This window comes from Styela clava, chromosome 7 (assembly GCF_964204865.1).
Source record: "Styela clava chromosome 7, kaStyClav1.hap1.2, whole genome shotgun sequence".
Taxonomy (NCBI): domain Eukaryota; kingdom Metazoa; phylum Chordata; class Ascidiacea; order Stolidobranchia; family Styelidae; genus Styela; species Styela clava.
The window spans coordinates 23745960-23858292 of NC_135256.1; the positions used below are offsets into that span (position 1 = coordinate 23745960).

The 112333-nt window shown below is 35.9% G+C and overlaps 6 protein-coding genes and 1 non-coding gene across 8 annotated transcripts; 4 read left to right on the forward strand and 3 right to left on the reverse strand.

Annotated features, from left to right (window-relative positions):
- Positions 1–4489: 4489 nt before the first annotated feature.
- LOC120327691 (26S proteasome non-ATPase regulatory subunit 1-like) lies at positions 4490–52475 on the forward strand. The gene is made up of 24 exons (XM_039394034.2): positions 4490–4647; positions 5123–5240; positions 5470–5639; positions 6274–6488; positions 6794–7027; positions 7599–7823; positions 8193–8336; positions 8555–8637; positions 9966–10056; positions 10339–10503; positions 10599–10659; positions 10837–10926; positions 11604–11701; positions 13321–13476; positions 14012–14076; positions 38411–38525; positions 38605–38721; positions 49299–49401; positions 50183–50352; positions 50596–50859; positions 50979–51053; positions 51330–51458; positions 51958–52033; positions 52229–52475. The coding sequence occupies exons 1-24, from the start codon at positions 4629–4631 to the stop codon at positions 52303–52305; spliced, it is 3060 nt and encodes a 1019-aa protein (XP_039249968.2). The 5' UTR covers positions 4490–4628; the 3' UTR covers positions 52306–52475.
- LOC120327692 (uncharacterized) lies at positions 20336–34039 on the reverse strand. The gene is made up of 10 exons (XM_039394035.2): positions 33394–34039; positions 32829–33029; positions 27622–27792; positions 27070–27183; positions 25410–25671; positions 24946–25332; positions 24721–24856; positions 22376–22509; positions 21497–22164; positions 20336–21332 (listed from the first exon to the last, which is right to left on the reverse strand). Exons 1-10 carry the CDS (start codon positions 33518–33520, stop codon positions 20686–20688), a joined length of 2847 nt encoding a protein of 948 aa, XP_039249969.2. The 5' UTR covers positions 33521–34039; the 3' UTR covers positions 20336–20685.
- Trnar-ccg (transfer RNA arginine (anticodon CCG)) lies at positions 38085–38157 on the reverse strand. Its single transcript has one exon. It is a non-coding gene; the product is annotated as a tRNA-Arg (tRNA).
- A 4190-nt stretch (positions 52476–56665) lies between the features above and the next one.
- On the forward strand, positions 56666–62188 carry LOC120327773 (glial fibrillary acidic protein). Its single transcript, XM_039394132.2, has 10 exons — positions 56666–56812; positions 57646–57837; positions 58314–58457; positions 58728–58966; positions 59771–59927; positions 60110–60271; positions 60404–60529; positions 60839–61004; positions 61276–61418; positions 61852–62188. Exons 2-10 carry the CDS (start codon positions 57661–57663, stop codon positions 61894–61896), a joined length of 1359 nt encoding a protein of 452 aa, XP_039250066.2. The 5' UTR covers positions 56666–56812; positions 57646–57660; the 3' UTR covers positions 61897–62188.
- On the reverse strand, positions 61893–65970 carry LOC120327774 (uncharacterized). 2 transcript variants are annotated; one of them, XM_039394134.2, is made up of 4 exons: positions 65833–65970; positions 65298–65483; positions 65006–65126; positions 61893–63547 (listed from the first exon to the last, which is right to left on the reverse strand). In XM_039394134.2, the coding sequence occupies exons 2-4, from the start codon at positions 65479–65481 to the stop codon at positions 63433–63435; spliced, it is 420 nt and encodes a 139-aa protein (XP_039250068.1). In that variant the 5' UTR covers positions 65482–65483; positions 65833–65970; the 3' UTR covers positions 61893–63432. The 2 variants fall into 2 exon arrangements, with proteins under 2 accessions (XP_039250068.1, XP_039250067.1); XM_039394133.2 differs by lacking the exon at positions 65833–65970 and having other exon boundaries at positions 65298–65714.
- A 98-nt stretch (positions 65971–66068) lies between these two features.
- Positions 66069–75551, forward strand: LOC120327772 (acyl-CoA synthetase short-chain family member 3, mitochondrial-like). The gene is made up of 16 exons (XM_039394131.2): positions 66069–66288; positions 66836–66972; positions 67837–67981; positions 68456–68539; positions 68616–68725; positions 68913–69042; positions 69374–69503; positions 69904–69995; positions 70807–70902; positions 71215–71366; positions 72005–72204; positions 72474–72619; positions 72880–73002; positions 73199–73298; positions 73960–74135; positions 74580–75551. Exons 1-16 carry the CDS (start codon positions 66217–66219, stop codon positions 74655–74657), a joined length of 1971 nt encoding a protein of 656 aa, XP_039250065.2. The 5' UTR covers positions 66069–66216; the 3' UTR covers positions 74658–75551.
- Positions 75552–96932: 21381 nt separating this feature from the next.
- On the forward strand, positions 96933–105311 carry LOC120328385 (chondroitin sulfate synthase 1-like). The gene is made up of 8 exons (XM_039394852.2): positions 96933–97200; positions 98032–98182; positions 98491–98723; positions 99302–99507; positions 100345–100554; positions 101139–101358; positions 101714–102451; positions 102594–105311. The coding sequence occupies exons 1-8, from the start codon at positions 96996–96998 to the stop codon at positions 103226–103228; spliced, it is 2598 nt and encodes an 865-aa protein (XP_039250786.2). The 5' UTR covers positions 96933–96995; the 3' UTR covers positions 103229–105311.
- Positions 105312–112333: the final 7022 nt, after the last annotated feature.

Consider the following 112333-nt stretch of genomic DNA (forward strand, 5'->3'; position numbering starts at 1 on the left):
CCGACGAATAGAAACCGCGCGTCCTTCATCCAACTGTGCTGCAATATTAACATTTCCGAATGTTCGGTATTTTACTGCATTGTCCAGATGCTCCATAGAAAATTGATGATTGTTCCAGTGAACAATTTTTTGGTTGATAAGGCCCAAGACGTTGTACCTCTAATTTTTGTTCCAGCGGCAGCTGCGAAAACGGAGTGCGAAGTAGTGCATCAACCTTATTCATTATGAGGTCTAAGGCTAAGAAATGCGAAGCCGGAAAGAAGTGAGGAGCTCAAAAGGAATGTGGAAAATCGAAAGCAAATGGACTAAAGGTCTCTAACTGATTCAAATAGCGAAACAAGCGACAAAAACGAAGGCGAGGAAACTATCAACTCTTCAAGCAACCAACGAACGAGAAGGAATGCGTGAATATGTCAACACGTTGTTGTAAGAAACGTCGGCATTGTGTCGTCATAATTTCGGGGCTGGCCCCGATGATTTAAGAAAAGAAACAGAAAACAAACGAGACAAACGCGGCGAGTGGAAGATAAAAGAGAGAATACGATATACAATGAGCAACCGAGGCAAAATCGGCGTCGCCCCGTCGACGTTCGGCGAAGGCTTTGCGAGCGAAAAATGAACCATGTCGGGAGAATATGGCTAGTGTAGACAGTCTGTGCAACCGATATTGAGGTATTTTTCGAATATTTTTTATTATACCGAAAAAACAACCGGGGCGTTGGCCCTATTGACGCGCCGCCACTGACTTTTTTTATATCACCTCGCGGAACACCAAAAAATGAAAGGATTAAATCGATAAAGAAAAAGGTGCAATGTAGGGGTTCCCAATGGTTTCGCCGTGGGTATTACCAAATGCGCGACAAACTTTCAGCATTTCGAAGTAAAACCAGGTAGAGATGGAGGAAGAACGGTTGACCTTTTGTCTTTATTCTTTAGACTTACTTGTTTGTCTTTAGCAAAACCAAAAGAAGTACTGTAAATTTGATAATGGAATTAACAGTCAAAAAGCTAAACCGACGGTGAACGAAAATGCCACTACCCTAACTTAGTTAAGTATAAGTTTATTTCGTCTCCATAATCAGCATAACAATACATTTGACAGATAAAAACAAATAAATAAAAACTGATTATGAAATCAGGGGAGCAAACAAAACCTTAGATAAGGTTTATAACTTACAAAATATAAGATGGAAGATTTTGCCAAGAGGAAGTGGTACGTGCTTACTCACCTAAAATTATTAAGTTATTTCACACACGCTCACATGCACCCACCAGCCACACACACACAACCATATTGATCTTTTTGTAATGATTGCCATTGCCAAATTGATCGATCTTCTAATCGTTAATTAAGATATATAAGGAAGATTCTATTGAAAACATATTGCCAAGCTGATTATAGTTGGAGTCAAATGCCAAGTTGCCCAACCAAAGTTGCCAGAATTGGGTGCATGAAGAGGTGGGCGAGACCATTTCATTCCCCAAATTAGAGCCTATTATTGCCAAATTATAGTCCAGATTGTAGTAAGTAATTAAAGTTACCGGTAACACTAAAATTACTATAATTAAGTAAAGTAGGATGTGGAAATAAATTGGTTACAAAGGGTGTAAGTGAGGTTTTTCATTCTTGGGTATTGATTTCAGACAAGGATATAGGAATAAGGTTGTTATTTCACAGGATATCGGACTCTTTTTTTGATTTTTCTCTTATGTGTTTTACTTCATTTAATTACTTTGAAGTAACCTGAAAAACAAAAAATAAAACTGCGAGTAGATGTTTCAATGATTGGGTGAAGGGGAACGCTTTGAACTATTTATTACAGGCAAAAAATGATTGTTCAATTAAATGGGATGTATTGTCATTATATAGCGATGGATAGATGATCTATGATGACATTCTGCTTGGGACAGAGAAAAATTTATCACACCATGCAAAAAACACACAAAATTTTACTATCTATACCTTGGCCAACAAGTCAACTCAAACACCATGCCTTAACATAAAACGCATGCATACATAAATGATATAAAAACCACATCCAATTACAATGACCCACAGCAAATTAAAATCTGAAGGGGAGAAACCAACATAGCTCTACTGTTCGCCTAGTTGCAATAATTAGTAACCTTGCAGGAACAATATTGTACTATCTACAACCCTTATACCACCACTCAAACATAAGACCAAGCGTGTATGATAAGGACATCACAGCTAGAAAAAGATAAAAACACGAGCGTGAAGTGATAGAATGTGTGCAGTTATTTAAAGAAAAAATTATCCGGGTACGATAGATACCTATATATTTAAAAATATATATATATATATACTCAAGCATGTCAGAATACCATTTCTTTGGTGCTGGACTAGTTCTGGCCAAGTCGTGGCAAGATATAACAATATTATTATAGCTGTTCAACATTTTCATTAAAACAATAATGTGCAAGTGTGGAGTGTCCCAAGTTTTTGTCATCGAATACCACCAGTAGTAATTTTTAATATTTGGAAACTAAATGAGACTTGACTTGTTTTTGAAAAGATTTTTTGGACTTTAACGTCTTCAAATTTAAGGGAAGAGAATTCCAAAGTTTGGGTCCAGTAAAAGACAAGGAATGCTGACTCACGGATTTACTCATGAAAGGTACGAATAAATCAGAACTGCTTCTTCGGTTGGAGGTATTTTTGACAAGTATGTCATTAAAGCAATTGGGCAGCGCATTATTATGGAAGTCGTGAGCTAGAGATAATATTTCAAATTTCATCATATCTTCAACCTCAAGTATATTTAGTGATTTGAAGTAAGATTCTACACTTTCACGTTTTCTTTTACCAAAAACTATTCTTAAAAAATTATTACAAATACTCTGCAGTTTTGAGACAAGTGTTTTATTACCATGAAGCCAGACTGAACAACAATATCGAATATGGCTAAGTAGTAATGATTGAAACAATGCTAGTAGAGCTGATTGATCAACACACTGGGATACTTTGGCAGAAACTGCTAGGTTTCTTTTTGTTTTACCAATAACATGCATTATTTGTGATTTCCATGACAGATTTTCATCAAAGATAACTCCTAGAAATTTTATTTCTTTCACTCTTTCAATTTCATTGCCATTGAGCAGTAGTTTTTTTGAACAACTCACACTTTTATGCTTGCTTGGATGGAATAATACAAATTTAGTTTTGTTAGCATTCAGAGATAATTTATTAACTAACATCCAGCTATGAATGTTGGTTAGTTCTTGGTTTGCAACTGTGAATAGATCTTCAAGGTTTTCCCCATGAAGAATCAAGTTAGTGTCATCAGCAAACATGATCGACTCAGAGGATTTCAGACACCTGGACATGTCATTAATGTAAGCTAGAAAAAATAATGGGCCAAGTAAAGATCCTTGTGGAACTCCGTGCTTCATGACACAAATATTTGTAGAGAATGAGTTGTCATATTGCACAATTTGCTTCTTTAGGCCAACGGTGACGCGATTTTAAACGGTGTGTTGGGCAACAACTTTACGATTCTCAGATCGCCATGGCGACCAATTTAGATGTATTTGTTCCTTTTCCACGCAACACTCGGAAGATGCTGGCGGAACATTAGTGTTCAGCGGTACACAGTATGGGAAGCGCTGTTATATTGAAAGCATTAATCACGCTAACTGAGCTAAGTGACTTGCGGGCCGCACTAACATTAAACTTTAATACCAAGGCGGGGGCCACAAACTATCATCCTGCGGGCCGCGAGTTTGAGACCCCTAGATCAGAGTGATTATAAGTAGTAGATCGGTCATTAGATGGCGCCCTTCGTGCTCTGTCATGGAATCATGCAGTTTAGAACATGCTGTGTCATAACATTTTCTGAGGTTGAATCATTAGTCTTCTTCCCAGGATAATGATGAGTTATCATTTTCATCTGTTATTTATGTATTTCATCATTTAGAATAGATTCCAGAAGTTAGACTAACTTCATTTAAATTCATTTAAATCCTATCCTATCCTATCCAGATATCGAAGTTCGAAATATTTGCAGATTATTTCCAACAGTCAGACAGTTGTCGACCACACCGTATTGCCTTCGTTTTTTCAGTGTCTGAGTGTTCTACCGGCAGACCGGTACGGTACCGTACGGTACGGTACTTAACGTTACGTTGGGGTGTTAAACCTAGGGACAATAGATCATTATCGAAAATTTCTGACAGTTGCTCGACCATGCAACATTAAGCCTTGCTGGCTCCCTGTTTAGTCTGGGAACATTTAGTCTATTATCAATTCATGCTTCTGGTGGTCTAAAGTTGAAACCGATTTGGATGATCAGTAAACCGGACAAGGGATCTGATCTAATGATACCTAATTAAGCAGGATTATGTTCTAACTAAAAAATTCTCAAAATCTTGCACGGTCAAAATGTTATGGAATCAAATATGCAGGTGTAAACCCTATTGGTTCTGGTCTCTGTATATTCATTTGTATAGCCTGAAATCTATATGCGGATATTGGCATTTCAATTACATTTAGTAACTTAGTTCAGTAGTAATTTAAAATATCAATTAGGGAGGATTTTTTATTCAAAAATCAAAGTTGTATCTCTTCTTCAGCGTCGTTGTATAAAATATTTGTAATTGATATCAAGATGCGGATCACATCTGCAGGTAAGATTATCCATCATTTCCAAATTCTCATAATCTATTTTTATATTTGGCATTTTTGTACCTTTTTTTTGTTAATATTTTATTTTGTATAACTTCTAGATCTAATTTGAGAAGTTTTAACTTCATATTATTGCTTTTCCTCAATAGTCAATACATATACTGAATAGTAAAGTTGTCTTGATAACTTTTTACTTTTATTTACATTAATAATTTCAATTTTCATTAAAATTGATACTTTAGATTTAGTACTATATTCTCAAAAACCGTGTATATTACTATAATTTTATAAAGGAAGGGTATTCTGAGCTGAATAAAAACTCATTAGTCTCATTAGTCATCTTAATTAGTGTTGCAATAGACCCAGATTTGATTTAAGTCGATAGTATTCTGCCAAAAAAATTACTGTATCAAAGAAGATCTAGGAATTGAAGAAAAAATAACTATTTAAATAATATCGCATACTATTTATTTTTAGCTGGAGTGATTGCTCTTCTTGATGAACCTGAAGATGATTTAAAAGTTTATGCATTGAACAGGCTTAACAACATTGTTCCTCAGTTTTGGCCTGAGATTTCAGACCATGTGGAAAAAATGTAAGAGTTCAGACTGCAGTTTTCACTAATTTTTTTCTAAAATACCTACCGGTAATATAATTTTCATTTTCTTTTTGTGACAATGATAAATGGATACTATGCCATAGTATGGTAACCCATACTTGAAGGAAAGACTACATTTTCAAATATTAAAATAAATGTGAACTTTATTAACATATTTCAATGAGTCAAACATGTTGCATAAAAATTTTCCTTTTCTCATTTTCAGAGAAGTTTTGTATGAAGATGAATCGTTCCAACATAGAAAATTATCTGCATTACTTGCTTCAAAACTCTATTACTATCTTGGATCATTTGAAGACTCTTTGCATTATGCTCTGTGTGCAGGAGATTGCTTCAATATCAATGAGAATTCCGAATATGTTGGAACCACCATATGTGAGACATTTTTTAAATTCAGGAATTTGATAGGGTATAGGAATAGATTATGAGATGATTTTTAAACATCTCAAAAGACTGAGTCAGTTGATCACATGGAATATTATTCATCTTGCTATGTTAACTTAAATGAATCGGTATCCTGTGTTAATCCTGTACCTTGTGACACATCTCACAGTTAACAAATTTGAATGCTAACATCTTATACCACACTTTGGATAAAATTTCGGTACTCCCGAAGTATGTGAACCAAGATGGCGGACACTGGAACGTAGTATGTGTGCCAGGTTATTATTAGGCCATAATTTCGGGTACAAAATGACGGGAGTCACTTGGCTAGTCCACGAACTCCTAATAGAACTAAAATAAGGAAAATTGGAATAAACTTATGGCCCAACCCTAACCTGGTACACATACTACGTTCCGGTGTCTGCCATCATGGTTCACGTGCTTCGGGAGTACCAAAATAACATACTCACTATCTCATTTATGAGTGTGCCAGTAAGATTCCATTATAAGCCAGTGACATCTTGTGGGCTGTTAGACTGGATTCCAATTTTGTCGTATACCACTTAAAACCAGCACAAATTTAGGAAGCCGAGAGTCAAAAGATTATATATTTTTATTTTTGTAGCAAAATGCATTGATCACTATACGAAACTTCGTCAACAAGCAGAAGACTGCATAGCAGGAGGAGATGAAATGAAACCAGATATTGATACAAGACTTGAAGCTATTGTGAATAGAATGTTCGAAAAATGTCTTGCTGATGGTCAGTTTAGACAAGCTGTTGGAATTGCTATTGAAGCTCGGCGTATGGATGTTTTTGAACAAGCTGTTAAACTTGCAGTAAGTGCCTGAATTACATGTTGGATATGAAAATCATTGTATACAAAACGATTGCCTGCAATGCCAATTTTTTACAGAACATATTTTCGTACTGTACGGTTCTTCAGGACACACTTGCATCCCTGATTATAGTATAAAATTTGTTAGTTTTATCGCATGTAATGTGATCTATGGTTGGAAAATATATTGAGCACCGAATCAAACCAATTATTAGCCATCTCCATTGAAGCTGGGTTTTTGCTTTCTTGAATGAATCATTCAATATCTTGCCTTGTGCAAATACTTATTTGAAATTTATTTTTCAGCCCAATCTCAATGATATGCTTGCCTATTGCCTTAAACTCTGCACTCAAGTTATCGAGCATAAAGGATTGAGAGAGAAGATATTTCGTCTTCTTGTGAGATTATACTCAAGATTGGATTCTGATTCAGGAAAAATTGAAAAACCAGATTACATCAGTGTTTGCCAGGTTCTCATCTATTTGGATGATGCCTCTGCAGTATCAGAAATTTTGAGAAAGCTCTTGTCGGAGTCTCAAGTAAGCTACAACTGGTAACAGCTTAAGGCTGTTGTATTCGTATTTAGCTCAAAGTTTGGCACCTGGAATGTATTTTTCAACATTATCCTGCATGGGTTTGCAATTCAAAACTCTGTGTGAGAAAAATTATGTACGAGAGCATTGCTGGACTCTTCATTGTCGGTTGTTCTACTGACATGTCGGACACTCGGATGCCACTTGCTCCATTGTCGAAATCCATGCATATGTAACAATTAACTGGCTTACCATTCCTTTATTTGACCTGAACTGGTATCTGGACAAAAGGCCATAATTTACCATATGATTAAGTCGCCATACTGACTATTCTATATGTCATCCCAGATATTCTTTTTCATTTGTTGCATTAACGAAATAATTAATAAGTGCTACAAACAATATATGCATCAGCATCATCTATCACGCAATATTGGTTTAGCATACATAGTGCATAATGAATGAGATGAGAAATTAGTTTATGACGATTTACTTGTTCTCTTAATTACAGTACTACATTTATTCATTTGTTTCTAGTTTAAAGTTTTTTGTCTAGTTTGAAATGTTATTTTTTCAGGATCAAGTGACTCTTGCTTACCAAATTGGATTTGATTTGTATGAGAGTGCTTCACAGCATTTCTTGTCTGATGTTGTGCAAGCACTCAAATCTGGTTTACCTGGTGGAATTCAAGTTAGTGTGAAAGAAGAACAAATAAAATCTGAGCCATCCACACCTGACGATGCTACTGTTCCTAAAACTGAACAAGAAGAAAGTACTGGTGCAACGGCTGCTTCTGATGAGGTAAAATGGAATCGAGTTTTTGTTGCGTTTTTTCATCATTTCTGCAAACGGTCTAATTGAAAACTGTTTTTCAATTCACAGTAATTGGGTCAGTAGCTGTTTTTTTTTAGATCAGGAATTCAGGATTATAGTTTTTAGTACAAACAAAATAATTTTAAATTTTGAAATGTATCTTGATTTTCTTCATGCAAATGATTTAAAATGAATTTTAAATTTGGAAAATTTGTCAGCATTACCTGGTCGTTGAGATATAGTAGATACATAGGTTCTAAGGAGGAGTAGGCTTAATCAATGACTACAATTGAGTCATAAATCCCCATGCATGCCAAGTCAGCAAATAGGTAAACTTTCTGCCTTCTTACTTTACAGACTGAAGAAGATCGAACTCTTCGTGAAAGAATAGAGACTCTCAGTTCAATACTCGATGGAGAGAAAAGCATTGAATTGAATTTACAATTTCTTATTCGAAACAATCATTCTGATCTGCAGATCCTGAAGCTGACTAAAGATCAAGTATGTCTCATATTGTATATACAAATAATCCTTGTTTTGAGCTTTTGATAACATATATAAAGGAATTTTTTATCTATTAATATCATATATCGCCAAAGGGTGTTCGCTGCTGCAAGCTGTTGCTACATTCCTATAAATTGTTGACTTTTTCAGTATTTGGATATTTACTTATTATTTTGATCGCTGGGAACAACTTTTAACAATATAATATATTACAGGTTCGAAATTCTGTTTGTCATAATTCTACTGTGATAGCCAATAGTTTTATGCATTGTGGAACAACAAGCGACAAGTTTCTCAGGTATACTTTATCATCATATAAAAACCGTAGGCTATATAGCAACTCGCAAGCACCTTGCCCTAGTTCTGAGTCCACTCCACAATGATCTTGATCTCTTATTTAGTGTTTATTTTTCTTGATATGTATTCTGTAACTTCCAATGCTAGCAGACATGCTTACAGTCAAGTGCATACATTTTATAACATGTCATTGTTACATGCCTTAACTTGGTTCCAAACCTAACTTAGTCCATTGGCATCTTCCTGCTATCTTCATTATGGGAAGTAATGCCTACTTTTTATTTACTGTTTATAATGTTTCTGAAACAGTAATCCAGGTCAATTTTACATATTTTGACCCATTGACTTACTGTAATATTTGTTCAAATTTGCTCTAGTCTACTCTATAGTCTACTATGTTCTATATAAAGTGGCCAATTCAGAACGATATTTAATACTACCTTTGTTATTTTGTATCAATATTGTTGAATACTTCAAGGTATATCCATGTCCTAACGATTTTTCAATTCCTGTTTGTGAATTCTTTGACTCCAGCATCAAAACACTTGTTAGTACACAAAACACTTCCTGCCATAAAAGTGTCATTATTTTGTTACCTGTACTCCTGACTGGTACAATTTGTATACTCTTGGCATTCAGTTTTAACTTAATCACGACAATCATATGCACACAATCGAACGTTCGATGCCCTTTACTATAGCCTACCCTATTTACCTCGCCATGACAACACTGTGAGACTGTCTGGTCTCGCACTTTAATTTCGATGGTGCATGGAGTCGACTTTCATCTGTTGAAACGACGATTGCTTGGTATGTACCAGGTCACCTTGACATACCTATTGCTTTTTTATTTTATTTATCAAATCAATTATCAAATAGCATATTTAGTTCGATTTTATTCTATTTATCACGTTTCTGTAAGACTTCCCTAAGGGTGCCACCGCTAGATAACCAGTATTGGTTTTTGGCGTCTCCTTTTACCCTGGAATGCGATTTTTTTTATATTTCCCATATTTGTGTATGTATAGTTCGTACTTTCAGCATGGTGAAGAAATAATTAGTAAAATTACTAATTACTGATTGGAGTTAAACTAGACTAAAACAAAAAAAAAAGGAGCAGCCTGAATCCATTATCGGTTCAACTTTGTTGCAGTGTGGCATTCTGTTCTGTAGGCTGCAGCATTCCAAGATGTACAATCTTAAGAATTTCTTTGATAAAAATGTAATTTCGATTGTCTCCAACAATTAGCTTTTGAAAGATATTAGGTGGATTTTGAAATTTTTGATGCTTTTTAGGTATCTAAATTATAAATGTTTACTTCCATTTTAGAGATAATTTGGACTGGCTCTCTCGTGCAACTAACTGGGCAAAATTTACGGTGACTGCGAGTCTGGGTGTCATTCACAAAGGACATGAAAAGGTAACAAGCCATCTAATCAGTTGCTTCATTCACTCCTGATGTTTTTTGACATATAGTAACCTAGGTAAAGTTTTACTATAATATGGTTGAGAGGACTACTCCACCTTCTGTGCCATCATTAATATGTGAATGTAATGTAAAAAGTACAATGAATCGTACATTGTTTATATAAAATTCAATGCCATTTTCAAATTTTAATTCAAAGTTGTATTGTGTTTTCTTTATAGCATAAAATCATATCATAATAGTAGTAAGTAAATTTTAATTTTCCTATTCTGTCAGGATTCTCTTAATCTGATGTCAACATACTTACCCAAAGATTCAAGTTCAAACAGTGCGTATCAGGAGGGTGGTGGATTGTATGCATTGGGATTGATTCATGCTAATCATGGAAAAGGAAAAATCACAGAATATCTGCTGAACCAATTGAAATCTGCCACCAGTGAGGTTTGTGGCGGAAACATAATTATTTTACGAATCTTGGCATCGACCAATATTTGGTGTTGGTGAGATTATTGTACTAACATTGTTATCTTTTCCAGATTGTTCGGCATGGAGGCTGCCTAGGTCTTGGACTGGCTGCAATGGGGACTGCAAAACATGGTATGATTATTTTTGGTTGGTGTTAACTTCTCAGCGCAACTCGGTAGCTCTTTCATTGGCTGCCGGTAACTTTGCTTCTTCTTTTTCTTCTGTGCAAGTGAGCATGACCTTGCTTTGAGCAGATTTTCTTATGAAAAAATATATTACCAATATAAAAGCTCTTGTTTTTATTCACAGATGTCTATGAACTCCTCAAAGACCAATTATATCAAGATGACGCAATAACAGGAGAGGCTGCAGGACTAGCTATGGGATTGGTGATGTTGGGTAAGATATCTTTATTAGGCAATATTTTCTATATGCATGGTTCTTATAGTCATTGTGGAGTTATCATATAGAGTTTATCATAGGATAGGATAAGATTTACATATTTATCCTGGGAATATGGCAAACCACGGCCTCTCGTCCGGTTACCAGTCCATGTTGGGTATGGGATTAGTTAGCCAGTTATTTGTTTTCAGATGCATGGAAGCCATAACCAGCGGTTACGTGAACCACCCTACGTCGGTACATAATTAACCCAGCATGGGATTCGAACCTGCGAGCCCACGCAGAGTAATCAGAGGCCCGGTGGCAAACATATTCCTAACACCTAGCACGATGTGCCACACCCCCGAGTTTCATATAAAGAATAACACAAAACTCTCAAGTAGTACTTTGTCCAATAGCAACTTGTGCTAAATGAGAATTAGTTGAGGTGTTTGGTTCATAGTTATAAATTCATGTACATAATATGCAATGTTTCCATCCCATATTAATTATTATTAAATTTACCCAACATTTAAATTTCTCTCCTTCTCTCCTACAACAATTCTTGCAAATATATGTTCTCACGGATTTCTTCTTCTGTGAAGTTATACTTATATTGATTGACTGCCATATGTCACCATTATATAAATGACATCTATCTCAAATTTCTAATCATTGATGCATTTCTCATTAAGGCTCGAAATCAGATCAAGCTATTGAAGATATGGTATCGTATGCACAAGAAACACAGCATGAGAAAATCATCAGAGGACTGGCTGTTGGAATTGCACTGGTAAGGATATTGATATGCATGTTCTAATATAATAGGATAAATGTTTAGTAAATTCTCAATATACTATAGTGCAGGGGTCTCAAACTCAATTTACCTGGGGGCCGCCGAGACAGAGCCTTAGTGAGTCCGGGCCGCATGAGGTTTTTTACGATAAAAGCATTAAACTTGAAAAGGTAAATCTTTTTCTCTATTTTTCTATACGCAAAACATGCCAAAAACATAAATGTAAGCAATTCTGCAATGGGCCTTCCCCCGAGCATCTACTTCCTTGTTTATTCCGTAACATTGGCTAATCAGCAAAACGCAAAAAGTTACCTAACAATAGACTTTTTCGCAAACGCTCTAACACTTGTCACTCAAAAATATTTTCAGGCATGTTTGTAAACATTACCTCGTTTTTGCATGCTATTTGTTAGTTTCGGGTTGTGTTTCAGAAATTCAAGTATGAATCAAAGAACTCAATGATCATTCTGATTGCTTGGGTGTCGTAGCTTAATTGCAGTAATCAAAAATTAGTCCAGAAATAGCTGTGATAGACTAGGCTAAACTTCTCTACAGGTACTGTTGAAAAACGGGTTGTTGAATGTTTTGAATCAAAATGATGACGTGAAACATATACCCCAGTTTATAGGCTTTTATCTCGCGAAGCCACCTCTGAGATGAGCACCAAGAATTTGCAATGGTGATGTATAAGAAAATTTTTTTGGGGTCAAAGGTCCATCCAATATCATGCTTACTGGTACAGTACTAGTAGGTTACCGTACCGCATATGCCTTTCGGGCAACTTTCATACCAAGGCGGGGGCCACAAACTATCGTCCTGCGGGCCGCAATTGGCCCGCAGGCTGCGAGTTTGAGACCCCTGCTATAGTGTAACTGGTCAGTTAAAAGCTTTAGACTTAACCTCACCCAGGGTCCATTCATTCAATTGGGTATTCCGAATCAGAAAGATTCCGGTTCTTTCCAAATAAAGAAAAGCAGCTCCTTACATGTCATCAGATATTATTATCTGCCTGTATAGGGGGTTGTTCAATGCAAAAGTCGTGAATACACATTGTATAAAAACAAAAATAAGTTTGTGACGTCAGCATTGAAATTTTGAGCTCTGACTAGTCACCATCTTACCCAGTTGTCCACTTTTTACTTATCGATCTTAAGATCGGTAAGTATGTTGATAGGTATTTGTCTGTTTGTTTGTTTGTCTGTTAAATGAACGTGATATCTCAGGAAAGTGAGGTTGAATCTGCTCCAAATGTGCATTCATCATAGCTCGGATCAGAAGCCTATTGATTTTCGATGAATTATGTCGTATAATTAGCAAGTTATTAATTAATTAGTGATGGGACACACGGTGTCACTATGGAGTAAGAGCGCTGTTTTGGGGATCCCCTAACTTTCGATCGATAAGTCTTCGGCCTCTGACCGATATTCTCGTTTAAATCTTGGAAGCTTTTACTTCTAAGTTTTCACTTGCCACAAATAGTATTATTAAGCGCTCCATGAACTGGTTCAACAATGTTCTAATCAAAAGTTTCAGTTTTTCTCTTCATAGTAACACAACAGTTGCTTTTACAGATAAAGTTTTCCTCTACTGGTAATCTCAAAAATATTCATTCCTAGGTGATGTATGGAAGAATGGAGGAGGCTGATTCTCTCATTCAAACCTTGAAACGAGATAAAGATCCAATTTTACGTCGTAGTGCTATGTATACTGTAGCAATGGCATATGCTGGTTCTGGAAGTAACAAGGCTATCCAGACATTACTTCATGTGGCTGTGAGTTGAGATTTGAAATTTTCTCCTCTGATTTACACTGTATAGGGAAAGACAGAGGAAAACACTTAAATCATGGTTGTCACTGGCTCTCGTACGCTTGGGTGTATGGGTCTGTTGCGAAAGTGATATAGTATACTGCATTCAGTCATATATTAAACCGTGGCCACTCGCCGATTCACTAATGTAGGGAAAGTATTCTTCCAGATGCATGAACTTGAATGATGGAAGAAGCTGTATCTAATCTGACTGTAACAAACTTAGCTTAACAAAGCTGAAAGTCTTAAAAGTATTAGGTTGAAACTGAGTCTTTCCCGTTGGTTTCCATCACGTAGTAGAACTCTGTTTTCTCCTTATTTTGTATGTGATTGGTTTTTACTAGCTATATTGACTACATATGACGAAAAGGCTGAGAACCATATTATTTTTCATTTGATTTATACCAAGCAAGCGTTGTATACCGATAAGATACATTGCATTTATTTTTTCACATAATATATTGGAAAAATTAGTGAACACTTGCAACATTTGTTTGAAGGTTTCAGATGTGAATAATGATGTAAGAAGAGCTGCTGTTGAATCTCTTGGATTTCTCATGTTCAGGTTTGAGATTGATAATACTGTATATATAAATAAATTGGATATGGAGGTTTCTTGCATTTATTGCACAGGCTACACTTAAAGCAAGCAGGGATATTACTGTGTTTTTATTACAACAACATCCTTGTAATATTAAATACTGAGGTGATAGCTGTCAAGTCAAGTTCATTTTTTATTTAACCAGTAAAAAATATCACTCGAGCACAAATTACGAGAAAATGATAATTACACAGTTTTACTGGGGAAGGGAAGCCGCGGGAACCAAAGCTCGTTACCGAGAAACGACACCCAAGGTTCTTATATCTAATTCAAAAAGTATCGATGTGTCAAAAGATGTGCTCAGAGGAATAAAATAGTTTCAAACATTACAATGTGAACATACCACTAACATGATTCAAAAACAACTAGTGACTAACGATTTTCAGCAGTGTTGAAATTACCAGGAAAATGGGTGATAGAGAAATACTATAAGTGAGGAAATACCTTTATTGTAATAGTGAAATCAGTTTCGTTATATTTCATAAAAATTAGAAACAGTCTTTAATCATAGACGGTAGGTCCAATTATGTGCCATGGTTTATATTCCCACTTGGGGGCGTTCTTTGGCTTATGGGATTCTTTATTAATGATTCGGAAAGGTCTAATATGTCACATTTGTTACTTATTTTATACTGGCTATTGATCTGAATTTTTTGTATAAGTAGTATAACCTTACTAAAGTGGAAGATAGAAAACGCGCTTTTTTCGTGAATGCACGTATAAGTTATTGCTAGTTGCTACGGATCATCTACATAATTCCGGTTTCGCTTATTATGTTTAGTTACGCGGTCGGAATTGTTTATTTGAAGAAGACACGCGAGTAATATCCGCCTATAATTTTGTCTAAATTTTTGACTTTGATGAAACGGACTGACTGTTTTAAAATATTCATGCGACTTTGACTTCCAAATCCAGATTTTCATTTTAACGGAAAATGCATATTGCCATTGAATACCGAGTTTAACTATATTTGGCTCTGGGAATTCCGAAGTTATAGTTTTACCCAAAAGTCTCTAACATGCAATTTGCTGTACTATTTATTAGAAACAAGTTTTGTTAGCGTAAGAATTTTCGGAGAATTTAATTTTCGCGGTGTAACTAATCTGCCACTTGAGGGAGTGCAAGAACTGGTTAGTGATTTGTCATCGTCTCAAGATTTTGTTTCGGACTGTCCGTCACAAACAAGAATTTTGTTAATGGTATAGTTGTGTTAGCATAAACAGAATAAAAGCTCAGATAATTTTGCCTGTGTTCGTCTCGTGCATTTAAATATGCTTTGACACATAATTGTCGAAGTTCGTACACGATATACTCCAAATGCTTCCGACTATTGTTTTGAGTCAAAACAGAGTTGTCATTGTTACTACTTGCAGCTTTGCTCAATGTTTCTTCGTCATGTGTGGCCCATTGATAAGACAAATATATATAGTCAAATTTGTGAAATTTTGTTAGATAATTCGCAATCGCTTGAAATGTGGCTTGAAACTGGTATCGTTCTTGTATGGCACCTAACATTATGTAAAATCTCAGTGATGCGTGATGGTCCGAAATTCTTGAACTATAATGGGAAGCCTTATCTTGGGACCTGGTGGCGAAAACCAGGTTTTGTTAGATCGTCCTTGTTTGCTTATATATCTCATAATGATTGTTTTTTTTGAAGTATAGTAGTTGGAAGAGTTATCTCTTCATATTAAGGCCATACCAATTTCATGGACTTCAAACATGGCAGTATAAGCTTACATAACTGGTCAATCACAGCTGTGTCAAGGGAGCTCTTACACTAGGCCGCTAATTTCACGCTTCTGTGTACATCGCTACTGTATCGCCGCCCAAATTTTAAGGTGTTGTATTACTCTGCATATTTGGATACCTATTATCAGTGTCATGGTCCATAAAACAGCTGACATGACCCATACAATTCGACGTCAGTTCGCTTGCATGCTAAAATGGACAACATCATGAACTGATTTCATAAGTTGCCCTGATGGATGGTTTTCCATCCGATAATAGTTTCAGACCAGATGGGAATTTTATATTTATTCTGCATGGAAGATGAGTTCCGTAAACATTGCTTCGGACGGATTCCTCCGTTCGTTATCGTGGTACCATGAAACGCCCTAAATAGATTTGAGAAAATTCTAGTAAAAATTTACATTTCGTTTGAAATGCATAGATAGAGGTGTGTGTATTAGATGGAGTGAATGGCCGTCTTCATGGAGGTAAATTTTGCAGTGCACAGTCATTTTTGATGATTGTTATTTTATTTCATATTATACTTATTGGGACAAAACTAAAAAAGTTATTTTCAGTCGTTATTAGCGAGCTCCCATGATGTATGAAAACTACGATTAATTTCTTTGGATTTTGACATTCTTGGGCATTTCGATTCGCCACCACACTTTCATTTAATTCAGAGAGCCATGCAATTGTCAAAAATGACATTCAATTTATTTCCTCGAGATATTGTTGTCATAGTCTGGTAAACTGGTATCCATTCTTCTAGCCACTACTTTGCGAGAGGTTTTGCCTTGCCCTGCGCAAATCTGCCGTTTGGTGAACATGGGCTGAACATGATCTGAAATGCTGATATCTGTTCTATGCTCGTTTCAATCTTGGCAAATCATAGATGTATGGCATCCCGGATTTTGTCAGAAAATGAAATCGAAATACTCTCACCTTGAATTGTTCCTCTATTGTTCAGAATTCTTAATTCAGATTTAATCCCTATTGATCGGGATCGCGATATCCGCATTTTTTGGTATGTTTATTTGACTACTAATTCAATTTCGATGTACTCTGTCAGAAGGGGGATTAGGTCCCAGTGCTACTAATATTGACAAGCGAATAAATTTATTTTGTCTTAATTTTGGTTTAATTGCTTAGGGATTAGGCTATTCCCTCTCTATCCATGTTTGATCCAAACTTGATTTTCTTGATTCAAGAAATATTTTCTTGTCATGAAGTAATCACATTTGAACTGACATGCAATTGCAATGGGTAAATGAAGTCAATGGGGCGTACTAAAAACTTCTGTTTCGCGGATTACTTTCATCCCCATATCGCGTTGTTATTGTTGTTAGATACTGACTGATGATATCAAATCTTCCCGAAAATTGATGAATGCGAATATTGTATTGTTTGCATAATGTACAGACAAAATAGTAAAGTTTCTATCAATCATATGCAATCCACGGTAAAACAAACAGTGTTTCCATTTAAGTCGGTTCCGCTGATTTTCTTTAGGATTTTAATAAGGAAGAAGGAAAATTGAATTGAAAACTATTATACGTGTTCCTATTTTACTTTATGGTATATTATTTTTTAAAAAAAAAACTCGATGATATCGCCCGATCTTACCTTCACCAACGTATTTATCAATGGAACGTGACTACGTGTGCATGTAGTCAAATGTATGAAAACTACTAATTTCTTGAAATAATGGCCTCTAGCTCCAATGAATCTTATCTCTACCAAACACACACTGCTGCTTATCTTCACCTTCTCAAAATTCAAAGATGTGGATGTTGCAACTGCTAACATCAGATTAACGCTGATTCCCTTCTTTGTATTCACTGTACTATATATTGTTTTTCTTGTTGCCTTTGATGATGACTCTGCACTTTGCTAACCTTGACAGTAAATATCACACCTGGAGTTACATCATTTACTCATTCGAAAATTGTTTTACTCGTCCTAATGTCATAATAAAGTTCTTTTCTCCACTATAATGGGGGATATCTTGCTTTACCATTTTTGGTTACAAATTCTCTGTCTCCATCGGTATTTAGGAATAATCAGATTTCCTTTTCCCTTCATTCTCACGACGGTATGTTTTCAGTCCGTTTTTGTTTACAATGACCTTAAAATACTTTCTGACGCAAAAATATCCGAACGCTGTGGTCGGACAGACTTGCTGTTTCAACAATAAAATATTTCAATGAGTTATATTTGTATAAGTATTATAAGATGATAAATTACGATTTTCATGCTTGCTTTTTCTTCGTGCGATCCTTGACCAATATTGTCTTCGAAATTTGTATAGCGTGCTACATTCAGACTTGATACGCACGATGTCATCTTGTTTTTAAACTTTCGCTTTTCGATGACTTAGTGACGTAAGCGGCTTTATATCACTCAGGATAAACTAAAAATTTCATGTTTCATGTTTTATGAAAAATGTCATTGTTATGTATAAAATCGCACACCAGAAATTGACTTTTACAAAGGTCATGAAATGTTTTCTCATAACTAAACTGCCGTTGTTTTGTTACTTATTGTAGATGAACCGATAGTTTTAGATTGGTCACACGCCCACAACTTCGATAAACCCCAGTCATGCTACTGGTTTTTTCTAGCCTATTTATTTGACTTGTTTGGAAAAATCTTAAAACGTTGCATCACGTAGGAACCTATATGGTTAGAAATACTGTATAATGTAGGAAGGGATATAGCATAGGTTAACAATTTCAGTGCAAATGGTAAATAAGTTTGTTCATAGATTGTTGACAATATATATATGCGGGGAATTTCCTTTATACTATGCTCTAAGTCTAAAACAGAATCATGTGCTATTATTAACCGTATTTGAGATATTACTAGTGTTCGGCGTGATGCACATTGGAAACTTGGTTTTCAAAATTTCCTTTAATCTTGCAAAAAAAAATGCAAAACTGTCTGATCTTTTAATGCAATTGCTAACGTCATTTGGTGTGTAGGATAAATCTATGTCTCAAGGGACGATGGGTGTTTTAACAAGATACCTTTTAACTAGCGTTGTGTAACTAGTTTTATATTAAAATTAATCAGGTACAAGTCGATTTTAATGTCCCCCTTGTCACATTATAGTAGTAATGTTGCAATATATCCTCTCCTATAAATGTATGTGTTTTGACTAATTTCTACAAAATTTCCTTCGGAATCCTTGAACACTAGTTTCATCACTCTGCCTAATACCATTAAATGATGCCTAATTTGCAGTTTTGGCTGTTTTGTTAGGATAACGATTCTCATTATTTAAGTGCTACTAATGCAGATCAACATCTCAAATTGACCGTTTAATCGCATTTTCGAAGCGCAGAATTGACGCAGGATTGAAACGAAATATATGACCCATAAATCAACTCGACTTCACTGTTCGAAAAGTCTAACTGCGCTTTGCACTACATAGAAGCTTGTGAAATGAGATTTGATTTCATGTTCAGAATGAGTTTACCGAGTCGCTCCTCGAATCGTTCCACCAATGGAATCTGGAACAATGACTAAATACGCACCTAAAGACTGTTTGGTATCACAGTTACAAGTTCAAATTTATCTCTTACTCTTTTCTATCTTTGTGAGAATGGATCAGAAGCTAGTCTACACGATAGCGTCAATTGGTAATTATTGAAGTATTGGTTTTCATATTCACGCATACCAAATTTCAAATTATTTAAATATGTGGAGGAATGCGTTCTTGGATTTGTAAGCATAGGAGCAATGTCTGCGCATATTCAAACAATACAATAACCATACCGTATGTCACGTTTTTCCAATAGCGTTTGCCCGTATTGATTCGACTGATGAATATGTTGCGAAATATATGGTTTCTTCAGCGAAGGTATTTTAACATTTTAAACAGTCAGTTCTCAATCGAAGATGATCAACCAACGTTTTTCGGATCATTTACTTCTAAATTTTGATACCAACGAGTTCGTTACAGCCTGTAGAAAAGTCCGCCAGCCAGGTAAGTGCTGAACGCGATCGTTTTTAATTTTATTTGGCACCTTCCTGAATCACAACGACGCTTAATTATTCTCTCCACATTCGCTCACAAGTATCGCTTGTTTGTAGTGATGAAGTGTGTTCTGTTGGGCATGAACGTCGAAGCGTCATCGCTAATAAAAATTGTATCATATAGGATGAAACACTGAATTTTGAAAATTGTGTGGTTTGAAAACCTGCGTTTATATTTTCAAAGACTCATGCGAGAGTTTCAGGTTTATATATAAAAGGAAGGAAAACGTTTTAATCCGGTTATTGTCAGATATACCTGTGATGATCCACTGAATAATACTGAAAATTATTACTGATAAAATGCAATTGCACATTGATCCGAAGAGCAATTGCATTTCATGATTTTGTTACCAAATGAATTCATCAATCTTTCAAGTTTTTACTCTCGTTGAATTCGGGACTTGTTTTGTCATGTCTATGACAATAAATTACAACCCCACACCCAACATAACTTGGTAGTATTAAGTTATTAACATGATATATATTTCACAAATAATTTTGTCCATTGTGCGATAACAATAAAATAAAAATTTAAAAAAACAGTTATCAATATGCAGTGAAAAGTCGAAATAAAAATAGAACTGAATATAAATTGAATGGTTGTTATTCACAACTAAAACAAAATACAGTAAAAGGTGCAAATATATAGATCAATTTCTCATTCAATAGTTTCTTTTACAGTAATTTGTGACACGTCCGGCATTCTGAGATGAATGTTATGCGTTTTCATTTTATACACTAAACTGATATATCCAATATAAATAATGTGAGACTCAAGAAGCACACGCTAATTTGCGACTATCATAAGCTTTGTGAATTTCTTACGGAATCGCCCATACCACTGTCGAGTCGAGATAATTGAAACTTTTTATAATGTTCTAGTTCACGATTGCGTTTATCTTTTTCCCAGTTTGTAACGTCATTTGACTTTGATAATTGCGTTTCACAATCACATGTATCGTTATTTGTAGAATCGTCCCTGGTTTTAGTGACATTATTATTAAGATATGCGGAACTCGTACAATTTTGACTGTCGGCCCTTGTAATACTGTTAGTTAAAGTAGTTTCATTTGCACTGCGTGAAATACAATTCCTCGAGTCTATTTCTGATAAAAACCTCACGCGGGCTTCGGTTATACTGGTTCGCTCAAATAAAGGTAAAGATTTTCGACTTGTCGCCGTCGCTGGCCCCTCCAGATCATTATCCTGGAAAACATCGTCATTACCGCTGTTCTCATATTCACTTTCGCAAGTTTCGTTGGAACTGGATTCGCTTCCATTGTAATGACAATTTTTTTCTTCTATTGTTTGGAAAATACTTTTCCCGCCCAAACTCAGATGTCGTCTGATGTTTTTCTTGGCTTTGTCATTCCTCTCGCGATGATGATGTCCAGCCTTCTCCGGTTCTCTCTTACCAGGGGAATTCTTCGATTCGTTAATTTCCTGACCTAAAATAATGAAGCGTTAACGGTATTCTTGTTTTGTAATCTACACCGAGATTTAGACATGTGAATAGTAGTATCTCCAGTAAATAGTTTTTATAACTTTTTCTGCACAGGAGCGGTTTATTTGGTATTTGGATATGTGAATTTAGGGGAGTAGGTACACTTACTTTTCTCCAGATATCTTGAATCGAAATCCCTCCATCCTAATATTGCTTGAGTGGGCGCGGACATCAATCTTCGTCGACGCCTGGTTCGTTGTTCCCATTCATTCGCAAATTTGACAATGAGCGAATTGGTATCCATATCTAATGAGTTTTCACGATTGTCGTCCGTTTTTTGACCTTCCTCGCCGTCAATAGTGAAATGCCAAGTTGTTCTCCATTGTCGGTTAAGCTCTTTTTCGTTTGACGTGTTATCGCCCGAATCTCCATTGAGCATTGATGCTTTACGAGATAAACGGCCAATCAGAGCGTCGCTGTCTGCGCTTCTCGTTACTTGACTTCTTTTGTGTTGTCTGATCATGATGCTTTCACCCAGCGAACGATGAACGCTGGGCGTTGGACGGATGCCTGCCCCACCCTGCATCTCACTCTCTCTTCTGGATGCCGGATCCATTGAGATTGAGTATCCATAGTCTCTTCCTCTGAAAGATGAGGTGCTGATTCCTCCCGTTGTTCCATCTCTGGGATAAGATCGAGAAAAGTGTTTTCCCCCAGTCCCTATTTCATCGTAACGCCGACAGAGAAGTTTTTTGAAGGTGTCCCGAAATTGCCGACTGAACAATGTATAAACGCACGGGTTAACACCTGACGACACGTATCCAACCCATACAAACCTGTAAATGTGATATCTGGTTAATATTTGGAAAATGTTGTCGACACTAATCGAAACTATTGCTATTGTCTTAATCTGTACGGCACAACGCAGCGCAAATGAGTTTTAACCATGCATTCAAAATCAATGCAACCAAATTCAATTTTGTAATGTCATATAGTTTAAATAAAATGCATTAGCTTTGGATACATCCGGGTTTCGTTCGAACTTACCAGTTCATCAAATTTCCCATAAGCTCCATATTGCACGATGAAATCTGACAAGTTGCACAGAAACCACTAAAAACGTTTGTAATGAAAAAAGGACACCAGAACAAACAAAACAGTGTGAAGATCATTCCCAATACCTGAGAAAAATACAAGCAAAATATGAGTTTATTATATAGAGGGGGAACAGCTGAAAAAAATCGAATGTGGATCAAACTTAATGATATATACTTGGTTTTGTGATTATAAACTCGGGGTCTACTGCTCTAAGCGTTAATAATATTCTTTCGTCAAAACAAAGAAGTCTTTGTTTTGCTATCGAACAATTCAAAGAACGATACATGTTCGGAATTGTAAGAGAGAGATCGTTGTCGTCTCGAAAAATTTTAATTGAGAAAGTTCATGATTTCACGCAGACTATGTTTGTTTTGTATAAGGTTTGTACCATAGATAATATTCGCAAAATCTGGTTTCTTCACTTTCCTTATACAATACAATTAAGACGTTTTGATCCGCGCACTGGTTAAACATATAAACACTACCTTCCACCTGGGTGGTATTTATGCACGATTTTAGACTCGTGTTTCATTTAGATTTTGAGATAGGCACACGACTTGAACATGTCGTATTCCCCAGTAGAAGAGTCATTTTCCAATCACAGTTCACAATAATTATGATAAAACACAATTTAAACTTATGTTAATAAACCACGTGACACTCTCCGTACACCGTATTTGAATCACAACAATTCAACCAAATTTAACATTGATTTAATTTACACCTGATTGATTGAATGAATTGGTTTTATTAACCAACTTGGTCTAATGTCTGGGCGCGCTCCATCTGCTCCAATTGTACATCCAAGCTTATAGGATTACAATTACTTGTGTGGAACAGCGGCATTGCTGATTTTTCAACACTTCTATAAAGGTGTCAGAAGTTTCTGATGGTTTCCACAAATACGGAATGTAAAGTACGCTTTGCTTTCCACCGTGCTGATTCATAATAATAACCACCAGGCTTTTGTTTTTATAAGCTCAATTTATCTACGTCTGTTCTTCTTGCAATAGCTTGCCCTAACGCTAATCCCTTGCGTCAACAATGTGCTGGCGTTGAATGAAGAACAAGTACTACCAAGTTGTGAATTTCTCTTCAAGTGTGCTTGTTTTAACTACGTTATTTCTAGAAAGGGTTTTTGCTTTAACTATGAGCAGATTAAGGATTTTAAATGTGAGAATTCTACTGGATTTTATGAACATAATTTAGAATCTTTTTTATATGATAATGATAATAATATAGTCTTTGTCAAATCGAACGTTTATATCCATCTCGACCTATTTCGCCATGAGGTCGCCTGAAAATTCGACTTGGTAAATTTTAAGATATTTATATTATCACTCAGTCTTTGTAATATCAACTTGCATATACATTAATCCCAAATTTTGATTAGAACGACATTTTTCTCAACATATTTTTAGAATAAATTTGAATTTCCGTAATGTGCTAAGGGGCGGAAAATCAAGACATTATTTTTCTATTTGTTCAAATTGTGTATTAATTATTTATGCATGACATTCTTTCAATATAACCTTCCTGAAATATTTTCATAAAAATTTACGCGGCTGGAACTTGACGTGTCATTAATGTAGGTAGAATGGATAATTAACTTTTCGCTGCGTCTCATCCGAATAGTTTGGAGTTCTAAAACTGAGAAATAGACTTCATTTATGGATATCATCGGTTCTAATGTCTACATACCTCGAACATCCTCCATTCAATAATAGAAATTATTTGCACAAATATTGTCAAATTACTCTATATAGATATATTTTTTTTCATACCGATTTTTTATTTACTTTCAATGACCCAGGATTAAATATAATGGATACGCGTCACCGTTAATTCTATTTCAGATTTCACTTTTTCAATCTTTGAATGGACAAAATCTATTTATGGATCTTCTGCAATTAAGCTGAATTTACATGAACCAACTTTGACCATTGGCCACAGACGCCCTCGTGCATTTGTACTTCAATTCAAATTCGATTTGCAGACGATTTTACTATTAATAACCCGGTACCGTACAAAGCGATCGAACCACAAATGGGATTGGAATATGCGTTTTCAGTAATTCCTTATCTCGAAATTCACCGTTACTGACGTCACCAGAAGCTGATAAAGTAATTCTCGTACGTTCTGGAATCCCAATCACACGGATTGATGTACGATTGCGCAGTTGAAAATTAGGAGCTAAAAACCTACGTGATCAGTGAAAACATTCAAACTCGTTATTATTTTAGATCAAATTTCTCATTTGATTATTTTTAGTTCATGGATTATTTGTAAAATACCTTTGATGCTCGTTGTTCTGTTGCAATAGCCCTTGATTTCATGGAAGCAGATATCCTACGCGTAGATACTCTTTTCAATGGAAGTTTAGAAACTGCTTTAGCGAGCTTAAGGTTTGCTCTTGTGATCATTGGTGATCTGTATACGACAATATACATATATAATATGATCGCCAAACGGTAATGAACAAGATGAAAATTTGCTACTTCAGTAAATCACTTATTTACCTTTTCACTGGTGGATGGTTTGTTATACTGCTCGTGTCACTGCTTTCGCTATCCGTTTTATGTAAAGTGGTTTTACTTCCCACAGTGTATTCCATTTCCATAAGTTCTCGGTGTATATCTTGACGGTTAGTTTTATCTGAGCTAAAACAGCCACAACATAACATTGCGCACCTGGCGCATGTCTTGATTCTACTCTCGGACGGCGTGGCTATGAACTGAATACCACTCGCTGTTGAATCAAGTCTTCGATGGTTTGAAAATGAAGTTTCTTCTAAATCCATGCAATTTTCTGATGATCTCAAAAGGTCTGGCAATGAAGAATTTCCGGCTCTGCTTGCTGATGTCCATTTTCCTGACATGGTGCCTTTTGTGCTTCCTACGCTCCGCCTACAAAATATATATTGTGTTCATAAAATGTTTCCTCATCTGAGCGTATAAAATTAAATTCTAGAACAAATGGTTACCGCGATGTTATGGAAGAGGACGTGGATGATTTCCCTTTGTGCGTTGAACCATCTTTCCCCATGATGCAAGCGACCAGCTTAGACTGTTTTTGCAAAGTCCTTATTGTTAACGAATATGTAATAAACATCACAATTAATGGTGCAAAGAAAGCAACAATCGATCCATATATGGCGAATTCGGGAATATTGATAACGCACATTTGCCCGTAAAAAAGATTGTCTCTATTTTGACTCGCCAGGATCGGTAACGGAAGTGAGATACCTGCAAAGAAATGACTGTGATTGAAATATTGCTTGTGAATACTCCGCAATGCATTGTGTACTGTAGTGCACAATTTTTGCAGGATGACTTACTACCTATGAACATTGCAGAACCCTTACTCATATTGCAAGAAACAAATCCCAAGTCTGTGGCATTTCATTGTAGTTTTGGTATAATTTATTTATCAATTTATAATGTTTGAACACACATATTCATAAAGTTTAATATGTGATGTAAGAGAAAAAAACGTGTTCGGTCAGGATTCAATCGATAAGCCAACATCTTGGATTTATTTTTCATTTTCCCACGTTGGCATAACATTTTTGTGTGGTTTGTTACCTACTGTAGAGTTTTGTATCAAATAGTCATTGACGGATAAAAATAACAAACCCTTTGCATCACGAAAATATCTTGTTAACGATCGCTTAGACTTAAAGCCTGCCAAGCTTGCTATATTTTTGCTAGTACGTATTTGTATAGTAAATCGCCTTAACGATTTAGAGATATAAATACAGTTCATATATAGTTTCCTTCGATTTACGATGATGACAAACATCGCAAACCAAACACGAATCCATTATTAGGAAACGAACATTTTAGTTCAAAGAATTTAGTCAAGAAAGTTGGAATAGTTTGCTCGCTCTACCCGACCGTGTTTAAACAAACTTACGGAGGCTTTTGTATAAGCCTCCGTTCCATCGTGGCTACAGTCACGATTTAACAACGATACCCGATTTTAGAAATACTGTTATTTGATAATGGGGCGATGCGAATGTTACTCTTAAACCATCAATTTTTTTGGTTAAAAGCACGAACAGAAAAAAGTATTGAATAATTCACGTTGCTCTAGAATCTAGATCTACAAGCAAGTGATGTTATTACTGTAAAAGTCTTTTAATTTTACATTTGAAATTATACGAAACATTACAAAGCTGAGCAAACTATCTGTAACAAATTTAGATATTTCGTATTTTCTAACAAAGACTTAAATCCGTTTATCACGTATTTGATCCCAAAAGGTCATTCGGTATTACCACATTGTTTACACTAAGAAGGAACACGCCTGCAAAACGCGCGCATACATTTAACGAAGTACTTGGTGTGTTTGCTCAGAGGATAATTTTTTGTTCGATCTATACTGGATTATATACGTCTGGTAACCAGTCACTGACCATCGCATCGTTATAAGGAACCTGGCGAATATGTTTTTGTCAAAGTTGTATATATTGTATGTCTTTTACACTATATTGGTCCACTGAGCCCAAATTTTGCCAAAATTCTCAGTTGAGAAACATTTGCAAATTTTTAACCGTAGTAAACTATATAATATAATTTATATTTATGCTGTTCAGTTTTTTGACTGGATAAAAATGCAGTCAGTGAAAAAAGTTTGCTCACCTATAGATATCGCCCACACCAATAGGATTCTCTTAGCTACCCTTTTTGTCATCTTGTTGGCACCTCCGCCGAATCCTGCTCCCATTCGTCCACGTTTCTCAGTACCCCAACCACCTTTATTAAACAAATAAATAAATAGATCATAAGGAGAATGTAGGTTTATTACTTAAATGTAGTAAGTCGTGATGTCATAGTCTTACTCTTGGCAATCACGAATTCAATTGTTTTATTCAATAAACGTGGTATGTGGTATTGGACATAAGACGCGACTTACAAATGACCAATCATTCAAACTGGTCGTGCCGCTGTCCCTTTTCATGGACCGTCGTGTTGTCATTTCATAAGTAACTATGTTTGAACTTTGATCATTTAATTTTAAATAAATCAGAAAATTTTGAATTGCTAGCAATTGTAACTTCTTCAAATGCATTGCATTTTCATCACACAGTTTACTTAGCATTGCGAGGGCTTGCTATAGGTTTGTTTTAATTCAGATGAAATCCTATAAATTTTGTAGGAATTTTCAGTCATAAGTGTTAATATCAATCATACCTGAAGATGTTTTCGACATCCAACCACCGTTGTTGTATCGGAAAGGATTAGCAAGCGCTAGGTATCTATCCAATGAAATCATGCATAGATGAAGAATAGAAGACGTACTAAAGCATACGTCCAGCATAACCCATATTCCACAAAGACTTTCGGGAAACGGCCATTCGTAATCTGAAACGAATAAAATTTCAGTTATTATTTAATGGAAAAGAAATATGATTAACTGAGAGAAAGGTCTCCCTAGCCACTAAAAGACGTGTGATGTAGATTTTTGAGTGAATACCACATAAAAGCCAAATCAGAAATGTAAAATGGCTGCTAATTTATAGTAACCAATTCCGGTGTTTTTACAAAATATTATACGTGTGTATTTTCAGCAACTTTGTGCAAAAAATTGAAATTGAGTTAAAAAAGCTTGATATTTCACATTTCACGGGGCCAATTTGGCTAATTTTGATATCTATATCATATCGGGTTTTCGGCAAATGCTATTTATCTTGCAAATTCTCATTCAAATTCAAATGTTCATTTGGGAAATTACGATTGATGACGTTATGTTTTGGAAATACCGCGTTTGCATTTTCTTGGTGAGAGACAGAATTAACGGTAAAGATTGTTTTTTATGCGAAGTATGAATTATTCATTTCGATCAATTGTGGATAGGATTAGTACGTTCAAAATCGCGTTAAATCCTTGTTTGTTTCTTTCTATATTTGTTTTACTACACTTTATTGTTCGTTCATATGTCAGACGCAACACATGGACGTGCGTAAGTCCGTCTGATGTACCGGTAGATCAATTTTTTTTAGTTCTACGACAATAATTGTTTATACGTTTACCTCTGAAGATCTGACATAGATTTTCAAGTCTTTCTGCGCTTTCGATATATGATATTTCAAATATATCGCATTCATATTGTTAACATCTCAACTAAATTGCAGCGCATTTTGATTTTCATTGTCACTTAATTGTTATTGAAGAATATTAGTTTTGTTTAACCGTGTTATTGTAAATCGATGCGTAAATTACCCATGTATATTTGCATGACAGTTCTTTCTCGTTTAACGATTAGCCGTTGTTGTCGTCGAAATGAACAATTTCAAAACTTAACTTCATTAAGACTTAAAAGGAGAAACAGTCGCTTCCGTGTTAAATATTGGAGAAACTCAACGTATTAGGATTGCTTTCTAGGGAATTTATTTTTTTCTAAAACTAGTGGAGTGTTGTGTTTAAATTCCTGGGTTATTTTTCTGTAATTACTGTTACCTACGGAAGGACCGGGCCCACAGAAGGCAGAATAATCAATAAGTTCGGCTAAAAAGCGATATTATGTTATAACATCAGCGTCAACAAACTAATATAAATATGTACATGTCTCAATTTGGCTCTGTTCGACTGTCATTCCACTCCCTAGCTATCATACCACTTTTTTAAATCCAAGAACAATCTGCGACTCTCCATGAATAACATACTAATTTTTCTAATGGCATGCTATGGAGTTATGCTAATTCGTGGGGTTTCTGGTTTTGATAGTGTTAGCCGTTTTGTAAATCTAAATGCCAGTGATTTGTGGGAACCTGCAATGGATGGCGAAAGTGACGACAGTATTGTCAATTCTCCGGAACATCTCATGGTTTAACTTTTCGCAGTCAGTTTTAATAAAGCGAAATCACGTTTGTCGGATTATGGGCTATATCGTGTCTGAACTGTCGTCGCCTAGTCAGTTTCTCCCATAGATTACTGTGGACGAGTTTGCTGCTCTTATCAGGGGGATATCTTGTCTTTAGGATCAATACTCATCATGTCCGTATTTTAATAAACCTGGTGGAACGTAGAAAAAGTTTTCGTTAAAGAGGAATTTTTGGCAGGATTAACAATTTTTATTTCCACACTGGTGATTTCGCATTCTTAAGAATTCTTTGCTGCTTATCTTAAATTGCGAATTGAAAATTTCATTACTATCGCGGTTGCGACCTGTTTTGATATCAGAAATTCGAATATTTGTAAAGTAGACAGGATTCCTAATTGTTTATTAATTGGGTTCTATTACACCATATGAAAGTACAATAAAATGGCGAACCTAGTTGTTGTCGTCATTTTCGAGCCGTACTTGGCAAATTCCGACAAATATCGTAATGTCACAAATATTTTATTTCTATTTTTATCCTTAAAATTACAGTATCAATTTCTTCGTATTTTTGTCGCTCACCATTTTTTTTTTGGAAACAAAGAATATTGGACGATGGTGTGACTAATCCTAACAAATTCGATTCAAAGCTGCAAATTGGCGAAAAGATGGTTCAGAAATGGTTGAATCTCGCGTTTTAGAAATGTTTAGAATCATTTTCTTTGTATTTGGTCTGATTTTTATCATTTCCCTGTTTTGAGTGTCTGAATAGTCGGTTCAATCATTTGATGCGATAGACAATTGTCTTGATCTTACGATACTTTATTTTATCAATTAAATGAGTCAACACTTGTAGATGAAGTTGATTTAGACTGTAGATGTGTCGAACATGATAATGTCGCTATTTTTAACGACAGAGGTATAAATATTTAATCGAAAATAGGAAATGATGTCCAAAATACTAGACCGTTTTCGGCTCTCAATTTTCCAAGAATTTAATATCCGAATCGATAACATCTTAAAAGTAAGTTATTGTATTCACGCGTTAAGGTTTTAAATTTATAGCAAAAACTGACGGGATGGATATTCTGGACGTTATACTGTCATTTTAAGCATTTTTCGTCGAGCGCAAGTTATACCTTTCATTATGTCAACCGTTTTGCTCACCATTTTTGAAAAATAGGCCCACCATTTTTCAGTATGTCATAAGCCTAATTAATATCGCAAATGATATGTAGGAATTTCATAGTCTTACCCTAATATTATGCTATAATGACATTTTACATTCTACTATACTATCAGCTGGTGGAACGCGTAAATACTCGAAGGAATTGTAATGCATATGATAATATTGGCTTCCTTATTACCTTTCGTCAACGATGCAATGTACTATATAGCCTATATGTCATGGCATACTATATGGCATGAACTACCCTTAAAATATCATGAATGGAAGGACGAAGACGTATGTATTGTTGTCAACGTCAAACGACATTGATTCTGGTATTTGATCCCATTTGTCAAATAAATTTAGTTATTCAAATACAACAGATGTAAAAGAATAATCAATCCTATTTCTCTGACTAATTTGTTCGCATAAAATTACTATACCACGGGAACCCATCGCATACCGCCAATGATATTACTAGCAAACAGTTTTCAGTTGATTTTACCCAGGTGGTGAACACAAAGGATTTCTCAATCCGATTAATCATCATACCGCCACTTGTGCGATTTGTCTCGCGAGACATTTTAGTGATTCTTCGGGTGAATAGGCACGTTTCTATGTGTATGCTACGGTGGATATAAGACCGCGGTGTGAATTTGAGAATGTCACAATCGCGGGAATACCACATCCCTTGACGCCTCTGTGTTTATCGCCTTAGATCAGGCTACCTTCAACCCCACTAGATGATATCAGCTGAAATACTTGTGTTTTTGCCAACTCATACTACGTTTTTTGTTTATGTGCCATACTCGAACGCATTTGAATGATGAAATGATCTAATTGACTATTCCATGTAATGTACTGCTGTCGAATTTTACGCCTATCCCAAAAATGTATGTTAACAGACTACTTACAGCTTATCGTCTTATTTGTTTTAAAAAATTGAATACCTTATATATTTATACAATATGTGCAAATGGAACACGATTTAATTTAATTCGTAAAATTATTGCATTTGGCGAATTGCAAAATGGTCAGAGAGTACAGTGTATGTTTCCAGTTAATTTAATTGTAAAAAGGATTGCCAGTAAGGCGACCTGACGAGGACATTCCCGCATTTATGATTCAAAACCTTCTTTGCAGAACATACGAATCTATTCACCAATTTTACGTATTCCGTTTCACAATAATAATGTTGAACTTTCACCCTTTTAAACTTTAGCTCAAACTCTGTTTCCAACTCCACGTAGAGGAACTACGTAATTATTTGTTACATGCGGATGTTTGTAGGTTGTTATCATTGTTTTATCGGGGCACAATTAGATTACCTTGAGTCAGGTGGTCAGCTGGTAACAAAAACATTACTCAGAGGTTTCCCCGAGATGAGAGGGTTGTTTTGTCATTTTTTGACCTTTAATTTTCCTTTTCGCCAATCGTATTCCTGTTCCACGTTAGGTCGTGCCCCGACGTTTTACGACTCATAATTGTTTCCTTTGCATTTTATGATTACCAAGTTTTTTGTAGCTTTTATTCATTTTATCATGTATTAAATTACTGACTTACTATTTTGGTATTCATTATTTTATTCAAATCCAATCAATCATTCATTGGATATTTATTTTTTGTCCCTCTTCCAAGTTGAAAAAAAAACATCCAATCAAATATCTTTAAGTCGTGGGTTATCGGTATATTTTGAATTGTCGGTATTATGTTTCAAATCAACTAATATACTAAGAAATTCAAAATTTCCTATTCTAGTCGACAATCTTCTGGTAATTAGGAATATTTCCATTCGCAAATGTATCCTTTTAAAACCAGACAGACGGTTTCTACTATTAATAATGGGAGAATCTTCTAGTTTCAGTATTTCGATAAGACCAATTATGAAATTTACAAATATCAAATAGTTTATTGTTTTGTCGGAAGTCTAGCGTTATCATCTTCTTAGTAAAAACTACATTATGTATTTTTAAATATTTTACAAAAAAAAAATTCTTTTGCTGTAAAATACTTAAGTCTTGAAAAATCCCGAATTTCAATCGTGCATATTAATATTTGAAAGAAGTATATCAACAAGTACACCATAAATGATGCTGCAATCTGATGCCATATTAGTATCGCGGGGGTAAAGAAATCAATTCATTACGTCAATATTTCTTTTCATATTGGCAGTAATTTTGGGGTGATTGAATTCAAATCAATCGTTAATTTCCTGGAATGCACAAATCAAAATATTCAATTCTTCAATACTATAGTATGATTTGATGTTTTCCTTTAAAATAATCACAACAAAATGGCATTATCATTGTAAATAAGAATATTACACACCAGTGATTAGATATCGCACCTGGTCATGGAAGATATATGAATCAAACCACCAAATGTTCGATTAACCAAATTAAATATACTTACTATTTATAATCATGGCCAAGCTCGGTGGCATCACAGTGATGGCTACAAGTAAATCCGCCATTGCCAGTGACGTCAAAAAATAATTAGTTGAACTCCGCAATTTATGATCCAATTTGACCGCCATGATAACTAGGATGTTTCCCGTGGCAACGAAAGCTATGATTGGCAAAACAGCCATCGCTGCCCAGTGTTTTTTCGGTTCTAAATAAAAGATACGATCTTAATTTTAATTAGTTAGGAGACAGCGTTACCCATCAGATTTGATATGTTCGATTTCAGCCAGGTTGATTTTTTAAGAAATGAATCCCCTATTATTCCCATTGCATTCTGGCATTGTGGCTTTTAGAAATGAGTTGTTTATATTTGAAAATAAAAATGCAGCTACAGTCTCTGTTACATGATTATTAGACAGTTTGCTTTCAATGCAAATACTACAATTCTTTCGAATGGAATTATTGAAATTGACCTAGATTTTTATATACCAGTAAATTTTTATATTGCCATCTCTCGACTTCGTTTTGCGTGACAGTGATAAATATAGCTGTAAATCTAGAAATTCACTTACCTTCGATTGGAAAACTACTGTTCTCTATTGAATTTTGCATTGTAGTTTCTTCCGGTTGATATTCCGGTAATAATATATAATCCACAGGGAAGGTGTATTGCGTTTTCGATGTCGCCATGCCTGGCATATGTTTTGTTTACTTGCTTTTGGAGAATAGTTGTTTGTTTTCTTGGATTATATCCAGAATCTAACTTCGGTAACCTTCCTTCCGTTTTTGCGGCATCCAAGTGAAACACATTCGCGCGGCAGGTGGTCGCTATGTCTGGCGTATGATTACGCACGGACTTGCCCCCAAAGAAATATCATTTAGTATTCAATTCTAATGAGTGCTAACTCACCGTCTAACTGTACAGAAAGTCATCTGTGAAACACGTCTGAATTTTTTGTTTATTGGTTTTAACACTTGCGTGAAATTTTTTAATCCAGGACCACATTCATCGTTCTAATATACCCATGTAATCACAGATAATAGCAGTAGATTTTTTTATTTTCTTTGTCACTTTTTCATCCTGGTTTTGAAATATTATAGATATAATGAATGTTAATGCTATTGACAACTTATAACTTTGCTCAAATAATGCCTGTATCAGCCGTCGAACATTTTTATATTTTTTCACATATGACGTCATACTGCGTGGCATGTCTTCTTCCAATAAAAAACCTACCTGTTGTATCACTTCCTTTCGTCATATTTGCTGGCGGATTTTTGTTAGTAAACTTAAGTAAAATACAGAGATGTTACGTTAACTCAAAACACCGGCACTATTGGACATTCCTATATACATACATTTGATCTGAAATCATCTCGTATCTTACTTTGCTAATAATTTTCTAACGGCGCATATTATGCTTTTTGGTTGACTCAGTTTTCATCACAGTTCTGGTCATCATGGAACGCGCTTAAATTGTAAAATATGCTGAATGTGTACAGCTGTTGTATTTTTTATTTGGAAAGAGACTGCTAATTGATATGCAGATATCATTGTATGTCTTTTTTTTGATTCACTCTCCTTGACTTTTGTTAGAATCTTTAACACTGAACTGACCTAAACACTCTCCTCATTCACTTCGTTCTTATGAAACTTACCTGTTATAACATGAAGATTATTTATTGTCCAGTATGTACTAATACTTTTTTTCATCAAAACAAGTTGAATACACTCAAATTTGTAGAATGTTTTATTTCTAATTTACTTTGCATGACTTGTTTTGCGCAGGACACACGTGTTATGGTCATACAGTATGCATTCTTGGCATACTTTGACGTCAAACTTACATGATAGATTACTTGTTCTTAATTCTTAAACTGTTTGTTTCTAATTCAGTTTCAGACAATAGGGCATTGCCCCTTTCTTTAAATCATTTTTTACAATATCTTTAAGAATGTAACCTTTCGTTTTCAAATCTGCGAACATGAAAACATTTTAATTATCCAAATATATTCCCTGTGAATCATTCCCATACCTCGTGTCTGACCCTAAGTTATCTGGAGTCAATTCTAACGTAACCATACCACATCTTAGAAGCCAACCGCATATGGATTCTCGTCAAATAGTTTTCGCTATTTCCGCGCACGGTCTGATTGGGGTAAATTAAGTAATTATGTATGCTTACGAAATTCATAACACTTGATAATATTGATCTTTAAATCACTCGCCGATTCGATTCATCAATTGTTAAATCCCTGCTTATTTTCTGCATATCCTTGAACGACAAAGCTATGTTCATAATTTTAATTCTGCTGGCAAGGTACATTCCCATCATATTCAAATAACATCTACACTAAACAAAAAAACAATTTAGCTTTGGATTTTTCTAAAGGATCAATCTTTTCTTCGTACTTTTGAACCCGCTGTTGCTATCTATACCTGTATTCCCAGATAAAACGTCAGCCTAATCTTCGTCTGCAGATCAAGAATGGCCCCACATCCGCCTTCAACGAGTTGCCCTATTCTAATGTACACAAATCCAACCGCGAGGCTCTCGTTTTATATTTTCTATGGTATGTGACTTTGACTGTCCAAACAATACTATCCCAGAATATTATCGTCGATACATAGGCGATGTTTGTCTTGAGGGACGGATACGAGCGCTTTCTTATTAGACACGGCCGCGCTGGTTATATAATGTTTCTCTTCGGGTATTAATATTGCCGGGTTAAAATTTGTGATGGAAATATGTGAATAACCCAGTAATAAATCTTAAACTTTTGGATTGGTGTTTATTAGAGGGTACCATAATTTTTGACAGTCAAAATATATGTGAGGGGAATTGAATTACGACCCAAATCCAAAGTTTCTGCGGCTTTTGCGATAACAAGAATTCGTTCAATTATTAACCCAAAAAGGATTTACCATTGATACAATCTTACTTTTTCAACGCAGAGTTGCTAACATGCTGCGTTATTGCTGATAATTTATTTTCTATCGATCATCTTTTTTCAGTTTATATCGAATTCTTGTTATCTATCTGGACACAGCGATAGGTTGTCTGCTTTTAATTATGTTTTCGCATCAAACCGTCAAACTTGAGCATAGGCATATTTTTAATTACTTGCCATAATCATACGATACATACTTGATTTGGAAAGTCTTTCTCCAGCATATTGTTTTCAAATTACATAATCGAATTTTGACGCGCATCGATTGGTTACGCCATATTGTAGCAGGATCTGTAACTGAATATTTTTTTCTTGAATGTATTTCTGCGGAATTCTTATTCTACTTCCAAAAAAACATGGATGTTTGCAACAAATTTCTCAAAATACTTTTGTTTGAACGTTTGGTCGGTTCAGTTTCTCCGTTGAATACGTTTCACCGATGATGGTGTTTCCCTAAGTTTGCATATACCATAGGAAACTGCGGCAAACTGTGTACCAATTTACCGTTTGATTTCATGATCGTTACAGATAGTCTGTTTTTGTTTACTAAATTGTATAAAAATGCGATGTTATCATTCGTATTTTAATTTTTTTTTATCACCGTCATCGAGGTCACGGTGCAATTTACACTGCAACGCGGTGCCCTGATATTTTTACCTTCATTGTCGTTAACTAGTTTGGGTATGTATGCTAATACCAGTACATCTAATAGTCTTTTGCAAAGATGAATGATTTTGCTATTTTTTTTTTGCTCAAAATATTCCAGATAAGGAACATATGATATGATATTGATTGTCTAATGATACCATGTTCGCCACAGCAACAAAAAGCGCTTTTCGCATTTTAATTGTGACCAAGGCATATATATGCCTTTTAGTGCAAACTGGAGGAATCTTATACTGTTTATACAATATTTCAAAACAATGGCAGTTCAAGTCATTACTTTAAATATTCAAGATTATAATACATAATCCCTTTCTCATTTCGTAATTCTATCCCCGGTATTTACATGCTGATTAAAAATACATGTTTATCCCTTCTTCAAAATCCATTCTTATTTATTATTAGTCCTCTGGTGAGTTTTTATATTTCTCAGACACCGTACCCCACAATTGGTTAACACCATCGCGCGTAACAAAATCTTTGACGTATTGGGGTCATTGCTCATGCAAAATTTAAATCTTTCTTCCGGAATTGGCCCAGTATGAATTTCTCTTTTCCACTATTTTAAGAGGTAACTGAACCTGTGTGATTCGAATCCACGTCTTAACTGTCTGTTACATAATCTATTTATATTCCGATCCACGCAAATAAGAGCATGAATCTTTTGACATCCAGAATTCTCTGACTTGCTCTGTTAGAACTTGAAAATAATGTAACTATGCTATATCACTAGTTCTCTCATAAGTTTTGTGTGTGTTTGTCGCAATACGAGGCCCACTCACCATCCGTATACTCCAATACGGCGCCAGGAACGGAATGTTGTTCGCAGTCAAATCAAGACCATCCGTGTGACAATGTCGACATTTTTTCCCGGCGGCTCTACAATAAGCAAGTGAGGACGAATCCGTCGCGCTTTTTCGAAATTCTCAACTTATTTACGTCTTATGCGATGTCATCAAAATACATAAAAAGACGCTTTTGTTTGATGTGTGTTCGATTAGTCAAGTGACTTAGTATTAGGCTGTTAGTAAAAATCAGTCAAATTTTTATTTTTACGACCGAACTTGATATTTACGACCGAAAAACTGCTAATGTAAATACAAATCGTGGTTGTATCCTATTCGATTACCTTCTTTTGTCTTCTGTTATACTTCGATTATTTGTCACCAACCCAACCCGTTTAATAATAAGTTTGTCAATTATTCACTGCGAACATAAATTTAACTGCTGGCATAATATTGCGAGATAAATCCGAGATGTTGTTTGTTTAAGTTGTTACATATTCAGTCACGGTTCTGAAATATCAAAAAACCTACAGCATAGTTTAGAATTATGAAATGATGCCGTGTAGTTTGCATGAGAATGTAAAATGCGGTGTTGTGATGCGCATTCCCGACGGATTACGATATCCGCTGTTTATCAATGCTCTATTGACAGTCCGTCCTGTACCTCTGCAGAAGGTGGCCATTAGTTCCGCTGCGTTGCAAGAATGACCCACGAAATGCGTTATTTTTGATGTCTCTGTGAGACATTTTGCATTGCAACTTATGTCACCAGTGTCATAATTTCTTCAAGGAAGATACCGGTATTACCCTCGAATTCCGGTTCCGGAATTCCGGTGGTAAGACGCCAAAGCAATAGGAAAATGCGACCCCGGTGGGACTCGAACCCACAATCTTCAGCTCCGGAGGCTGACGCCTTATCCATTAGGCCACGGGGCCGAGATCGCCTGTTAGTTAGTTCTCTCGATATAGTTTGTCGTGGCGTTTTTGTCTCTCGCCTGCAGCACGCGGGATCGTATGTCTTCTTCGTTCGTTACGCGATGACGGCCTCTCAAGCATTGCGAATTTTACAAAAGATTTTGGTAATTAGTTTATCCACTGTTCAAATGTTCATGTCAGAAAACACATTTGGACCTGCTACTTTTATTGATTAGATATGATAATTTCCTTGACAAAGTCTTATTTTTTACAGAACACCGGATCAATGTCCAAGTGTGGTTTCTTTGCTGGCTGAAAGTTACAACCCTCACGTAAGATATGGAGCAGCAATGGCTTTAGGAATCGCCTGTGCTGCATCGGGAAGCAAGGTTCGTCTTATGTCTTGTACTCACCAAGCCTGTTGTATTATTGTAAACTTTACACTAATTAATATATGTGAACTTTTAGGACGCTCTGAGCCTTCTTGAGCCTCTTACCATTGACTCAATCAATTACGTGCGCCAGGGAGCTCTCATCGCATCAGCCATGATTTTGATTCAACACACGGAGGCAACTTGTTCAAAGGTACAAAATATTTTTTCTGGATTATTTTTGCGAGTTGCAACCTCAACCTCCTCGTATGTTTCTTAGTAGAACATGCAATGAGTAAGTCTGTTTATGGCTGAAAGTAATTGTATAATTCTTTGGGATGAACAGGATAATTCTGTTTCAGTGCTAATGTTTATTTGTTATTGATGAATCACATCTCACTTGTACTATCGATGGCATTTTGCGGTTTGACTCAGTCACACGCGCCATTGTTCGATGGTGGTTACATCGTCAGGTTAGCTATAGGATAAATGTTTTTTTAACTGTAAATGACAACATGACGTCACGTTGTAAATCCTGGTAGTTGAAGACAGTCCTTCTTCACGCCCTCCAATCAGTGTTTATATTTTGTTGTTGACGTCATAAATATCTTTTTATTGCTTCCGCTTCCGAGTCTTTTATTACGTGAAGGTATTGTAATGATTGTAAAATCAGATTGTGCTGGAAACCTATGAGATCATTGGGACTTTCTGATAACTTTTCTGGCATCTGACACCTTTAGCAATGTGACGAACAAAAATCGTTTTAGTTTTTAGTTTGCTAAAGTCTTGGACATGACGTTTTTGATAGACCATTTGATTTGCAGCACCCACAATCAATATCACCAAGCTAACTTTATGTATTTCATTTTTGGGATCACACACAAAAAGAAAATCTAGAATCCAACAGGACTAAAAATATATGGAGTATGAATACTCTAAATGTGAAAAAGGATCTTTTCAAGAGCGGTTGTCTTGACGATTTTATTGAAATTCAAAACTCCATTAACTCGGTATGTTGTAACACCCACCAGCATTTAAATTTTCTTCTTTCTATTTCTTCCGCTTCGAAATATTTCATGTACCGCATTTGTTTGATCCTTGTCTTATAATGTGAATGCGGTGATTGATGACATTATTATGGTGGGAGATATTTTTATGTCAACATCACATTTCGAACGAGACCGACCAAGCAAACTGCTTCTCTAATTCTAATTTCGGCTATAGTTGGCATAACCCCATTCCAAAAGCAACATCGCAAGAGGTTTAAAATGTAAATATTGATACCGATGGAAAGTTGTGGAAATTGCGTCATACTCCGTCCGAGGACAAATCTTCTAAAACATTGTGATTGTGACGACAAACTTCATACAACAGAATTTGTTATTTTAGCAGTCACGCGATGTCCTGAGTCCTGACCAGATAAATAATTAGTGTTTTTTCGGAACTCCAACGTCAATTGAATCTTCATATCATTTATACCAGTGGTTCCCAAACTTTTTTAACCATCGCCCCCCTACAGTACTTTATACAACTTCATCGCCCCCCGGCACTACAAAAAAATGTAAAGTCAAAAACGAATATATTAGAGACCGAATAAGAAGACAAATCATAGTTTATAGTGTTTTTTAATGATATGGATGAGCTTGGTGTTCTTCAGCGAGTTTTTTTATTATATATATCTGAATTACCCAGTATACTGATGGAAAGGTGATTTCGTTGTTTTAATAACAATAGTAGCACGGCTCAAAACCCATTTTTCACCTAATATAGGTCGGAAATGAAAGAATCCAGGGTTCTACCTCCTCAAAAACCGTCGTGTACTCTTGCCTTATAGCATTTCACTTCCAAAATTTACCTCATTCCACATTAAATTAATGAAATCAAAGTTCATTTTCCCAAAGTTATAATAATGATTTCCGTACATCTCATTCATTCCTACAGCCTGATGACCTGCACCAAAATACTTCGCTAAAATTCATCCCCAATTCCTCATTCTACCACGACCTCAAGTCCAATCACCAGTCCATATAATTTTTCAGCTATTTGTTTTTGGATTCACGGACTCGGATGTGGAAGAAACTGTGACCGACTATCGACTACGGCCCAGGGGTCGGCAAACTTCATGTCGCTCGCGAGACAAAATTTAGGGTTGCTAGTCTTTTGCGGGTCGCATATATTTTTTAAAAGTTAAAAACGGAACAGCGCGCGAAAACTGCGACAATTCGTGAACTCAACTCAGTCGCCTTATTAAAAAACTATTACAATGACATTTAATGTGACACTGTCTTGTTGCTGCATCACGCTTGATAACTTTACGACGCCAAGATTGGAAGATTTTCTAAATGGGCATCACTAATCCCAATTCTTTGCTTGTTCTTTGTAATGTCTCCATTTTCGAAAAACATTGTTTGCACAAATATGTACTTCCCAACATCTAAGTGAATATTCTCGCATGATTTGTGAAATTTTAATAAAGATTTTCTTCAAGAAGATACATTCTTACAAAAATTACGCACTGATGAATCATTCTCTCGAATAGAATATGAATTTTATTTCCTTATAGCATTGCAATATATTCGAATATTTACTGCATGCGCTATCGAACCCCTGTCCTCAGCATCAACTTTTTTTCTTCGTGTTTCCATTTGTCTAATTATAATTAAATTGTAGGCTCGTTAAAAGAGTAGCTAGCTGTTCAATAGAATTTTTTAGGATATAATAAAATTTAGTCTAAACGTGTCTCACGATAAATTCTGTTACGTAAAAAATGTAGTTTAGTCCTCGAGCGTAGATTATAAATAAAAAAAATAAATTCATCGTCAAAACCGCCGTTCGGATTTTTCCCCGGGTATATACTTCCTTGTTTACATCGTGACATTGGCCAATCAGCAAGATGCAAAAATAAACGTAACAATACCCCCTTTCGCATTCGCTCAGACACACTCACTCAGACAGACTTTCAGGCGTGGTCGTGAACATTCCCCCATTTTCGCGTTTTTGAATTATATTCCTTAGTTTTTAGTTGTTTTTCGGAAATTTGGATATAAGTCAATGATTACTTTGTTTTCCTATGAGTTTCAGTTTAAATACAGTAATCAAAAATTGGTGTGGAAATAGCTGTGATAGACTATAGGCTAAAATTCTTCATCGTTACTTTTAGAAAACAGATTGTTGAATGGTATGAATTAGAATGATGGTTTGAAACAAATACCCTATTTTACAGCCAACAACTCGCGAAACCACTCTTAAAATAAGCACCGAAAATTTTAAAATGATAAAGTATAGGAAGAATTTTCGAGGATAGGTCTATTCAGTGAATCGTCCCGGTCCAGATTTTTTTACTCCGGCCGTATTTTGCCGACCACTGGGATACGCAAACTACCGTACCTCACTGCGGAGACGAGTCCAGCAATCCTTTCGCGTGTGATAATAGACCACGTGATTCAAGCCTGCGAATGCACACAGAGTACAGAATTAAAGAGCACAATGCGCCGAGCAAAAACAGGTTTCGCGAAATCGCCCCCCTATCGCCCACTTTGACTTTTTCGCCCCCCTCTGTATCGTTTTCGCCCACCGGGGGGCGATATCGCCCACTTTGGGAATCACTGATTTATACGATTTAGTTCGATTAGAAGATTCACGTTCTTAATTTTCGAAATTCGGCATGACCTGAAGTTGGACATTTGGACATTGTTGTCTCTTCCAAGCTGCTCTGTTTTTTTGCTATTTTCACATCAAACCTATTTCAAGAGTTGTGACATTTCCGCTACAGTTTTCTATTATCGCATCAAACTTCAACGTAAAGGTACTTGGTGACGTCATAGCGCACACAAAGCTCATTCTTTTTTTGCAAATTCTTCAAGTGTATAACGCTGAGAGTACTTGTCCCAATTTCACCAATGTCGTTTATTTCATGAAACAATACAATAAAATGAGGTCATAATTCAATTTGAAAGATATCAATTAGAAAATATAAAATTGTTCTTCATGGGAACAGGATTTTCGGAAAGTTGTAAAGTTCTGAAATCCCCGCGCATTGTTTGTGTATGTACTTGTTGGGTGATTCATTGTATACTTATCACCCCTCAGCTTTATGGTAATAAGGAAAAGGGCCAGCCAACACGGAGTCTTATTGTTTGCGACCATGGAAACGTTTACGACTTTTGTACCCTATAGTAATGTTTGCTTATTTGAGACTTTTTGTCATTCTTCCTATTTCCATCGCCGACGTCTTCCAAATAATCTTACACGATAACGCAATACGTATATAGCTTCTTTCTTTAAATTTAAATTTGAAAAAATCAAACAAATCACGCAAATCCAATTATAATTTCGCATATCTGTGTATATGCCATATAAATAGTTTACATTACCTATATATATATGGTTTACACTTTACAACATTAAATCGAAATGTCAGTGACCTTGCTGAGGAAATAGAGAATTCTGGAATTCCTACCAAATAGTATAAATTCGGTAGTATAAGTCCTTGAATTACCGTTGGTTTGTTTACAATCTTGTTCTTGACAACACTTTTTCCTTTTTTGCATGAACAATTCCAGATCAACAATTCCCTCGCAAATGCTAATTTCGCTTTAAGTTAAAACGATAAACCTTTGTCACTTCGCTGGTTATGTAATTACATTCCTCCATGACAGTTATTTGAATTTTCAATTCAGGAAAACTTTTTTTGTGTTTTCTTCTGTATAACGAGCTAAAATTGATGTGGTGGGCGAGTGAGTCACGAGTGTCAATATAAGAAATTGAAAAGTCCTCCGACTTTTGATTTTTTGATGATAACAGATTTCAAAAGCACAATGCTGACCAAAACTAATCCTTTGTGTAATCATGAATATGAAGGTCCAAACTGGAAGCTTATTCACTGTAAATCAAATATACAAATGTGGTTTGTGATTTCTGGACGTCCGGACTGCATTCTTCGTCACAATACATGATATGCGGAGTTGAATAAAATAATATTTGGCTTTCTTTTGATGGTGCGTTATATTGTTCACCCTCGAAGGAGCCGTTCGCTTGTGGTAGACCCACTTTGAAACTAATTACGCTAAACTAATTACAATTATTGCAAAGACTCCTGTCATATGAATTCAGTTGAATTTTTCCTGAAAATAAGAAAAGTCCTGTCTATACCGCCGTATTAACAATTGATAATTCCTGTCATTGTTCAGAACGTCCGATATCCAGGTTATCGAAAAATAAGCAAGTCAAAAAAGGAAAGAAAGATTTTCGTCAAATGAATTTCAGGTTATGGACTTTTCAGACCTAACAACTATCGAACAATTTGAAAAATATACATCATTTCACATTTCTATTATATATAATTGCTTCGCTATTTCTGGCGGGGTGCCATGATCGGGAATTGACTACTGTCGTATTTCTCACGGGGAAAGCACGGAAATGATATAATTTTTTAGAACGAGGCCACTAATCCAGATATTTGAGTTTGATAAATCATTTGGTGTCGTTTTATCAGTATCAGGTACATGTTTACTATTTCAGTTGACTGTAAGCGCACAAACCTACGCCTCATTTCACGCCTTTCATAATGCTGTGGTTTTCTAGTGATAACCGAAGATAGATGAAGAAATTTTCTTGACATGTTTTGTGAGAATTTATCTTCTGAAATCTGTACGTGCCGTAGTCGTATGTCTGCCAATGTCCATCGACATCGTTATAACCAGAATAATGTATGTTTAACATGTAATTCACATTTTGCAAACTGTCATGCGGTTATAAAACAGTATGTTGATTAGGACTAAACTCTTTTTACACTCATGCTGATTTCAACAAGAGGTTTCTCGGTGAATAAAATGGGATAATTCCATTGTAAATTCAAGTCCGTTTCGATGGTGCTTGAAATCTCACTTGAATTCAACAGTTGGAATTAAAGGTATTGTTAGGAAATATTTTCGGAGCATTTCAATGTAAGAACTCGGCTTTCATTCACCTTATCCCAACTGGGATTTTTTTCTCACACATTCTTAAATGAATTTAGAATACATCGATTCATTAAGCCTATACCGGTAATTAATTTCGAATATTAAGTTTCTTCATTGGCACGAGACCAAATAAATTTATATGAGTTGCGTAATTTGGTATGTATCGATGAGAAAGTGTGTTGTTTTGTGGCGAACGGAATATTGAAGCAATACTGGTGGGTGATGTAAAATATAAAACATATTAGAGAAGTCTTCAAATGAGTCTGTACAAGTCAGTTTGAGGTCTCGGAGGGAAACGCTAAAAACAATAAGAAGCTTGTTACTGTAATTATTTCATCGATTCAAACAAACTCTTATGACTTTTATTGATTGTAAGCTTTAGTTGTTTCAAGAAATATTACATCCTGTCACACAAATTTATCATATTTTTGCGGTGCGGTTATTTAATTAATGTAACTTCTTTTACAAACCAAAGGACATGTAATCTCACATGTAATATTTTAGTGTTAATTTAGTTATGTTGCTGAAACGCTCTACTCTAGCTAAAACTTTTTACGCCACAGTTAATCACCATGTATACAAGCGGAAAGTACAAGTTCTTTCATACGCCATTGTATGGACCATTGAAACGTAATAGATTTTGACTCTTTTTCTGACAGATACATTCGAAAAGAAGGTATATTCTAATTATTTGGCAAGAGATTCCATCTTTATGAATACAAGAATAAGGGCATTGTCGGCGTCGGTATCGCACAATACGACCTTAGTGACGCATTCAGTACGCTATTTTTAGTTCTCCATATTGTATATAATAATATATACATCGCTTATTTGTTTTGGACTCAGCACAGTATACATAATTCATTTGGGACCACTGCGTCTTTTCTTACAATGTCACGCTCAATTTCAATCGTAGTCGGTTTATTTTATGATGTAGATGGGAAATTGGAATGTGCCTTTGCGAACTTTGGTACTATATTCAATATGCTCAACGCTTGGGCTTAACCATTAGTTTTGAGATTTTGGATTCGTGTCGTCTTTTCAATGCTCGCCACCCTAGATGTGAAATACTGTACCAAACTTGGCAGATTTTTTGCGTACCCACCTGCTTTATCCGAGTTACTGCATATGTAAAGACTCATTTTGGTGTGACGATTCTCTCGTGTAAAATGAGTTGACACCTACATGTCGGTACCGACAACCTTCCGCTCCTGAGCGGTCTCGTTCGACAAATCTCTTCAAGTTCAACGTCTTTTCGTAGTGATCCTGACACGTGTTTGGTGGTAATGTATTTGACTCCATAAATAAATTATTCAGCGAACAACGACGTTAGAGAATGTTGTGGTGGTGCTATAGACATGACATGTCGTCGTCAAACGCTTATGTCGCCCAAACTTCTTCCGTGCAGAAAAGTTTCTCTTTCCTTGTATAAAAAAGAAACAGTGAATCCATGGGAATTAAAAGTTTCTCCCAATTCTAGAAATAGTAACATGTCTGAAAATTATCAACGCGTCTGGTTTGGAAAAAGATGCTCTGTTGAAGTGCGCGCCATCGCAAGTCCAACAAACTGACACAGGGTTATTATCATATTATCCAGAGTTGTTTGGTCAGCCACAAAGTATTCATTTGAGAAAATATTTAGAAAATTATTAATACCTAATACGAAGCGAATATAAAATTCTTGTGACGAACTTGGTTTATTCTGCCTTTTTATTGAATGTTTGTTCAAAAAAATACGTCATATTTCTTTGATGGGTTATAGTCGTGTAATGAATATATTATGATTGGTTTGATATCGCAACAAGTTTGTGGCACTTTGTGACGTCATTGCGATTATTTGATGTTGGTTAACTTTGTTGCCATCATGAACAGAGAAAATAATACTGCCAGTGACCTTGTACAACTGGAGATTTTACATTATCCATGTTGAAGCTGTGCCCCTGAAGTGCTACATTTACGCGGTAGATATTGCCAGTCTTTTTAAAGATATTGAAGTGCAGCACGGCCCATTGCCTTCAGAACTTATGAGTAGAGATAAACATCGCGCATCAAAGTACCAACCTGCTCAGAAAATGGAGATACATACGAAGCAGTCAAGCACTGGTTTCAACGTTATTGTTGCCACTTCCAGATATCGCAATGATGCATATAGATATGACGTACGCATTATTGCTCGATATCGGGCATGTTTTTGAACTTCGAACTCCGTGCACATGGCCCCGCCCATAATTAACTTTTAACGCCAATTTTTATATTGTGTGTAAATATAAAACTGAACCTCTTAAATGTTTGACGCGTTTGTGTGTACTTTTTGACTATTAAACTTTTACGTTGCTTGTGACTGTCGCATATTTTCAGTTGAAGAGCTTATTGTTTACCGTAAGCGACAATTAAAAACTTTTTGACTGTTTCCCCAAATATATTGTCGACCTAATTTATTTCACGTACTTTTCTCGTGGTCCTGAAGTTTGTTATTCCATCAAACTTTTTCTAACAGTAGGAATTGCTTTGACTACGCACTAAAATTTCTATGAAGACGCCTCCCATTGTCTTGGATGCATTTGTAATATATCCTACCATAATGGCTAAATTTAAATATTTTGTCGTTGTCATCAAACGTCAAATAAAAGTCTTTATTTTCTATCGGTAAATAATACGATCACTTAGATGAGAGTTGGGTTTGTTAACTTTGGATTATCTATTGCATTGTGGCCGATGATTTAAATGGTGAGAAATCTCGCAAACTTCTTATACAATTACACTTATATCCGATAACTATCGAGGTCATTCATAGGTTATTTTCTCATCGAATTTTCATTTTTTTGAACGCCGTGCCTGTATTCTAGACTTTATTTCAAAACAAAATATGTTTTTCTTGCATTACCAGTTGCCCACAATCTTCTTTTTTAGGATTTAATTTATTTTAAAATATACAACCTCACTCTTGATTTTCCAATAGCTTTGAATTGGATGTTATAGATGTTGTATGCTGTAGCCTGTAGTCCCCATTTATCATACAGTAAAATTTATTCAAATTTGCAATTGGTAATGCTATGATATCGGGCGGAACTTTTTGGACACCCTGTATATTGGGACAATTTTTTGAGATCGTTTCAGTATTTTTACAAGTGTTCTAAATTTATTTCAAATAAATATTTTACGGCTGATTTCATAATGCCTGTTGTCCTCAGTAGACTGCCATTGTTGGCGTTATAACATTCATCATGTCACGCACAAAGGTAATTTTCTTTATCCCATAATCATCCTCTCATTGCAAAATCTTGCGATGGAAATGTTGCGTTCAAACTTATAATCTCTTCAATACTTTGATCGTACAGGGCGGCATTGAGAAATGGGTAGGCAATGCATTCCTTGCACCGAGTAGCGTTTTATCATGAAAGCAAGGCCCGGTCAATTTCTGGAGTTTTGAGGAAATTTATATTTCGCGTATTATGCGCGTTAAATAACATTGAAAGTATGGTTTTTCAAATGATAAGGACAATGCAGACTTACACAAATATGCAAAATTAAAAATCTGACCACAAAATTTGAAGTCTTGAAAGCCATTTCTATTTTGTCAAAGAATCTCGACCCTGATAAGATTTTTTATTGATGAATTTATTCCGTACTATTGCATTGATTTCACATTCCGATCCGGACGTCGGATCAGTCCAGTACGATACCACGCACTATGAAATTCCAGTCAATTTTGTGTGTTTTCAGAAAGGAAGCGTACATATCCCATTCTCCATATAAATATAAACATTTGCGGAACTGCCGACAGTCGCAAATGAGCACGCTAATAGAAACATTTTATTCTTGCTAGATTTAGATACATAAAAAATCATTTCATCTTAATGCATATTTGATGAATTTTACATGCGTCAGCGACATGACCAAATCTCATTATATTTCGTTTTTCGCTGTCGTTCTGGGCACTGTCGTTTATGCAAATTAGGTGTAGAATCAATCCACGGGGTTAGAGGTCAAATTATGTCTGGTGATGCAAGACGTTTGCTAATGTTTTTATCAATTGCTGTAATTCGCAAGACGCTGGTGTGCCACGCTGACGTAGGGCGTTGATAGATAAGTCGGCGTCTTAAAGATAACAGATGTATGAAAACACTCGGAAAATAATAGCACAATATAGTGTGTATCATCTCTGGATCATGCTCGACAGAACTTCTGATTAGATACTTAGGCACTTGAGTGGAATTTATATTGGAAAATTTGTCGCAATAGACGTAGTCTTATATTGGTCCATCTCTATACAAAATTCCGGCTTCGTATCGCCTATATTCGTCCTTGCTATACAAGAGTGGTTGCTGATTGACTACTGATTGAGTTATTTAGCTCATGCAATATTTTTTTTAATCCCGTGATATGTCTTTGGAACGATGACAGATCATTTCATAACGAGACGACGAGTAATAACAATCCCGCCATTTAAAACACGGAACACGTGGATTTGAAAAATGGCAATGCAAATTTAATCTTGTTGTATGAAATTGCATTTCAGGGAAATTTTCCGAAAAGACGCTTATTATGTTCGATATACATCAGTACAGTGTATAATATTTCATGAGTTTTCCATTCTCGAAAATCCCAACTTTTTTCAATACAATGATAACATGTCACAAACATTCGCCGTATTCTGGTTCCATTTTATTTTTACTCGTAGATTTGAAAATAATAATTATGGAAATGTTGTTGTGTTTTTAATGTCGATGAACCTATTTGTTTTGTACTATATACATATCCTAATATTTGCAATCCGGCGATATCTTCATGTATTCTGTGTATTTGACCGTCCATTGTTTGTTTCTCCCAGGTGAAATCCTACAGAGAACTCTACCGGAAAGTGATTTCTGATAAACACGAAGACGTCATTGCAAAATACGGCGCCATCATCGCGCAAGGGATATTGGACGCCGGTGAGTGTTGGTTCTTTTCTGCGGTTAGCGGTTCTTGGGAAAAGTCACGATAATTGCTATCGGCCGTAGTAATGCAAAATGTTACATTGCTATATGTAAATTGTTAGCGATCATTTTCGGTCAATTATGCATTATATCATAGATGCAAAAATCACTTTACTCCGCCTTTAGATAAGGCAGTTAGTTGGCAATTTTATTGTCGAGAAATCACAATACAATCGACCTTTTTCAAGCACTGACTTTTAGGGTCTTTGAAATCACTTATTGTCTCTATGTTTCGCTGGGATTATTTGAGCATGGCGTTTTTAGGTAATGCCTCAATGAATAATTTGGCAAGACTGGAGTTTGATTTTAATGTGAATTATGGTTTTCACACAATCAATACAATCTTGTTACGCCCATGGAAACGAAGTTTAAAGAAAATTTGTTTTTTAATTGGATTTCTTACCAGCTCAATTTAAATTAATTTTCGTTTCCACCAAGAGCATTTTGGATAATTGGAGATTGTATTCTGCGAATACGTATTTTGGAATTGTCAAAAAGAGGAATGAAAATATTTGTAACCCAAGCCAAAATTACCAATGAAAGTAACTAATATGATATCAATTAATCTGTCTAAGGAAGTAGTTACGTTCCTGCTATCCAGCTACCTCTGCATATCTTTGTCTTATAAAAGCATATTACCCCTAGTGAGTGGTATGTGCCTTTAGATGCTTTGAATAAAACAGTAGAACAGTAAAACAGCAAAGTAATATATAATAAATAAATCATTTATTTTTAGGTGGACGCAACTTGACCCTTTCTCTGCAGTCCCGCACAGGCCACGTAAATATGTCATCCGTTGTCGGGATGTTGGTCTTCTGTCAGTTTTGGTTCTGGTTTCCACTCTCGCATTTTCTCTCGCTTACGTTCACACCGTCCTCGATCGTGGCACTGAATGCAGACTTGAAGGTTAGTGGAATTTTGTTTAACGAATTACGTTTGTGCTTGTTTTGACAAACCCACTGAAATTGATCTGATACATGATGCCATGAAATGTTGTGCCCTAGCACTGAGTTTGTTGCTAAGTTGACGATCATGCATTTATGCTTTTTATTCATAAAATGATTTACAAAGCCATATGCTCTTACAATTGTATTCGTTTCATTGTTGTGGAATGTCTGAATTTGTTTTAAGTAATGTTAATTGTTGCAGATGCCTAAGCTTAAGCTGATATCGCACGCAAAGCCGTCTGTGTACGCATACCCCGCACCACTGGAAGAAAAGAAAGGACGAGAGGTGGAAAAAGTTGCTGCCGCGGTACTTTCCATCACCGCTCGAAGTAAGGCGAAAGAAAAGAGAAAACGCGGATCGTCCTCTAGCGCCACCGCTTCTGTATCGACAACACCTGCACCACCTCTCACGCCACTGGTTTCAGCGGCTTCGTCAACGAATTTGAAGGAAGAGAAAATGGATGTGGTATGTTGGATATAACATGTCTTCGTGAAATTTTATGTTACTAGCATTTTCGGCTGTTGCAATTGTTACGTTGTAAATTATTTTTCTCAGTAGCTGAGATACTTTACCTTGTTTTATAGGACGATGAAAAGAAGGACGAAAAGACTGAGAAGGAAAAGGACAAGGGAGAGAAGAAAGAGAAAACTGCCAAGGAGGTAAGGCATCTTTATTTTTTTCATGATTTCGTGAAAGTCTATGGTGTGCAAGATGTTCTCTATTTTCGGTGCGCAATATCTTCTCTATTTAAACGGAATTTTCCATTCCGTATTAATGATTGATGCAAATTTAGGATTGATATAAAAATATCGTCAAATATTTTATCTGATGTTGCACCGATTCTTATTTCAGAACTGAATGGGTTGCGCTTATTATTGTCCTTTACTTTTTCAAACGAAATTTTGTTAATGAAATCTTTAATTATCGTTTCTAAGGGCGATGAAAAGGAAAAGAAAGAGCCGGAACCTGATTTCGAAACATTATCCAATCCATGTCGAGCTGTTCCTCAGCAATTAAAAGTTATATCATTGCCAGACAACAGTCGATATGAACCGTTGAAGCCGGTAGGTTGCGTAGTTTTAGAATATTAGTTAACTCTATGACCAAGTGTCCAAACCGGAATTTTTGTCGTTTTTGGGGAGGAATTTTGCTTTGTATTTATTGTAGTATTACGAATATTCCTTTTCATTCATGCACGCAATACTAAACTGTACAAAAGCGCGGATGCGAATTTGGAAAAAAAATATCTAAAGATCCGCGAGTTTGGATAAATAAAGGTGTTTTTATGAATAGAGAAGGGGGAATAATGAGTTTCAAAGCAAGCGAAGGGAATAATTTAACTAAAAAGGTTGGAAACTACTGCTTTATGCTTTTATCCAACTGTATACCGTAAACGAGCACAAGAGTTTGTTTGTTCACGGACATCAATACTATTTTTACTGATTTGATCGAACCGTGAAAGATGGACATGGATGTGATTAAGCTTGACCAGTTAGTTACAAATGGCCGTCAGCACTGTCTAAAATTGCCTATAAAGCATTATTACTTTTTCTTCTATTTCAGCTGACTCATGGAGGTATCATTATATTGAATGACAAGAAAAAGGATGAACCAGAAGAACTTGTCGAACCTGTGATAGGTGGGTGTTTTGAACTTGATACTTATTGGTCGAATTCAATCAAGTATTATATCATCAAACTTGCTCATTCCCGGCGTTGTAGTTTGTATACAGGCAGCTAGGTCGCCTTAACGATCGAAAAATTGCATTTTGATAATGTCTTTGTTCCATATTCGCCTGAATTATCTTGTTTTCATCTCTATTTGGATTTTTCAGCTGGAGGAGCAAAGAAAGAAGAAGAGGATGAAGGAGACGAACCAGAACCTCCAGAACCATTTGAATATACTGAATGAGGAAAAAATGACGTTATTTCTCAGTGTGCTGCTTGGTTAACATTGTCTGCTTGTAAATATTTTATTCACAAGTACAGTTTGATAATCTCAATATGAGCTCGATGTAGTTTATGTAAAATAGGAAATTTTCAACATCTCAATTTGCGTTTAAATAAAGGCAAAGATATGTACTCTTTGTCAATTTCTATATGGAACTTGAGCTTCGTGTTCATGCAGGATGTCTTCGTTTGGTAAAATTCTTTCATGAATGCCGTAGTGTGGAGTGAATTCCAGGCCAATAAGATGACTGATGCTCTCGTAATGACCATGATATGGTAAAGTTGATGTGTATGAATATTTTGACGAATGATTCGTCATCTGCTGTGTTCGGGTAATATTGGCTAAAAGTTATGACAGAATTTAGACGCGGTGTTACTAAGCAAGCAAAAATTAAAGAGTAATCCATGATTATAGTTCGATAATCTTCAACTCGAAAATGTTTGATGTTGCTTAGAGGTATTTTAATGGCGATGGGGCGTGGGGATTCTCCATAAGGAAATGTGCTTTTGCGACAATACTTCTGTATACAGTTAAGTGAAGCGACTGCAGAATTTGATAGTCGATGTTGCAATATTCGGTGGGCATAAATATGGAGTATGTTCCAAGAGAAACGCGTAGCGATTTGACCGTAGGAAAAATTGGGTACTCCCAGTCCCAGGTTAGTGGGTAGGCCGATTTCATTCCGATTTTCCTTATTTAAGTTCTATTACGAGTTCGGGGATTGTCTGTGTTAGCCAAGTGAATATACCCCCTGCCCATTAGCTTCAGTTAGGGGTGGACATTTCGAATCGAATAGTAAATTATTTGAATCGGTTCAGAGCAAAATTTCGAGTCGCCGCCATCTTGTTTTTTTATCCTTTCTGCTAATTGTCGAGGTAAATTTCTCAATTTTTTTTATTAAAGCCATATTTTTTCAGGGCAATTCTGACATATGACTCTTTTCTGTAAAGAGTTATTGATGAAAACGTGTTTTTTATTGTGCGTGAACGCTCAGCAAACTGTCTGAGTGATGTATTTTACGTTTCCAGTAATTTATGTGTCTTTAGAACCCAGTACAAGAAGAAAGTTACATATAATTATATCTCCCAACTATTCAAGATTTGATTCGAATAAAATATTCGATTCTGAAATCATCAGGTATTCGAAAATGCCCAGCTCCAGTCCCTCTACACAACTTGATGTATAGTAGGCAAACAAAATTAGTTACCTCAATATTTGTACACACACTTCTGGAACGCCAAATATTGTACCTTTGACTCCCAGACTGCGTTTGTTGTTTGAGACAGCGGTAGGCTAAGTAATCTCCATGGTGGTAGATTTATTGAAATAATAACTAACGATTTGAATCCGGAAATATCTTGATTACTGAAAATTTCAATGTAAAGATTTGTTATTCTAGACTAGAGGTTTCAATCTGGCTGCACATGCGTCACAAATGTCATCCGTGTAGCCAAAACAACTCAGCGAAGTGCATAACGTGAATTATGCAATTCGTGAAGTTACGAAACAACGGACCCTTCTGAAAATTCATGATGTGTCGTATCATTGTGAAAATTTGCGTTGTGTCGAATCCTGGTCAACTATCGCACTCGTGCGATGTATTTTATTGTGTGCTCATGAAACCATGCGTTTGAAACCATAGAAAGTCAAGTCGTTATTTACAACATTACTAAAGGAAATTTGCCTTCGTTACAAGAGGATCCAGCGGTCAAAACAACTACCGATGGCAATGAAACTGTAATCATGCATTTGGAAGACAATATGAACAAATGTCTGGAATATGAAACCGATCAAAGACCGGAAATATGTTACATAAAAGATGCATTGAGGAAGAAATTTGCAGATGTGAGCAATGCTATCGGAAGGATCGTGAATGAACTGAAACCGGCATGACCCGAAGAAAAGAGCAGCGAGTGAACGGGTGAAGCTTACAGAACGATGCGTCGAACTTTTCGTTCCAAAGCTTTTAGTTTTGATCGAGACCAATCCAAACTGAATGTCCCAGAAGCATATAAAACTGCTTTTTCAACAGATGTAAATGCCTGTAAAAAAGGTTCAACATGAAATATGATACTTATATTTCTTACTTATGTACACTAATTTTTTAGGAAAAGAAGATTTTTTTGATCATGGGACTAATTACTTTTTGAAATATTTTGAATATTATATAATATCTGCAATACATATAGTTGTTTATAGCGGGAGTGTGCGTGTGCACTTCCAACGTGTATCACAAATGTCTCTGCATGCAAGTTCTGCATGCTCTGCATAATAATTGATATTGATAAGCTTACAACAAAGTTAAAACCCGCTAGTCTAATGTCGTGGATAAAGGGAAAAGACTCGCAATTTCCATGGAATAAATGGAAACATGGAACAAAATTGCCTTCTATAGAAACTATAGTTTGGCAAGCTTCATGACGTCGCATTGGCGTAATCATATGGGGGTTAGGAATATCATTTCCAAAAATGGTTATGTCACGCCCACAAGAAGTACTTGTGGTACTGAACTTCACACTAGAACCGGGTCGGTCATTGGTGAAGCTTGGTCTTTTATTCTCGAAAAATGAATGTGTACATATAGAATAGTCCTATGGCTTACAAATCAAAATGGCAGATGGCGCAAAAAAGATTAGGGGCAGAAAGAAAACTGCTGAATATATCAGCTTGGACGGTGCTTCAATATTGAAACTTGGGCCAAGCATATATAATTTTACAACGTGAAGATGCAAGTGCACTATTTTACTTTATTTGATGTAAAATAAAACGCAGGTTTCTGACCGGAATGAAACTGAAGGCAATCGTTTTAGTCACGTGTTTTCTCGGTTTCAAATTTACATTCCAAACAAGCCATCTGCAATAATCCCAAGCTGATGATACAGGTAATAATCATCACATAATATAGGAATATCGCGGTAGCTAACATATATACTAGATATGACCAACAATATAAATATAGCGCAAATTTTTTTACGCACAAACGGAATAGTACTCAATGCACAAAGTCATTAATCCTAAGATAGATAGATATATTAGGTGACATATATACACACTAAACGAGATTTGATCGTGTGAATTGAAGCGGCATCCATCACGGCTGAATCCACCGTGTTTGCCCATTGAATCTGTCTGTCCCCGATTACATAAATTTCAAACGATAGAAGGTCGCAGATCCTAAACTAAATTACTTCAATGCGATGAAATACGACAGTGATGAAAGTATTCGGTACAAGGTAACTTAATGGTATTCAATACATGAAAACGGTTATTCTAAATGACTTTCATCAAATTCATTATCTGGGTTGATTATCAATATATATAAGTAACAGCGATTTGTTGTTGTTACGTGGCATTAGATTATTCCACGGCATTAAATAAAAGTTCAGAATGCATAAGCAATTGAAAGGGGTTTCAGCTGACATATAAAAATGGGTTCATTGAAGCCGGGTCGCTCGACAAATCGCATTTTTGGAAAAGATTCGTTTTTCGCGACATTATATTTATAATTACTGTTTAATTATTATTTCAAACGACATCGAAAGAACTTATGTCTATGCACGAGACTGTATCTTAGAAATACTCCTTACCAGCGATTGACCACGCTGGTGGAATTTTATGATATATATATATGTATATATGATTTCTTCAGGCTAAAACTAGATGAAATATTTTTTAATATTACGCTGACTAAAATATTCCTCCCATTAACACATGTACACATGTTATGCGTTTCATACTACATCAGCGGCTCAAACCTTTTTCAGTGTAATAGATTCTTGTAATGATATACATAAACGTTTTGCACCGGTGGATTCGGCAATGTACTTTTCAACAATAAACCAAGCGTTTTATTGAAGCACGTGTATACCGCCTTCAATTACAATATATGCCTAATCAGATATATTTCGCATGGGCATAGAAAATATATATACTGACAAACAAACACCAACATTTCATTTAACTCGGACAACTTGAATAATTTTTGCGACGAATGAAACCATTCTTTTGTGCGCGTAAAATTGTGAGTTTTATTCTGTAGCCTGGTTTATGAAGTTGTTTATGGTTTTTCATCTTATATAAACTATACCAAAGCGAGTATTTTACTAATGCTGATTCGCGAGTTCAAGTGCGAGTTTTCGCTGAAATTATTTATGTATATGACAAATATATATATGAATCAACCTGGAGTATTAAACTAGTTCATGTTTTTGAAGTTTTGCATTTCAATATAATAGTTTTATGACCTCGTATAACTTGCGTATTCAACAATATGCCATACGCCAGAGGCATTTTTAGCAAATTACAACAAGATTTCTATAATATCGGCACACCCGGGGCGTTTTATCTGTAAACCTAAACGTTCTTTCACGACACCCGAGAATATTGCTCGATTATCATTCATAACATAAAATATATTCTTATTATCTTCATTCGTCGAGAGCGCAACGTGAAATCCGTACGTTGTCAGGTAAGTGGGTGTTTCTTCCACTTTTTCATTTTTCAGGGTTATGATATGGTAGGTTGTCATCGTTTAAACTGTGTTATTGTGTTAATATTGAAGTACTGCATATAGGGAAATATATGCTTATGCATCTGCTCTCTGCGTTTGATTGCCATTTGATCTAAAACGACCAAAAGGAAACCTTACTCTAACGTCACCTAGAATATTACGCACATGGATGATTAAAATATGAATTGGTTTCATAGTCAAACCGAACATTTTTCCGAATCGATTCGAATATTTTTCCTACTATTAATAGTTTTACTTTTTAGAGGCAGTTCTTTTTACACAAAAGTCACAGAACAATTCATTTACACAGAACAATTCATTCTAGTTGATCGGCTTTTGCATGCATTTTATGGAATCAAATTTTGCCGATGTTATTTGAACAATGATCTATCAAAAATAAAATTGGTGTAGCGATAACCCTTTTATTAAAAATAACGATTCGTTGCGATGAGAATTACAAAATGTATAATTCAACGTTCATTCGCATTTGAATCACTTGAACATCTGGATTTGTTAAGATCGAAAAAGTTTTATTTTTGGTTGAAGTTGGCAAAAAAATATTGCCCTCCGGCTCGTTTTAGAAGTTTGTTAATTAACGTCAAATCGCTTTACACCCTCAATTAAATTTGAGTGATTGGTGCAATAATTTTGACCCGCTCTGAGCAATAAAGTATTATACTGCATCTCCATAGAATGTTTCTTAACGTCTTTATGGTTGAGAATTCTGACAATTGACGAAATGGATTTAATTGCTATTTTACGACTTTGACACTCCGTTTTTCTTTTCACAGCAAACTAATTTCGCCATGTATTCTTCTCCAATCAAGTCAGGCGTAACGCAGCAGCGTGTCGTCACACAGTCGTATTCATCGTCGTCTGGAAGTCCTGCAGGAGGATATTCTTCATCAACTCGTGTTTCTGGTTACGGAACTAACCCGGGATTTACATCTTCTCGTTACTCAGACTTTGGATTTGCACCCACGGTATGTTAAAATTCTTGCTATATAATTGATCTGTTTTGTTGATTCTATTTTATCTAATTCATTATTCCTTACTTTGAAATTATGTACCATACAACATACCGCACTGTTTTTATGAGGCTTTTTTGAGTAAGGTCTAATGGTGTGAATAAATAATAAAAATCACTTCATGTCATTTACTGTAATAATTCATCAGTTTTCTTATATATCAATAATCTCAAAACGTTATTTTATCATCAAAACTTTATTACATAATATATGTGACTAGTATTGCTTAACATATCACTCTCCGCTGATACGAATGAAAGATGAATTTGGTACTAGGTAGTCTATGTGCAATAACAAGCATAATTACCCCCATTCATCACTAACTTATAGCATGAAATTTCACTATTCTGGGCCTTTTCACGAAGAAACCAGCATGCTGGTAGATGTTTTCACTTTTGCAACAATTTACAAAATCCAATTCTCTTTCTCAGATGTCGTCATCCTACTATTCTGCTTATGATGGAGGATATGGTGGAGGAGGAACTTACATCAGTGAGAAAGATCTTCAAGAACTTGGAGGAGAAGGAGGAGCAGAATTTCGAAGCATGAGATCAGGAGAAAAGAAAGAACTCAAGGTTTGTAAACGCCTTCATCATCAAACATAGGATGGTTAATACTTTATGAACTTTTTGTCTGACATAAATTAATTTCAACATATTTCAAATATAATATTATCTTGCTAGATTCTATAAATTGGTAGCTTATGGTAATTTAACTGATACATTCCACCATTTGTCAGATTCGAAAATATTTTCATCGAGTGCCTCAAAATCACCCAAGACTTTATTTGTTCTTTTTCTAACCAGTTCGGATATAATTTTTCACAAAAAACTTATTTTACACAGTCTCTGAACAACCGTTTTGCTTCCTACATTGAGCGAGTGAGATATCTGGAGCAACAAAACAAACTTCTGGATGCTCAACTTCGACAAATGTCTGTGAAGTATGATTCACAACTTGATGATTTGTACAATGCTGAAGTGAGGAGATTGAAGGGACTTTTGGATGCTTTGAACGGTGATCGCAAAATGATTGAAGCCGAAGTTGAACACATGCAAACTGATGTCGGTGACTTGAAACGAGAGTATGTTCATGTTATCATTTCAAGCATGTCATAAAATTCTGTCATAAATTATGTTTTTTCAATATAAATTTCGACATATTTTGAAGTTTAAAAGGTTTAGATCAATTTCAAAAGGTTTAGATCAAGAGACTTTTGTAAATTGAACTAAATGTGATTGGAAACATTATTTTTATACAATTAGTAATATCTCTACATATACGATAACAAATTCTTTAGAAGGTTTTGTTATGACAACAAAGCATACCATAATAGATTGAACCTTGAAAATGAAAAGTTTGTAATGTGGAAAGAGTTTTGAAACGAAGTACCACGCCCTATGTGTAAGCGGATTCACTGTTAATATTTACGCACATTGACACACACACGTCTGCCGTGCCCTTAGGCGTAAGATACGCCGGTCGTTAGGATTATGTTCCACGGCAACAAACGCCGCAACGCATCTATATATGGATATAGAAAAGCTAACTGAGATGTTCATGAACCAAGCAACTCATTTCTCAACCATTTATCATACGCCTGAAGCAAACTATGTTCAATTTTATTATTTGTTTGTAGTGAGGCGAAGATAAAATGTTTGTAAGGAAAACTCATATCAACATATCAACAAATTTAACATTACGCCAAATGCAACACTGCCATAGTACGCCAAATGCAACACTATCTGAGCAACATTGGGCATATGTTGGTCATGCATACTTTTAATTGAGTTAGATTGGCTAAATATACCATAAAGAATTTTCATATGTTAGACACAAAAAATAATACTTTTATTTCGTTTAATAAAATAAACCTTATTTTTTTTAGATACGAAAATGCAATTCAGGATCGTGAAGAATTGGAGCGTGAATTGGCAAATCTCAGAAATAATGTTGATGAGTGTACAGTCACCCGAGTCGATCTCGAAAGAAAACTTGTTTCACTCCGAGAAGAACTCGACTTCGAGAATCTTGCTCACATCGAGGTATAATTATATTCTCATCTTGTTTTCTTTCGATCTTTAACAATGAACATGCCTTGTGTAATTTTACTAGTGCAAGGTGATCAAGCATTTTCATACTTTCTAATAAGCTGATTGTCAAGTGGTTGAAATCGCCACCATTCATACATTATGTGTAGCACTCACATTCATGCAATATTACACAGATTATCAACGAACTCAAATCTCAACTTGTCACCGACCATGTCCGAGTGCAAATGGACACCCATGGTCCTGATCTCAGCGATCTTCTCCGAGACATCCGAGCTCAATACGATCTTGCAGCCAAGAAAAACAAGGAAGAAGCCGAGAACTGGTACAGCAGCAAGGTAATTAGATTTTTTTATTAAATTAGTTACAGCTGTTACCACAATATTAAATATTATTGAAGGTACATGATTATATTTAGTGGTGAGGTTTCATTCATCGACATAATGATATTCGATGACTTTTCATTTAAGCTCAATGATCTCAACACCCAAGTATCCGGCGATGCCAACAGACTCAAGGAATCGCAATCTGAACTCAGCGAATACAGAAACAGAGTCAGCGGCCATACCGCACAAATCGAATCCCTCCGATCTAACGTAAGTTTATATCAGTATATGTAACATAATTATACCTGATCTATATTGTGAGAAGTGCAGAAATCTTTTCATCATGAAACCATTGCTAAGCAATCATAGTTATCTGGATCTTTACGATCGTTATTTTATTCGTGTATGGAATGTTTTACCAGCTATACAGGCAATGAAATTTGTGAAATAACAGTCACATGTTTATCTCATGAGGCTTCGTTATCTTTTCAACCAACTTGCAATACTATTCTGTTACAGCGTTACGCAACATTGTATTTGGTGGCTTTTTGTTAAAGATATCTTTATTACATAATTCAGAAAGACTATCTTGAACGCCAACTCGCCGATGTGGAGGATCGGTTCAACCGTGATATCGGAGGATATCAAGATCAAATCACCGATCTTCAAGCCCAACTCGACAAGATTAAGTCAGAGATGTCGGACAGATTGAGGGAATACCAAGAACTTCTTTCGGTCAAACTTGGTGAGTATTAACAAAGATTTAACAGAAGACTCAAAAAACACATGTTAATCATATTGTGCACCTCATTATCACGCAAATACGAGGGATATGGTACGAGATTATGCATGACACAAGTATGTATTATGGTTAACATGTAACATTATGGAATCTATAGGTTATTTATTTATCTATTTTTTTGGGGGGGTGGTCTCCATGTGCTTCTTCTGACTCCTTATTTGAAACATTAGACTTTGTGTAATATACCTTTTCATCGAATGTCATTTTTTCTCAGGTCTCGATTTTGAGATCAGCACATACCAAAAACTGCTGGAAGGAGAAGAATGGAGACTTCAAGCTGTACCGTCCCGTCTCGCGACTGGAGAACAAATGTCACTACGAAGGGTGGTTGAGGAATATGAGTCGGCGTACAAAAGCGTAAGTTTTTCGTGAAGTCATTAGATTAGATCAACACAGATTGGTAGGCCTAATTCTTGGCACCGAACGCTGGTTACTGTAATTTCACGTTAGGTTTGAACACGTGAGCATAAGAGGAGGCTCTAGAGTAGGGTAGAAGGATATTTGGGGTGAATGCCAGTATCACAAAAACGACTTTTCGTATGCACGGCAAATGGTAGTGTATATATTCAAGCCACGGCCGATCACTGTTCGAATAGGCCGTTTACATAGTGCTGCACTTGTACACACCCACAGACGATAAAATTTACATCTTTTGCGAAATGGCCAAATGTTTGAATCAAAACTCTCTCAGTGCACCACTGGTTGTTAAAACATTTCCATCTGTCATTTCCCACTATAAATTAAAAGACAGACACTCTCATTATCTTTTGCAAATCATATTCATTTTCAGGCTCATTCTGATTCTCGCCAACGGAAAATGTCAGATTCAGACTAGATCAACAACTGACTGCACACGTCACTCATAAAAAGGAAATAATTATTGTATTGTCAGCTTCATTGTATATTTTAAGGCTACATACTTGCACTAATGTTACTTTAAATTTTAAAAATTATCTTTATATGTCTTAATTTGGGACAATGCACTATCCTTGCACTTATTAGCAAAATTTGTCCAACATCTGGTCGATTGCTCTGTACAAAAGGGTTTTGGTGATAAATGTTCTTCTTGCTTTGAATTTTATGTACGTAAATTGTTCGGGTGGCGTAAAATAAATGTGTGCAGTCAACTTGTGTGTTTTGAATTTGTATGTATATAGGCAATTTAGAATAATAACTTTTTTAGTTTAATGTATTGTAGATTGTGATTTAACGGAATACAAAATGCCGAGACGTTGCAAAATTATATATATTCAATCAATAATTAGAAAATGAGATCGCGTGGAAGACGTGCGAAGAAACAGGAGAAAAAAATTGAAAATATATAGAACCGAAGTCAAGTGATACTATACCACCAAATTTCGTTTGTTAACATTCATTCGCAGTAATCGGTCGGATGAATAACCTATACAACGGATCAGATATTTAGAGTTTGCAAAACGGGTCACAAAATAACGAGCTGCATTGAAGCCAGCGACGAAGATATGAAATAATATGGTGATGTAATGGCGTAATAATAATGATGTAATAGCAAACCCCTACATCTTTCGCTATTAAAAAATTCAAAACGATTGGTATGATAATTAGTGAGAAAGTCCCAACCTTCCGAACATGAATCAAAACAACAATTATACAAAACGCTCTTCTGTTCACTAAAATACTTGATTGATTTGCATTCAACCCTAAATTAGTGCAGTTTAACGGACTTTACCTATTACCAATACCTATTACCAATGCAGAGGACAAGATGATTATAAAAATACTTCACAACATCAATTTTGTCTTCTTGGTGGTCATCTTACATTTTTCTGCAGCAGTCGCTGCATTACGATATTTATTTAGATAACTGCAAGATTTAAAAGTTTGCGCTTTACTTTCAAAAACGTGAAAACATAAGAACTTGAACGGGAGTTGTTGTAAAATTCCAGGGAATTTATTTTGGAGCAAAGATTGGTTGGCGCTGATGTAAATCATGTTTTAAATCACAGCTTTTTCAGTCGAAATTGATCGATAGGAAGTCAAAAAAATCAATGGAGGTAATACACATCTGTTTTTATTATTTATAATATTCAATTAAATTTTGATAAAAGACGTGACAAAACTTTGACACGCATTCACATGGTAAACATTAAAAACTCTTGTAAATGTGTTGAAAACATAACGCACACATTATTGTGAATTGATTAAGTTTGTTTCTGATTCGAACATGATACGAAAATGCATACCAAACTATATCAGTCGAAGATGAAATCTTAGATACGATTGGCAACTCTTTGTTTTCTACCAGTTGTTTTGAACAAAAAAAAAAATTATTGAGTGCGTCAAAATTTGCCTACATCAAACAATCGATAATTCCCAAAAGTTCAGTTCTTCATTAGCTAGACATGAAAGTTATGAAGAGAGACAGAAAATAAACTGTTTTTAATGAATATAAAGATCTTGATGACGCGTTGCAATTGTGTTCGAAGCAACATGTTTCATTGCAGGACCTGAAATAAATTATTTAAAGGCCTTTTTGGAATAATAACAATAATTTTTCAAATTTTTTATACTTCAACAATCAATTATGCGAAAGAACACACGGAGTCTTAATGAATTTGCACTTTTACTGGAGAAAATATATATCGGTGTAAAACGTTACATTTCGAGACATTTCAAGTCCTGTCATCTGGGATCACTTGTGGTAGGAATAAGGGCGCCATAACTTCATCCCACATTTAAATACAACAGGAAAAATAAATATATATCCTTCTTGAGTCGAGTTAGATATTGACTATATGGCATATTCCAGTGGTTCTCAACCTTTTTTAGTTTGCGGACCGGAAAAATTTCAAAACTAACCTCCAAATCAACCTAAAATATCAAAAAACTTCAAACATAATTAAACGATTGTAAATACTACAAAAGTTTGCAACTCAAAAGCAGACAATTCAATTCAATGAGAATTTTACTGCTGTTCTTTTGATATCGTGCGTGGAAGTTTTGTCAGTGAGAAGTAGGGCGTTGACTTCCAAACGGTTCATAACGATAAGTAATTTAATTTCGGCAGTAATTTAATGGATATGTCACTGAGCTCAGGATATTCTTTCCAAAACGATATCTAAAACTATGACAATGGCATCCAGCCGTTCAGGGCTTGAATACGCCTCTGACCAAGTTTGGTTTATGCATCAATGAGAGTTGAAACTCTCAAAATAAATGGGCAGGTCATTAATGCGTTGCATTTTGCAATTGAGATATAATAAGAGAATATATTAACGGAACGACAGGAAGGTTGAAGCGTATCAATCAACTTGTGTATACCTCATTAGTTAATTATATGATACCATGCTTGGTGAAGTTGGTGCTTCGTCTGAGCGACCGATCACCAGGCTTGTCCATGGGACAGATTTTTTTGTCCCATTCCCATCCCATCCCATAGCAATTATGCCTGTCCCATCCCATGGGATTCCCATTGGAATAAAAGTAAATAAAAATTGTTAAATTTAGGTTTAGCGTCCACTAAACAATAAACATGACTACATGTACGAATAGACATGCAAAACAACAAAATTTACGGACTTTGTTAACTTTATACTTATAACTAGAACCTCCTGAAGTATGCGCATCAAGGTGGCCCACAACCTAAACTCGGGTTGTGTACCAGGTTAGGGCTGTGTCCATCAGCCCCTTCACGAAGTATATTGTTAATGCTGAATATATTTGGCTTTTTATAACTAACAAGAGAGCTATGCTCAAATATATGGAAACGAAGTTCATAACGAAATGTTTTACCATCATTTCCCTGAAAATCATACGGTTTTCGTGCCCACGAGCCCCATGGTATATACAAATGTGTTCTGTCCCATCCCATGGGAATCCCATTCCCATGGACAAGCCTTCCGATCACCATTCGTATACACTATATTAACTATATTAATGTATTGCTTAACTCGTGACAATCTTACGTGAGTTCTTCGCCAATGATATCATGAATGTCGATATTTAACAATCTCGCCACGGTGTTTGGCCTCTGGCAATACATTCCACATGATGATGTGAGATCACAATGGTATATCATTCCAGAAGCTGAGAAAGATTATGGTACAAGTTAAAATAGTCAAAATTACGAATGATCAATGCTCACACGTTTCCGTAAACTTTATTGCAAATGTTTTCACAGTTCCAAACACTAACATCCTCCAGGTATTAAACATATTGTTATTAGATAAATTTTAAAAAATTCTTTCTTTCACTGACCTTTCTTCCATCCTAAATCGGTCCTGTGCAAACTGCCTGAAAATCCGAGAGTCAAGCACCCTGGTGGCTCCAAAGTTGCACAAATATAACTCTGTGGAGCGAGTTCGACTTTGCTATCTTCATATTGAATATTATATCCGTATTTACACAATAGGCTTTCAGCATCTCTGACATACAACGACATAACTAAAATAAGAATCATCGAATTCAAATAACTATTTTTTGCCATCTCTGCGGGATTCGACGACGCTGGCAGGACCACCTATATTCGCTGTTTATAAAAATACCAGGTATAAATTCGCTGCCTGTTTCCTCAGTCGTGTCCGACACCTCCTTGAAAGCAAACATTTCCTTTGTTTTTCTGTAAATGAGGTCTATTCTTCGAGAGATCTTGGACAATGAAAGTTAGGTATTCTCGCAATATTGTTCCGAGACTAGGGTCGATCAAGCATGATCACTGAATGGGGAATGACGAAGTGCATTTGCTGATTTCGAGACATTTTAATATATATGTATTTATAGACTTTTCATATACCTTGCGGATTTTATTCTTCGCTGCTTCAAAGTCTGAAGCAATATTATTTAGAATTTTGCGTTGGATTAACTCGAAAATTCAATTCTTTCCGTCTCGAACAGCGTTATATGCACAGCAAGCTTTGCATGTCAGTTTTCCATTTGGAGGACCAACTAAAACATTCAGATGACCCGTCCGGGCACTATCAACATTCTAGCTTGCTAAATGGGATCAATTACAATTACAGTATACGAGATAAAATATTGCGCCTATTCGTTTTCTAATGTCTGAATGTTGTTTACACTAGCATAGCCCACGCCTGATTGGGCATAGTGATCATAAGATACTCACTCTGCGCTGCTTCGTGTAAACTTGCTAGGCAGCTGCAGCATTCTATCTGCGAAAATGTCGGCGTCGTCGGTAGCAATCAGACGAACTGGAATCGCAATTCGGCCAAAATTGACTGCAAAAACTTATGTAAGTTAGTTTATATTTTCCATATTCAATATTTTACAAAGTTAAAATAACTATACAGATATGTAAAAGTTGTATCTGCGGTATCGTAATTCAGTAATTAGGCAGCAGTACCGTGTACTAGGCCAAATAATCTCACAGTCTCGTGTTGTCAACTATCTATGTTTCATTGGTATTAATACAGATTCCCTAATCAAAACTTGCTGTTGAATACTTCAATAAAATACAATTAAAATTAGCAGTTACCGTACAAAGATTGTCATGAAAAATGTTGCAATTCATTTCAACAATGGAGAGCAATACAATTTTATTTTAAATCATTTTACATTACATTTTAATGAAGGACTGAATTAGGGAGTGGTTTGATTTCAATGAGATGGTCAAGTAAAGGTTTGGTTGCAGTAAAATAGTATCCCTTACTGCTTCATTATGATTTTCTATTCCAAGCAATTGCTTGCCCTTTCTCTATATTTCAGAATAAAATATCTTTACTCCATTCTACTGTTTATTGTGATGTCATGTAATTCATAATTATTTATCGATAACACAGTCAACAGCCTACCATGAAGCACACAAAAAAAGTTTGGACTGTCGGGAAGAATTTTGGGCTGAAGCAGCGGAGGATTTAACATGGTTCAAGAAATGGAACAAAGTTATCGATCATACAAATCCTCCATTCACCAAATGGTAGCACATGAGACATTTTGTTCATACTGTTTTTGCTAAATTTTTTTTATATAGGCCTACTGGATTCTTAATCAAAATTATATGAAAAATATTTATATCCGTTGATATACCTAGATGAATATTCCTCAAATTTAAAAACTTGCAATTGATTCATTCGTTTCAGCGTTCTGGTGCACCATGCTAAGCGTTATTGCCCCACCTAGCACAACTGTCTATATAAAGGACCATATTATACATATTTAATCTAATGTTTTTTGTTTTATATTTGTCAAAAAGGGTGCATGCCGCACATTTGTGTTTTAGGCCAGTACGGTCTTGTGCATGCATCCCGTCTTAAATAATATTAATTGTTCATTTATTTATTTATCACTATTACGAGACGAATAAACATACATACATACAATATCCTCGCTACTGTAACTACCTTGATTACCCTGCTTGGTTTCGCAGGTTCGAATCCTGTGGGGGATAATTATCTGCGAGTCGATTTCTGGACTCGGTTACGACTTCTTCCACTATCAAGACCATGCATCTGAAAAAATAACTGGCTAAATAAACCAATACCCGACATGGCCTGGTAACTCTATGAGAGGCTGTGGTGTGCCATATGATAAAGTCGTGTTATTGAGTTTCCTCTCCCCAAGATAAATATGTAAATCCTATTGTTGTAAATCTGCCCTTCTGACCATAAACATGTGATTAACTAGCATTATTTACTTGTAAGTTTGTCACAGTCAATATCCTGTATCTGAAATCTAGAATTTGAATGTCTGACTGAACATCTATTAATTAAGGGAAAAATGGAATATAAAGAAAATATATTTTCGGAGATTTCGTTTATTATGACTGGCTGTATTTTTACAGGTTTCTTGGAGGTGAAATCAATCATTGTTACAATGCAGTCGACAGGCATGTTGAAAAGGGTCGTGGATCACAACCAGCAATTATACATGACAGCCCAGTCACAAAATCTGTTTCCAAAATGACTTATTCTGAACTATTAGACCAGGTAGGTATTGCCCGCCTGCTGAATGTCAAATCATAGCAACATATATTCAAAGTTTTCTGTAATTGCGATGAGCCAATGAGTTCATGTGTGCATCATTTTGCTGAAACAGTGCTCCGTGTGTCTAATAATTTGACCCTCTCTTAAGTTTGTCATATCATGATATCATGAATGTTCAAGTCAAATTGTCAAACATTTTATGGTGATATTAGTTAGCATGTAGTGTCATCTAATTTTAAATGAACTTGTTGAGTGTGTATTTTGATTTTTGGTTCTTCGGGTTTATATATTTTGAGTTGCCCGCTCGGTTCAAATTATTTCAGCCCAGCCTAGAATATCAGTACTATTGTAATAATCTGTAACAGAATACAACTTCTTCAATTATATCATATGGACAATTGCCTTTTTAAATAGGATATTTCAATGCTATCATAATTGTTTTCTGTACTGACGACAGAAAATTACATTTCATTCTAGGTTTCACGTTTAGCAGGTGTTCTTTCAAAATTGGGGGTCAAGAAAGGAGACAGAGTTATGATCTATATGCCTATGATACCTCAGGTAAAAAAAACAGCTAATGCTTATTCTTTTCTCATTATTTTAACCAATGCTATTCAGGTGTTAAATTACTTTCCAGGCGATAATATCGATGATGGCTACAGTTCGATTAGGTGGAATTCATGTTGTTGTATTTGGAGGTTTTGCTGGAAAAGAATTATCAGTTCGAATAAACAGTTGCAAACCAAAGTATGATTCTGCATTTTTATTATAGCTAATTATTCAACGTTGAACACTAAACATAATTGACCCTCCTACGATTCTGAAATGAAATAACCAAACCTATTGCTTTTGAAATAGGATCTGGTCCAACAGTATATTGAAAGAAAATAAAAATCTATTTTGACTACAACATGAAATATTTCATTCTATTAAGAGTAATCATATGTGCCAATTACGGAATAGAACCAACACGCCTTGTCAGCTACAAACCCATGGTTGATCAAGCAATTGAAATGGCGGAACACAAACCATTGAAGACAATAGTATTTCAAAGACCTAATTTGGTAATGATTTTTTTGATTGGCTAATTCAATATAGTTTAACATTGATGATGTTATCAGAAAAACTTGATGGAAAAACATGTTTGATCGAACTTGAAAATGGAAGTATCCTATTACGCATTTATGTTGAATGTGTATTTTATAAGGGCGAGTTGTGTTAAGCTAGTGGTCTTCAATCACCTTCATGTATCTGCGATGATGAATCCACATGCATGATTCTGCTTTGTAACCTTTATCTGTAACTCTTCCTCTATTCCTGCGATATATCTAAACAACTCCGTGCGCTCACTTAGTCTTATCAACAATCTTTAATACAGTTTTTCGTGTTTATCAGGATCCGGTGACTTTGAATAATAATACCGATGTAGACTGGAATGAACAAATTTCAAGTGCTCGTCCTCACGATTGTGTACCGGTTGAGTCAAATCATCCGATGTATCTTCTATATACTTCTGGCACTACAGGTTATCAATTATAATTCTCTGCACGCACCATATATTTTTGATCTTAATAAGGAAGTGAAAGATATGCCACAAATCATAATATTACAAATGGAAGCATTATATATATATTTCCAGAACCTAAATTTCACTTGCTATCAGTGATGATATTCACAATTGCACCCAACTGCTTCACCCCGCATATCAAATCGGGTAGGCTATTTTGAACAAGAAAGATGCCAGAATTTCCTTGCTACTGGTATTGTACTTTGTACAAGATTGTTTGGAATTGGATCAATGATGAAAAGACATGTCACAGCATATTGCTAACCTAAAAAGTTGATCCCATATATAAATAATTATTCTCATTCTTATCCTTGTTTTACTTTGAAATTTAATGTAATTGATCTGGTATATGTTTCAGGCTTACCAAAGGCTGCAGTACGTCCAACAGCCGGACATTCTGTTGTTTTGAACTGGAGTATGCAAAATATTTATGGAGTTAAGCCTGGAGAAGTGAGTTTTCGTATTATCATTATTTGGTCATGTGTCTGAATTGGTAATTCTGTACGAAATTATTAGTTATGTTTAAGATTTATTTTTCAGCATTTATGATGTCTAAAAAATTCAATTGAAATGGTAGAGTAAAAACAGTAAACTTTTTAATGAGTATTACTGGGCTTCACTCATATTTTATCCAGAATAGACCAGGAAAATTAATTAACGATTTCCAGTGAGATATTTTAGTACTTCTGCATCCACTATTTGTGTTTCAGTGTTTCTCTACTTGAATAGGGATTACAAAATAAACAGGGATTTATCGAGTCATTTTTATTTATCTTGAACTGAAAATAAATTGGGCAATTATACTTTTTTATGGGTTGTGCTTGTGCATTTTGGAAATACGTTACGTTGTTGAAAATCAGAATTGAGAATATAATAGACAGTAATTCAAGAATCAAACTTCATTGTACATGATCTTCATTTAATAGTATTCTTTCGAAGAAAGTGTTCTTGATAATTCACATTACTAGGCATTCTGGGCTACTGCTGATATAGGATGGGTTGTTGGACATTCATATGTATGTCATGCACCTTTAGTACATGGAAACACGACTGTTATGTATGAGGTATATTCTTGGAAGCCTGTGGCATGATATTATGGGTGCAATTAATGCACTTTCAATTTGCTGATTTTGATTTAATTTCATTTTGTTCAAATTGTGTCTGTTGAATAAAAATTCCGAATAATTTTGATGAAAGAAAGTTGACAATCATATTAATAGCCGATAATAATTTGCATGTTGTAATTCTGTAATTACTTCAGATATTTTGGACAGCAGCTGATATCGGTTGGGCTGTTGGACATTCATATGCTTGTCATGGACCTTTACTGCACTGTAACACGACAGTAATTTATGAGGTACTCAAAAGGTGTTCATCGCCGCTTTTCAAGACAAGGTTTCGCGGTGATTTATTGTTATGAAAAATGATTCCAATTGTTTCTGAGCACTTCCAAATATTTCTAAATTATTTCAATTGTAAGCATTGCAGAGTGGCTCAAAAGCAATTTTTTTACTGAACTGAATTAACATTAAGACAGTTCAAAGATTTTGTTTCTGACAAAGTTTTTAATTGACTTTCAAAATGTCATTTTTTGGAGTTTTGTGCTTTTGTGCTGCTGTAAGTCGATATGCAATGTTTACTTAAATTTAAAGTTTCTACACTTATTCAGGGAAAACCTGTGGGAACACCGGATGCATCATCATTTTTTAGAATCATCAATGATCATAAAGTTTCATGCTTATTCACTGCACCTACAGCATTACGAGTCATCAAGCGAGAAGATCCCAAAGCTACAGCAAGTAGTAAATATGATATGTCAAGGTGACCTAATGAACAGAAAATGTTGTATGGTATTATGGTATTACCCATGCAACTTAAGAACATATTAGCACTTTGCATTGCAGCTTCTGCTTGTTCAAACTGGGTTTTTAGTGAACACAATTTTAATTCGGAAAACTAATTATTTGAGTAAGAAACTGTCGATTGACATATTTTAATTTGGTTCTTTTATTCAATTTTTTTACGCTAAAGAAATATGACTGTGTGGTACCCTCTCTAATTATGGCCCTCATCACAGTTCTTCCAACAATCTAAAGTGATTCATCTTCAGTGGTGGGTTAATTTGAACCATTCCTATTACTTATCGATCTTGATCGGTAAGTATGTTGAGTAGGTATTTGTCTGTTTGTATGTTAGATGCACGCGATATCTCACGAAAGCGAGGTTGAATCTGCTCCAAATTTTGCATGTGCATTCATCATATCTCGGACCAGAAGACTATTGATTTTGGATGAATTATGTCGTATAATTAGCGAGTTATTGATTAATTAGTGATTGGACACGCGGTGTCCCTATAGAGTCATGAATCGAAACCGCAGTTTCGATCGATAAGTCTTCGGTCTCCGACCGATATTCTCATATTATTTCTTTCAGAATTTCACAATGTTAATTTTTTCCAGTTTGCGAACACTCTTTGTCGCTGGAGAACACTGTGACATTGATACAGCACAGTGGGCAATGAAAGCATTCAAATCACCTGTTCTTGATCATTGGTGGCAAACAGAAACTGGCCATCCTATCACAGCTTCTTGTGTTGGCCTTGGAAATTCCCTCGAACCACCTTCAGGAAGTACAGGAGTCCCTGTGCCAGGGTGGGATGGTAGGTAGAATGTCTTTTAAAGTTTCCTTGTTTCAATGGAAGTTTGGAAGCTAATTTAGAGGCCGATTTATGGTTTTTAAAATTTTTACCTGATCCATTATAAAACCTAATCACAATATAGTCCCAAATTCGATGCTTTCATTGTGTTTTAGGAGCCATTCTTGACTGGTTTCTACACTGTAAGGTTGCCCTTCCTCTCCACTGTTATCTAGCATGAATAGGAATATCTGCTATATACCAACTTATTATTGTTGTCGTTGCAATTTCAGTTCAGGTCGTTGATGAAGATGGAGTGCCGGTTGAACCTGGTCAACTTGGAAATATTGTTGTTCGACTTCCCCTCAATCTGGGTACATTTCAAACTATTTGGGAAGATGATGACAGTTATGTTGATACTTATTTCAAAAAATATCCTGTTAGTTCATTTATTGTGCTATATTTGTCAGTGACTTGTGCAATTTTCAACTTTCAACATTTTAATAGACATTGTCTTCAACTGAGTAATCACAATCCACAATTTTTCATTAAAAGGATTGCATTCTGGAAATGTCTAAAAAATCCATTAACACCGCTGTCATTTTGTTTGAAACAGAATAAAATTGTACCTGGGCACATTGTGTACACTGTACATAAATATCTATGAAATTGAATCAAATTTTTCACTTTTTTCACCAGGGATATTATGACACAATGGATGCCGGAGTTAAAGATGAGAAGGGATATGTGTCTGTGATGTCAAGAACTGATGATGTCATCAATGTCGCAGGACACAGGTTGTCATGTGGACACATAGAAGAGGTAAAAGTTTTATATCCCCATATCACCTTTTACTTTTGGGTGAGATTTGATCAGCTGTAGTTTGCCTTGTATTTAAGCATATTTATTTGCTTTATTCTACCCTGCCATAAATGACAAAAAAATTTTGATCCAGGGACGGCAGGAAAAAACCACAAATGATAAGAATCCATTTATTAATTTCTATATTTGTCTGTAGGCAATCTGTTCGCACAAGGATGTTGTTGAGGCGGCTGTAGTTGCAAAAGATGATGAAATAAAAGGTTCTACACCATTTGCATATATTATTTTGAAACCTGGTAAGAATTTTACCGTGAATTGAAAAATGGTACCATGATGAAAGTTAGTTATCATTGGTATCACAGATTACTTCTCTCCAGTTCAAATCCCATACCCCTCACCTCACCCAGGAGATGAAACTACCGTAATTGAGTTGCAATGCCAAACCAAAAGTCTTTCCAAATAATGATAGCTCTTTACATATTGATAGATAGGATAGGATACGATTTACATATTTATCCCGGGGAGAGGAAAGCCGATAAGACGGCTTATCCATATGGCGAACCACGGCCTCTCGTCCGGTTACCATTCCAAGTCGGGTATGGGATTAGTTATATTGTTTGTTTTCGGAAGCATAGACTTGGTGGTGGAGAAAGCCGTAACCGACCAGCGGTTACGTGAACCACCCAACGACGGCGAGGAGTCCAGCAATCCTCTCGCACATAACCATCCCTGCATGGGATTCCAACCTGCGAACCCATGCAGAGTAATTAGAGGTGCGGTGGCGAGCGTATTCCTACCGCTTAGCCCGTTAAGCCACACCACCGCGCCTGTCTGGCTGCTAGGGCTTGCAGCATTGTGTAGAATCATAGAATGCATTAAAATGTGGGCTTTCATGAACTGCAATATTTTGAGATGTATTGAATATATATCTTTTTAAACAACCACTTTCTACTGTAGGTTGTTCCGTTGAGAAGAATCAAATTTTTCAAGAAATTGTTCAACTTGTCAGACAACAAATTGGTCCTGTTGCTGCATTTAAAGAAGGAATTTTTGTCAATCGATTACCGAAAACGAGATCAGGAAAAACTCCAAGGAAGACGTTAGAATCACTTGTCAACAAAAAACCATACAAGGTAAGTTTTCTATGCACTTATGGTCGGTCAATGATCAACCAATGGTCATTGTTGAAAACTGCTTGTCTGAGGAAGTCTGACCTCGGTCAGACGAAACGTTACAGAAATACATTTGTGTTAGTGTGCAGCAGGACTCTTGAATTGCATAGTATAGTATTTTTATTCCTGCTACAGCATGCTTGCATTATATGCATATGGATCAACTAGCGCAAAGTCATTGAGGAAGGGTTGGGAGTTAATATTGCGTAACCTCTCTGATAGTGGAATACAACTTGCAATTTTTCTTGATTATAATTTTCTGAAACCAAATTGTTTCTGATACATGTATCTGAATTTGTTGTAAATGTTTTTCATTCTATCACTTGCAGTATGTGTTTATAATATGTATGCAAACGTCAATGGTCTGTATTTAGAGAAAATGAAATGATATTTCTTGATTCAAAGGTTTCACCGACAATTGAAGATGAAACTGTTTACCCAGAACTTGAACAGCTTTTGAAAAATGAAATGATGGAATCCTGAAATATTACCTGTTTCTATTATCTGCGTTGCAATATTCCAAGCATCAAGATGCAGATTTGTAGATGAGTGTGCAAACTTATTAACACCTATTTATGCTTTATTTGAGGACAATGAAGCTTTTTTGAGTTTGCTCAACAAATATTTTTTGATCATGGTTTTCAACTTCGCCAAAGTTATTGGTTTTTTCTCCTTCTGACATTGAATGTCAAAAATTGGAGTTTAAATGTTGGATTATTTCTAAATGGATATGCCACGCAATAAGGAAATATGTAATTTAAAAAGCCAAGGCGAATTTTAGTGTCTCAACTCTCAAGTTATTTGATCATGGTGGTTTCATGTCATGTTATACAATTAGCAAATGCGATAAGTTTTGTTTTAATATTGAGAATATTATTAATCATGCTTTTGTCACAATTGACAATATGCTTAATCTAATCATGCAGTTTTACTTATTTTGTCATATTTCATTTACATGATTTTACTGAATGAAATAACAGATTCATATAATTTTTCTGCCTTAAATTTGTGCCTTGAAGTGAGGGAAATTGGTTGATATTTAGGATTTTTGTCATAAAAATCTAATCCACGAGCTACTCATTTTGAAGTTTACTCTAACCATTTGTTGCTACCTTTTTATATCTATCTTGACCTGCTATTTATCCAATCTAACATATCAAAGCGAATCTAACAAAAAGCAATACACCTTGAAAGGTATTAGGTCTCAAGATATTGGGAAACTATTTATATGATGCATTTTACATGTTTTGTATCTAATTTGTGTGAAGTCGCAATTCTGGACAAAGACAATCAATTTCACTAAATTTATTTTTTTCAGTACAGAATTATATATGCGATATTGGTGTTTTGTTTCTTATAAATAAATCTAATTATATATTCCTGGGTTGTTTCGTGTGTCACTTTGTACAAGTCGCACTTCTGGCATTTGCAGTGGATGGTGCGCTGCTACAGAGTAGCGGTGTAAGAAGATCGCAACCTTTTGATCGGGAAAATTCCATCGATGTTTCAACAGTTCATTTTGATAGGTCGTTCGTTGTTGATGATATATCTAATACTGAAATCCTGTCATTGTGCTCACGCGCAGTTGACAATTCACCAGATAACGACCCAAAAGATCATCCGTTCTTAAAATCCCCAATTATTTCCTTGGTTTGAACAGTGATTAAGTAGAAATGAAAATGATGTATATATATAGCAATTTCACAGGACAAGTGGGATGAAATACTTACATGTGTAGGACAGTCAGAAAAAGTGTTAGCAAGAAAAATGTGGAAAATAAGACAACTCTGATACAAGCAGGACATGTGAGAGACATGTAAGATATCACGGTGTCTCTACCAAGTAGTTATTCAAAGTTCAATCAGGAAGGCACCAAATATGATTCGAGCTTCCTATAACAATTCTTGTGAATGCCGACCATAAATATTTTAATCGATCGAAATAATGAAATGGCACAAATTATTATTATATTATGCAAATACAACAAGTCTACGACACTCGGTATTCCTAGCCGGCTACCCAAGCGAGTACTTATCTAGCTCGACTTTGCTTCACTTTTGAGATCAGTTATGAACAGTTGTCACCAACGTGATCCTAGCCGTCGAATACGCTTCTTAATAGGCTATTAGAGGGTGGTCAAAACCCGGGCACATTCTGTGCGGCCCGCAGTACAATTTTAGCATACACTAAACCAGTGGTTCCCAACCGCGGGCCGGTGTCGGTCCGCGAAGCCCTTTTGCCGGTCGGCGAGAAATTTCGTTGTTTTTATGCCGTCTCAATCGCTTTACCGAAGACGTGGTTGCGTTGGGTTATTACGCATCGTGTTAAGGTGATAACGCACAGATAATATCGTAAAACCGTCATTCGATGACCGTAAAACGACGCTATTGCGGTGTACGTAAAAGGTGTAAATTTGGCATTGAAATACATTTTCAAACAGCAGCAGGGTTACAACCAACGACTAACATACCGTTACAACATAGGAGAATAAATTGTCTTGTGCAGAAAGGATCCTCTTCATTTCAATGTCGCACCATGAACTCGACATTTTCAAGCTTTTTTTTGGTAAAAATACACCGCAATTTCCAAGCGTGGGCCGTGTGACGAAACGCATATCTAAAGAAAAAACCAAAAGCAAGAAACAATGAATTGGTTTGTTACGTTTCATATATATTCTTCAAAAAAACGCCACCCATGTAACATAACAATTACGGTACTCTAGTTCGTTGATATATTTAAAGAAACTAAACTCACAGTATCTTGATCATTTTGGGGCTTTCCCGACTCCGGCCCGCAAGGCCTCCTCAGAAGTTTTTGCGGTATTTTAATTTTCATTTGATTTTAATTCTTCAAAGATCATTCAGCAGAAGAAATTATCAAAAATATCGCATAGGTGGAATTAATAGATAAGTAGATATTTTAGTTGGATTTTAAAACATTACAAAAAATTTGAAAACACTGAAAAAATAAACCCGTTAAAAACCGTAAAAATCTTGCAATAAGCACTGGAAACTCGTGACTCGTGCAAACAGTGAAAAACCGTCTAAAACTAGCAAAAAACATGACAAATCGCCAAAAAGGTACAACAGCATAGAAAAACTGCATAAAACATCCAAACTTTGCAAATATCATGCATAAACAATGAAAACCCGAAAAAAAAAATATAAATATATTTAAATGTTTAAAAACAGTCAAAAACAACGAAAAACCTTGCTTACACGTGCAAAAACAACTATAAACCCTGCCAAAACAGTGGAAACCATGCAAAACCCGTCATAACCGAAATATAAATACCATATGAGGTGACCATATTGAGGTTGTCCATGGCAGATAACAATTTCTTAGTTGAGCTCTGCGATAAAATATTCTTTGCATAAACCTAATACTCGGTGAAATTCGAACATGCCCTAATTTACTGATCATTTATGTACACGAAATCCAGGACTATTTTTACTGAAATAAAGCCAGACATTATCAAGCTGGTGGCATTTCACTAGACTCCTCCTTGGAGCGCTGATGGCGATTTCGGCAATTGGGGGGCGCTGGCTGTTGAACTGGGCGATTAGGGGGCGCTGACATCAATACGGGAACTTGAACGGGAAATATGATATTTTATGCCATTTACTCCTATGTTTTGGTCCAAACTAGTTTGCTTCTGATTTCGGTGTTGGAAATTTCTCGCTCAACGTAGAAAATAGGTATTATGACTTTTTTTTAAATCCGTATTGTTTCACAATAAATCAATAATACATAGCGCATACAGCATACGCTTCATCCACCGTGCTTTCAGCTCAGCTGTGTTTATGATTACTTTGGGATACTGTAGCGAATGTGCATTGTGTAACTATGGATAATAATGTATTTAATCCTTTCATATCAATAGCATGTAATATTTCACAAAATAGGCCACATTATGTTTCGCACCAGCGATAATGCATTTACTCCATGTATTGCCTTTCTCGTTTGGACCAATTTGATGACGTATCGTTTCCGGTTTGCCGAGATAACTCTATAATATTGTGCTTTTTGTTTCACTTGTGATCTGACCGTAATCTTACTGCATTAAGAATTAAGTGTGTACAATTTTATCTGTATTTGGAATTTGGATCGTGCACCTTTTCAATAATATACAACAATTCGACATTCAACATCGTGTGCTTATTATCGTCTGGAAACGATACGTCATCAAATTGGTCGAAACGAGAAAGGCAATACATGGAGCGAATGCATTATCGCTGATGCGAAAACATAATGTGGCCTATTTTGTGAAATATTACATGCTATTAATATGAAAGGGTTAAATACATTATTATCCATAGTTACACAATGCACATTCGCTACAATACCACGCATCAGACAGCTTCCATGGCACTATACGTTTCCGTGGCACCAGTGACGCCAGCAGCAATTTCCCCATGCGTATTAATTTCTAAAAATCCATTCTGGAATTCGTAATTTTCTGCATTGCGACGGAAAACATTGATTAGGTTCTCAAAGTCAATACTACTATTGATGTTTGTTTGAATTCTGTGTTTCTAGATACATTTCCTAGGATCGCTTTTTTGCTGATTTCGCCGCTTTACTTCAGCTATTTGAAGTTGTTCTCGACGTCTATTTTCCAGATATCGCTTCTCCTGTTCAGCTTTTCGAAGTTCTTTCAAACGTATTTCTTTCTGATAGCGATGCTCTCTTTGAAGTTCTGCTAAACATCTGTTCCCTTGAAATCTCTGCTCTTGAGCCGCTATTCTTTCCTCCCAATATCTCTGCTCCGAAGCTGTCCATCGTGTTAGTTTGTCCTGTTGATTTTCGTTTTTACCTCGTATTATATTTTCTGTCTGGTCAGCGACCTCACTGGTTTCCACGACGACGTCATATTCTACGTCTTTTTGTATTTCCGTCATATCTTCTGTTTCATTTTCTTCACCTCTCCGAAGTTCTTCCAGATATCTTCTTTCCCGATATCGCTGCTCCTGAGCAGCTTTTCTTTCCTCCCAATACCTTCTCTCAGACGCTGCCTATCGTGTTAGTTTCTCCTGTTTTCTTTCGTTGTTTTTTACCGTTCTTTTTTTTTTGCTTGTCAGTGCCATCAGACTTTGGGCCACATCGTCTTTTATCGCTTTCTTTCGTCCCGCCATATTTTATTTTATTTTGATATTTTTGTTCTTTATTAGCCTTTTGCACCTCCCAATATCTTCTCTCCGATTCTGCCCATCGTTTGATTTTTTCCTCTCTCGTTTCGATTTTATTTGCAGACGGCTTTTTATTGCCGTATGAATTATTCTCCTCATTTAGCTCTCATCTAGTTTTGAGTTTTGAACTGATCCCTGCTCGATCTCAAAATCCATACTTCCTTCCTGTTTGTTTTTGATCATTGACGTCGAGTTATCCTATGCTATTTTCAAATATTAATACATTAAAATATTATAAAGCTCATCAGAATTACACAAGGAACATAGAACATAGAAATATCAACGTGTACTTATTATCATTTACATTTTATAAAAATGGCCTGTATTGTTTTATATTACCAAACGTTGGCACGAATAAACCACAGTTGGAAAAATTTTAAAAGTGTCAGCAGTTGCATCGTTTAATTAATACTTATCAAACACTTTGATACTTAATTAATACTTATCAAACACAAATTTATCCATACACTACGGATAAAATGCAAACCGGTATGTGATGATCTAGATCAGACATGGGCGGAGTACGGCCCTCCGGCGAACTTCGGCCCGTTGGGTAATTCATCTGGTCCGCCTGATGCTCCGCAAGCAAACTGAAACCAAATTTTGATGTTTAAGCTAAAAAAAGCTCAAGGAATTTGTTGAGATTGTGGTTAAATTTAGTTTTTGCACAAGGCATAATGTTTTCCACCTTTGCTTTGCAGCACTGTAAATATTGTTCATAAAATAAAACTTTTCACGTCACACTTACATGGCCCGCCCAGACTAGGTGAGAAACATTTTTGGCAACTGGTTAAAACACCTTGAATTATTTTCTAATTAATGGATAGCAAAGCACTGTATAGGCATGATGTTTAGTATTTAATTACTCTACTAAATATAATCAAGCTGACTATGTGACTCAAATCATAGAAATTTCAAACACCTGATTAAAATTCTTCGACAAGCACAAAGTCGCCCCGCTGTCATTTCAAAATCAAAGTGCTTCATAGTTTACTGTGTCATCTTCAAAATACGGTTGAGCTATATTTTCATTTGATAATTAGATTCGGTTGACACTTATATAAACACGAAGACGATATAATGGCTCTATATATCTTTGCAGAGATAGCAATTAGTTTGTGTTTCTTCACTTTAATGTTTATCGACAAACAAGTGTAGCAAGTACTGTTGTCAGAAAATATGTGTGTACATAACGCTTATCGAGGTCAAGTTCTCAAGGAAGAAGTACTTCGATTATCGTACTCAATTTATTAAACATCGACTTCGATATGCCTAATTTTTTCTGCCTACTGCCTAAAATACTGCTTTTGTACTGCTTACAACTACGAATCGTTGTAAGTGTATTTGATTGAATTTTAAACAAGATTCACACCAAAATCCATGGTATCAAAAATATAAGCGTATATTTAGAATCAATTTTCGGAGCCGGTAACGTGTAAAAATTAAGATTTTCAAAGGAATCCTCAAATGAAGTTTCAATAAAGAAAAATATTTTGCTGATTTGGTCCAGATTAGTAGATTCGACATTCAACTTTATTTCACTCGACATACTATTAAGAATGAGGAAGCAATGATCAACTATATGTGCACAAAAGTCAAAGAACTACGACAAGAGAGCCTGCCTTGCGACGAAATTATCATATTTTCAGCGCCGTTCTCGAATATGCTCTCGTTCTCAGGATAATGTTGTGTTTGTTTAATATATCTGATATATTAGAAGTGTGCAACACTTGAGTGAGACATTTATCTGGTCTATGTGACGCTAAGTTTACTCAGTGCGATATTTGTCAAGAACTAACCATTTTCATGCTTGCTATAGAATTATAAATAAATATTGTATGCCCTATTTAATTCAAAAAATACCGCTTGAATTCGATAAGACGACGAAATGAGGCAATATTGTTTACGTGTCATGGCTTTTTTCCTGTCATAATCGCGTTTTACATAGGAATTTTAATGCATCCGTCTGATTGAATTCTATAAACTTTAACCTTTGAGAATGGCGGACATGACTTGTCGCATCCACATTTACGCCTGCTTTACTAGGCCATATGACCACCGTGAGCCTTGTATATCAATCCGAAATCACAAAACGAAGCTGCGCAACAAACTGAAAGAAGAGCAATAGAAAAATAAAACCTCAGCATCGGAATTCTTGAAGAAAAAGATTTACTGTAAAAAAAATATGAAGCGGAGCGTTTCGTTTCAAATAACTTATTCAATAATCAAGTTTTAGGGATAAATTCGTTATTTCAGGTAAAATTCATTAAAAAGACTGGAAATTGCTAATTTCTCCAAATTCATGAATTGGATCGATATAGGGCTCGTTGTAATTGGACAAACAGATGGCAACTAAAAATATAGTTGGATCGATGGCACCAGATGCTAATTAGTATTCCAACCCGAATCGATAACCCTAATGGAATCGATATCACCATACGCGCATACGTATATATAAGGTTTCAATTGGATATTTGAAAAAGGGTATTGAAGAAGGAAGGTATTGAAGAAGTCATGTATTGAGAAGGTCTGGGATTTGGAATCAAGTCGTCTTGATAAGTGTCGTCTCGTTTCTCGATGTCGTCATGTCTTAACAATCTTCTGTATTCTTTGTCTACAACCTTAAACATATCTACAACGTTCAATGTGTTTTTAATGGCTAAAATGGTGATCCCGAACAAAGAATAGCAAACCTTCAGATGTGGAGTCGAAATCGCTAAAGGTGACCCAACAAAACAACAACAGCACATATCGAAGAAGTAAAATACCGACAACAACACAAATGATGGCACTGCTGAGACGAATATGGAAGCATTACAGAACACAATGGTACGGAATCGGAAAAGAATCAGACGACGGACAAAAGACCAAGTCCATACAATAAACTTCTGTATGAATTCAAAAAGACAAGGTGAAAAATCGTATCAGGCTAAATTAAACTGATGATATAATACAACGAACGATAAGTTTTATAAAAGTACGAAGGAAGCGCACGCTTTTAGATATTCATAAAGATTACAGCAAAAAAAATGATCGAGCAAGACAATCGAATGAAAATATTATTCATCAATTTGTTTTACTTTGTTATATATATACATACGGTTTTTTTCTTACTGGGACATTTATCGTACTACTTCCTTTTCTCAATGTATTGTCCTTCTTTAGCTTTTTTGGCGATATTAATTCGGATCTTAATTTCTATGAATTTCTTGAAAACAGACATTGAGTGTTTCTCAAATTGCAACTAATCCTATGGCCAATTGATTACGCAATGAAGGTGAATATTCGATTTCAAAATTCTTGTGATTTATATTAATTAAACATTGACGGATGCAAACTATTTCGATTAGATAGATTTCATCAACACTGAACTATTTTGAAAAAAGATGATTCAAACGAGTCACTCTTTTAAGCGTTTATAACATCGTCATGAAAACGGTGCATAAATGAGCTCATCAATATATTCGTTAAACACGGGTATATGACATTTTTTTAACAAAAAAAGCGCTATTTATTTTTTTATTTTTTTCAAAGCCCAAAGCTGGCATTATCAACAAATCGCAACAAGCGAACTCACAAAGCGCTATTTTTTCAAAAACATGAGCGATCAGTATTTCAGTGTGACGAAGTATATTGGATTGAAAGATCAGTTTTATCTGTCGCAATCAAATTTAAAAAACAATAAATCGCTTTTTCTTTTCTAATCTACACTCTTACTGTCATCCTACTTCCCTCTCATTCTCAAATCTTCTCGTCTCATATTTTTGAATTCAGTATGTATATTTTTCAATTGTGTTTTTTGTCATTTTCAATGTTAGGTGACAAATATGCCCAAAACCCCGATCTCCGATTTAAACGGCGTAGATATATTTAGGGATAAATTCGTTATTTCAGGTAAAATTCATTAAAAAGATTGGAAATTGCTAATTTCTCCAAAATTATGAATTGGATCGATATAAGGCCCGTTGAAATTGGACAAACAGATGACAACTAAAAATATAGTTGGATCGATGGCACCAGATGCTAATTAGTATTCCAACCCGAATCGATAATCCTAATGGAATCGATATCACCATACGCGCATACGTATATATAAGGTTTCAATTGGATATTTGGGGGGATGTATTGAAGCGGTTTGGTATTTGGAGTCAAGTCATCTGGATCGGTGTCGTGTCGTCATGTCTTCATCGTTTGTTCTCCGTGTCAACGTCAAAACGTGTTTTTAATGGCTAAATATCTACAGCCTTAATCTACTTCAACAACGTGTTCCTATATGCTACATGTTCTTAACTGGCTAAAAAGTCTGAAACATGCTTTTTAATTTCAAATAACACCGAACACCAGTTACATTCCTGTTCTCACTATGTTTATATATAGGGCACCAGTCTCGGAGGAAATGATCCGGGCCTGGTTATATCATCAATATTCAACAATAAGTGCCTAGCTAATCAGTGGGCAGTCTATCAAGACCATTCAAGTGAAGATGGCTATACTGTGTAATTAATATCGTTTTGCTGTGCATTAGTTGCAATGTAGAGTAGAGCCGATTATCAAGCATTCATAAACATGTGCGAAAAACGGTATGCGTATTTCTAATTCAAAATAGTTATTCTCGCTAGCTAGTCGTTTTCCATTTTCTAAAATAAGCCGAGATTTTGCAAAAAAAAGCAGCCAAATCATGAATGTTTAGGAAATAGAATAAATATAAAGAACTGCTTAAAATTTTCTGCGAAGTTCTATTAACGAAATGATTGTTCTCGCTAGCTAGCCGTTTTTATTTTCCCAAATTAGTCGAGGCATTACGAGAACATGCCCCAAATTATGTCTATTTAATTAAGGAAATCAAATTATGTGTTAAGTACTGCTTAAAACGTTCCGCGAATTCTGCCCTCCAAAACAACTGCTCTCGCTAGCTAGTCGTTTCCGAGTTCTAAAATAATCCGAGTTTTTGCAAAAACAGCTCACAATTTATAAATGTTTTGGAAAATAAAATACGTGTAAAGATCTGCTTAAAATTTTCTGCGAATTTCTATTAACAGAATGAGTGTTCTCGCTAGTTGGCCGTTTTTTTGTATTTTCCAAAATTAGTCGAGGCATTGCGAAAACATGCCCCAAATTATGATTACTTTAGGAAATGAAATTATGTGTAAGTACTGCTTGAAACGTTCCGCGAATGTCTATTTGTTCTCGTTAGCTAGATTCGCGACAAACTTTTGCAAAAGCAGCTCCAAATTATGTATATTTCGCAAAATTAAATAGGAGATTCTCTTTATTTAACTCAACCTAATGACCGACATTAATTTCCCCCCTTTCAAATGATTAACCAATGCCCAAGCTTAATAATAATAGGTAGAAACATTTGCTTATATTGAGGTTTTCTAATAATAATCGTTCATTTTTCAAAACTGTTGAAAACCGTCAGTCGTCAAACGCCTAAATAATGCTTCACCGTGATTTCAATACTGTTAATATTCGATTTCACTGAAGGTATTAGTTTGAGCTACAACGCGAGATAACTCTATCTAGTCTTGCTCTATTAGTTTGACAAATTTGCATTCATGTAAACTGAATTCGCCTCCAATCAGTAATGAAGTCTTAAACTTGCTTTTTCAATTTCAGATAGCACAGAACACTAGTTCCATTCCTTCTATTAGTATGTTTCATATATATATAGGACACCAAAGTCGTGGAGACAATGATCCGGGCTTGGTTATATCAATATTTTGTCCCCAGCTATTCAGTGGGCAGTCTATCAAGACCATTCAAGTAAATATGACTGTGTATATACCATATAATAATATATACACATACATACTGTGTAATCAATAGCGTTTTGCTTTGCATTAGTTGCAATGTAGAGTAGAGCCGACTATCAAGCATTCAGAAATACTAGCAAAAAATTCTGCGTATTTCTAATTCTAAATAATTGTTCTCGCCAGCTAGGTGTTTCTCATTTTCTAAAATAAATCAAAACAGCTCACAAATTATGAATGTTTTAGAAAATAAAATAAGTGTAAAGAAATGCTTAAAACGTTCTGCGAACTTATATTAACAAAGCGATTGTTCTCGCCAGTTAGCCGTTTTCTATTTCCAAAATTAGTCGAAGCATTGCGAAAACAAGCCACAAATTATGTTTTTTCAAGAAATAAAATTAAGTGTTAAATACTGCTTGAAACGTTCCGCGAATTTCTATTTCCGCAACTATTGTTCTCGTTAGTTGGACGCGCTCCAAAATTTTGCAGGAGCAGCTTCACATTATGAATATTTCGGAAAACGAAACAAGAGATTCTCTTTATTTAACTCAACCTATTGACTCTCATTAATTTCGCCCTTTTTCAATGAGTACCCAATGCCCAAGCTTAATAATAATAGGTAGAAACATTTGCTCATATTAAGGTTTTCTATTTATAATAATCTATTTCCTCAATGCTGTTATAAAGCTTCAGTTTAATCACATTTCATATTTGATTTCACCGTGGGTATTAGTTTGAGCTACAGCATGGAATTCTATCTAGTCTTGCTGTATTAGTTTGGCAGATTTGTATTCGTATAATAATGAACGGATGTTGTAGCCAGGGATGAATTGTACCATTGAGCTAAATAGGAACGTGCCTAGGGCACAAAATTAATGGGGCACCACAGAAATTATCATAGACACTTTTCAATAGTGCCTCAGTGTTTATTGAAATGATTGGTCAGCTTGGAAAGGCTATTCAGACCCCAATAGCCGTATGGTTGAGATGACTTTTGCTTGATTTTTTAGCTATCGCCATCCATCTATAAATGTTTGTAGGCATGAGATGAGAACTATTTTGAAAGGAGATTATTAAAATTAAATTAGCCTTCAATCAATAATAAAGTCTGAAACTTGCTCTTTCAATTTCATATAACACGGAACACTAGTTACATTCCTATTTTTAGTATGTTTATATATAGGGCACTAAAGTCCTAGGCAGAGGCAATGACTCGGGCCTGGTTATATCAACAATATGTCCCCAGATAATAAGTGGGTAGTCTATCAAAACCACTCAAGTAAAGATGACTGTGTATATACTATATAATAATAGAGTCGACTAAAAAGCATTCGAAATATTTGCGAAAAACGTTTCGTGAATTTTAACCCCCAAAACATTGGTTCTCGCTATCGCTATCACTCATTAACTTTGCTCTTTTTTAATGATTACCCAATGCCCAAGCCTAATAAAAAGTAGAAACATTTGCTCATATTGATTTTTCATATTTGTGATAATTCATTTCTTTTATGTTACTTTGTTTCTCTCGTTTTAATTAAACTGCAACAGTGCATTCGATAAAAAAGAAAGAAGCGAAGAACGATTATATATTCTGAATACTTCGAGCAGGGAATAACAGTTTTCTTGGGGGAAAAAGCTTGTTGGGGCTCCTGGACTGAACTAAGTACTTTTCGTATAACTGTTTGTTATATATCAGTGAAATAGCAAAATCTTTTCCATGTTCTATACATAGCTTAACGCTTTAGCCAATAGGCCATCGCACAAACATCTTCAAAAAAAATAAAACTTGTTCAAATCAGCAAAATCAGATTTCATTTTCTTCTGCTAAGAAAATCGGTCACAAATTAGTTTAACGCAAACTTTGGTATTTCAAAACCAGTATTCAAATTCGACGCGATCGCGACAAAGATTGCAAAACTTTAACTCGTACATACGAATATTTAAAATTTCGAGCTAAAACTTTAGCAAACAGCCCAAAATTTTTCAATAATTCAACTGGCAGGCAACATGATGTCGTGTTTATGGAATGTTACATTTAGTGTTACACGTAGTAAAAACCTTAAGAGTTTATTTAAATATTACTTTGATGATTCGCATTTTCTTGGAAATTCGTGATAGTCAGCGAACCCGTTCTTGACTTGTGAGACCTTCTTGACATTGGAATCTGTTGTTAGCAAGTTCGATACAAAGTTCTTAAAATTTAGATAATATAGCAACACTTATGTTTGGGTCTTGTCGGCCGTTTATTGGTCGCGCGACGCGTTCAGTTTTTTGGTGTATGCGAGATTCAACACTGCCGCTTTTTTGAGACCGTCTATAGGTAGCGATGGAACAAAAACATAGCGAATAAACAGTTAAACGAGAATATCGGCAGAGACCGAAGACTTATCGATCGAAAGTTAAGGGATCCCCCAAAACAGCGCTCTTATTCCATAGTGACACCTTGTGTCCCATCACTAATTAATTAATAACTCGCTAATTATACGACATAATTCGCCCAAAATTAATAGGCTTCTGGTCCGAGATAAGATGAATGCACATGCAAAATCTGGAGCAGATTCATCTCGCTTTCGTGAGATATCGCGTGCATCTAACAAACCTACAAATACCTATCAACATACTTACCGATTAAAATCGATAAGTAATAATCACCTGTGGTTAAGCTGTGCGCTGTCCGAGAGTGTCGAATTTTGAATGCGCCCAAAAACTGAACGCATCAAAGCGTCGTGGCCGACAAGACCTGGACCTAGCTGTTGCTCTAATACAAATACTGGTAGAAACAAAAATTCCTAGCTTGCGAGTTACGACACTACCGGCCTTTTTCCTTACTCTCTAATTTATATTAACACTAACCTAATAATTCATCTAATCCTAGGTAAAACTATCTAATAAATTTCTAAGTCATGATGCAGAAACTTCTTGTATATATTTTCCTTGCTGTCGGCTGCTGTCATGTCTATGTTACTGGATCAAGCATACGGATCTAGTTAGTCAAAATTTACATATTTACGGCTTTCAGTATTATAAGATCCGACAATAGTTTTTAAATTCTACAATTATCATCACATGCAATCTAAAAACATAAAGATTACTTTTATGCAAAGAACGGATTTGTTTTGTCTTGTGCTTTGAAGGCATCATTCATGCTCAAACTCGGCCGTTGTATATTCGATCTTACAAATTGATTTAGTTTTGTTGCCTACAACCTATACCCAAAACCAGTACCGTTATTGTTTAAAACTCATTGTGTCTTACAGATTATCGAGATTACAACTTACAAGAATGATTGCGGTTATGGCTTCTATTGCGATAAGAAATTAAATATCTGCGTGAAAAAAGGTAAATTCATACTATTATCAAAAAATATGACATTTTCTACGATTGCCATGGTGCTACTACAGGGAATCCTCGGGTTACGACGGTCGCGACTTACGATGTTTCGAGGTTACAAACGCGCACTCCATAACGCTGTTTCGAGGTTACGAACGCACTATACGAACATATACAGATATAAAAGATAATACTGTACTGTAATATCTAAGCCTATAAACTGGATCATTGTGATCAAGAAAATCAGTGCTCTGGGCTCATTGGTTTTCGTTATTTACATCGTAAATGACGTGACCAATTGCGAACTATTACGATTATGAACGAATAATCACTAAGCTTCATTCACATGGTACAGTACAGTAGGCCTACTGTACACAGTGATACTGTATGTCATTTTGGTTGTTTAAGCCGTTTTTTTCGTAACTTGTTTGATCGTTTTTTTTTACTTTTGCCCATTGTTATGGTCTCAAAGCAAAAAAAAAGATGTTAAGATACTGTACAGTGTTTGCTTTTATTCACGTGATGTGGAATTGTTTTTCTGTTTTTCTAATAAAGTTCTTATTTGCATTATTTGTACATTTTATTAGTGTACAGTACCATACTTTACAATACAGAACGATGTGTATAGAGTAATTCTTGCACTGTACCACTGTACAGTATAATGTTCCGACTTGCACTGAAATTCGGGTTACACCGAGTCTCAGGAACGGAACTCCGTCGTAAGTCGAGGACTCCCTGTATGGTATATGATCTCAGCGGTCGTGTGATCTCGGTGATTTTAGTTCGGGTTAGGAACTAAATTCTATGAGAATAAACGCATACCCAAGTGACACCAATTGTATGGTGTTGAAATCAAATTTACGTTGAGCAACGAAGACCCATTACCTTTTAAAGGTTGGACTGATTCCTATATTTAGTAGGGATGGGCGAGTCCGGCATTACAGAGATTCGACGAATCCGAGTAATAGGTCAAGGACTCGAATCGAATGTGCCGAGTCCGTGGCGTCATGATGGAAAAGCAGAAAAACGTGTTTTGACCATGCTACAGCATCGTGCGCTCACAAACATACGTCGTAGTTCATATTTTTTGCCTAATGGTTCCGCAGATATAGCTGTTGAATCATTTTAAATATATATTTTTTTCTCCTTTTTGGCGGCCGTAATACAAACGTAAACGTGGGTCAATGTGCGCTTTCGCTGTAAACTGGATTTCCAGCCCACCTTGCGTCAATTCTAGACGGCTATTCAGAAATTCTTACATGTCAATATGAAAAATAAAAAGCTTTCGACTACAATGCTTTCTCATAATTCCAGATATTTCTAGCCGTAAATTTACTATGTCATGTGCGCATATGGTAGAGAAATGCCACTCGTCGTCAATACAATGTGGTACATCTGCTTGCAATTTAGAAGTTCATGTAAACGTTTAAAAACTCTCCATGCTTTCCATTGCCTTTTTAGCAAAAGGATTGTACGCAATAAACTCGATTTAAAAGAGGTATTGATGAGATTTCACATTGGGTTGATCCAGAGCATGTTTCCTTTTTTCGCGAATCAAAAACTCAAAAATATTGCGATAACACATATTTTATTGTGTAGGCCTACCACATGTATACCAAAAAGGATAGATAGTTTGAAGGCGACTGGCGCAACATCATTGTTATAAGCGATCAATAGTTTTTAACTCGCGTTATATTATCTGGATATATATCTGTCGTCGTTTTATTAGAAGTGTTTATAATGCACACGAGGGATATTGTTACAGATCTAACTTTGAATTTTAACTAGTTATGAGGTTATTTATAGAGGCAAAAGTACAAACATAGGCGTAAATTAGTAAAAACAGAATTGATTATGGACTCGGTAAAAATGACGTGGACTCGAAATCGAATCCGAGTCCAAAAAATGTCTGGATTCGACTCGAATCCGAGTCCGGATCCGAATCCCCGCCCATCCATAATATTTACTAAATATTTACAATTTAGAACAGGGGTGTGCAAAGTGCGGCCCGCGAGTAGGGATGGGCCGGGATTCGGATCCTGACTCGAGTCGAACCAGGCATTTTTTGGACTCGGATTCGATTTCGAGTCCACGTCGTTTTTACCGAGTCTATAATCAATTCTGTTTTTACTAATTTACGCATATGTTTGTACTTTTACCCCTATAAATCTCACTATCTACCTTAACTAGTTGAAATTCAAGGTTTGATATTTAACAATATCACTCGTGTGTATTATAAACACTCCTAATAAAAACGACGACAGATATCCAGATAACATAACGCAAGGTGAAAACTATTGATAGCTTATAACAATGATGCGCCAGTCGCCTTCAAACTATCTATTCTTTTTGGTATACATGTGGTACACAATAAAATGTGTCAGCGCAATATTTTCGAGTTTTCGATTGTATTAACGACAAGTGGCATCTCTCTACCATTTGCACACGCGGCATAGTAAATTTAAGGTTAGAAATATCTGGAATTATGGGAAAGCACTGTGATCAAAAGCTTTTTATTTTTCTATTTGACATGTAAGAATTTCTAAATAGCCGCCCAGAATTGACGCAAGGTGGTGGGCTGAAAATCCAGTTCAGAGCCAGGGCGCACATTGACCCACGTTTACGTTTGTATTATGGCAGCCAAAAAAACGAAAAATATATTTTTAAATTGATTCAACAGCTATCTGCAGAACCATTAGGCAAAAATATGAGCTACGTCGTATGTTTGTGAGCGCGCGATGCTGTAGTATGGTCAAAAACGTGTTTTTCCACTCTTACATTGTGACGTCACGGACTCGGAGGATTCGATTCGAGTCCTTGACCTATTACTCGGATTCGTCGAATCTCTGTAATGCCGGACTCGTCCCATCCCTAATATTTAGCAACTAAATGTATCGATCATCAATTTCCCTGCATGACCGATGTTTATCGAACCAGATTGTTGTAAATGACTTAGTTAAAGTATATTTCTAATTTGTCCCTTTTGTAGGTTGTAATGGAGACAATGGCCGAGATTCTGGCCAACGTTGTGTTGAATCTTGGTAGGTTCCACACTTGTGAACCTGCTTTTGACGTATTATTGCGCATGACTTCCAAATATAACAGAAAATATACTTCGACAATTTTTTATGCATGATCGTTAATTTGTCTTATTTATCAGATTGTTGTGAATAATTTAGTTACATTGTATTCTAATTTTTTCTTTGTGTAGGATGTAATACAGACAACGATTGTGTATATGAACAATATTGTGACGATGACGACTGGAAATGTCATGATAAAGAAGGTAAATTTCTGTTCCTCTGGCAAAAAAATCTCGAGATGCCGTAAGATAAATTGAATCATGCATAAAAACAGATGCATCTGAAAGAATGAAGTTACTAAACATCATACTTTCCTGTAAAAAAAAGATCGAATAATTCCATATTAAGCTAATACCAATCAGATATAACAACCATTAAAAAAACTAGTCATATACGAATTTCGAGTAAAAAAACATCCACTTTTACTGGGGAAGGGGATGATTTAGTTACGATAAATCCCTAATTTATCTTGACAAAGAATGAGATTCTGAAAATCTTTCATTCTCTTTTACCGGTTTATCGGTATTTTCTGAAAAAAAAATTTCTTTAAATTGTTTTAAATTTTTTTTTCTTTTTTCTAATTTGTCTTATGAATTCGCACAGATTGGAGACTCAGTCCCTGATGGTAATGAGCATTCAAGAGACAAGTTTTGCAAAGAAAAAAGATGAATGCGAACAGAGTAAATAAATTTGACTTTGCTGAATATGAAATAATAAAATATTCTGCAAGAATATTTAATCATTTTGAAAACTTTGCATTTGGGGCATATCAGAGTATTTAAACGAGCATAAAACAGCATTAGAAAATATATACATCCATACGCATATGTATAACGTTGAACTTCTTACTACATACCAAGAACGCGTCATCTACATTCTACAGTATAGCCAAACAGGATTCGAGAAATCCCAATAGAGATTTATGGAGCACTTAATACATTTGAAACTTCGACTCGGATAATTCCCTGTGGAAGATTTTTTCCGATGTTTGCCCTGTTTTTGTCGTTTCACGTGTTATTTTTCAGTTTTCACTTATGATTCTGAAAAATTAGTTGTAGGGGAAGGTGGGACATGGGGTACAGTTGAGAATCAGCGCTCACACTCATACTATATCCGAAATCATGTCTGCGGTCTCATGTTTGAATCCGCCCTTCGGTGAGTTCCCACATCCCCAACGTGAAAACGACCCCACAAACGGACAGCGGCCGTGTAGATCGACGCAAGCGATGAGATGAAATTGGTTTTGGGGGGTTTAAACTAAAAGTTCACCTTTCCAATTTTTTTCTTTTTTGTACTTTAGCCTTTCTTCCCACGTGACAAACCTGCGTCTGATATTCTTCAGCTTCAGTCTGATATTCTTCACTGTAAAATCTTCATAACGTTGGCGAGTGGATGTGCCTTCCTAATTTCGCTGTGGGATTGCCCGAAAATATTTGTTTTTCATGGGGAGCAATGGACCGGTGGTTCAGTGGGGCATCCCCTACTGGGCATAATTCAGTAGTATTTGATACCATAAGTGCTTAGAGCCTAGAGTCTGGAGATGCGTTATATTCTGTGTAATATTATGGTATCTTCCGAGCCATGGACCAGTATGGAATATATTCGAGAATCAAACATATTTCCAGATTTAGAATCGGAAGAAGAAATAATTTAATTTGTTTGCGGAATTTTTTGTAAAAATATTTGAAATATTTGAGTTGAACATTGATTTTAAAAATCTTGAGTCTTCAAATTTGAAGTCGCTCTGTTCTTTAGATGATAATGCTGATTAATTGCTTGTTTTTTAATGGCATACTTCGTTGAATTTTGACAGAATGCCCCATTGTACCCCAGGTTCTATCCGAATTGCCCCACGAGTGGGGTACTGATACATTACGGATAGTAAAGTAGTATATATAATGCATATGCTTATTAGTGATTTTGTTAAATGGTGGAATTATTTTAATTCGTTCTTTTGCATTCAGTATTCCTTCGAAATAACAAAACGCGTACCAAAAAATCAATAATTATCTACAGTAAATGTGCACGTAATAAACATACAGTAAAAAAAATAAAACAGATGTATTAGTCACTGTACGTTTGAGTAACGGTTCAATGGCATACAGCAGCCCTCACCAAGGGGGTTTTCACACCGCGATTAAAGGGGGTCCCCAGATAAAGTGTACCCATTTTATTTAAGTTGTTGTTCTTTCTCACATGTTCATGGATGAACTGAAATAAACCAAGGAGCACGTATTAGATTAGTGCTTGGATTAGTAAGGAGCATCCATTCGAACGATAATGCCCAAATGAGGCTCCGTATAAGAAACTTGACCCTATACGGATCTCGAAACTTGTGCATAACAAGAAGCCACAAGATTCCCACTGAATTTTCTGTTAGTCTTTTTATCAACAAATTTTGTTACGGATTTAAAAATGAGGATTTCTTCCATTAAACCTCTGTTTCGTGTACCTGTACTAAGGAACCACGGGCAGTATGGTTGCAAAACCAACCCAATCTATGCAAGTGTCTTGGGGTTCTTAATTAAAAAGAAAAAGCTCAAACTCTACAAGCAAGGTCTACTCTACAGGAATACCCACCTGGCAGTTCAAAATTGAATAAGGTAATAATAGTACACTAAATTGAATAGGTATATTAAAACAGCAAGTGATTTAACTTGGATATCTCCAATAAACACTTATGGGTCCGTACAACTTTGAATTATAATTGGCATTATGTGTGTTATTTTTGGTGAACGAGCACGTGCATTACACGTTATAAACTTTGTTCTTGAGTTTTGCTCGTTTTCCAGGCATTTCTGTAATATGATTTTTTCTACTGAGTGCTGTGTTTTCAGAATGCCAAAATGAATTGTATTGTATTTTTTGTTATGTCTGTTATGCATTTCGACATAAGTCGTAATTGCGTCATTATCGGTAATTACACATAAATATTTTTGTGCCTTCTATAAATCAAATATATATGTATCCATTATGTCACTGCTTGAAGAATAGTTTTTCAGATAAAGCAATAGTGTCGATAGGATACGATTTACATATTTATCCCGGGGGAAAGAAAAGGCGATAAGGCGACTTAATCATATGGGGAACCACGGCCTCTCGTCCGGTTACCAGTTCATGTCGGATATGAGATTAGTTATCCAGTTTCCAGTTATTTGTTTTCGGAAGCATGGGCTTGATGGTGGAGGAAGCCGTAACCGACCAGAGGTTACGTGAACCACCCTACGGTAGCGAAGAGTCCCAGACTGGATTACGTGGCAGGAACATACTTGAGTCATAAATTTTACATAATGCATTGTCTCTTCTTGAGTACGCTATGGACCTTTCCCCGACCTTTGACCACGAGGAAATTCTTCCTATACTTTACAATTGCAAAATTTTCGGTGCTTCTTTTAAGAGTGGTTTCGCGAGTTGGCGCCTGTAAAATGGAGTATGTGTTTCAAACCATCATTCTGATTCATAGCATTCAACAATCTATTTTATTAAACTACCGCTGAAGAATTCAAACCTAGTCTATCACAGCTATTGCTACACTAAGTTTTGATGACTGCAATTAATTTAAACTGAAACTTTTAAAAAGACAAAGTGATTGTCGAATTATTTGATTTATATTTAAATTTCCAAAACATAACTGAAAACTAACGAATAGAATTCAAAAACGCGAAAACGAGGTAATGTTTAGGACTACGCATGAAAACCTGTCTGAATGAGAAAAGTGTCTGAGCGGAAGGGAAAAGGGACATTGTTACGTCACTTTTTGCATTTTGCTGATTGGCCAATGTAACGAAGTAAACAAGGAAGTCGATGCCCGGGGAAACATCCATTGCTCCTGGAAAATACGCGCGAGCGAATGGAGGGTATTCACTTCTTTAGCGCCACCACTGGAAAGTGAACGCAACGACAGACGACGGCTTCGCGGTTGGTCTCTTGCAACGACTAACATACCGGTCTCTTGCGCGTTTTTTTTCTATCTGTCACGACAATGGCTGAGCGTGATTTCAGCGACGATTTAAAATATCTTCCTGATTTCACTTTTGACGATGTTACAGAATATGCCGAGAGGCATACCTGGAATGTAAGTAGCGCCAAAAGGGGTTACAAATTCTTCTGGGAGTCGTTCATCCACGATTACAAAGGTGGGTAGAGCCAGTAAGATTTTCAAGCGACTGGGACATGATGTTGCATGTGACCACTGTTATAATTTTAAGCACGAGCCTCAGTTAGTAATGTCTTGTAATGTATTTATAGTCATAGGCTATTCAGGAATTCCCTAATTATTTTATTATGGGAGGCGGGAGCTATAGTGCTGGGGCAGCCTAGAAGTTTCACAAGTCATGTTTGTGCCCGTTAGTTGACCTTTGACCTATGCAAACGGATCACGGTTGTTGTTTCTAGACTGGACTTTGCGTGAAAGCCAGTTCTGCAGTTGGAATGTGCCGTTAGAGTAATTTTGGTGACCATACATTTGAAGTTTGAACCCACGTACATTTGAACCCGTACCGGTACATCCGCGGGTTCAGTCTATATGAGGGTTCTAAAATCCATGGGTACGGTACGGTATGGGTTCATATATCCGTAAGAAAAAATTCCATAGCTGCAATAGTACGGTACCGGTACCGTGTGCAGGTGCAACTGTCGTGGGTTTAAATCACGGGTTTAAATGTACGTGGGTTCAAATGTAACGGAACGGTAATTTTACTTGCTTATTCAATATTTTTCAAATAAGGCAGTACGGTACTGCAGTAAGGCCATTCTGTTAGTTGCACGCTAAGAATCTAGGTTTTCATGCATTTCGCTAGGTTTAGACACGAGCTCAGCCAGTCAGCGGCAGTACAAGTTCATTTCACTCCATAATCCAGTAATCACTAATCAGCATAACCAGAGTTACCCCAGCCCACACTCGCTCACCTGCGGCCAACGGGTTAACCAAGTATTTTACACACTTTATAAACGTTGTACCATATACAGTAACAGCTAACAGGCAATATGCAATAAAATGATAGATAAAAACTACATAAAAACTGATTATGAAATTTGGTAAGCGAACAAAACCCTATTCCAGTAGTCACTGACTGCACGCCTGGGTTTCCAGGTTTCCACACCGCGATCTATGATTGCGGCCCAATTTCTTGTGTGAAAGGGCAATGAAATTCAGACTGGGAGGAGTCCAGCAATCCTCTTGCACATAGCCTACCTAGCCCATCATGGAATTCAAACCTGCGAACCCACGCAGGGCAATCAGAGATGCTGTGGCGAGCACTTTCCTAACGTTTACCACGATGCACCACACCGACTGACTGACTGAATCACTCTTTCGTATTTCGATTCCTGATTTAGGATTGATCAATAAATACGTACCCATGCCATGCTGTGAATATGGTTTTTAAAAAGAAATTTTTATTTTTAGTTGTTTACTGTTACCTGTTTGGGCATGCTAAATATTAGCAAGGTTAGGAATACTGGGAAATGATGAGATTTACATTGAAGTGTTTTGTTTATGTTCTTGGTGGATTTTTCATTGGTGTGCTTGCCTGTAACATTCTTATGCAAGGCTTCGGATTACGATGCAACACTCGAAGTTTCTTTGTACACCCAGTGGTTCAGTCGGGAACAATTGATGAAGAAGTTCGGCATGGAAACACTATTCCACCAAAGTCCAACATTTATTTGGGTAACGTTATAACTCTTCAAAACTGTAACATTACATGTACTTCAGGGGTCTCATGTAGTTTCGTACCTAACATACTTCTAGTGGGCGTAGCATGACAATTTTTTCACGTATCAATCCTAATCCCCACCTGACTACACCATTCAAAAATTACGTCAACATGACGTCACAGTGACGTAATAGAGTCCTTCAAACTATACGAACTGCCATCCAAGACGCGCAAACGAGCACCCGAAATCGAACAGTTATTTCTCTCGTTTTCTCGTCGCAACGATTCCGATAGGAGAGAGTACGATAATGTCAGTCAATTCTTTATCGTCGGCGCCAATGCCATTTCGGGCAATTGTGCGTATATTTGGCAAGCTCTATGACGTAATTGTGATGTCGTAGTGACGTAATTTTTGGATGGCGTAGTCAGATGGGGGTTAGGATTGACATATCAAAAAATTGTTATGCTACGCCCACTGGAAGTACGTTAGGTACGAAACTACACGAGACCCTACTTCAGTACTTGTGAATAGCAAACCACTTAAGTATCCAATAATTTAACTTGATTCCGCCCTGCAATTGCAACTGTCAAAAGCAGGAGTCGTTTGCCAACCCCTGGTCTAAAGTCTAGCATTATTCAAATAGAAATATACCTTGAGATTTGAATCAAGTACTTATTGGCATTATGCCAACTTATTTTTCCACAATACAGCTAGCCCTTTTTTATAAAATTATAAATGGAATTATAATGGGGAATTTTTCATTTTATGAATGAATTCCATATTACCGTATTACTGCTTTACTGCGCTTCTTATTAAGTAATTGGCAATTTTTTGTTATTTCCAGGAATGATGTCGGCATCCAAGTTTTTGACCACTCGAGTGCAAAGAAATATTGATACATGGTTGCAAAAAGGTGGATGGAAAGTGGAGGTTTTCGCAGATGCTGATCCATCATTATTGAGAGTTCCACCTGGACTAGACATCAATGTTGTAACGTCAGTAACGTCATTTTTATATGTGTAGAAGTTGAATTGCCAAATTTAATAAATGCAAAATTCAGCCTCTTTACACAATTCGACGCATTAGACCTTCATATCCATATATTTGAGAATTGCTTTCTTGTTTAAGTCTCTTTTCTTTAGTTTGCCTATTCATTTGATTCTCAACATTCAAAAAGCTTTTATGTCTTGTTGATTGTTAGGCTATCCTGTTAATGAAATTACACTTTTGTAAATTTTATAATTTGCTTCTCAACTGACATGAAAACTTAGATCTAACTGTTTTGTTCATTTTTACAATCAAGGCTGCCAGCTGTTGATGACACGGCATATCCTCCTCAGAAAAAAAGCTTCATGCTACTTCGGCACATGTATGATTATCATATCAATGATTTTGACTGGTTTATAAGATCTGATGATGACAGTTACACAGATTTTCCTAGGATGCAAAACCTTCTCAATAAGATAAATAGTAGTTTACCAATATTTTTTGGCAATCCCGGATTCGGTATGGATGAAGACGATGGAATAGAGGAGGGTATGTGCTATATATATACATAGTGTATCTGTTATTGTACATGAGCAGTGGCTTCAATTCAATACACTGTTTGCATTAAATCATCAACAAATCTAGTCACTGCTATTCTTCAATGTAATGCCATGATCATTTGCTACAGTTATGGAAGCATTAAAGTGGGGGAGATTATGGAAGACATAGGCTATTCCCCTGATCGGGAATTGTCAAGAATCCACAATGCTGTGTCTATTGTAAATGTTTAAGCAAAGTCCTAATATCAGAAATTAGTCTGCATAACAAGTTGGGGGTTTTAATAAACTTTTGCCTATTTGCTGAAAGAAGTATTAGTATTGCCTTGGTAAAAAGTAAAACATGAAGTGCACGAAAAATTCTCCAATGCTTGTTTTCCGGTGTGCCTGGTGAAGCCAAGCAATTGTACCCATTCCATTGAACTGTACTAATGAATGCAATAAATGAATGCTTGATATAGCATGTTGCTATTCTGAATTGTTTATCAAATCTCGAGACATCATCACCATTAAAGTGTCAATTCCAGTATGATTTGAATATTTGAATTTTAAGCAATCATCTGTTTCCAGGAATGAAATACCTTATGGGTGGATTGGGAATGATCTTCAGTCGGGGATTGTTGATTCAACTTCGACCTCATTTGAAGCATTGCATTCAACATCTTTATTCACCTCATGAAGACATTGAGATTGGTCGATGTGTATGGAAACATACCAAAGCAATAACACCGGTGGCTTGGGAAACTGTTGATCTTTTCTACCAACAGTATGACAAGGTATGTGATAAAGATTTCTGATATCGCTATTTTACCGATAGGGATTCAATATCAATGGAAAGGTGCTAATATTAATACTCCTATATTATATTTGGCTATCAATATTATGCAATTATGATCAGCCTATATACAATAGTTGGTACTCCGAAGTATGTGAACCACGATGGTGGACACCGAAAGGTAGTATGTGTACCAGGTTAGGGTTAGGCCATAATTTTAGGCGCTCCCGTAGTATGTGCACCAAGATGGCGGACACTGGAAGTGGAACGTAGTATGTGTACCAGGTTAGGGTTATGTCATAATTTTATTCCAATTTTCCTTATTTAGTTCTATAATGAGTTTGGGGACTCGCCAAGTGACTCCCGTAGTTTTTGTACCTGATTTTGTGTCCTGATCCTAACCTGGTATACATACTACTTTCCAGTATCCGCCATCTTGGTTCACATACTTCGGGAGTACCCAATATTTCAAGTAGTTAAATAGACAGGATAGATTTAGGGATAAACATGCACCCGACAACAGCGTTTTTCCACCTGAGGCATTTTTGCAGATGTGTCAAAGTAATTTTGAAAGATTCGGGACGAACTGCAATGAATGATTAGTAGGGGCGTATGTTTCATATTTTATTCACAAGAAGCACTCACTGTGCTATAGTCACCAATGGTTTCACGAGATAGTAAAGGCAGCATATGTGATCATACATGGTTAATATATTGTCTTGGCATATGTTGTATGTTATAATTAGAAGCTTACTGAAAGTTAGTTTCCTTTAGGGTTAAACCTTTAAAGATTAATAAAATAATAAATTTAATCCGATTTCATTTGAATAATCAACAGGAGACTGGAGATGTTATAAACATTATTATGGATCAGTTGACTCCGAAAAGGACTGCTAAAACAATCACTTATCATTCAGTAAAAACTGAAGAATTGGTGAATAAATTACATCATCAAATACTTCGAAGAAATTTACACCAGATTTTAAACAGAACATCGAGAATACGAAATGAAATTGCTCATATGAGACAGATGTTGGAGTTGCATGAGGTCGGTTGATAGACTTGCTGGCGTTTGTGATATATTGGTATACAGTTATTTCACTGTTGCTTTATTGCACCAAATGTCGTGTTGACTTCACTTGCGAAAGTATAAACTGTTGGTAGTGAAATACATTAGCCTTTCACAATTACTTATACTGCTCAGGTTAGCCTCCGGTACCGATATAGTTTTCATTCTAACCATAGGGTAAATCTGAATAATCATACTAGTTTTGGAGTAATTCATAATTATATTATGTATATGGTAAATGATAGCGACTATTTTGTCATTAGAGTAGAGTAACATGTTCTATTGCACATCCAATGTTTAGTTCATTACTAGGGTAATGAATATCATTATCTGCTGTAATTATCTTTCTTTTTTACAAATCCAAAGATATCTCAAAGTTTCACCAGGTATTATGAATATTGTAACATTTTAACATTGAATCACATAGCACCAAACTAATATTTAATTATTTCAAAAAAATCTGAAATAATATAATTGTTAGTTGTGGAAATACTTCTTTATATATAGCAGACTACATTGTCGTGCCAAAAGCCAACTGTAATTATGAATGAATTTCTGTCTAGGATTCACCCACAAAAGAGAAAAGCATGGATTCTACGGTGCCCATATTATTAGGGACTGAGGATAAATTTTCATGGAAGAATGATGGAAACCCATGGCCTGAAGGTGCTTATTGGTACCCAACTGGTGCTTCATACAACAGAATATCATTCAAGAAACCCTGGTTTCATTGGGACCGGTACTATAGACATGATGTCATTGACCCAATTGTCCCTGCTAGAGGTTGGTATTTATTGATTTTTCACAAACAATACAGCTGGTAATTATTGTGTATACATAAATTTTGGAAAGAACGAATGTCACTCTAAAATATTATATTATTCATCACATATTCATGATAGTTTACACTTTACATTTTCTTAATGAAGCCGAAGTTACTGGCTACCTATCTGCTAAATGATCAACTTTCAGCTCATTTTGAGAATGCTCATTCTTTTTTTTCACAGACAGCAGCGATTTTCTCTTTACAGAGATGTAATTATCTTTTCATATTGTACTTTTGGAAACCTTGCCGAAAAGCTATTGATCAAATGTTCTAATTAAAAATGTATTGATAGTATACATTTTGTAATGACAGGTCATTCTAAAGTTGAGAAAGAAGCTATTGCATCATTGTTGTCAGATATTGAAGGAGGATTGCTCAAACAATCTTGCCCACAATTTCCTCCGAATGTTCAACTGAATTATGCATACATGCAATATGGATCTTTGGAAGGAGTAAAAATCATTACTGTTCATCGATCTTCAGCAGGCTCAACAATAAAATTCTGTCGAACTGCATCACAATGGTCTTATGGAGTTACACTTTTTGGTGAAGGAGATTTGCCTTTGGGCAATACCAAACTTTTGAAAACTGCACTAAAATCCTCAGTCGGATTACTAGGGCGTGCAGTTGGTGATCTTCTCGGTGTCCGAGAAGAAAATGAAGACGTGCCTGGTGGTGGTAGGAACAAGTTCCCCAAGGCCCCAAGAGAACTACCAGCTCTCATACCTCCAGATACAATTCCATCTGCAAACCATCGCATCATATTCGTGATTCCACTTCAAGGCAGATATCGTGCTCTTGAACAGTTTATGGAGAGCTATGAAAAAGACTTTTTGAAGCCTGCACAGGACTCTGCTAATGCAAATGTGGTTGATACTCGTAATGTGCAGCTTGCCATTGTACTTCTTGGTAATGATGAACAGGGTGATGACCTTGGATTGAATAGAGCTTCAGCCCATTTGCTTAGAAGTTATCAGAACACTTATGGATCAAGTTTACTTCGCTATCATGTTGCATCAACTGGAGATAGATCTTTTTCAAGAGGAGCAGGTTAGGATTAGTTTTTCATTTTTGAATTTATTAAGTAGCCTGCCCATTTGAGTAATATTCAAGTTTTCATACTAATGAAATTCCATATTCTGTGGCTGCACTGAGTGTAATTGTTTACGTTTCCTTAATTTTTTATTCTTAGGTATAGAGCTTGGTTCTTTGGTTGGGGAAGAGAACGATATTTTGTTTTTCATGGATATTGATATGGTTGTAACTCCAAACCTCGTGACACAATGTCGTCAGAATATAAGACAAGGCCGAAATGCATGGTATCCTGTTCCATATAGTCAATATGATCCTGACAAACTTTGTTTTCATGATGAACTACCTAGACATATTGAAGAAAGACATGATTTGGTTTATGATGTTGGCGCGGGTCCAGTTCCGAAGGAAAGTTCTTCTAGGGAAAGACAACTGATGCGTGAATCTATTAAACGTACCCCACTGACCTTGAACAGAGATCGTGGCTTCTGGAGAGACTTTGGTTTTGGAATAGCATGCATGTACAAATCAGACTTTATAGCAACAGGAGGCTTCGATTTGACCATAGAAGGGTGGGGTGAAGAGGACGTTAGACTTTACGTTTCATTGATTCAGTCCGGTATTGATGTGTTTCGAGTGAGACAAAAAGATTTGGTTCATATCTTCCACCATAAATATTGTGATGCTGATATTTCCGGTGAACAAGCTAAGGCTTGTCGAAGAACCAAAGCTAGTCACTTTGCGAGTCAAAAGTGTTTAGCAAACATGTGGTTTAAAACGTATATCGCAAGATAATATTGTTGTCCTATACCTCTGATTATTCAATCACCAAGATAACATTTTGCTCACTTATCATCTGGTTGCATGTGTCTGGTGGGTTGCAATTGGAAATGGATTTTCACTGAATATTAATTAAACTTTTGTGCGAATATCTGGGGTTGTTGTGGGCGTTGATTTTTTGTACATCAGAGTTGGATTTTGGTCGGATTCACCATGGTTTTATATTTGTGTGAATTTGTGTAGTTCTCAGTTTTCTTCAAATCATAGTAAACAAAATTCATGCATTAGGTACATACCGTCTTTGTGAATCATAAACCTGATCACTGTTTCCCCCCATATTTATTTATACCACTGTATTTATCTTATCATGTTTTTCAGTTATATATGACTAATTTGTTTTTGAAGCTCAATTTATGTAATTTGCACCTTAATAACCCAGGTACTATGTTACCTCATAGTTTGAATATGGATTGCTGGAGAAGTATTAGGGAGGATTTCCTAGATATTTCATTCCTGAATCAATATTAGGATAGAAATCATGTTAGTACAATATCCTTGACATAACATTTTCGTTCTGTGTTGCCCTGTTTTTGTCTTGCTGCAACATTGTCCATAATACCAGTCTCAATTGTTTCATTAATATTTGTTTTAAAGGTATTTTGTATTACTGACAAACTAGATACCATTGACCATGTTTCGTAGACGTTAGGAATTCGTAATCTCTAATATTGCTGCAAGTTTTGGGAAAACAAACTATGCAACTCGCTGAAGTAATGCTCATTTTGAAGATTCTATTCCAGCTTACGACTACCGGCAATCAACTATTAAATTATTCTTCTGTGTTCCACTCATTTATTTAACCTAATCGTTGTTTTTTGATTCGTTTCCTATAAATAAAATGAAATCTTCACAATTATATTTTTTCAATAACTATGCTAATATGTCTGAGGCCTTCTTATTGACATTTTGGTGGAAGTGTTGTATCATCTTTCATGTCTCAATATTAAGGATATGGTGATATACACTGGAATGCAGTGCGTGTCTTGTTTAGAATTCTAAGTTTATTTTTTTCAGAATGCTCAGATTCTAATATTTCTTGCAATGGTGGTACTGTTTGATTTCCGTTTCTCTGATTTCAAAAAAAGCAATTGCGGGGGAAACATCGAGGATCTATATCTTTAATTAGGAATGATGCAGTGATCTATAGATCAGGGTGGTCCAAACAATTTTAGCGTAGGCTACTAAACCATTGGCAGATATTTGTATTTATCAGCAGAACAATTTTGATTTATTTTTAAATTATTCCAACTGAGAATAGTTCTTTACCTAATCCCGATGTCGGGATCGGTGTTTGTTAAAATCACGGAATTTCATTGTTGTACATATTAGCGTCAAGACGATGCCTATATGGCAGTGGTTCTCAACCACTAGTGGTACGCGGAAGCTTTTCGAGTGGTACGCGAGCAGCTTTGAATTATTGCAACAATTAACTTTTGAGTTGGCTAAAATATGGCCACAACGCTTTATCTTCAATACCGTATGTATTCGCTGAACGGGTTTATAGCGCTAGCAGTTCTTGTCTGGAGATCGACCCCACTACTTCCCACCTAAAACGAAACGATGCTAAAAGCCTTTTAGCTCTGACAAATGCTCTCGTGATTTTACACGCAATAAATACGTTATTACTACATAAAATTAATACGTTGAAACTTTGCGCGAAGGTCTAAAATGGATGTAGTGCCATATTAAATACTCCTATAGCAACTAACCCCCAAATGTACCCCATTTCATGTTAAAAATATGAAAACAAAGTTAATTTTTCCCAAAATTCGAACAAAGACTTTCGTAGGAATCAAATTACGCCAGTTTTATGACCCACAACATGTTCCATCCATTCCTTATCAAATTAAAATGTATATTCTGAAGACCTTTGGCACTGATTGAAATAATTATATCTAAGTTCCCATCCGTACGATGTACATAATTACCCTTATTGAGATAATAGGAGTTTCTGTTTATAACGTGAATCACGAGCTCACGTTTACAGTATTTAATAAGATTTATGATGGACGTATAAATACGACTCGTTATCTTTCAAGGGGAAGACGATGTAAACGATTCAAAGCTAGTAGGGATAAATGTTATAAAATTTATATTCTGTGTATCGTGGAAATCTGAGAATAAAATCAAACAGAGTTTTCTAAAGTTTCCTTCATTCACGTGGGCGTTGAAGCTGAAGGGTGAACGGGTAACTTGCAAGTCAGAGACAATCTACAAACTAGAGCTGCGTGCAGCTTTAACAGGCTTCCCGCGTAAAAAAAAATTTGCATTTTATTGCTAGCTGAGAACTTCTGCACATTTGAGGTGAATTTCAAGTTTGTAGGACCAATTTGAAAAAATAATAATAAATAAATAATAATAAAACACAGGAATACAATAGGTTCCCTGCTGACAAGCAGCGGGAAGCCTAATTAGCAATATACGGTAACATCACATTCATTTACCAATCATATATGCTATACTCCCATAGCGCGTTTCTTTTGTCATTGGTCCCAACCCTAGAAGGGAGTTTTGTTGGTGGTATGGGAATGCCTTCCTGTGATCGGCAAAAGGACCAAGCCCATGAGATGAGCTGGCGTCAAGTAACTCCGCCCTGAAGAGACGTTTTGTACCTTTATTCCAGTCAAAACACTCCTCTATTTTCAAGCGTTGGTCATGTGACAGCAGCGACAAACCGCTGAGCTGACTTTGCGCCGCGCGATCCAGCTTTTTTTTTTTTATCTGGGTTGGGGTCGCAACTTGGACGGACTTGGTTGTTTTTTGACGGTAGCACTAGGCTTGCAAGTAATAAACTCATCATACAATGAGTGCAGAAAAAATGTGACCGAAGTGAACTGAGAGGAAACGCATTTCCTTACCCACTACGACGTTAAACCAGAGTGTCTGGTGTGTTTTCAAGTAATATCTGCCACGAAAGAATATAATTTTTAGCGACATTACAAAACCAAACACGAGAAAGCATACCGAAAATACCACGATATTTCTCGGGAAGCAATTTTAAAACAACTAAAGGCTTTATATAGTTTCCTTGAAAATCTGATGAGAACGATAAACTCTCATTCCTAAACATATTTAAAGTGAGTAAACTCGCTATGTTTTGATTACTTTGGGGTTTTCTCTGACTGCGGCCCGCAAGACCTCCTCAAAAGTTTTTGTGTCCCTTCAACCTCGCAACCTTGGACCACCCTGCTATAGATAATTTAAAGGAGCATTATACATCGACATATTTGTAAAACTTCTTGATATTTTTAGAAGTTAAACGCAATCGAGCGGTATTATTGGGTTCATTAAAACTGTTAGCCATATAAAATGGAACAACCCTGTGATTGTTATCATTTGAAAAAATCTGTAAACGCAGGGGAAATAAACGAAGAAACGTTTCTGGTCGAAGTTGAGACAACGCCGCTGCGTCGTTCAACTGGCTCGTGTTATCTGAATTAATATTTATTTTAAATAGAATCAAGCCGTTAAGTTGATTCGATGATGATCCGGTTGGCTTCGATTCGAAATTATGAATGTTACGTTCTTAGTCCCAATTTCAATACTATAAACCAGAATAACCTGGGATATCTATTCAAGATTGGGAAGGGAGAAGGTTCATACGACTCGATCGTTCGGCCTTCACTAAAATTAGCAGATGCACCAGTCGGCGAATTGAGAACCAACATGTACGAATTCGAAAGTGATCATTTGTAATCGGATATCGTACAATACCAGTTTTGTTTTTTAAAAAAAGCTTCATTGCTCTGAGTGTAGTCGGTATGTTTATTCGGGATTCACCTTCTGTGGTAGACTGCCTTTCGACAACTGCATCATATATATATATGGAGTAATACCAGTTGCTGAAATCAAGTTGAAACCGCTTATTTCGCAATAAATTCCAAGCAGTGATCTTCTACGAGTTTCACGAATCTTCCATGAGGAGCTTTTGATTACATATATACTCGTGTGTATATATATTGTTTGAATATATTCAAACAACTATTAGATTTGATAGTCTCTGATAACCGTTCTGTTTTGCCAGTATTAAGTTCGCTTTTATATTTATTTATAGCTTCTACAATTCTTGTTATTCAAGTATTGTAGCACCAACCCCCCGAATTTATCCCAATTGGAGTTAAAATTATGAAAACAAAGTTAATTTTTCAGGAAATTCCTAAATGATATTCGTAGGAATCAAAATTTACAACCTCAAGCTTTCATGAACATGTTTCGTCCTGTCATTAAAAAATTGAAATTCATTTTTTCAGGATATTTAAACACAGTTTGAAATAATATGTTGTTCTAGTCAGAATGAAAGTTATAAGATTGTATTCTGTGTATCTTGGAGAACTACAAATAAAGGCAAATAGAGATGTTTCAACGGATCTTCATTTACGCTGGCGTAACCGACAGACTGTGTTCGTCGGTACAAGTTAGTCACAAACTTTGGACAAAACTCTAGCCGGCCAAAACTCGAAGTCAGACTTCACAAATCAACATTCAATGTATAGTCACATCTAATTCCCACAGTATTGCACAGCGCTTCCCCTAGTCTCTGGAATGTTTTATTGAAGTCCCACTCCATGACAGGTACATGCCCCTAGTTCGGGCGTGACTAAAAGGAAATAAGGTATAGATCGCCAATTGATTGTTTGAAAAATAAGTCTTACAAAATAGATCTGACGCACAGATCAGCTTAGGATATTTACGTGTCAATGACCAACATTCGGCCGTACTACGAGTTACGACACGAAATGGTTAGATACAAGAAAGGTCAAAAATTTATGATTAACATATACAGGAATCATTTGGTAAATTCCAGCGGGCCAATTATTCATATAACAAAAAATAGGAGCAGAAAGAAGTCTAGCACAAAAAGAAGAACACTCAACTGAGCACTATCGTATGATATTTACTTTCATCATATACATAAGCATAGTAAATTTAAATCGGTTTATTAATTTTTATTGATCTGATTTACATAAGTGAGAATCCAACAAAAGAATTTGTGAAAACTTATGTTATTTGTAATAAAATAATGCGGGAAAAAGGAGAATCAACTTTCCCGGAATTGGCACGATTTATTTAGGCTGGTTCCATTACATTTGAACCCACGTACATTTGAACCCATGACAATTGCACCTGTATGCTATTGCACCTATGGATTTTTTTTTGTTTCACAGATAGTTAAACCCATACTAACCCTAACCCATGGGTTTTAGCACCCGCATATAGAGTGAACCCGTGGATATACGCATGGGTTCAAATGTACGTGGGTTCAAATGTACGGTCACCATTTAGGCTGTATATTTTAGAAATAGCTCCAAGTACCTTTTTGGCTGTAGAATTGAATCACCGTTAATAATGGGTAGCTTTTGTGTGGGTGTACTAAAGATCATGTATTTGGTCTTGTCTGTGGTTAATTCATTAGCGGTTGGCCAAAGCTCTAGCATACTGTATATATATATGTATATATTTAAAACTAAAGTGCGCTTCACGAGACAATGTTTACAACCCTGCTTGAACATATGTCTGAGCGGCTGCAGAAACTGCAATTTCACGTCATTGTATACTTATTTTTGATTCGTTATGGTTGATGTAATAAACGAGGAAATCGATGATCGGGGAAATCCAAATGTTAAGTAGCTAAGCAATAGGCAATTGTTGCACACTAACTATTGTATTTCATATGATTTTCATAATAGACACTAGCATAGACATAAAAGGAGCCAAAATGACAAACGGAAATTATGACGCCAAACGTGTTTTAAAAAAGCCAAAGTTGTGAAACTTGGTGTTAGAAAAGCCAATATAGCAATCTTGCCAAGACTCCGTGCCAATATGACAAGACAATCAGTAGCGGTGATGCGAGACCAAATTCCTATCCTTCCTCGATACTATAGTATAGGGAGACGAGATGCGGTCTTAGGGATAAAGACTGTTCACCCTAATATTCAAAGTTCGATTCCCACGTTATTAATTTCACGTGTTAAGGAATGTGACTTCAATCTGGATTCCCTCAGACGATAATAAGCACACGATGTTAATTGTCGAATTGTTGTATATTATTGAAAAGATGCACGATCCAAATTCCAAATACAGATAAAATTGTACACACTTAATTCTTAATGCTGTAATATTACGGTCAGATCACAAGTGAAACAAAAAGCACAATATTATAGAGCAGTCTCGGCAAACCGGAAACGATACGTCATCAAATTGGTCGAAACGAGAAAGGCAATACATGAAGCGAATGCATTATCGCTGGTGCGAAACATAATGCGACCTATTTTGTGAAATATTACATGCTATTAATATGAAAGGGTTAAATACATTATAATCCATAGTTACACAATGCACATTCGCTACAATACATTTGCACTAGTGACTCGGTATGCGTATATAAAATGAATGTAACAGTACTAAACATGACAATATCGTGCAATTCAAGAGTCCGGCTGAACACCAACACAAATGTATCTCAGTAGTAAAGTTCCGTCTCATTGATCTGATCGAAGTCAGACTTCCTCCTCATAATTCGTGAGTTCATGTGGTTATTCGTGTTTGCTTTAAAGATTTAGTTGAGTTTAAATGCAGCAGAAAGTCAGAGGAGCTGTGTGAAACAAGTGGGGGAAATTTTACCCGTCGTGCTCGCTTGGTTAGCAGCTCACTATAGGCCAGTGTTTCCCAACCCGAGTCCGCGGTCTCAAATGAGTCCGCGGAGCGTTCGAATGAGTCCGCAACGAGCCAGAAATTTGTGCGAGCCGCAAACGATTTTGCGGAACTTAACTATCAGCCAGTTTACGTTGGAATTTACATAAAACATAAAAAGCAAGTTTATTCTCATAACATTAATCGAGTCAATGATTACTGAGTCTAGGGCTGGGCATATATTCGAATATTCAACTATTAGAATAGCAATTTAATATTCGAAAATTTGGTAACAGGTGACGTGCCAGGTCACTTGTGCGCGTCGCTCAATCAAACGATTAGATTTCACAACTCACTCACGAATTTTCGACGAAAACACACAAGTCGGCACACGCGTCGATAGATGGTGGCAACCCGAATTTTCCAAATTGAAAAGCGGCAATACAAAACACTAAAAATAAAACGGAGAACACAATAAGTTTCGTTTTATGATGGTCCGCGGCCGATTAAAAACGCTTTTTTAGACATTGCAAAACGCAAAATTTCGGGTGCTACCGTAGTATACGTTTACCCTTGGGATTGTTTGCTTCACTGTCCCAACATTGATACGCCGTACAGTTCTGGTGTTGTACGAACAGCTCAGATTTGTGGAATTCACAAAAATAGGAATCAAAACAAAATATAATCGGGCCCTTTACCACGCATTTTTGTGTCCACCACGGATTGTCATGATAAATTAAATTAACAATAAAGCAAGGCGATGAATATTAATTTTTTATTTACTAATATATTTTAAATATATTTTTATTAAAGTACTGAATCAAGTTGCACTTTCTGGAAATTTATAACAGATAGTGAGATTTTTCTAACGACGATAACAAATTTGCAAGATCGCAAAAATATGTAACAAAACTGAATACGAGAATATCGGTCAGAGACCGAAGACTTATCGATCGAAAGTTAGGGGATCCCAAAACAGCGCTCTTACTCCATAGTGACACCTTGTGTCCCATCACTAATTAATTAATAACTCGCTAATTATACGACATAATTTGCCTAAAAGCAATAGGCTTCTGGTCCGAGATATGATGAATGCACATGCAAAATCTGGAGCAGATTCAATCGCGTGCATCTAACAGACAGACAAATACCTATCAACATACTTACAAAATAAAATCGATAAGTAATAATCGGGCAATATAGCCTCACATTATTATGTTCACAGATTGCCGATTGGCATTTTAAAGAAGAAACGCTTTCACCTTTTTGTAAGTCGACGCAACCGCGAGTTACCATGAACAAAATTAAATTAATATAGAAAGACATTGGATTGAATATTGTGCGACAGAAAGCCAATTATACACTAGAAAAGTCGGCTCTTTTTAACGAACGCGTAATTGTGGCAAATTTCCGATTTTGAAATTCGTTACAATTCTGTTGTATTTGATTTTATTGCTTCTTCGCACAGAGTACGGTTACGGTACGCACTTTGAGTCCTCAAAGGTTTTCGCGGGTGAGAAAATAGTCCGCGATCAAAAAAGGCTGGGAAACGCTGCTATAGGCGAATTGAGTCGAAATTTGGAAATTTATTACACTTACCGACACTTGATTAAATACCAATAATGTGTTTGCCTAGCGGAAAATTAGTGAAAAGAATGAACTGTTTGGGACTGTGTTCTCTCCAGACATGCCCTGCCTATGGGATGTTTCGGCCATAATAACACTGGTATTGAACGCACGAAATTAAAAAAGAAGCTCGAACTAAATGTATATTTTTCGTTGCTATGTTGGTTATTAAAATTCTTGGTATTCTTCTTCTTCCTTTCTTATTGTAAAAAATCGCCTTTCTCTTTAACTACTGCACCAATTCCTATAAAATTTTCAGTGGTCGAAGAAGATTGTTGTTGTCGCTAGAAGGCTATAATATTTTATTCAGTTAAAAATACTTTTGTGGGCTTTATGGGATTCGTTTTTAATGACGTCATCATAATTAAAAATTACGCTCTTTGTCGTGGTTCCACGTTCGCTACAATCCGGTGGTCAGTCGAAGTTGGGAACTCTACGGTAGAGTACCTAGACTGCAAAAGATTACATACCCTTTGGCCATCGTGTATAACATAATGAAGGTAAAAAATGCTGCATGAACATTAGAACACAATCCAGGTTTTTGAATTAAATATGTGCAGCAACTGTTGGAGGGTACATCGTGCTTGAACTTTACCACAGCTCTTCTTCTTGCTGTAGGATTTATGCACATAGGCACGTACGTAAACATTTTCACCACATTGTTGTGATCTTATTGTAACCATCTGAAATATATTGGGAAATACATAAGTCACAAACCGGGTACAATGTAAGTTGTGAATTACCTTAAAGTGAATCTATTATCTATGCAGAGCAGCAAACGACTCGTTTATTCAAATAAAA

Coding starts and splice junctions, on each gene's coding strand:
- LOC120327691 (XM_039394034.2), top strand. Junction 7,028..7,598: donor AGCTCTTGTCGGAGTCTCAA/GTAAGCTACAAC, acceptor TTATTTTTTCAG/GATCAAGTGACTCTTGCTTA. Junction 8,337..8,554: donor TGAAGCTGACTAAAGATCAA/GTATGTCTCATA, acceptor AATATATTACAG/GTTCGAAATTCTGTTTGTCA.
- LOC120327692 (XM_039394035.2), bottom strand. CDS start 33,520: ATGCCAGGCATGGCGACATCGAAAACGCAATACACCTTCCCTGTGGAT. Junction 25,672..27,069: donor GGTGTGGGCGATATCTATAG/GTGAGCAAACTT, acceptor ATTTCTTTGCAG/GTATCTCACTTCCGTTACCG. Junction 22,165..22,375: donor ATGGGAAATTTGATGAACTG/GTAAGTTCGAAC, acceptor TCACATTTACAG/GTTTGTATGGGTTGGATACG.
- LOC120328385 (XM_039394852.2), top strand. CDS start 96,996: ATGATGAGATTTACATTGAAGTGTTTTGTTTATGTTCTTGGTGGATTT. Junction 97,201..98,031: donor AAAGTCCAACATTTATTTGG/GTAACGTTATAA, acceptor TGTTATTTCCAG/GAATGATGTCGGCATCCAAG. Junction 99,508..100,344: donor TCTACCAACAGTATGACAAG/GTATGTGATAAA, acceptor AATAATCAACAG/GAGACTGGAGATGTTATAAA.
- LOC120327774 (XM_039394133.2), bottom strand. CDS start 65,526: ATGGCAAAAAATAGTTATTTGAATTCGATGATTCTTATTTTAGTTATG. Junction 65,127..65,297: donor CGATTTAGGATGGAAGAAAG/GTCAGTGAAAGA, acceptor AATCTTTCTCAG/CTTCTGGAATGATATACCAT. Junction 63,548..65,005: donor ATCATTGGCGAAGAACTCAC/GTAAGATTGTCA, acceptor AATTTATTTCAG/GTCCTGCAATGAAACATGTT.
- LOC120327772 (XM_039394131.2), top strand. CDS start 66,217: ATGTCGGCGTCGTCGGTAGCAATCAGACGAACTGGAATCGCAATTCGG. Junction 66,973..67,836: donor AATCCTCCATTCACCAAATG/GTAGCACATGAG, acceptor GTATTTTTACAG/GTTTCTTGGAGGTGAAATCA. Junction 74,136..74,579: donor TCAACAAAAAACCATACAAG/GTAAGTTTTCTA, acceptor CTTGATTCAAAG/GTTTCACCGACAATTGAAGA.
- LOC120327773 (XM_039394132.2), top strand. CDS start 57,661: ATGTATTCTTCTCCAATCAAGTCAGGCGTAACGCAGCAGCGTGTCGTC. Junction 57,838..58,313: donor ACTTTGGATTTGCACCCACG/GTATGTTAAAAT, acceptor TCTCTTTCTCAG/ATGTCGTCATCCTACTATTC. Junction 60,272..60,403: donor AGAACTGGTACAGCAGCAAG/GTAATTAGATTT, acceptor TTTTCATTTAAG/CTCAATGATCTCAACACCCA.